Source organism: Castanea sativa, chromosome 4 (genome assembly GCF_040712315.1).
Source record: "Castanea sativa cultivar Marrone di Chiusa Pesio chromosome 4, ASM4071231v1".
NCBI lineage: Eukaryota > Viridiplantae > Streptophyta > Magnoliopsida > Fagales > Fagaceae > Castanea > Castanea sativa.
This window is the reverse complement of record NC_134016.1, coordinates 49,077,165-49,201,727: the sequence shown is the minus strand read 5'-3', so window position 1 is coordinate 49,201,727 and position 124,563 is coordinate 49,077,165. Positions and strand designations below refer to the sequence as shown.

Here is a 124,563-nt window from a genome sequence, read left to right as displayed (position 1 = left end):
TATTTTAATGGTTACATGTTTATGATTAAAATTTTAATATTAAAAAAGTTCTCTAATGCCCTTGTGCAAGACCTTATGCCAACAACAAATTATATTACCTTCCAAGTATAATGGCATCACATGAGACCAAATCCTTTTGGTGTAAAATGGATTATGTTTTTATTCATTCACCTCTATTTTTTTCCCCATTATCACTGTTTTTTTTTTTTGTAGTTCTTATTCTACTCAGAGATCTGAAAAAATTATATGAATTTTTGTTTTTTTTTTTTAAATAATCAGCCCAAATGAATAACCGAACACCATTTTTTTTATTTTTTTGCTGAGAAACCGAACACCAATTTAATTAATTTGTCAAGTTCTGTGTTTAATTTATCACATTTACCTTGATTTGATTAAAATCATTTCTGAAAATTCTAGAATTGACAAATTTTAACTTCATTTTTTTTTTTATGAAAACAAATTTTAACTTCACAAATTCAACAGCCGTCTCAACGAGCATTTTCCGTAACGTAACTCCCAACAGTGTTACAGAAAGTTTTATTAAGTCGAGAATATATATCAGGGATCGTTGTAACAAAATTCATAAAATGCATTACGTACGTGACTGTGTTCTTTCGGCTATTAATTCATTCGTTTAATACTTCACAAAGTCGACGCAACATCTACTTTAATTTTTTTGTTTTTTTGGGGTAAAAATAGTAGGATTGGTCACTAAAATTTGCATTGATTTCTATTTTAGTATCTGAATTTTGAAAATTTTCTTTTTTAGTCGATAAAAAATTATAAGCATACCAAGTTACTCTTTCCATAACATTCAATATAAATGTACTAGGCAAAGAACAGCACATCATCATGTCAATCAAGATCAGCTTGATATACTTTGAGACCTAAGACTGGTTTGATAGTTCAAGGCAGGGACGGAGCCAAAATTTAAAATTAGGGGATAGCTGCTGTTCTGGTCTTCGACTCAGCTGCTTAACTAACTACTAAGAGATTTTCTATTTTTTATTTATTATTTTTTTGTGCTTTTGATGTGTGTGTTATTGCTGGGTAAGGACAAAATTATTATATTTAAATTTTTTTAAATGATGGGTTGTTTGTCTTAGGTAAAATTGGTTGATTGCAACTTAATTGTTTTTAGCTTTATTATTGGTAATTTTTGTTGTTAGGCTAATTTTTTTGGGTTTGTACTTATAAATTTTTTTATGGCATTTAGAAAGAGGAAAATGCTGGAGTTACAATTTTGTTTTTTTTTTTTTACAAATTGTTGATATGGTGAGTGGTTATTGATAAGTGAAAAAATGATGTAAGTGGTACGGGGGCACTGCCCCCCAATGCCCAAGTTTACCTTCATCTATGGTTCGAGGCCTAAGACAATAAATTTAAGTGGAACATTTTATATTTAAATATTAATTAAAAATAACTTAATTTAATACTAATCAAATCAAGGTAAATGTGATAAATTAAATACATAACTTGACAAATTAATAGTAATCAAACCAAGGTTAATTTCATATAGAGAATAAAATACCATGGTTCAAGTACAAAATTTAATAATAGTAAATGAAAATTAAATATATTTTAAAAATGATGTTCGCTTTATCTTGGATAAGATGATGCTTGGTTAAGTAAAGTTGTGATTTAATTTTTAATTTTAATTTTGGTATTGAGAGAGGATATAGATTGTTTGGTGAGTGGTCATGTGGACAATTAGATGGTTAATATTGACAATCTACTATGTAGAATATAGGTTTACAAAAGTTTTTGCTTAATTTTTTTTTTTTTAACGCTGGTTGAATTCTTCTGGCATAAATGTGGGTCTCATGCGCAGATCCTATACATGGAATCTACCTTTAATGTGGTTTTTTATTTTATTTTATTTACTTTACTATGTTCTAAACCTTGTTGTAACAATTTCTCTACCACCTAGACTATGAGAATCTTTGCTTCATCAGTTTTTGACTGTGAGTATGATTGAGTAGTGTGGATGCGTGACAGCAATCAATATTTTACTCAACTTTGAATTATTCACTCATCTAAGCTTAGTTTGAAAGCTCCAAATTTGAATTTCTTTTGAATCTACTTGATGCTTTCATGGGAATTTCATTTGATCATTTAATAGTTTTTTACTTTCTAGGTGGAGGGGTGTAAAAAAGTTATGGAATTGCTGGATCTCGAAAGCAATCCATATAGCTTTCCTATTATTTGAATCATGACCTTATTGGATTCTGATAAATGTCACAAAATCTTCTCTCTTTCTCTCAATGTGTTTAAAGACACATATGCAAAAATATGCTAGGATTTGAATATATCGTTTTGGAAAATTCTAGAGCTACGACCAATTTTAATACAAAAGGCTTATAAAATATTTACGTAGTAATGAATGTAATTTTGGTGACACATTATTTTGTAAGGCTTTATAGTAAAATTTCTTGTATCCCAAGTATCACTAGATGGTTTTTGGTGGGTTGAGTTCTTGTTGACATTGTGTTCAGTGGCTGACGAACGTTGTGGAATGGATTGCAACAAAGATGAACGACTTCATCAATGCCAAAACAATCTCAGAGAAACTTGGGTTTAAGGCTCAGATGATGAATCCCATGCTTGATGGTCTTCCTCAATTGCTGGCTGCTCTTGCTGTGTACATCTCTGACTAAATAAGAATTAATGGGGAATTTGATTTGTATGGAATCCTTGGTGAGGAAATCTCGGCTAATGATGAGACCTTTTGAAAAAACTATAAGAAACTAGCTAGTTCTTGGTTTTTACCCTGACAAAAATGAACCGATAGCCACAGATTGCGGTTTCAAGATTCTATCTCAAGCCTGGTATTTGTTAGATGATAAAAACAATTGAAGTTCTTATGATAGAAACAGAATTTGAGGGGTATATATGAGATACCTTCAAATTGAGCTGGTCAGAAAGGTTTCCATAACCTTTCTAATTGTAATAGTCCCACATTTTGGACTAAGTGCAGTAATTGCAGAATGTGTATTCTGTACTATAGAATTTATCTCTACCACGATCATATTTGCCCCATCTGCCATAGGCCCCTATATTATTAATGAAATAATATGGATTATACTGCTTTACATTTGCTTGCTTTGGACAATTATGTCTATGTAATGTGGTCTATTTCATTCACCTCTACAGTGTTTTTGGTTTATGTGTCACATACAACTTGAAAGATGTCTATGTCATTAATCTATCGGTTTATATGTCCTTGTTCTTATGTTTGATGAAAAGGTCAATCTGATGGTATCGAAGGATCCTCAAAAGGATTCAACATTTATCTCTTTATTACTGTCACTGTCATCCTGGTGTTGATCCTGTTGTGTACCTAATTGGGCATTCTTCTGAAAAAAGAAAAAAATTACTTTAAAGATAATGGAGAGCTCAACTTTCCAATAATTAGGCAAATTTTTTGTGAGAGAATCCAATTACTGTCTGAACAAGAAGCAAGTGGGGAACTTCTTAATTGTCAGAATACAATGAAGAACAAACCAGTATACAGAACCATGAATCAATGATGTATTGCAAAGTAGCATTACTTGAGAATTGAGACCAAAGGGATTTGCCTTGATATTCAATGGCTAAATTTTATTAACTGCTTATGGTCTCCCTTAGCAAAAGGAATACTACTAAATTGATACTTATTGATTACACCTCTTTACTACTTATTTGAAAAGGTTTTTCCCTCCCTAATGTCAAAGGTGTGAGTTTTGGTGTCTCTCACGATCTAGCATGGTTCATTTTATAAACGAGTAACAAACAACAATGCTAAATTGGAGACTGATAATTTACTGTACAGAAATCTCATTTCCTTGAACGTGAAGAACATCTAAAGGAGTGCAATTCACATTTGTGACTCATGCTTGTTGGACTACAAGTTTGTTGGTTCTGCTATTTTTATTCATAAGCATATTGTGTATGCCACCCGATTATTCAGTTGAGGATCAATAACTGACTCCAAAATTTTGGGACTAAAACTTGGTTGTTGACTTGTTGATAAAGCGTATTGTTTAGCCGAATACTTTAGCAGCGCTGCCATAACTGCTCAAGTGGAATAATGCCAAATGAAATAAGAATCTTAAACAGACTAGTGTCTAGGTCTAGCCCAAGTCAGTCAGATATGGCAAACAACACAATCCAGTAGAATCCAGTGGGGCAATTTTTGAATGAGGCTATAATAACTTGGTTTCCATGATAAAATTGTGCATTTCTGCTAGGCTTGCCATATTATTGACATTCTCATTGAAGTCTTTACACAAAAAGGAGGAATTCTTGTGGCATTTGTTAAGAGAGAATGAAACCAAATTCAATTTTTTTTTCTTTTCAAAAGGGAGGTAAAAGATCTGGGTCCCATCATTCTCTATCACATACACAAGGCACCTATCTAACACCAATTTTATAAGTAGGGTATCTATTGTGTGATATATATGGTATTTTGACTGTGCAATGCGCATGCTCCTCTGACCTTCTATTTCAGCATAGTTATAACAGTACAAAAGTTACACCCTTTAACCTATCCTCAGTTAGGCAAGGTAACCATGGTTGGCAAGGTTCTCTTGCAGGGTCCCACTCAAGCAAAAGCAGTAAGTAGAGCTAGATTTTAATTTTATAACAAAATCCCCTTAACATGGAAATAACATAAACACATGCTAATCATCAATAGCATTATGCATGGAAACCAATTCACAGTAAACTTACCTTAGACATTAACATGGCATACATGCATCAAGAATATAGAAAATGAAGAAAAGAAATTTAAAAAAAAAAATGGAGGTAAAACTTTCTTAGTGAAAAAAAAAAGTTTACAAAAGGAGAAAGCATATGCATACTTTAATATCCCTATAATTATCCATACCAGTCAAATATAGCTATATTTAAAGGACTGCTTTAACTCTTTCATCAAAACAAAAATCTAACACTTCTTGAATTTTAATATACCTAATAAAAGGAAACTGCATGCTAATAATAATTTTTTATTAGATGATGAAGTAGCACATAATATTTAAAATGTTTTAAATTTCCTTAATGAACTAAATTCAGAATTAATGGACCTTTTCACAGTTAATTAATGAGCCAATTTCAGAATTCTTATAAGTATAATATTGAAAATTCTTGTAAAATTCACCAAAAAAAGGAGAATTGAACATGAATTTGAAATCTTGGGCTTAAAATTAAAACCATTTACAAAATACAATATTCGACACGTAAATTTGATTATTCGAACACATTATACGTCGAACCGACTCAATTTTTTCACTTATTCACCAAATTATAAAACCATGCATGCAATTACTGGGTTACCATAAAAATCAAATTTTGAGAAATAACATGAAAAAAAAAGAAAAAAAAAAAGAGGTTCCATTAAAATTATTTACTCTTGCTATTTTTACCATATATAGGAAATTGGCAATGGTACTTTCCCATTAACCATAGTTAAAAATTAACCTTAGTTAGGGTTTTACCAAATGCCCCTCCAAAAAATTTAAGGTGGGTTATTGTTAACACTTAACAGACTTATTTAAATAGAGGGAAGCCCAAGTCACTTTTTCATCATTATAATATATAATATTCTTTTGCCAGTTTCTGTTATGTTTTGGAAGATTTTCCCAAAACATACCTGAATTGGCTTTTATATTTTGATCTCTTTGGCACATAAAAGCGTTCAAAACCAAAACTTTGAACGCAATTCATCATTGGCGTCACTGCGATTGCAATTTCTGAAAATGGGTACTTTTCTTTTTTCTCAAAATTTCATCTTTATGGCTCTATATTGTATGTCTCATTGTGCTATCTATGGAATATGAATTTATTTTTATTTTTTCTTTGTTAAATTGTGTAGCTGGTGATAGGACTTTCATGGGGTTTTAACTTTTAACTCTTTTTAAGTTAAAGCTACTGAAGTTTTGGCACTTTGATTGTGTGGTTTTTTTGCAATTCTTAGAAGCTGTTTTGAATTTTCAATAGTTGTTGGGTTTTGGGGTTTGTTTGTTTTGGCTATAATGCATGTCAGTCTGAGAAGTGGGTATTTGTTTTTTTCTCTGGTTTCAAAAGTTTGGCTTAGGTTTTCTATGTTTTGGATTGTGTGTTGATTTGAAGTTTACAAATAGCTATGATGTTTGTTGTAAGAGAATCATGCACTGGTTGGTTCATGTGAAAATCAAGGAAAAAGTGAGGGAAAGTTCGAAACTTTGATTTCTTAGGAGTGGTATTTAAAGTCTAAACTCTAAGTTGCTACCTGTTGAAAGATTTTGATTTTGGTTTCATTACCAATGTAGCTGTTCTATTATCCAAACAGACCATTGGGGTTTCTGTTTCTATGACTTACTCTTAGTTTGGCCACGGGAAATTAAAAGAACAGTGTTGGTTTGTTTGGTGATTTCTGTGATGGATATGAATGAGTAATGCAGATGGAACTACTGTTGTATTTTACTCAAATCCGTATTGTTAAAAAACAGTTTTGCTTATTTTGAAAGTTCGGTACTTGGATTTCTTGAATTGCATAAATTCTTTTCCCGCGCATTTTGTTTGATCATTGAATGGGTTTTAGATTGAAAGGGTGTTAATATATTTGGTATTGATGGATCTGGAGAGGTTTTGCTTATTTTGGAAGTTCGGTATTTGGATATGTTGAATTGCAGAAATTCTTTTCCCGCGTATTTCGTTTGATCATTGAATATGTTTTAGATTGAAGAGGTATTAATATATCTGGTATTAATGGATCTGGAGAGGTTTTTCTTATTTTGGAAGTTCGGTATTTGGTTTTGTTGAATTGTATAAATTCTTTTCCCGCATATTTCGTTTGATCATTGAATATGTTTTAGATTGAAGAGGTGTTAATATATCTGGTATTGATGGATCTGGAGAGGTTTTGCTTATTTTGGAAGTTCGGTATTTGGATTTGTTGAATTGCATAAATATTTTCCCGCGTATTTCATTTGATCATAGGATGGGTTTTAGATTGAAGCGGTATCAATATATTTGGTATTGAAGGATTCTGAGAGGTTTTTCTTATTTTGGAAGTTCAGTATATGGATTTTTTGAATTGCATAAATTCTTTTCCCGCATATTTCATTTGATCATTGAATAGGTTTTAGACTGAAGACGTTTTAATATTTTTGGAATTGAAGGATCCGGAGAAGCATTCATTAGTGTTTATTAGTATGTAATTGTTGTCTTATATTTAATCCTATGCATATATTTCGGCATAAACCTTGATAATTTTTATTTTTCTTCCTTTTTGCAGAAATGGTTTCCTCATTTTGGATTCATTTTTTTAATTATTTATTAGGGCTTATGCTCTGGTTAGTGTATGTGAAATCAATGAAAACATGAGGGAAAGTTTAAATTCTTAGGAGAGCTATTCAAAGTTCAAACTGCTACCTGTTGAAAGATTTTGATTTTGGTTTCATTAAGAATAAACAGATTCTATTATCTATGGGATTTTGCTTTCTATGACCTATTATTAGTTTGATGACAGGAAATATAAAGATCAATTTTGGTTTGTTTTGTGATTTTTGTGTTGGATATAAATGGGTAATACAGATGGAACCTCAATTGTATCTTTTTTGAAGTTCTTATAGTTATAAAACCATTTTGTGTAGTTTGGAAGTTCGGTACTTGGATTTGTTGAATTGCATAATTTCTTTTCCTGCATATTTCGTTTGATCATTGAATGGGCTTAGATTGAAGACGTGTCAATATATTTGGAATTGATGGATCCAGAGAAGCATTTATTAGTGTTAATGAGTGTCTTATATTTAATCATATACGTACATTTCGGCGTAAACCTTGCTTCTTCTGTTTTTTTCTTTTTCTTTTTCTTTTTCTTTTCTTTCTTTTTTGCAGAAATAGTTTCCTTTTTTTCAATTATAGCTATTTATTAGGGCTTATGCACTGATTGGTTTATGTGAAATCAAGGAAAAAGTTATTAAAGTTTAAGCTTTTAGGAGAGCTATTTGAAGTTCATAATGCTGCCTGTTGAAAGATTTTGATTTTGGTTTCATCATTACCAATGAAGCCATTCTATTATCCAAACAGACCGCTGGGATTTTTCTTTCAATGACCTACTCTTAGTTTGACCACAGGATATAAAAGATCAGTGTTGGTTTGTTTTGTGATTTCTGTGTTTGATTTGAATGAGCAATGCAAATGGAACTGCTATTGTGTTTTTCTCAAGTTTATGTTAAAAAACCGTTTTGCTTATTTTGGAAGTTCAGTACTTGTATTTATTGAATTGCATAAATTTTTTTCCCACATGTTTCGTTTGGTCATTAAATGGTTTATAGATTGAAGAGGTGTTAATTTATTTGGAATTGATGGATCCGGAGAAGCATTCTATAGTGTTTATGAGCATGTAATTGTAGTCATATATTTAACCATTTACGTAAATTCAGCATAAACCTTGCTTCCCCCGCCCCCCCCCCCCCCTCTTCTACCATTTTTGCATAAATAGTTTCCTTATTTTGGATCCATTTGTTATTTGTTTATTAGGGCTTGGGCAATTGAGAGCAGCTCTTTAATGATGCATGCGAAAGAATCAGGATCTAGATATACAATTTGGCGGCTAAGTTCTTGGTTCATATAGTGCTGACCTACCCCTAAAAGGAAAGAATTGAAGAAGAAATCGATAATTGGTTAGAGACATAACAATTATAGCGGGGATGGAATGCAACAAGGACGAGGCTCTCAGGGCTAAAGAAATCGCGGAGAAGAAGTTTATGGACAAGGACATTTCTGGGGCAAAAAGATATGCTCAGAAGGCCCAACACTTATTTTCTGGGCTTGACGGTCTTCCTCAGTTTCTGGCTACACTTGATGTATACATCTCTGCTGAGAAAAGAATACATGGGGAAATTGATTGGTATGGAGTCCTTGGGGTGGACCCATTGGCCGATGATGATACAATCCGGAAACATTATAGAAGGTTGGCTCTTATGCTTCATCCTGATAAAAACAAATCAGTTGGTGCAGATGGGGCCTTTAAAATACTATCTGAAGCATGGACTTTTTTGTCAGACAAAGCCAAGAAAATTGACTACGATCAGAAGTGGAAGTTTAGTGGCATATATGGGAAAGTTCCAGATGCAAAATCTTCAGTGCCAGCTGGTCAGAATGGTTTCCATAACTTCTCCAATGGTAATAATTTCAACACAAAATATCAGAAGAGTGCTACTCATCCCCATCCTGCTAGGGCTACTCATCCCCATTCTGCTGGGACTACTCATCCGTTTCCTGCTGGGACTCCTCATCTATTGAACCCCACATTTTGGACTCTCTGCAGTTCTTGCAAGGTTCAGTTTGAGTACCTTAGAAAATATCTCAACTGCAATCTTGTTTGCTCCAACTGCCGTCAGCCATTTATGGCTTTAGAGATTGTACCACCTCCACTTAATGGCAATGTTCCTGCCACTCCATGGAATTCTTTCATGCAGCCACAGAATTTTGGTCCACAAACAGTCAAGAATCAATGTGCTCCAGGAAAGATACCAACTTCTGCTACAAATGATGAGCGAGCAAGATTTTCTGCTTATCTCTCGTCACAGAAAAATTTTCATTCAGGTGCATTCCTTAAAACAGGTGGTGTTGCAAGTGTGCCCGTGCCAGCTTCCTCTGCTACTCAAGTCACTGGTGTTTTTCAGCCAGCATCAGAGCATTTCAAGAGAGGACATGAAGATGCAGCAGCAGCTGTTGTGAGGGAAGAGGCTTATTGGGCAAAAACTTATGCTACTACCAAACCAGGGGTTGGTTTAGCAGCTGGGTTGTCTAATGCTGGTTGCAGTATGGCACAGAAAGGAGACAGGCCTAAGAAAAGAAGTAGGATGGATAATAAGGGGGGGCATATGGCAAATCAAATGACAATGGAAAGAAGAGTTAGCATGGAGAGTGCATCTGGATCTCAGAAAGTTAGTTTTGAGGCAGGAAGGATGAATGCTCCAGGAAACAATAGAACTAATTCTACAAGGGAGCTTTCAAACGTGGAAACGCGAAATATGTTGATGGAGAAGGCTAAGAAAGAGATTAAGAAGAAGCTTAGTGAGTGGAGCATGGCTTCTGTATTAAAGACTTCACACAAGTTAAAGACTTTGGAAAAAAAGGAGGTTGAGGAGAAGAATGCTGCTGTAAATGGGCTAAAAGCAGAGAAATGTAGAGAACTCATGCATACCAAAAACACCATTAACACTGAGAAATCTTCACATGCCAGTTCTAGTGTGAATTTCGATACAGGTGGTGCTGATCCAATGTCAATGAGTGTCCCAGATCCAGATTTTCATGACTTTGACAAGGATCGTACAGAAAAGTCATTTGGTGATAACCAGGTTTGGGCTGCTTATGATGATGATGATGGGATGCCCCGTTTTTATGCTATGATTCATAGTGTGATATCCAGGAGACCATTCAAAATGCGGATTAGTTGGCTTAATTCGAAATGCAATGATGAATTGGCCCCTCTGAACTGGATTGGTTCTGGGTTTTACAAGACTAGTGGGGATTTCCGGATTGGAAAGTATGAAGTCAATGACTCTCTTAACTCTTTCTCACATAAGGTCAAGTGGACAAAGGGCTCAAGGGGTGCCATTCAAATATATCCTATGAAGGGAGATGTTTGGGCTCTCTATAGGAACTGGTCCCCTGATTGGAATGAGCTTACCCCTGATGAAGTGATACACAAATACAACATGGTGGAAGTGCTTGAAGATTACAATGAAGAGCAGGGTGTGACTGTTGCTCCACTTGTTAAAGTTGCTGGATTCAAAACAGTGTTTTGCCATAATTTGGATAAAACCAGTACAATTCCAAGAGCAGAGATGTTTCGGTTCTCACACCAGGTCCCTTCTTACTTGCTTACAGGTCAAGAGGCTCATAATGCCCCCAAAGGTTGCTGGGAGCTTGATCCTGCAGCTACTCCTTTGGAACTTCTTCAGGTAGTGACTCATGCTCAGGTGGAAGAATTGGCAGATACTGTTGAAAATAATAGGCGAGACGATCCCTTAGGGTGCACGAAAAACTGCAAGGAAGAAGAGCTGGTGGAGAATGGCAAAGGAAATGAGGGAAAAGGTCTGGAAGAAGATATTGGAAGAAAGGTTGTGGCAGAGGTGATGATGAAGAAGGGAAAGGAAACCAAGGAAGAAAAGATACTGGTATATAATAGGAGACGGTTGAGGGAAGGGAAAACGCTGGAAAGTGCCAATTAAATGTCAAAATGCTGGAACTGACCTATATAGAAGATTCTTTTGCAGTCATACTCTAATGGTCAAGAAAATGGTGGAATGAGTTTTGAAACCTAGAAAGCTTAGGCTCACCATTCCAACCTAAATTAATGTTTTATTAGAAGTCTTCTTTTCATTTTCCCCATTTTCTTGGCAATTGATCACAACACTAATGGTGAGTCACTATACTGGTAATGATACAGGCTTTGATTTTCTTTGCTGTATATTGGTGGAACTACAGTTTTGTTTGAAGTTTTAGAATGCCCTCTAGATTGCTGTACCTGTGACATGAAGGCAGTTTTGAACTTTGAAGGCTAGATTACATGACTTGCATGTTTGCTGGGAAGTGGCCTATAGGCTAAGCTCTTTATTTGCTGCAAGAGCTGTTTTTTACATTTTCAGTTTAATTCCCTCCAAAAACACAATTTTTTTTTGCAGCTGGTCAAAATTGTGTACCATGAGCTGCATGTATCTTGATACAGTTCATAATGCCTTGCAATGGCCTGTTTTTTGTCATTATATCAAATGTGAATGAAGTTCCATCATCTGTTTATCCTTCTTTTAATTTTTGTTTAGTCAAACTAGTTACTTCCTTTTCTTAAATTTTGTTTCTCAATCTTTGTTTCTTTCTTGAGTTATGCATTTTGATTGATACCGACATGCTAGAAACTGTGCTTTCTATCATGTATTATTATTTTACAATCTGTAAAGATAGACATGGGGAAAGTATTTTGGTTGGATGCTTTAGCTGGACTTATAGTCATAGGCATTACGTTGCTGCTATTTTTATGGTCATCTGTGAATGGCAGGTTAGGCCTCAAAGAGGATTCTCCTTTGTCCTGGTCTTTCAAGCTGCAAAAAAGTTATGTTCATCATGTAATGTTATCAGACAACCAAGTTGTATTTTGGCAGCTATAGTGCAAGACCTTCACCAGATCAACATGGTGCTGCTAATATGGCCTTTAAGTTGCTATTTTGTCAGATAGATTTTCTACATATGGCCCTCTTCTTCCAAAGGATTGGAAAGGACTATAGAAATTGAAGATTAAATGAAAGACTGAAAGATGTTCTCTGGCAATTTGCAAACGAAACACTGGCTACCAAAGCAATACTAAGCAGAAGAATCAGAGCAGCAGATTCTGTATGCCCCAGATGTGGCTTTCTTCCTCAAACTCATAAGAAACTCTCTTTTTTTTTTTTTGGGTGTTTTTTCTTTTCAAATATGGTCTCTCTCTCTCTATATGGAATCTAAACTTTTCTCCTCAAGAATTAATCCCAATCCAGCACTGGATTAGAACGATTCTTTACCCAGCACTTCAGCCAGGTTTGGACAGGAGAAGCACTTTGTGTCATTCTTTTATGCAGCCATACTTTGTGACCAAATATGGTGGTCTAGAAACAATTTGATTCACAAAGGTTTGGATTCTATTACAATCCAACTTGCTGCTCAAATCACCAAGGTGTTCACTTCTCATATAGCTGCCCCACAGAGTCTTAATGCAGTTAGAAGAGATCATTTCTCACCTGCTGCTGTATGAAAAGATTCTATAGGCAAAATTATAAAGGCTATCACAGCTAAAGAAGTTGTTGTATCAAGCTTGAGCTGCAGCAAAAACTTACCTTTTAGCTATTTCCTTGGCCTCCAATCTTAATCATATTTCTAAGGTCTATTGTTCTTTGAAGGGCAACAGTAACGTTGTTATTGAAGCCATTAGCAGTCCTGATAGCACTCCTCAGTGGACCTCTGCTTCCAATAATTTTGGACATTCATATGATTCTTTCTTCATATTCTTTTGGGATTTTTGTTTTCTACTTAAAACAAGCTAATGTACTCTCTGCTACAACAACAACAACAACAAAAAAAAAAAAAGGTAAGGAGGCTTCAAAATTAAGAGAGCTTAGCCTCACCCTGCATAACATTTACAATAGGAGGAGGACCATCCCCTAAATTAAAAGAACCTGTGGTACCATTTGCTGAATACCATCTTGCCAAAGTGTGGGCAACCAAATTTGCAATGAACTTTACTAATGGTACAAGTTTCCAAATTATTGGCATAACAAACCAGAAAAATTATCTAAGAGAACAAAGGGAACTGTAGTTAGAGTCCTGTTAATAAGTACCTTTAGGGTATTTGTTAATAGACCATTCTAAGAAAATTTTAATACCACTATTGTGAGAAAAAAATTATTAAAAGAAAACAATTGCTTATTTTTCACCATAAAAAATTTCTAAATATTTTCTAATCTAATACCCTTAAAGCATCCTTAAACTTTTCCGTGTTAATGCTATTAGACCATTAGCCAGGCAATTTGATGGAGACATAATAGACCATATAACTGTCTTAATGAGAAAATAATGTGTCATCATCACTTGTCACAAAATATTGATCATTACTTTTTTTTTTTTTAGGGAAATATATTGATCACAAAATATTGATCATTACTTTGTGTAAACTAACACCTAGTGGATTTTGTCTCGTTAGAATTTATTCACAAGCATAAAATTTCAGGAATTCAATCTAAGATAAAAGCAAAAACGAAAATAAAAGAAACGGGTCTAGTTAAATAATGAATGCCCTTTTTTTTTTTCGATGAACAATAATGAATGCCCTTAGGCACAAGTAAAAAAAAAATTTAATGCCACCACTTTTTATAGGGATGAGAGTCAACTTTCATGGAAAACAGATAAACAAATTAAGAATACCTTTTATTTATTTATTTTTCTTTCTCTCAAACTAATCCTGAAAATCATATTCTCCTCTCTGAATTGGATCTTGCTCGATTGTCCCACCAAAATCATTACTCTTTAAATATTAAAAAGATAAATAAATAAATAACAATGAAACATTTAATGCTCCCCAAAAGATGTGTAAAAGCGGAGTAATATATGCTTCTTAAAGGATGCCCCTTAGGGGCACCATTAAAAAGAATTTGGGTGAAAGGCACCCGATGCAACGTTCAGGTGTTGCACTGGATCTTAATCCAAAAAAAAACTTTCAATCTTTGATGGTAAAACAACTGGAAATATTAATTATTAATAAAATATTAAGAGTCCTATTGTTCAGTATTATTATTACTATTAATTAATTAATAGTAAAATATTAATTAAATAATAATAATAAAATGTCACATCAAGAAAAATAAATTAAAGAATGAAAATATGAATAAAGGAAAAATTGGGCTCTCAGTTTGATTGATTTTAGGTTTCTGTTTGGATTAACTTCATAGTTTAATCAAATAAAGCATTTGGAGCCATGGCCCTCCAACTTTTCAAAAATTAAACTTTCACCCTTATATTTAACTAAAAATTTCAATAAAAATAAAAGGATGGGCTCTCCTAAATACTAGTGTAAGGACACAATTCGAGCCCGGACCCATAATTAGAAGGGGATGGGTCTGAGAGGCCTTTTTACAATGAAATTTGTAAAGAGAATGGACTTGAAATCTAGGTTCTAATGATGTAGGTAACAAAGAATGATGGGCTTTGATCACAGTGGCACACATGAAGAACTGTTTATATGAATACCAAAGAAATCTTCTCCTCGAACATAAGTTGATGATAACTTATATTACTGCTTCCCAAGATAGATTACAATTATGGATCGTGAGGTCTACCGTGTCCTTTTTTCATCCCTTTTGCTTAAGGCCCCCTCTTTCTTTTATACTCCCTCCTTTCTTTCCTCTTCATCCTCCACGTCACGGTTAAATTACTCGTTTAGATACTTGTCTCATCCACTTCCCCTGAAGTTTGTGAAGATAGGAGCCAAGTTCCACCATGATGCTTAGGTCTCACTTCCCCATTAATGCGGCCAGAATATCAGTTGCAGAGCATTCAATGTGGGGGCGGTGGTAACAGTTTTATCTTAGATATTTCACCGCCCTTCTTCTTATCCTCCACGTGTACCGTGTCTACCCTAACCTATAGGAATTTCTAGAACATAGCCTGTGGATATTAACCAACCCTTCTCCTACCTCGGCTTCACATAGCTGAGGACATAATCTTCCTCAGACATATTTATTCAAATATTATCTTTTCTTTACCTAGTATTTTCTTATGAGTTAACATTCATACACCCTCGGACCATTTAGTGTCCTCGAACTGGGCTTCTAGCCTGAAGAATACTCTTGGGCCACCCTACATATATTCTTGGGCTCAATGACCCTACAACTAGCATTGGGTGGCCAAACTTTCACCCTTAAGGTTTCTGTTTTTTTTTTTTTTTTTTTAAATCATTTCTACAATGCGACCATTGGGTGGCCATCAGTCAAGAATTAGGCATCCTTAGAAACACTAGCATCCACAATTTCAACCTTTGTCCCTTCCTTTCATCCTCTTTCACTAAGTTCGCTTCATTTAAACCACCAACAACACTTATGGCTTCTTCTGGTTCGAGTCCCACAACTGCCTTTATCCCTTCCCAAAACACTGATTATAATTAGGATCTACTGTAGGGTTTACTTTAATCCCCTCCCCCAAACTTTAAAATTGACCAATGTTCCCCTTAAGTATTAGATCTTAGCAAACTATCCTCTGCTGTAAAAAAAAGTAATAATAATAAATAAATAAAATAAGGAATTTAGTAATTATAGGGGTAATTTGCCTATTTCTTAAAGGCCAAGGAAACATTGATCAATTTTAAAGTTTAAGGGGAGATAAAGTGGATCAATATATATATTCTTTTTTTTTTTCCCACAGTGTTTCTTCAAAACTTTCAACTAGAGACTAATACTGTTCGCTATAAGTGGACCCATAACGGGGTAAATCGCTATCCCAGGGAGTTTTTTCAAAGTGCTCATGCTCGAACTTGAACTAAAGAGCTCCCAGTCAAACCCAAAACTGTCACTTTAAGACCAAGTGTCCAACTATTCGGCCAACCCCACTAGTTATATATATATATTGTGAGGATAGGAAGACCAAACAGAAATATTGGGCTGTGGGTCGTACCCAAAGATGGCAAAAGGGATTGTCAAGCATAAGTTAAAAGGCCAAGGATAAAGGTAAAGGAGCTGAGCCATCTCGGGAGAGCTTTGGGGAGGTGACCATTTTGGAGGGATAAGCTTTAGAGGAAGGTAACAAAAGCCGAGTCAACAACAAAAGAAGAAATAATCTAGGAAGACGGTTGCTACCACCACATTAAATGTACTGCACCAAATGAACTGGCCACATTTATAGAGAAATGACATCTGAACAGTGTCATTTCAATACACAGCTACTCACAAAGCTTTCAGGAGGTCCTAAGGGACAAGCATCCAAGGGACTACCTACGAAATCAACAAGTGGAAGGCTATGATATTCAAGTGAAATGACTATATAAAGAAAGGGTCATCGTAAAAAATGGGGCATGTAATCTAAAAAGGAAGAAAAATAGAAGAACACTTTGTACTTAAAGAAAATTGAAGTTAATATAAGAACATCACATCCTTGGACTTGATTGAGGAGAGTTATTTATGTGCTTTCACTCTTTTTAGCTTGTATCTTACCAGTTATGGCCCACTTAATTTATGAAGCTATTTTCTTGTGAAGCCCACTCTCTCACAAATACATTATTTTGGACTTGTTAGGTCATCATCCACTACTCTTAGTGGGTTGTGGCTTGGATTCGTGTCCTTACACACACACACACACACACACATATATTCCACAGCTCCCTAAGGTAATTTTGGATTCAGATGAATGTGTCCACGTTTTGCCAAATCGCGTTTCAGTTTTTTTTTTTTGGATAACGCCTCTTGCATTGTTCATTGTCCATGAACAGTGCAAGAGGCTTATGAACAGTAAAAGCAGGCATTTCACGCCTTCTTTTTTTTTTAGCTGGGGATTGGTGACTTTTCTGCACACCAATGGGTTTCTTGCATTGTTCACGGGATCCACAAACCTCACTTTTTAGTAAATTTTTAATTAAAAATGGGTCTTACGGCACTATTCACATATTTAAAAATTATTTTGCTATAGTATTATCAGTTTTCAATTTTTAGTTTTCAGTTTTCAGCTGTATCCAAACGGACAATGTGCCAACTATCAAACATGAGAGTACAGCGTTTTTTGCTTTTTGCCTTTTCAACCTAAGTGGACCCAAGGGATATTTTCTTTTTCTTTTTTTGTTATACATGTGGGGAAATGGAGAAAGCACCTTTGGGAACCCTTCGGCAACTTTCTCAAGAATCATACTTTTTTTTTCCCTTCTACTGTCACATAATTATCACTTAATTCTATCAACAAAGTTACAAAGAGACATAATATTAAGGAGATTTGGATTTAGAGGCATCATAGAATCCGACTTGTGAAAATTGTGGAACATGCTTTGGGGCACTACAATTATGCTTTAAGGAGAAGAACAAGATGACCCAAAAAAAGGAGGAAAATAGTTTAGAAGGAGAGAGATGCTTTCAAATATCTTTTTTTAGGCAACTATAGAAATGATGTGATAAGCTAGACATGAGGTGGTCCACGATGCTGTTTGCAATCAATTGCTATTGGCATAATATGTAAAAGTGGTTTTGATTGCAACCATTTGTATATGGGATACCTTTACAAGGTAGACCCTTCCCTTAAATCAAACATAACATTTTGGTGTTGGGCTCTGAATGGGTACTTCTACTCTCCTATAGTTCTATACCATGTAGAATTATACCATTTAGAATTATAAAAGAAAGAGTTGAGAAAGTGTGAGAGACCGCACCCCCGGCCCGTTTTTATGGAGTGTCGGGCCAAACCCATGTGAATGGGTGGAGTCGTGTTATTGCCTCTCAAAATAGAGGTTCAACTGATTATATTTTTTCCTTTAGATTAAGGGTTTTACAATGGAGTCGCCACTTATTTAATTATTGGAAAAATAAGAAAACTAAACTAAAAAAATTCCTCATTTTATTAATTTTCAATTGAATTTACATTGATCATAGGAAAATTGCATAGTTTTGGTCCTAGATACAATCTAAGATAAAGTACATGACTTTGTTTCCTAGTTATAATCTAAAAATTGAAAATTACATGGATAAGCATTTGATCTACTAACCCTTGATCTAAGTTCGGAGGCTATGTTACAAGGTGAGAAAGTGTTAGGCACCCACCTTGCCCGATGAAACCGGTATTCTAGACTATGGTGGCCAACATTCATATCATATCATCCAATATGTCAATCAATTTGCATGTTGAATTTAATGTGTGTGCATGTGATGAACCCTAATTCAATTTATTAAGCATTACATTTGGATTGAAAAATAAATTCTAATGAATGTGTGTGTATGGTGATATCCTAGATTCAAGGATTTGAAAGAATTATGAAACAAACATGTTTTTTATATTTTTGATGTGGATTTAAGATCAAAACTAGTGCTTATGCATGAACATGTGATGAACAACAAGAACATATGAAGAACACATAAGAACATTCAAACATATTCAAAGAATTTAAATAGTTACTATCATGCTTTAATCCTAAATTCTTATCATGGAAACACAAAAAAACAAGTTAGGGAAATAAATTATACATTCATGCAAGATCCATATGGTGGATGAGGAGACTCTTGAGGGAGGTCCAAAAGGGTGGAGGAAAAGAAGAGTTAGGAGAGGAAGAGTGAGTCTCACTCAATACCTTGAGTCTCAAGAAGACCAAGATATGACAAGACTACTTAACTTCCTAGAACTCAAGAGAGGAGAAGAGAGGGGGTTTTTTTTTGTGTCCTAGAATGAAGGAGAGGGGGGGTTTATATCGTAGTGGTGGAGGAAATATGAATGGAAGGTCATTAATGAGGGTTGACAAAGGATCATGAACCTTGATCTCATTTTAGTATTGGGGGAAATCTAGAGCATTAAATGTAAAGATTGGTGGGAGTGAGGAGCAAGCCAAAATTCGGTTTTCCCGTAGCTGCTGTAACAGCCTGTAGAGTCAACTTCGAAAAATCATATCTAGCTCCATTCTTATTGGAATTGTCTCGTTCTTGTGCTCAAATTGAAGCCCCAGATGTATAGTTTCTAGAAAAATTAACCTCATTGACAAATTCAAAATATTCTGAGAGATATCGATGAAAAAGTGAGCAGAGGTCATTTGTTAAAAAATGGTTTCAACACAATTAACTTTAATAGGCCCCAAATTAACTCCCAATTAACATTAAATGGCTCCAATCACTCTCATTTTAGACTTAATTGGTTCCAAATTTACTCTAATTAAAAGATAATTGCACAAATTACTCATTGAATAATTAATGTTTAACTATCTAATTAATTAGGTGTGTGCAACCCTACCATAAAATGTAGTCCTAACCAATCAAATTATGACACATCATTGATCTCAAATTGATTATACTTATAACCAATTGAAATCAATTGTTCATAATCACATATAATTGGACTCAATTTGTGATAGTGCATCTCAACCATTAAAACTTAATTTGATGATAACTTTCAATCTGGTGGTCTGATTAGGGCTTATGACCAGTCAATTTAATCGTTACAACATCAAGATCATTTTGGTGAAATGAGATTAAGGATCTAATGACCAGAATCAAGATGCATATTTCCAAGACAAAATTAACATTTTACCCTCCATGTGAGGTTAAATGCGGGTTGCAAGATGGGATGTCAACAGAAAATAGTTTAATGGTTGTTTTTGAGATGTGAAGTTTGGTTCATGTATTTTTTTAGATGATTAATAGATGGTCGATAAACACTTTTAGGGGCATTTGGTTTGATGTACTCATAATGTGATGCACATTATGAAGATGTCACATCAAGATTTTTGGTTTATTTTATTTTTTTAACATTACCATAATCTAAAATTACAAAATATATCACATCACCTTAATCTCATTACTTTCCTAAATAATGTAACGTTGAATACTTGTATTGAGATTACATTAATGTAAGGTTACAATAATTTAATATTACGGTGTAATGTAACATAATGGTAAACTAAATGCCCCCTTAAGTCTTAACCCTTACCCTAGCCAATCGATTTTGCTATGTCATTGTCAAAGACTTACTTTTTTTTCTTTTTTTGGGGGTTGGGGGTATTTTATAATTGATTGCATATATAAAAATTATTATTGTTATTGAAGAAATTAGTTCGTTAATAAAATAGAATTATATCCTAACAAAATGTTCTAGAGTAAACAACACCTTTAGCATTAACTAACAATTGGCTACAATAAAATTAGGGGAAATAGAGTATAACAAAAGCCTATTATCTAAGATATTTCAATTAGCAAATCAAAATAATGATTCCTTTCCTAAAGAGTGTGAATAACGATAAATGCACGAAATTCATTCATTACAGACTTCCGATCAAAAGTCATAATGCTTAGGCCCTTAGGGTATGAGAATTATCTACAGGCTTTAAGTTCTAGATAATCAATATTTTTACAATGTGAACCCATTTGTATTACTATTGACTCTTATGTTTCTCATGAATTGAAACCCTTTATCCATTTACTTTCAAAGTTTCTAATTAATTCTTAGACACTTGACTATCCTAAGTAGCCAATTGCTAATCCATTTGTATTAAATTTGTATGTGCTAATGGAAGGAGGGGGCCAACCAATAGGTTTGCATGCATTCCTTCTTACTCTTGTAAGGTTAGTTCCCATGGTGAGAAATTTCTAAGGGCATTGTCTTATTGGAGGTAAAGATGTTTTCCTCTCTAAAGGGTTTTCCTTCCATAATAAGTTCTTTTCTTCCCACCAAATTTTGTAACAAATTAGGGGGAAAAAGGATTTGAAATTCAATACAACTTTGACTAGTTGATCAAAGAAATTTGCAGAGTTGGATTTGAACCAATCCCTGACATTAAGGCCAATCGTAAATGAGGGCTTGCTTTTTTTGCATGTAAGTGTGCGTTTGGATTGTGATGGAAAATTAAAATTATTTTACTCTTCATGGGCTCCACTGCACTTTTTGGTATTATTCATGAGCCCTAGTGTACTATTTCAACTAACTTTTACCTTTATCTACAAGACTTTCAGTAATAAGTTTTTAGTTTCAGCAAAATAAACGGTATCCAAATACACCCTAAGTCTAGCTCTAATGCAATCTCTTAGGATATGGCAAGTGACTCCTCCGTGACTAAGGTAGAGTGAACAACAATTATCACTTTCTTATCTTATAGGAAAGACCTGTTTGGTAGCAGTGTTTAAGTATATTGTTCAATTTTTAGTGTTGTAAAAATACGCGATTGAGTGGTATAGAAATACATGTTTAAAGTGTTGCTGTTATTTAAATACTAAAAATTGTTGTTTAAAAGCGGGTACCAAACAACCCCAATTTGTGGCAACAAAAAAATGAAATTCTTTGTACTTTTTTTTTTTCAATATAATTTTTTTTAAAAAGGTTTTGTTTTAGTATCTTCTATTTCCCCCATTTTCCTCGTAATATTGTTTTTGAGCAACTCTATAAAGGTACCTTGTCTCAATGTAGGTCTCACATACTATGAAAGGATAGGACTCATGAACGGTTCTGAACTATGATAAATCATCAAATATGGTATAAGAAAATTTTAAGGTATGTTTGTAACAAAACGGACGGAAGGAGGAGAGAATTCTTAATTTCTCTCGTCTTCCTTCACTAAAAGTACTTCCACTCAATATGTGGACTTTGTACATTTACAAGTCTTAGATACTGTGAATGAATATTCTCATGAAACCGTTCTATACAAACTAGGATAACTCTAAACTAGGATAACTCTCATCAAATATAGTATAAGAATATTTTAAGGTATGTTTGCACTGGTATGGAAGGAGAGGATAGAATTGTTTTTGTTTTTTTGAAACCAAGGATAGAATTCTTAACTTCCCTCATCTTTCTCCATCCTATCCATGAATTTTTAACATGAATAAAATAATTTGAAAGGAACAAAAAAAAAAAAAAAACCATTTCACAAAACTTTAATAATAATAGTATATAATATAAAAATATATATTATCATAAGTCATACCCCCATTTGGATTTTCTCTCTCTCTCTCTTTCTCTCTATATCTATATATATATATATATATATATATAGGGTCACAATAAGATAAGTTATAAGTGCATGCATCTTATCCCATCTTTTCTCTCTCTCCCCCACATATCTCTAGCCCTCAAAATCCTCACCCCACATTTCCCCACATTCCTCAAATCCTTCAAATCCCACCCACCCATCATCATCACCATCCCTATCCTCCCAAAAAAAACACCAATTTGTCACTAATTGAGAGAGTAATTTCTCTCTCACACACACACCCATCATCAAACACCTTTTGTGCAAAATGGAGAACAACAACAACAACACCCAGATAGCTCACTCCTCCTCCTACCCTCTCCAACCCACTCCTCCTCCTCCGCCTCCGCCGCCGTCCTCCGCCGCAGCCACCCCATTCCACCACCTCCTCCAACAACAGCAGCAGCAGCTCCAAATGTTCTGGTCCTACCAGCGCCAAGAAATCGAGCAAGTAAACGACTTCAAGAACCACCAGCTCCCTCTCGCCCGCATCAAGAAGATCATGAAAGCCGACGAGGACGTGCGCATGATCTCCGCCGAGGCCCCCATCCTGTTCGCCAAGGCCTGCGAGCTCTTCATCCTCGAGCTCACGATTCGGTCGTGGCTGCACGCCGAGGAGAACAAGCGGCGGACGCTCCAGAAGAACGACATCGCGGCGGCGATCACGAGGACCGACATATTCGACTTCTTGGTGGATATTGTGCCGAGGGACGAGATTAAAGACGAGGCGGCAGGGCTAGTCGGAGGGATTGTTGGGGCCGCCGCGGCCAGTGGCGTCCCGTACTATTACCCGTCGATGGGGCAACCTGCAGGTGGGCCCCACCATGGAGGAATGATGATTGGGAGACCCGCTGCAGTGGACCCCACTGGAGGAGTGTACGTTCAGCCACCTTCGAATGCTTGGCAGTCTGTGTGGCAAGGCCATGCTGCTGATGATGTGTCTTATGGGAGTGGAGCTAGCAGTGGCCATGGCAATCTTGATGGCCAGAGGTATGTTGGGTTTGCTTTTTTTTTTTTTTTTTTTAGTTTTTAGTTTATGTTTTTATTTGTAAATAGTAAGGTTAGAGGTGAATGCAATTGGTGCTGACGGGTGGGGTAAGTTGAAACTGAGTAGAAAAGAGTATTCTTTAGAAAAGATAGCATATATAAAATAAAGTTATTAAAAAAAAAAAAAAAACACCCAAATGAGTAGGAAGTGACATTTGAGCTCAAAGTCAATGTCTTTCTAACTATATATGTTTGTGAGTGATGGTTGTGAGTGTTGTGACTTGTGAAGTGGTTGTTAGCTTTACTTGGTTGTATTTTGTGTACAAAACTCTCACTTTTTGCAGTATTTGAGAGAGTTGATTGGTAGGCAGTCTTGTCCCGTATTCTGTGTACAGAAGACTATTCTTTAGAAAAGATAGCTTATATAAAATAAAGTAAAAAAAAAAAAAAAACACCCAAATGAGTAGGAAGTGACATTTGAGCTCAAAGTCAATGTCTTTCTAACTATATATGTTTGTGAGTGATGGTTGTGAGTGTTGTGACTTGTGAAGTGGTTGTTAGCTTTACTTGGTTGTATTTTGTGTACAAAACTCTCATTTTTGCAGTATTTGAGAGAGTTGATTGGCAGGCAATCTTACCCCATATATGATCCAAACCCAAAGCGACATGTCGCTGTGGGTTGAAGGGTCTTGAGATTGCAGCAATTTGCGATCTTTGTTATCTGGGCAGTGTGATTTGAGTGGAAAAAGTGTTTTTTTTTTTTAATAATTATTTGGTGTTTGGATTTTTTTAATGTTTTGGTTGAATGTTCTAAAGAATGTTGCTTTCAGATGTTGGTGGTGGGTGGTATAGTAGAATTCCAAGTGTTGACTTCTCAAACATGTAGCAAGACTGTAGGACTTTTAGGCTTTTAGCACTAAGTTAGCGGCTGACAGTGATTGAGTTTCTCCGTTTGATTTGTGAACATGGTGATTTTTTGACATTAACTTTGGATTTTATGAAAAGGGGCTGCCTCTGTAGCTTTTTAGGTTACAGTTTTTATTTTCTTTTCTTGTTTCAACAAAGAGGATTTGGTTAGCATGGATTGAAGCTTCTGTTTCTCCTGTCATTGCTTGCTAGTGTTATTTCTTGTTGGTTAGTTTTGCTTGAAATTATGATCTCCCAATACTTGGGGAAAATAGAGCTAATTGTTGGATTGATACAATTTTTTTTGAGAAATAATTACATCATGCTACTAATCTTGTAGCTCGAACCCTTTCTCCCCTAGATCCTCAAGCACTTTGTACATAGGGATGTGCCAATTCAGCTACAAGGCCTTTGGTTGGATTGATACAATTCGATAATACTTTGCTGTTTTGGAAGCATTAAAAAGGCTATTAGGATTTTGATCTGGTTAGCGTATTGACAATTGGTTGCCATTGTGACCTATAAAAAAAAAAATACAATTGGTTGCTGTTGTGCGTGTGAGCCAATTGTTGGATTGATATGATTTGATACTACTTTGTTGTTTTGCAAGCATTTAAAAAGCCTATTAGGATTTTGATCTGGTTGTGTATTTACAATTGGTTGTCATTGTGGGTGTGAGACTTTAATGCATACACATGGAAAGTATTGAGGGATGGGGATAGAATAAGGGGAAATATACTTTGACTGATCTCCTTAATAGGGGCGTTTTTAACTTATTTGATGCGGAGTTTGGCACAATTCTAATTACTTTGTCTTAAAGTTGTCTAAGAGCGGTTCATTGCCAACTTGTATGCATGAAAGAATTGATCTTTCACTACCAACTGTCATTTCTAAAAAAGACTAATGGTCAAAAAAGCAATTATTTGTTTGGAATATACTGACGTGGGCCTCAGTAGCCTTATTATCATAAACCTAGTAGAGACTTTTTACAAGCTTGTATCTGAAAAAATTCTTAATTTGAGAAATGACCTTGGCTTACAACCTTAAACTGTCTTATACAACCTTATTTAATGGGAGGAAAAAGGATTTTGCACAACCTTTTCAAAGGAGTTATATAAGCATGCAAATGAAGATGGTCGATATTGGCTACACCTTGCACTAAAATATGGGATACCAAATAGACTCCTCAATGGTTCCAGAGTTCTTTATCTTCTAAATAATGTCATGTATCTTATAGGTGGAGTAGAATAAAGATGGATTACTGCAAAAGTTCCTCTCTTGGAAATGAGCCTCCAGTAAAGTTCTTTTTAACCTTTCTCATGCAACTTATAGCACAACTGTAATAGTAAATATGTTGCTGGATTGTTAAAAGTTTCTTACTTAAAGACAAGTGCTTTTATAAATGTTTTATTATTTTTTCATTTGATAGCAGTGTGTGATATAATTACGTTTTAGATAAGTAGAGATGAGCTATTAATGGTAAGAAATGGAAATAAACAAAGTCCACATCTATTCTTTATCATTTTACAATGAAATTCTTTGAGGCAAGTATTGTATAATCCCTGTGGAATTGGGTTGCATCCATTTTTGGAAAGTGACAATCTATGTTGGAAAAATGCCTAGATGGTTAAAGTTTGGAAAGTAATCAATTTTGGGGCCTGATGTTTTCAGTATGAAAGAATTTTGCTCATTCAAAAAAAAAAAGAAAAAAAAAAAAGCAGAAATGAACATTTGTTCTGTGCCCCAGAAATTTTGTCTGAAGGGTACTTTGGTGTTTTCCATGTTTATATATAGGTTGTTATTAAATTTAAAATTAAAATTTAAAAGAAGAAGAAGAAGAGAGAGAGAGAGAGAGAGCACTGGCATGTTTGATCTTTAATTGGGTGATTGAACACTTTCACAGCTACCCAATGGAAAAAAAAGAAATCAGAAAAGGATAGAATATCCTCCTTTCCTCATTTCTTATGCAAGATGAACATTAGGTGGAAAGAATGAGTATCTGAAATGGTGTCTCGTGTACCTTAACATTGACACTGTCACTCATGCTGTTTTGAGTATCCTTTTCTCCTAGTATGTTCATCGGTGCCATTATATGCTTGTTTTGATCATCACTCTGACTAGACAGTTTTTTTTGGAAATACAAAATAAGTTGGTGTGCAACTAGATTTTCATTGATAAAACTTTCTTCATTGTACAGGACATTCATGCTTAGTATGAATTAATAAGGTGATGACTTTAATAACGGCATTCAATTTTAGGAAAACTTTATTCATTGTATGTGACATTCATGCTATGTATTATTTTGTAATCCTTGTAGATAGTTTTCCTAGTTTTTTTTATACCTAAACTTGAATTTGAGAAGTCTTAAGTTTGCATTCCATCTAAATTAATGCCAATGAGTTCATACTCAAATAACACTTCCTCCTTCAACAATAATGGGTGGAGGGTAAGCAACTGGCTTCAAAAAGCCAGTGGGTGTGTATGTAACTTACTGATAAAAGAAAAAAGTGTCAACTAAATTGCTGCCATACTGAAAAGAATATGTTAGTCTAAGTTGTAGGATGATTGAATTATTCAAAATTATGGGAAAAGTAGGGTCTGATATAAATTTTTCTTTCTTTTTGTTCTCTACAGTTGAGTAATTCATTTGAAGCTGATTTACTGCATGGCGCAATGGAAAGAGGTTGAGCTAAGCTGATTGGACTTGGAATTTTGATTGCTTATGAATTAAGTTCGCTTGTCAGCTGTTATTTTTTACTTTAGAAACTTATTAAAACTTTAACTTGATCCAGTGCAGATAAAAAATTGCTGCTATGACTTCACTATTAATATTTACTGTGCAGTCTTGAGATTTAGGATCCCTGTGTTGCGGATTGGAATGAATGTGGTTGTCTCATACTATATTCCTACCTTTTACATTGGATAGATCTTTCCTATCATTTTGATTTTTAATTTACTTTCTTCGACTATAATTTTGAACCACCCTCCCAAGTTTTCCACTGATGGCAAGCTATATACTACTATTTCATGTTGGTTGGGTTAAATTTTCATAAAATGTATCTGGGTAATCAAGCACCTGTAGGTGGAGGGAAGTGTTGAACCCAGTTTGGTACACTCTGGGATTTAGTTTTCTCAGGTTACTCAAATAGGGTATTTAAAGCCCATATGCAAAGTACAACTACCACCAAAATTTATCAGCACCACTTGGTGGTGATAAGGCCTGGCTCAGTTATATCTACACAAGTTCAGTTGTTCAGGTATTTCACTTTATGAAGCCTTCAAATCCCAATCAAAGAATTATTCAAAGAATTATCTTCTTTCTCTTTGGATGAGGACTAATTAAGTAGTGTCACTTTAGCATGATTGATTGGCCAGATTGCTTTTCAAATGTATAAAGATGATCAAAATGAAAAGAGAAATAGAAGAAAAGATGTGGTAAGGTATATGTAATTATTTCTGACCATTATATTTGTAAGAGACCATGATCAATATAATGTCTGAGTTTTAGAGTCTATATACATTATACTGCCACTCTGTTTTCTATTTGTTTCTTCGGCATTCTGGTGGGGTTTTAGGGTGCCTTGACCTATCAGAACAATAATCATAAGTCATGTACTTCCTCCTTACATTTTGATACGCTCTTTGCTCTCGAACGTTTAGACTCTGGTATTTCTTACTATTCCACCAGAGCTTTGAAGAATGACAATTCTTATTGCCTCTGGTTTGCAGCGTGCAGCCATGAATCTTGAAATCTTGAAATCTGGCCTTGAAGGGTGCTTGATTCCAATCAGTTTTGATCCCATTAGATGCCCAACTTTCTGGATTCCATAGGCTTCCTATTACTCGCATTGGCTTTGATGGGTAACTCACCCCAAGTTTTGCATTGTTCTTAAACACTCTGATAGGAATGTCATCCACATAAAACCTGAGAAGCCAAATATGTCATAATGACATGATATCAGAATAATTTTGTCAGCTAATGTTAGGACACCATTTTTTCACAACTTTTTTTCATTATTGTTAACATGGTCCGCTGTGATCGACATAACATCACTTTCATCTGGTTTCACCATTAACACCATGTTTATTATGTACCAAACACAACAGATCATGTGTTAATAATTGTGAAAAAAGTTGTGAATAATGTTGTGTTGACTTATTAAATGTTGTTTGGGCATGAAATACTTGCAAGCCACAAAGGGAGAGAGAATTCAAACATACACTACTCGAAATTGATTCCAAAGAATTTTGTAAGAATGAAAGTGTTTTGTGGGATTAAACCAAAGTTTAATCTTTTGCTCTCTACCCCCGTGACCATTTACAAACACATTGGTTTGTAATGTATAAGGTGGTCCATTACTACCCAAGAACTCAAAGTCGAGCTCGTCGTGCTTGTCGTTAACTGCTGAACGTGGTGAAGATAGCTGCAGCAATCACCATGTTATTAGTTTTCAACCTTATTTTCCTTTCAATAGCAAGACAATGCCAACCATTGAGGATCAAGGAAAGTAATGCAAGATGATTAATGAGAGAAGAAGTATATAAAATCTCACATAGAAAGCTGTAACAATTCCAATCGAGTTCTTTTCTGGTAGTTTAATCCTCATATGAAAGAGTCCAGATTTGTAGTGATTGTAGGACTCAAATCCAGACCCTAAGATATTAAATGCACAAGAAAAGCATTAGATGCCATTTTCTAGCTCTTACATGCAAACACAAGTGACACAACAAATACATACGCATGCATACATAATTACATATATGCAATACTTTTTTTTGGTAATAAAGGAGATTTCTTTTTTCTTTTCTTTTTTTTGCAAGATTTGATTTGTTTACAATAACTTATATGCAATATTTTTTTTTCTTTTCATGTTTTTCATGGTAGGATTATAGTTTGCTTTATCAATTTGAAACTGCACTTTTTCTTTTTCTTTTTTAAAGTGTTGCTTTTTCAAAACCTTTTTTCTTTTTCCTTAAAGTAAGGAAGAAATCTATAGAAAATGAGAAACACAACCTGACTTTTGGTCCATAGAAAGTTGTACTTCAGTTTCTTGGTTTAGTAATAAGGCATTGTTAAGTCCCCAAGTGAAATTGTAATTCCGTTTAAAACTGTATTTATTGGGTCCTCTGACTCCTCTTGCATGCACTGATGTAAAAATGAGAAAGGCAAAGAGATTTAAGAGACTCAGAATACAAAGCCCCATTTGAGAATTTTGTTTAGGCAATTTCCAAAATCAAGTGAAAAATACATGAGAAGATATACATATTTATAGGTATCTCTCTATACATTGTATACATCTATAGGAACACACATAAATGTGCCACAACACAATTGTAATCACGACTTGCACGCTTGGGGAGTAATTGAATAATGCAGTTTAAGATGAAATTAAATACTGCGTTAAGAAAACCACAAATGTGTAAATTTCAGCAATAAATATGAAGGATTACAACATTTTATTATTATTTATTGATGCGAAGGAAAGGATCTGATCAATACATATAATAATTACATTTTAATATGTATATGTCTAAAAATATATTAAAGTAGACTTAAGATTACAGATAATTGATAATACAAATAGTCAAATTGTGATAAAAATTCATAAAAACTTGTGAAGAGTTAAAATTTTTTGAACTTATTTGACAAGAAATGAAGCAAATTTGAATAATTAATTTTGTTTAGTGATAAGCTACATATAATAATTATATTTTGGCCAAATTACAAATTGCACCCTTAAAGTTTGAGAGTGCTTAGATTTTAAGATAATTTTAATAGCAATGATACTATCATGGCTGACTGCAAGGCTAGTTTACAAAAGATCCAGAGAACTAGAGTTTTTCATTGCTATAGAGAGGCCAATAAGTGTGTCGACGCCCCTGCTAGAAGAGGAGCCATACTTCCCCATGATTTTGTAATTTTCCATTCCCCCTAATGATGTTTCCCTTTTGCTCAGCCTAGATGCTGATGGAACTATGTATGAGTGTAAATGCTCAGTTGTTGATGTTCTTTAGTTAATGATATTATCTTGATTACCACAAAAGAAAGAGTGTTTAGATTTTATACCTTAAATTTTCAAAATTTGGATTTTACCTCCCTAAAGTTTGGGGATGTTTGATTTTACACTAACATTTCAAAATTTGGATTTTACACACTAAATTTTAGTGGTGTTTGGATTTTATTCTCTAAAATTTGAGGATGTTTGGATTTTACACTCTAAAATTTAGACACTCCTAAACTTTAGGGGATAAAATTCAAATTCTGAAATTTTAAGATATAAAATCCAAACAACCCCAAACTTTAGGGAAAAATCTATATTCTGAAATTTTAAGGTATAAAATCCAAACACCCCCAAATTTTAGAAGCGTAATTTGCAATTTAGCCTTATATACATGTCTAAAAATATATTTACATAGACTTAAGATTATAGTTAACTTATAATATAAATAGCCAATTCGTAATAAAAAATCATAAACTTTTGAAGAGCTAAATTTTTTAAAATTTATTTAATAAGAAAATGAAAAAAATTTGAATTCATAATTTTATTTAGTTACGAGCTCGAGCTTGAGCTTGAGCTTGACTTATGATCGAAAAAAAAGTAAGGTTTATTTGGGTTCCGCTTATTTTGCTGAAATTGAAATTTTTTTGCTAAAAATACTATAAATAAAGGTAAAAGCTGAATAGTTATAATAAGTTAGAGCCAAACATACACTTAGGAGTTTGTTTGGATACCACTTATTTTGCTGAAACTGAAAACTTATTGCTGAAAGAAGTGTAGATAAAAGTAAAAGTTAGCTGAAATAGTACCATGGGGCCTATGAATAGTAGCAAAAAGTGCAGTGGGCCCATAAATAGTAGCAAAAATTAGCTAAATAGTGAAATAATTTTCATTTTTCGTTGGTATCCAAATGGAGTCTACACCTGTTTGAGATTCGCTTATTTTGCTGAAACTGAAAACTTTTTGCTAAAAGAACTTTAGATAAAGGTAAAAATTAGCTGAAATAGTATAGTAGAACTCATAAACAATAACAAAAAGTACAATAAAACTTATAAATAATAACAAAAATAAGTTAAATAGTAAAATAAATTGACAAAAAATAAACTGTTCAAATGCAAAAATGAAATAAAACTGAACTTTTAATATTGGGTTCAGCTTGTTTTTATGGCCCAATAAAAACGAACAAGTCGTCAGAGACAAAGTTTATTCAAGGGTATTTTCGTCCTATCGTTAAAACAATTTCCTTCCAATTTTGACCAATACAAAGTCAGCCCAGCTTCCAGACGTGTCCTAATACCAAATCTTTTCCTTCACAACAAATACTCAATTGTCTCTCTCTCTCTCTCTCTCTCTCTCTCTCAAACCCTCAGCTATCAAATTTCAGATCTAGCTCTCTCTCTCTCTCTCTCTCTCTCTCTCTCTGTGTGACATAGAATCGGAGAAATGGACGCCATTGACTCAGTCGTCGATCCTCTCAGAGAGTTCGCCAAGGATAGCGTCCGCCTTGTCAAGCGCTGCCACAAGCCCGATCGCAAAGGTTTCTCTCTCTCTCTCTCTCTCTCTCTCTCACTCTCTCTCTCACTATATATATACATTTGTGGATTTTGTTTGGATCTGTGTGGATCGGGCACTGAAATTAGGTTTTTTGGTGCAGAATTCACGAAAGTGGCGTTCCGTACAGCGATCGGATTCGTGGTGATGGGATTCGTCGGCTTCTTCGTGAAGCTGATCTTTATTCCGATCAACAACATTATCGTCGGTTCCGCATAGGTATTGCTTCGAATTCGATCTCTATACTCCTATTTTAATCAAGATTTTCTGTTAGGTTTTAGAGTTTAGAGTTTGTTATTCAAATCGACATGCACTTGATGAAATCCTCTTTTCATTGCCATTTTTGTGAGTAGTACTGATTGCATGCAATTCTTTGATTAAAACTAAATACTTATTTGGATGATTCAGGATTGGTTTCTAGAATTATTGTCATCGCATTTCGTTATGAATAAATTTCATGTATTACTCGACATGAATGAAGGCCATTAGAGTCATTGTTTGTAAATTTGACAAAATCCAAACTTCAATTGTAATCCTGTACATTTGTCACAATTTCAATTTCATCGCTCGACTATTAATTAGGACAATATTGTCCTCCAACTTTCAAAAATCCGAGTAAATTTTATTTTATAGGAGAACCGATGTTCGAATCTCACAAAAAAGAGTCAATTTTAATGCATAGAGTTTACTTTTTTGAGGATCAATACACTTGGTTTAAAAGCTATGAAGCACAGACACTTCATTTGGAGTGCCGTACCTGTGTTGGACATTGGACACTTTTGCATGCGTCTCTAGTCATGCCCCTTTTTAAAATAAGGAAAAAAAATGCTGGACAGGGGAGGGACACGGAAACAAGAGGAGTCGAATATCCTTTCACAAAACAAAATAGAGCATTCATGCTCTAATAGTAACCGTGCATTTGAAAATTAATAAATATTCTTATTCTTGGTTTCTATTCTAATTTCTAAACATCCTTTCATATTCACTTTATTATCCATTATTACTCTTAAATTGATTTATATATTTAACATTCTATGAAAAATAAATGCTTAACTATATATAGAAAATATAAATAAAAATATATTTAATAATTATTTCAAAAGAATACCATGTTACCAAGTCGTACCCATTCCCATACCCGTTTTTGTGTCCGTGCTTTCTAGGTTAAAAGTTATGAGTGAAAAAATTGACTGAATTAAATGCATAGGGATAAAATTGATATTACCCCCATTGTTAGAGGATAAAAAATTTTAGTATGACTTTATAAAAATGATACTGAAAGTTTGAGAGTTGAGATGGAAGCATTATGAGAAATCACGATAGTGATTTTATGGTCTTATTGATGGTATTTCTTCCTCTACCATTTATTGGAGATGGTTTGAATATGATCATTGTATTTCTTTGGCATTTTAGTTTGGTGCAATGAATGGTTCTTAGTATTTATTTTAGTCTCAGCCTCAGAATTGTGGATTTTGGTACTTGCAGACATTGGTGATGTACTTTTGTATAGGTTGAAAACTCAAAATATTGTGATCCTACGTAATTCATGACTAATGATCAAAAAATAAATATTTAAAAGAGCTTATCAGGTTATTATAAAATAGTGGTTTCTGCTGGATCACTACCATTGTGGTGTATCACACCATTGTATAAATGCCTATCTGAAATGTGTTTTCTCTTTTCTAAAACGTCCTGTAGTTCATCTCTATTTTGTTTTCATAATGTACAACTCAAGTCTCAATGTGTATTGTTTAATCATGTAATGTACTTGTGATAACCATCAGCACTAGTCATCTATATTGGTGCTATTTAAAGGCATCGCGTATATATTATCAGGACAAATAGTTTGAGAATGTAATGTTTACATTTTTTATAAGCTGTAGTTGATGTCATCTGTTTGCACATCCAAAATTTGGAGAAAGTTTCTGATATTAATGTTCATAAGTAAGCTGTTGAGAGGCTGTTCCTGAGATGCTTTTGATAGTTGTAATATTATGATTTATGAATTTTAGCCTCCTCTAGCTACTTGAATTAGATCGTGGAGAAATTTTTTTTTTTAAACCTTTGGTGTATAATTAATGCGAGGATGGATTTGTGTTTGTATGAAAATGCAGGTTATGTGAAGAAGCACTAATTTGCTAGAGGTGGAAGGCAGATGGGTCAGAGTGAAACTTAATTTTTAAGAGGAATGCTTAGCAAGTAGCTTCTTAGGTCTTATTTTATATGTATGCATTTCTCTTGTAGACAATGAAATTTGGTGGTTATGTACTTCTTGTTTTTATAATGAGACCTGTATTGACTGTTCTTATTATATTTTGGATGGTGAATTGGTTGGCTCCTTTATGAGTTTGAGCTCAATGGGCCTAAAAACAAATAAAACCAGAGCATCCTTCTGGCTTCGTTAATCTTTCAGAATATGTTTACTCAATTGGACTAGGCTTGGTTGGGCTGACAGCCCCATGTCCTTGTGAGGTGGTGTGGTAGTCATCAAAAATGCTTTGAAGGAAGGATAGATCAATTTTGGTAGGCGAATAGGTCTACTCGAGGTTATTTATAGCTAAGAGCATTAGCGTCTGGCTATTCAAATTTTAAAAAATAAATAAAAATCTATTTTAACACAAAAAACTACTTTATTTATTTTAATACATTATTTTACCATTCACACAACATTCTATCCCTTATTATTCACATAAAATCAACACTATTTATGTATTAATTCATTTTTCTCTCTTTCTCTTTGACATGGTATCTCTCTTCCTCTCTCTTGTCTGAAGCAACCCAGAATAAATCAAATCCATGGTGCGTAACAACCCACCGCCACGTTCTCAACCCACAGCCATAATCACATATCAGGATAACCCACCGCCACCAAAATCGAAATCCAAAACAAATCAACTCATCCCGAACCCAAATTGGTCAAACACACACCATCACAGCCTACCATCATTGGCATTGAGACCCATTGCAAACACACCGCCCATAACCATTGCCTAGCCCAGAACAAACCACCGGAACCCATGAGCTCCACTATCCAACCCAAAAATAATCAAACCCATGAGCTCCACCAATCCATGAGACCCACGTTTATCTGCCACATCACTTCATGCATCATTGCAAAGCCATCGATGATGACAGTGGCAAAAGTGGAGATTTGTTAGCTCAGTCATAGAGGTTTGATGAGAGAGAGAGAGAGAGGGAGAAAACAAGGTGAGAGAGACTGAGAGGGAAGAGAGAGTTAGGAGAGAGGCGAGAGGAATTAAAGCTAATAAATAAATAAAAAAGAGAGTAAAATTTGCTATAGTAAGTTGTAGTATAATAAAAGGAGGTTACTATAGCAAGTATTTAAATTTTTTTAAGAATAGACACTCAAATGTTGCTTGCTTTTTGTTGTTGTGGGGGCAAAATAACATTTTGGATGCCAATGCTATAATAGCTGTGTGTGAATGTTGTTTCCCTCTCAATGCACACTTGTCTTGCTTCGGCCTCTTTGTTTAGATCCTTAGTCATCTTTGTCCAAGGTCTGACTTCTAAGCCATGACAATTTTTGTAGATGATGCCTTCAATCTTCTTGTTTGATTGGAACGAGTTGACACATTTATTATTGGTTTTAATTGGGGCTTACCACATAAATCATTAATAACCGTTAGTATCAATTTTCTCCACAATTTAGAAAGTATATAGTGACAATTTTCTCCATAATTTGAGAAAGTTAGATAATGATGAGAAATAAAATTGATATTTATAGTGTGTTTATATAAAAGTCATAAATATATGTTTACAATATTTTCACAATAAATCTTGAATGGTAAGTTGTTATTAATTCTAATTTTAGTTCACCACTGATATCATTATTTTACCATCAATAACAGTTTGTCTTCTAAGGGTCCGTTCGATTGGAGGAGTGGAAAAGTGGGAGGATGGAAAATTGTGGGAGGATGGAAAATATTTAGTTTTCCCTCTTGTGTGTTCGGTTGGACGAGTGAAAAAGTGGGAGGGTGGAAAACTCTTTTGTTCGGTTGGAGAGAAAAATTGAAGGATGGAAAATGTAATTTATATAAATTGACTATTATACCCTTATTACATAATATGTAAGAAATAGATTTATTTGTACTCATTATATAATATAAAATTTATCACATCATATATATAAATTATTATTATTATTTTTATTATTATAATGTAAAAATTAGATTAGGTCACGTTGAAAAAAAAACGTTGAAAATTAGGTCATGTTGGGAAAAAAAAAAGGAAAAGAGAACATTTTAGGTCACAATAAAAAATAAAAAATAAAAACAGAGAGGAGAACGTTGAAAAAAAAAAAATAGGTGAGAAGAGGGTATTTTTGTAAAAGTGCTACCATAACACTTTTCTTTCCAGATTTTCCTTTCGATTTGGAAGGAAAAAAAATGTGGGCTTGGAGAGAAAACTTTCTCCTTGGTTTTCTTTTCTTCCTATTTTCATTTTCCAAATGAACAATAAAAAATAATATTTTCCACTCTATTTTTCTTCCTCTATTTTCCGGCTTCCTTATTTTTCATCCAAATGGACTGACCCTAAGTTTTGTCTTGAAAATGTGACGTAGCATTTCTAAAAGTTATTTGGTCTATATTGACTGTTTGTGAAATAAGTTACATCATTAATAGGGTTGTAAGATATTGACTCTTAATTGATATCTAATTCCTATTGACAATGACAACAAAATCAAGTGATCCCTTTTCCGAGGGAAGTGGGGAGTACTTCTTTTTTATTTTATTGTCATGTCAAACTCAAACACCAGATTACTAAAACATGAAAAAAGTCTAAGAATTAAATACATATAACATTAATTAGATGTATATATGGCAAATTTTTATTTGTGGAGAATAAAATGGAGCCGAGAAAGTCAAGTATAAGATTTAAACTCAACTCACGTGTAGAGAAAACATGTACTTTGTTCAGCTAATCTATTACCCTCCAAAAATAGAGATAAAATTCTTTGACCAAGTCTTTTGACTAGGCTTATTTGAGCTCGTTACTATTTATCACATAAGGTTCAAGTTGTTATTCTAATATTTTTTTCAATTGATTTTGAATATTATAATATTTTCTTATAAAACCTCTTATACATACACCCTCTTATAATCTTATCATACTATATAACAACAATAAAACTTTAGTCCCAAAATTTAGAACTTTGAGATCTAAATCTATCACTTTAGTTCCATGTTATAACCAATAATAACTAATTACTTCTTAATTGTTATGAAATATTATTGATGTAGTACTTTTTTATTTAATCTTAAAAAAAATCATTATTTTTTCTTTGGAAGGAATTGTTATGATTTGTTATTAAGGGTCTGTTTGGATACAGCTGAAAACAGAAAACAGAAAATACCGTAACAAAATAATTTTTAAATATGTGAATAATGTAGTGAAATCCATTTTTAATGAAAAAATTACTGAAAAGTGAAGTTTGTGGGTTTCGTGAACAGTACACAAGACCCAATAGTGTGCACAAAAATGTCAAAAATACAGCTCAACAATGCGTGAATAGTACTCAACAGTGCACTTGTCCTCTAAAGCTGAAACATGTGCAGAAAAAAAAGAAAAAAAAAAGAAGCAAAACTCAAAACGCAAATGCAAATTCATCTCATCCTGATCCAAACGCCCACTAAATATTATCGATGTAACATTTTTCTTTGTTTAATCTTAAAAAAAAAAAATCATTATTTTTTCTTAAAAAAAAAAAAAAAAGGTCTAATCACAAGTATTTCACATACTGCATTAGCCGGCTTGACCTTAAGAGGCCTTCCTCTCCCTCTCTGCACCAGCCTCGGTCCGCGTGGCATGGACAAGATGATCTCCACCTCCTCCGGCGACGTCATCATTACCAACAACGGCGGCGCCACCATCCTCAACAAGATGGAGGTCCTCCAGCCCCCCGCCAAGATGCTCGTCGAGCTCTCCAAGTCCCAAGATGAAGGATTCTTTTCTTATATGTACATATATATGTCTGATTTGGCTCTACACACACCACAGGTATGGCTCTGCTCACTCTAAAATTTCTCTCCAATTTTATTAATTTTTTCCCATTTATTTTACACATTTAATGAAATGCTCGTATCTTCATAAAATCCACTTAAAAAACAATTTTTATTTTTGATGGGATTCATGGGAATCTTCCATGTTGGACCATAAAATTCTCACATTCCAATTATACCCATAAAAATATAAAAATCCCATGGTTATTTTAGGCAAAACACACCACAACCCTTTATTTTTTTAAAACCCTACCACCACAGCATCATTAGATTCATTCACCGCCACTTCTCCTCTCTCTCTCTCTCTCTCTCTTTTATTTTGCCTTCTCAAACGAAAAATCTCCGGAAATGGCGGCTGCCGCCACCACCTCCACCACCGCCACCACCAAATTCCCCAATTGTTCTTCTTTATCATCAAAGTCTCTCATTTCCGGATTCACTCTCCCCTTTTCCCACATTCCCCACAAACCCATTCGGACTCTCCACATCTCTAACTCCCTCCCTCGCCCAAAATCAACCGCCACAACCTCAGCCCCCACAACTCCTCAAATACCCAAACTACCCTCCAAGCAGCGGCAACAAGAGCCCTTCGTTTCCAGATTTGCCCCCGACGAGCCACGCAAGGGCGCCGACGTCCTCGTCGAGGCACTCGAGCGCCAAGGCGTGAGGGACGTGTTCGCCTACCCCGGCGGCGCGTCGTTGGAGATTCACCAGGCCCTCACGCGCTCCAGCTCGATCCGCAACGTCCTCCCTCGCCACGAGCAAGGCGGCGTCTTCGCCGCCGAGGGCTACGCGCGCTCCTCCGGCCTCCCCGGCGTCTGCATAGCCACCTCCGGCCCCGGCGCCACCAACCTCGTCAGCGGTCTCGCCGACGCGCTCCTCGACAGCGTCCCCGTCGTCGCTATCACCGGCCAGGTCCCACGCCGCATGATCGGCACCGACGCGTTTCAAGAAACGCCGATCGTGGAGGTCACGCGCTCCATCACCAAGCACAATTACCTCGTGCTCGACGTGGAGGACATTCCTCGGATCGTCGAAGAAGCCTTCTTCTTGGCCACTTCGGGTCGACCCGGCCCGGTTCTTATTGACGTCCCAAAAGACATTCAGCAACAGCTTGTGGTGCCCAATTGGGACCAACCCATTGGATTAGCAGGCTATAATTCTCGGTTACCAAAGCCTCCGAGCCAAACCCAGTTGGAACAGATCGTTAGGTTGATCTCCGAGTCGAAAAAACCGGTCTTGTATGTCGGTGGTGGGTGTTTGAATTCGAGCCCCGAGTTAACCCGGTTTGTTGAGTTGACTGGGATCCCAGTTGCGAGTACTTTGATGGGTCTCGGCGCGTTTCCTTTATCAGACGACTTGTCGCTTCAAATGCTTGGAATGCACGGTACTGTTTGTGCGAATTATGCAGTTGATAAGTCTGATTTGTTGCTTGCATTTGGGGTCAGGTTTGATGACCGTGTTACTGGAAAGATTGAGGCTTTCGCGAGTCGGGCGAAGATTGTTCATATTGATATTGATTCGGCTGAGATTGGGAAGAATAAGCAGCCTCATGTTTCGGTGTGTGCTGATGTGAAATTGGCATTGGAGGGGATGAATGAGTTGTTAGAAGTGAAATCTAATAAGGTTAAGATTGATTTCTCGGCTTGGAGGGATGAGTTGAAGGCAGTGAAGGAGAAGAACCCTTTGGGTTTCAAGACTTTTGGCGAGTTGATTCCGCCACAGTATGCCATTCAAGTGCTCGACGAATTGACTGATGGAAATGCGATTATAAGTACTGGTGTTGGGCAGCATCAAATGTGGGCTGCTCAGTTTTATAAGTACAAGAGGCCGCGCCAATGGTTGACGTCAGGGGGTTTAGGCGCGATGGGGTTTGGATTGCCTGCTGCTGTTGGAGCTGCCGTGGCGAATCCTGATGCAGTTGTTGTGGACATTGATGGTGATGGGAGTTTTATGATGAATGTGCAGGAGTTGGCGACGATTCGGGTGGAGAATCTTCCTGTGAAGATCATGTTGTTGAATAATCAGCATTTGGGTATGGTGGTGCAGTGGGAGGATAGGTTTTATAAGGCTAATAGGGCTCATACTTATCTTGGTGACCCTTCTAGAGAGAGTGAGATTTACCCTAATATGTTGAAGTTTGCTGAGGCTTGTGATATACCTGCAGCTCGTGTGACAAGGAAGGAAGATGTAAGAGGTGCAATTCAGAAGATGTTGGATACTCCTGGCCCGTACTTGTTAGATGTGATTGTACCACATCAAGAACATGTGCTTCCTATGATTCCAAGTGGTGGGGCATTCAAAGACATGATCACCGAAGGTGATGGAAGAACTGCTTACTGATTTGGTGGGGGCAGAGTCATTTGCATTTTATGCTTTTGTATGTATGTGTTGTTTTAGCTTACCTAGCTCAGGCTTGTGATAAAGTTTGCGGCGAGTTTGTTAGTTGTTTTCTTTAAGTTAGAAACTATGTTGGTGTTTTGCAATGAGAAAGTTTAATATATAGTTCTTGAATTATTTGTTCGTTTACTGCTATCTTAGTGTTGAAGGGGCTCATTGGTATTAGTTCTGAAATAGATAGTTTGAGTGAATGTGGTTGGAAATTTAAGGTTTGATTGATGCAATGGTCATGGTGCCATTGATTTTCAGCTAGGAGACTTTGTTCAAACACAATGCATTGAAAGTTTGAGAGTTAAAACAATTTTTCAAAGTGTGTCAGGTCAGCAGGATTTGGCAGAACTAAGCATTTTAACTAGGAGTGACTTAAAATCTCAGGAACAGCTTCTTTTTTTTTTCTTCTTTTTTTCCTCTTAAAAATATAGAAAAATAATGCCTTTTATTTTATTTGAATGGTTCATGATTTTAATTATCTTAAGTGCAGTTGAATTGGATGATTTTGATAAAAGATGGGTTTGAATAAGCTTGGGCAATTTTGTACTTAATGCTATATGATCACCTGCCTAGACCTTTGCATAGAAGAAGCCATTTCCCAATGCTGATATTCCTCCTGTAGTTTGTGTGAAATGGACCAGTAGTTATTTTATCTTGGTTGTACTTTACAGAAATATAGTTGGCTCTACTCAGATATTTAAATAAGCGTGCAATGATAATCTTATGCATGCATCAGCTTTTTTGCTAGTTGGACATGTTTTTATTACATTTCTGCTGAAGATTTTTACCTTATGCTGCACCCTTTTTTGTATTCAAACTTTGCAGTCACTGAACTAACAATATTTAAAGTATACAATTTTGTTTCCTCTGTTTTGATGTAAATTCTTTTTTCTTATGCTAACCTACTGCCCGATTTTTTTCTGTTATAGGCATATATATGATCTTATCACTCTTGCCTTTAAATATGTATGTCCTTTGCCTTGGAAGGCTGAGGACTTGAAATAAGTAATTTTTTTTAAAAGGTCTAAGGGACATTGTTATTGGCTTGATCCAGTCAAAGAAGATAACCAAAAAAAAAAAGTTGGGTCAAGCATTTGTGCAGTTGGTGATTATTCTTCTATTCATTCAATACTTATGTTTTTACTTCTTACTGATTTGATTGATTGTTGAGAAATTCAAAAGTTTTCAGTTTAGCACATGTATAAAGACGAATCTAAATTACATACTAGAAGATATATGTTATAGTATATTTAAGGACTAGTGTATTATTGTATATGATGAAATTTGTTTGAGGGGCATCAAATTATATAAACGCTTGTTTGTTTATATATATCAGGTCATCTGTCTCATAAACACTTGTTTGTTTATCAACCATCCTAATAAGGACAGATTCTTGATGGAAACATAGTATATTTGTAAGCTCAACTATATAACAAACCGCAAAGATTCAAATGTACTGCTTTATTTTTATTACTTATCGCTTCTAGCATAAAGACAAGCAAAATTCCAACAGATCAAGAAGGAAAGAAAACCATATAATACATTGGCAATGCTTGGGTTAAGCCATGGCAGTGGTTTCCTAATGGAATTGAGGCCTCAGGAATTTCGTTACATCTCTTGGTTTGTCAGCAAGAGATGAGCCTAAATAGATCGTTAAAAGAATCTGTAGTTATTTTTACAGATCATAATGCTAAAAATGTCAATCTATTTTGTCTTATCTATGAATAAGGTCCTTAATTTCCATTAACATAAAGCAGTTGCCTTATATACAAATATATATACCTTTTTTCCCTTTTGGTGCTTAGGTTCCTTGCATTTAGACGCATGAGCTTTGTAGCAGCAAACCAATCAAACTTGTATTTTTAGACGGCCAACAAAGTTCTGTCAGCTCACAGCAAAAAACAAAGTTCTGTCAAGTGCCAACTCACAGCAAAAAACAAACAAAAAAAACCCTTTTTTATTTGCAAATAATTTATTAAGCTATGCCTGTGCTGTGGTGTGGAACAAGTTCGAACACATCTGGTTGATACAACCTTATATCTCTCTCAAAAAAAAAGAAAAGAAAAAAAGAATCAAGGGCTTTTACTCGAGGATTAAATTGGGAGACTCACTGCTGAAGATAGAAATTGTAGCTTTAGAAAATGAAGCTCTGTACAATCTAAGGAAAGCCAACTCTGAAGTGTTACTCAAAATTTTGGATTCACAATGGCTTAGGAACCAAGCAGCGTCATCAGTTATCACCAACTCTAGCTTTACATTATTTTTCCCTCCTTTTTGTTTTGGGCTTAGGCATGCCTTCGATTGTAGCATATTTGTCAATGGCGCAAATTAATGTTGGATTGAATCTAGGTACGTTGATCCAGTTTTCTTAGTGGGTTCTCTTGTATGGTCCATATTTCAGAACTTAGTTAGACCAATATAAGAGCAGTTTTTCCCCTATCTTTAAGTTCTTTCTTTTTGGGCCTTGGAAACGTGTCTTGTAAGTGCAGCGGTTTAATCAGTGGTCAGCTCTGGAGTTTGATTGTTTGTTTGTTTTTTTTTTTTTTGAGTAAACCGTAATACTTATTAAAATTTATACGAAAATAGTAATATTAGTATTTTAATAGGTTTATAATATATTACATAATCAGAGTACAAATACAAAAGAGCCTAATATTTGAAGTTGTAGACTGGGGTTATAAACAGCGGACACTAGACACACACAACCAATGTGTGATATAGGCATATAGCTTTATTGAGTTCATCTCCTTCACCCTCTAAAAAAATAATAAATAAAAAATAAACTAAATGAGTTTGGTTTGATGAATGGATTAGTCATGCAAAACAAAGTCCTCTATGAGCCTGCATATTATTAGCTCAAATAAAAATAAAATGTTTTAGTCTTTAGGTATATTATGTTTATTTTTAGGTGTATTTTTGTGTTTATTTTGAGTTTTCAGAATAAACATCTATGTAAAATCAAAGGAAAAATTTTAAAATAAAAAAATTATATTTTTCCGTCTCACATACCAGGCCACATGCTAATAGATAGGAGTGTCCCTGGCATGCCCATGTCGGACACAGACACGTCGAGGATTTTGGGGAGTTTGTACTTAGATTCCTAGTGATTATATTAGTGAATACCGAATACAACATGGGAAGTTGGTAGGATTGTCTTTAGCAAAAAAGTATAAAATAAAACCACAAGACATTCATTCGTTGGGTTGTTACTGAAAGTATTGATATAAGATGTACTTTCTCCTCCAATAATCCATAGATAAATGCTTAAATGACTTTTTGAGTTTATGTTGGAACTAGTGTATAATATCAATTGCTTTGTTAGTAAGATTTATTGTGTTAGAATCTGCATAAGGAATTATATATTACAATTTACACAATCAACGGAAATTTAGTTTTATTTTGCAACAGTCAGGGTTTTAAAATTTAAATGTACTAAAAAAAAACAGAAAGAAGAAGAAGCTAATAATGCAAAATGGATGAAAGAACTATTAAGGGTTTGAAAGTTGCATGTGGCAGTCATCTTCAGACTTCAGTACAGCATCTTCAGTGCAATCATAAGTTGCATCTTAATTAAAAGAATCGGTGGCTATTTTTACGGATCATAATGAATTTTGATACTGAAAAGTCATTGCTATTTGTCCTAATATATGAATAATGAAGGTCCTTAATTTCCATGGACATAAAGCAGTTGCCATCTTTACATACCTTGTTGCCTTTTGGTGCTTAGGTTCCTTGCATTTGGACGCATGAGCTCTGTAGCAGCAAACAATTCAAACCTGCATTTTTAGATGGCCAAGAAAGTTCTGTCAATTCCACTGACAAAAAAAAAAAATGTTAGAGATATATTAGGCTATATGCTTGCTCGATTCTATTTTGTCTGCAAGTCAAGTCTTCTACTTGTACTAAAAGTCTAGAAGTCTATTAAACATAATTAATATATGGTTAGTTTAGAATTTAGCCTCCTATATATTCCCATTTTGGGATTATTGTAACATAGATGTACTGCACTCTCATAAAATAAAGATGTAGGTCTCAAGGATTTTCTAAGTGAACATAGGCCATAAAAAAAAAAAAAAAACCCAATTTTAAAAAATAATTTATTAAGCGTTACATGTGCTGTGGTGTGGATCTATGCAATATAAACGAAGCCATTAGGGAGTGTAACACATCTGGTTTGATACTTGATTGAACCTTTTCTCTCAATAAACCTTTTAGAATCAAGGTCTTTAATCAAGGATTAAATTGGGAGACTCACTGCAGATTATAGAAATTATAAGCTTTCGGAATGAAGCTCTGTACCATCTAAGGAAAGCCAACTCTGTTAGTGCTACTCAAAATCTAGTATTCAAAATGTATCAGTTTTCCTTTTTTGTTTTGGGCCTAGGCATGCCTTCGATTGTAGCATATATTTCAATGGCCCAAATTAACGTTGGATTCAATCTAAGTATGTTGATCCAGTTTTCTTAGTGGGTTCTATTGTGAGACCATATTTCAGAACTTAATTAGACCATATAAGAGCAGGTTTCCCTCATCTTTAAGTCTTTTCTTTTTGGGCCTTGGAAACTTGTCTCGTAAATGCAGCGGTTTAATCAGGGGTCAGCTTAGGAGTAAAGTTGTGATATAGGGATATAGCTTTGTTGAGTTTTTTTTTTATAGAAGAAGCTTTTGATGAGTTCATCTCCTTCACCTTCTATTAAAAAAAAGAAGAGTTTGGTATGATGAATGGATTAGTCATGTAAAACTATGTCCACTGTGAGCCTGCATATTATTAGCTCAAATAAAAATAAAATGCGTTAGTCTTGGATGCCTGGCATCCCCACTCCCCAACACAAAAATTCTTGAAAAATTAGAATACAACACCTTTTTTTTTTTTTACCTGATAAACATATTAGATTGATGGAGAAAAACAAATAGGGGCTAAGCCTCCGTAGAGTTCATGCAAAGATTGTAGACATGCACAGGGAACCTAGCAGACCTATTAGCAAGTTCTAGTACATGGGAGAATATAACTTTAGGTACATACACCAAATGAACAGACAATCCTTGTTGCATAAGCTGCCTAGTATCAGACAAAAAGGTGTGCTCTTGCCAAGCTGGTACTCTATCATTGTTATATAGTTGTACTGTTCCTTTGCAATTGTTCAGAATGATGATTCTACTCAGGTTGGCTTCCTTTGCTTTGATCATTGCTTCCAATATAAGAGCAGTTTTTCCCGTCTTTAAGTTCTTTCTTTTTGGGCCTTGGAAACGTGTCTTGTAAAAGTGCAGCGGTTTAATCAATGGTCAGCTCAGGAGTTAAGTTGTGATATAGGCATGTAGCTTTATTGAGTTCATCTCCTTCACCTTCTATAAATTAAAAAAAAAAAAAAACTAAATGAGTTTGGTTTGATGAATGGATTAGTCATGTAAAACAAAGTCCTCCTGCATATTATTAGCTCAAATAAAAATAAAATGTGTTAGTCTTTAGGTAGACAAGACTAGACCAAACAACAACAAATGAACAAATTATTTGACAAAAAGCCTATTCAAAAACAAAAAAATAAAATAAAAATCTCTAATCATTCAAATTTGCAACTCGTTCAACTCATTACATAAAAATAATTTCATTTTTCATTTTTCCTTAAAAAACAGTTCAAGAAAAATATTGTGGTCATATATTCTCCTTAGCGATGCTTGTAATTATGCTCTCTTTGGTTTTGCAGTCGCAATAATTTTACTCTTCTTAGTTTGTCTTGCAGTTGTAGCAAATATCATCCGTCTCTCTCTCTCTCTCCATTTTTCTCTTTTCTATTATCATTCAAACTCTCTCTCATTTTATTATTCTTTTCTCAATATTTTCAGTTTTCACTTTATCTTTTATTATTCTATTTTTTCTTTTTCTCTTTATTAGTACAAAAAAATTTATAATAATTCATGTATTTTTGTGAGTACGTGTTTCTTTTTTTTGTTAACGTTGATATATTTCAAGTTATCTCTTTGTTAAATTTTGTATAATTTAAATTTGTTAGTAACTACTCTAATAAAAAAAAAAAATCCTAAAACCACCAAATACATTCCTAAGTAGGTTAACACTAGGGAGAAAATCTATTAGACTACTACCTTATTTGGATTCAATATTCGTAGATGAGGGCTGAATTAACACTCCTCCTAAGTCATTAACACATTAACACTACCGCCTTAGACCCAAATAACAATCTCCTCCGTCATTTACCAAAATTGAAGGGTACTTGAACATAATCCTATGGGTCCTCGAGAGATAACAGAAAATAAGGATACGTTTAGTACACTGAATGAGGATTACGATAGGAATTGTAATCTTTATTACTAGTAATATAGTGTGTTGTAATGTAATAATTAAACCTATTCATTAGTTTGGTTGTGAGTTATAACATTAGAATGAAACTTAACATTTATTTTAAGAAATAATTTACTCATACAATTATATCTCCTTAAAAATTGTTATTTTTAAATTTAAGAGAGATATGTGTTATTTTTTATGATTTTTTATTTTTATAATTGTTAGATGTATATGAAAAATTTGTTTTTTTGAAATATATTAAGTTTTGAAATTATTGTATTTACTAAGGAATAACTAATACACAATTGGATGATGGATGAATGGGTCAGGTAGGGCTTAAACTCAATGATCTCGATTCATTATCCTCAATTGTTTACAAAAACATTTCCCCCCAAATTGGAAAACATTTTGGACCCGTTTAATAGAAGAGTTTGAGAATATTATTTATAATTTTTTGAAACATGTGTGAATGAAAAAGAGTATAAAAAAATTTGTAAAATTGTTTAAAAAATAAAAATGTGTTTTAACTACCTACCAAACAGGCCTTTATTTTCCTTCCCTCTCATTCTTTCTATAGAAGTTCTGTGAGGAAAACGTTTTCACAACATTATTCTTTTTTTTTTTTTCCTCTCAAACCCATTTCTCCCAACACAAATTAGTAGCAGGAAAATGCCAATAGAAATGCCCAAAGGGCTACCATTCTCAGTGGACACATGGACTTCTTCTTCAAGGAGAAAGAGGCACCACCCACAAAGACCACTCCTTTGGCATCTCTTCCCAATTCTCTTTCCCTATCTACTCAACCCTTCTCACCAAGACTCTGGTCCTTCAACACTACCCCCGGGTTTCTCTCTGCTTACAGGGTTTTTTTTTTTAATTTTTTAATTGGGTTGAACTTGATTTTGAGTGGTTTGTGCAGCTTGATGATTCATTGTTTGTGGAAATTGAAATTGGGCAGTCGATGGTTGTGGATGATCCTGATGGGGCTTTCACTGTCACGGCTTTTGATGCCAACCACTGCCCTGGTAATTTATTCTTCTTCTTTTATAGTTTTTGGTTGGCTCTGTATTGTATTTTGTTGTTTAATTGGTTTGCTCATGTGGGTTTTGTGGAAATTGTGAAATTTTGTTCTTATTGTTGGATATCTCATATTAAATGTATATGAGTTTGATTTTATTTTGGTTTTGAATTGTTATTAGGGTTCTTTTTTGACTCCTTCTCAGTGATTGGATTTCTTTAAATATGATCTTATAATGATATTTGGTATTTAACTGGTTACAACTTAATAGAGATTGGAGTGGATGTTACCCTTAGAATTAGAGAGGGATGAATTAACAGGTGAAGTAGATATGTAGTTCCAAGTTATTTTGGAAAGAAATTTAAGTTAATGGCGTGAAGCCAAGGTTAATAAAAAGTCTATAACTTCAACGAAAAATAAGTACTTCAGAAGAAGTCAGAAGAAGCCAATCTCTTTTTTCTGTGTGTGCATGCACATACTTTTGTTTTTTGGGAGTGGGGGAGGATGTTACTCTATTTTATTATGAAAGAGTTCAGGCATTATGAACCAAATTTATGTCCCATGATCTAGCTAAATACAGATTTGAGGTCCCCACTGGAAGCAGAAGAATAAACAGCACGTTGTTCATAAAAAGTTCCTTTGAAGTGTCAAATGTCAATGGCTTTTAACACGGTTACTATCTCAACCAATGCTGGTCTTTTGTTGGGGCTTTAACATGGTTCATAATTTCTGCTAGAGAGCTTGGGCAACAGTTGGGTATCTCTGGCCTAAAAATCTGCATTTTTAATTGTTGAATTTGTCAAGGATGTGCAATAATATGTGTCATGCAGAATAAAAGTATATGCCTAATAAACAACAGATGTAGTCAGAGTGGAGAATATAAGATTAGGATATGGTGACATATCACAGCAATATATCTCCCACAAGCAAATTCCAAAATTACACAATAAACATTTTCTATTATATGGATTATTTTCAAATGCCTGCATCATATTGACATAACTAGGCTAGGAATGTCTTGGATTTAGGAATTATGTGGGAAAATCAACTAAACGAAAACAAAAATACTAATAAAACTTGGTCAGAAAGTTTAAACACATTTTAAACAACATTACACACTTTTTCACCTACATATATATCAAAAACACTGAAACAACATAACTCAAATTACTCTCTCAAACACTCCCTAAACAACTTGCCAAAGATCTATGCGAGGGCTGATGTGTGCTTTTCCTAGAAGGGGGATGCAATCTTGAGTCTATCATACTTCGTGGCAGATTCATTCAATGATTTTCTCGGGGATTAGAGTTTGGCGTCTAAGTATGACAACCCTATTTTGTATGAGACACCATTTGCCAAGGTTAAGCAAGTGATTTGAAACACATACATTCCCTGTGAAAATGTACAAACCTGTGTTATATGTATTAGTAAGTTTAATGTTGTTCACCTGATTCCATGTATATTTGGAAGGTGTCTATGAGTCTATATGCCTAACTCCTATAGAAATGTCTCACTTCAATGCTAACTTGGTATACGAGTATTGGGGGGAAAAATCCCTTATAGTATGGTTAAGAATTTATGAGTTGAAGTATATTGTCCTTTATGTAATACTTTTAAAGTCTATATTTTGTGACATCTATCTCTCTTTTTTCCTTTTTATTACAATTTTGTGACCATCAATCTATATTGCTTGTACTTTGGAGTGTTTATTGGTTGAGCCAAAATGGGCTTCTACCATTTTCTCACAGAATTTTCAGCAAAATGCCCCATGTTTGAAACTAATTAGGAAAATGCCCCTATTTTGAAACTCAATTTTCTAAAAATCGAGTTTCAAATATATAACTCGATTTTTGGAACATCAAGTTATAGCGAATGTGGACTAGCTAGAAGCTAAAATGTATAATTATTGTTATACTCTTGTTGAGCCAACTCATCCGCCACATCATTATTTTTTTTCTTATATATTTTTCACCTTTAATTTTGTTGCTACACTCTTGTTGGCTTTACAAATTTGTCTTAGACGATTTTAACTTTACATATTCATCTACTATAATTTTGATACTATAACTAAATAATAAATCAATGAAAAATGAAAACATAGTAATGAATGACGTTTGTTGTTGACCTAATTTGGGAAAAAATTATATTATAATGTCATATTTTGAACTATTTCTGGTTTGTGTAAAATTTGCAGTAATTGATGGATGATAAACATACGACGAATAGAAAAGTAAAAGGAAAGAAAAGATAACCGTTTTACTTTTGTGTGTTTGAAAAGGGAATAGAAAAATTGGAAGAATATAGAAAATTAATAGGGTAAATTACAAAAACTTTTGGGGAATGTTACTCCACCCCAAAAGTTCAAGAGAATGACACTTTCCCTTGAGATTTGGTGAAAATTAACATATTAATCATTTCGTTAATAACAATAATAGAATATTTCAAAATTTTAAAAAGCTGGAAAAGTATGTGTGATATTATAAGACTTGAGATTTGGTGAAAATTAACATATTAATCATTTTGTTAATAACATTAACAGAATATTTCAAAATTTTGAAAAGTTGGTAAAGTATGTGTGATATTATAAGAATGGTAAAGGGATCGAAAGAAAGAATTACTAGATGTAGCTAGATCTATGTACTTGCTTGGAGTTGCTGTTGGAAGTGCTTTTTCTTTTTTAGAAGTTTGATAAGAAAGAACAATAATATTTTTTTATTTTTATTTATTTTTTTATGGACTGTGTAAAGAAACTACCTCATCATGGTCTTCATAAATGTAGTCCATTTGTAGTGTGGTGAAGGCCCAACAGATAGATACTGAAAATTCGAATCAAACGCTTAAGTATTCCAGCTTATGCCAAAGCTAAGTACAATAAATCAAATTCAAAGGGAGAGCTTTGGGCTCTAACCACTAAAAACAAAAGAAAAAACTAATGTCACGTTACTATTACTGGTTGGAGCCCAAGGCTTCCAACATGTTGGGAGCATCTTTTCCCAAGAAAGGGGGTGCAATCAAAGCTAAGATATAAATATTGTCTAGGTTGCACATTCATATGGCTGAGTTCAATTTTTTTTTTTTTAATTCAACTCTCTTATTTGTAGGAAATGATGAGAGAAATTTCACAAGATTACCAAAAATATTCCGAGTCAAAATGTCAAATGCCTCACATGATGTTACTACTCAACCACTCTCTCTATCAGGGGGCACAAACTTCTTTTATACTTCAAAAGACCTGTTAACAAGTCTTTTGAACCATAAAAGAAGTCTACTAGCATTAAATTGACTCCATGGCAAAGCTGGATTAGCCATATTGGAAAAACCTTTTTTTCTTTTTTTGGTAAGTAGAAAAAACCCACTTATGCTAACACTAATACCATTGAGCCATTTCTTCCTTTTCACTCTCGCAATCTAACCTTTCTTCACTGCCCCAATTTATTTATTTATTAAAAGCAATGAATAAAAAGAACATCCATGTCTTTTTAATTTTTAAAATAAATAAATTTTCTTGAAAATTCGGAACTCGTCAAATAAAATTTGCAATTTCATCATTCAATTGAAATGTATGAGAGCTGCTTAATAAGAAATATCCTTCAAGAAAATTCCAAATCCCGGTTGTCAAGGTGATCAATCCTATGCTAATAAATTGTTTCATCTTGTTTAGGCATTCTGTGAATAACTTCCTACATCAGCATGTTTAGGGTGATAAGTTCTACAATCTTCACTCCTTTTCAATTATCTCTTTCTATCTAAACATAGGGTAAAAATGAAACAAACCATGAAGCTCTAATAGGTCCAAACTTGAATAAAAAAAAAAAATCACATATAATTACATCTTTATTCTCTGTAGAATCTGAATCAAATAGCTGACAGTTAATAATAATAATAATAATAATAATAATAATAATAATAATAATACAGTATTAACAGATAGGTATCTTTGATGGATATGGACGTTGTAGGAGTCTAAACAACAATTTTTCAGATATAATAGAAGGATTAAATCTGTTGCACACAAAATGTTTTACACAACCCAAAAAACAACTCAAATCATGATTTCAAGTAATGATTTCTGCATGAAAATCATGATTTCGATTGCTTTTGGGGTTGTGTAAAATAGTTTTTGTGCAATAAAAAACAAGACATGGTGCAACAGGATATATTGTATAGATGTTCTTTGTTGGAAATAAATCAATCCGGTGTGTAAGTGACCAACATCTTAATAAAAAAATAGTTTCAGTGTAGACATGAATTAAGGATATGGCTGGTACATTCAATGTGGAAATAGGCAAAAAGCAAATTGACAAACAGAGCGGAATAATAAAAGAATCTTTCTGAGTGTCACACACGATGGAAAATTATAATGCCCCAAAGTCCAAAGTCCAAGTTCATCCAATGTGGAAAACCGGGAAAAGGCAAAGTGTGAAACCGGGCTGGAAAAAAAAAAAATTATTTGAAGTGTCAAACACGGTGGAAATAATTATCTGGTCCAACAGCCAATGTGTATCACTCTTTCACTGGCTGTTTGGACCACTTCCACTACCACGTTAGCCATAGAAAATGGAAACTAACTATCCCACTATCCAACTCGTCATGCTGACATATGAATAGGGATATATTGGTGATTGCCATTTGTTGATGTGTGTGTATGAATTTTTATAAAATATTTTATTTCAATTTTTATATTTTTTTTTTATCATTTGATTGTTGTATTGCCCATTGATAATTATTTTCAAATTTATCAAATCATTTAAAAAAAATGTGCATCTCACTTCAATCAAGTGCGTGCTTTGAGCCTAAGCTCTTGGAGGCCCTTGCGCTTAAGTGCATCCGGTGCTCTTACTCTCTCTCTCTCAAAAGAATTTGTTAAGTATGATGGTCATGTATTGGATCTATTAGCCATTTTACAATTCACGAGGAGAACATACTACACTTTAGTGTCCAATATTAAGGGGGTGTTTGGCAAGCAAGTTTAAACATATTTTCACACATTTTAAACAACATTACACACACTTTCACACACTTTTTTACCCACATCTATAGCAAAAACACTCAAACTACTCTCTCAAACACCCCCTAAACAACTTGCCAAAGATCTATGCCAGGGTTGATGTGTGTTTTTCCTAGAATGGGGATGCAATCTCGAGTCTGTCATACTTAGTGGCAGATTCATTCAATGCTTTTCTTGGGGATTAAAGTTTGGCATCTAAGTATGACAACTCTCCCATTTTGTATGAGACACCATTTGCCAAGGTTAAGCAAGTGATTTAGAGGGTGAAACACATACATTCCCTGTGAAAGTGTACAAACCTGTGTTATATGTATTAGTAAGTTTAATGTCTCACTTCAATGCTAACTTGGTATACGAGTATTGGGGGGGAAAATCCCTTATAGTATGGTTAAGAATTTATGAGTTGAAGTATATTGTCTTATATGTAATACTTTCAAAGTTTGCATTTTGTGACATCTATCTCTCTTTTTTCTTTTTTATTACAATTTTGTGACCATTAATCTATATTGCTTGTACTTTGGAGTGTTTATTGGTTGGGCCAAAATGGGCTTCTACCCATTTTCTCACAAACTTTTCAGCAAAATGCCCCATGTTTGAAACTAATTTAAGAAATGCCCCTATTTTGAAACTCAATTTTCTAAAAATCGAGTTTCAAATATATAACTCGATTTTTGGAACATCAAGTTATAGCGAATGTGGACTAGCTAGAAGCTAGAAGCTAAAATGTATTTATTGTTACTATACTCTTGTTGAGCCAACTCATCCGCCACATCATTATTTTTTTTCTTATATATTTTTCACCTTTAATTTTGTTGCTACACTCTTGTTGGCTTTACAAATTTGTCTTAGACGATTTTAACTTTACATATTCATCTACTATAATTTTGATGCTATAACTAAATAATAAATCAATGAAAAATTAAAACATAGTAATGAATGACGTTTGTTGTTGACTTGATTTGGGAAAAAATTATATTATAATATGTCATGTTTTGAACTATTTCTGGTTTGTGAAAATTTTGCAGTAATTGATGGATGATAAACATACGAAGAACAGAAAAGTAAAAGACAAGAAAAGATAATCATTTTACTTTTGTGTGTTTGAAAAGGGAATAGAAAAATTGGAAGAATATAGAAAATTATAGGGTAAATTACAAAAACTTTTGGGGAATGTTACTCCACTCCAAAAGTTCAAGAGAATGACACTTTCCCTTGAGATTTGGTGAAAATTAACATATTAATCATTGGGTTAATAACAATAAGAGAATATTTCAAAATTTTGAAAAGCTGGTAAAGTATGTGTGATATTATAAGACTTGAGATTTGGTGAAAATTAACATATTAATCATTTCGTTTATAACAATAACTGAATATTTCAAAAATTTGAAAAGCTGGTAAAGTATGTGTGATATTGTAAGAATTGTAAAGGGATCAAAAGAGAGAATTACTAGAGGTAGCTAGATCTATGTACTTGCTTGGAGTTGCTGTTGGAAGTGCTTTTTCTTTTTTAGAAGTTTGATGAGAAAGAACAATAATATATATTGTTCCAGAAGGATGAGGAAGGAAACCCCATCATCAATGAAATAGAACAAGGAATTCCTGACGGTGTCAATACCCTGATTTATACAATCATGAAACACTTCATAGGAAAACCCAGCAATCATCCAGCAGCATCCAAGGCCTCCTCCAGCCTATTTAAGGAAGCCATTCCTCCATTCTGAGGCAGGTCCAATTTTAGGAGAAACTTCAGCAACTCCAAAATTCCCTCCTCTTCCAGCCAAGAGTTCAGCTTTGCCTCCTCTTTACAACCCTTAGCATTGTAAACAGATGGCACTATTTCATATTTGTAATATCATGGCCTCAGTCGGCCTGTGGTTGCATTGGGTCCTTCTATGGTCCAGGCTCGGGTAAGGACACAAAACTGCTTGTGCTGGCCAAAATACCTTTCGAAGTATAAGAAAAAGGGGACATTACGGGATATTTCCCTCATGAATGCCGTCCATGCTTCAAATACTTTTTCTTTTTGATCTCTGGTATAATTGGCTTTGTAGGCTTCTCTTTTAGTCCTGTTTTCCTCAGAACTAAACTCCTTTCCTAATTCTTCTAGGTCAGGAACGAATTCTTTGTTTAACACTAAGATATTTAGAGATTCCTCTTGCTGATCTGGAGGCTGTTCCATATCAGTTCCAGATGGGGATGGGGGGGATTGTTCATGATCGTCATCCTCATTGACAATCGAATCCTGTTTGGCTGTGTAGCAAGGTGTGGTGAGTTGGGAATTGGTTCTAACTCCCTGAAGCCGAACACCTAAATCTCTTCTCGGACCTAGGAAAAGGTGATCCTAAAGGTCCGGTTGAGCTACACTCGGGATGCGGATCTATCTCTAAGGTAGATAGGTGATCGCCTATGGGGCTGCTTGTAGATCGATTGGAGATCTAAACCGGGATGTGTCCAAAGGTTGCCTACACTCATAGTCTAGAGGAGTGCTAAGCCTAGATCCGTCGAAACTTAACCTAACCGTGCCATCGGCTAGTTGTTGGACAAATTCTAGATCCGGATTCTGGGTGGGTTTTGGATCCGTAGAGCATGATTTTCATTTTCTAACATCCAATTGGCTGGGAAAGTAATTTCGGACCATTTGAGGGTTACGGGAACCTTAACTTTGGCGCTAGGGTCGGTGGTCCGGATGAGGGTTGTCTCACCCTTTTGCCTCCGATCAAGTGCCCCAACATTCATGTTCGTTCTCATGCACTTGTAGTAAACTCTATATATCAAGGCGATCTGACTAGTTCCCTGTGTCATAAGGGTTCCATGGGTCTTGATATTGAGTGTGAGGGCTTTGATAACTGTCTTGTCATGGAGAAAGATGCCGAAATCGGGAAACAGTTAAAATGAATGGGTCCGTTACTAAGGCTGGTTTCTATGGTTCCTAGGAGGCCGTCATCAAATCCGACGTGACGAGCATCTCTAAGGGCCATGAGGATTGAGCCGTTCAAACCTCTTCTCGGTGAGTGGTTTCACTCCTATTTGGACTAATCCTATGTGAAGGAAGTTATGTCCTTTGTCTTTATGACTCGGATAGCCGAGGGTGATAACAAGTAGCACGTTTCGTACTCCTTGTTGATTCCATAGACTTGTTCTATGGTCTTGACATGGTAGTCCGTTCGAAAGCCGTTTTCAAAGACCATGAAGACTTATAGAATTGGTCATGGAAACTTTAGGGATATTCCAATCTGGTGCGGTGAGCGTGGATAACTATGGCGGCAGTGCCGACCAACTTGATTAAACAATAAACAGTAACTTACAATCCGACCGGGCCAAACTTGGCTCTGATACCAAAGGGGGGTAAATTACAGGCTAAGGCCGGTTGGGGCCATGTGCGGAAAATAAACATAAAGGCCGACTGAGGCCATGATATTACAAGTATAAAATAGTGCCATCTGTTTACAATGCTAAGGGTTGTAAAGAGGAGGCAAAGCTGAACTCTTGGCTGGAAGAGGAGGGAATTTTGGAGTTGCTGAAGTTTCTCCTAAAATTGGACCTGCCTCAGAATGGAGGAATGGCTTCCTTAAATAGGCTGGAGGAGGCCTTGGATGCTGCTGGATGATTGCTGAAAATCCGGAAGGTAAATTGCTTTTACTGAGGTGAAAGTTAATTCCACCGAAAGCAACAGTATCCCTTGATGATTGTGTCTGTGAACAGTAAAACTTTCACTGTTCATGCTACAGTGATTTGTCCCCTTGCTTTTCAGATTCGGTCACTGTTGAAATAGTAACCTGTCGGGGAATCTGCTGGGTGCGGGTACTGTTCATGATGCGGGTACTGTTCATATCAGTGGCTGGTGCTGATTTTGAATAGTAACCGAACTGGGTTTTTATCCTGAGTTGCTTTGTTAGGATATTCTCTAATCGCTGTCCAAGTTATACCCGCTGTAAGGGTCTTGGGAATCTTGGAATGGATCCAGTGGATCGTGGTTGACTGATCCTTCGAAGCGTTGGGAGAGACTCGTTCTTCGATTCTAGCTGTTGTGAGTGAGCTATTAGCTGCTGGGCTAATTCTTTCAACTCTTTGCTAGATTTTCCAGATATCTGGACAGAGTCTAGGCTAGACTGAGATCTTGTCCTGTGGGCAATGGGTTTCTGTCCGGGGGAGGATAATCCTTATAAACTCGATTGATGATTGGATTGATCCCGAGGCCGTCCCACCATTTGACCGAAAATTCCCGGTCCAAGAGGTTCTTGTTAATTGTATATTTCCACATGTTGATCCGGTGGACTTTGTACCTCGGGAGAAAATTAAGATTACCGGAAACCGGATCTGTGCTTAGAGGAGCCGCACCTTGAGTCAAAATACCTCAAAGCATCTTGTAGTGGTTACGGGAAGATCCGGGGGATGGATCCAAACATCTCCCACCATTTAAGGAACCGGAGGGGGTCCGGCTACCAAAATCTTTGTGAACATTAAGAACCATGAATGGTTGAATTTTTGGTTCTGGAAGAAGAGTACTTTTTCAAAAGCATCCATGTAGTCATAATAACCGTAATGGAGTATTGAGCCCGATGGAGATCCGTAGTTTTTGAGGATCCTTAACAAAGAAGGATGCCGTCCCCATTCTTTACTACTGATGAAACCGGTGATGATGAACTTGTGATAGAGGACTATTGGGGGTCCCCTTTCTTGTAGATGTTTTCTATTTGAGCGTACTTTTCCTGGGTGAGGATGCTCTTTATAGAACTGGATATTTTTCTCTGGATGTTTGGGTAAGAAATGCCAGTTTGGTGGCAAAACTTCCATGGCTAGGGCTAAGGGATCTGTTATATGAGCCAGGTGGGGTTCAATATAAGAGATATGCTGGGTAAAGGTCTTTTTGACATAAGAGGACTGTCCTTCTCTTTGGGTTGGATAGGAAGAAGGCCTCTGAGTTTGGATATGGCTGAAATGTTCTTCTATCTGATAAGGGTTGGTTGCTTTGGGTGCTGGGGAGGCTAAGGCTGAGCTGTAGCTGGTCTGGCCATATGGTGGCCTTTCATAATTTGGTTTTGGGATTGATGAAACCAAATAACGATTGGCAATACTTGATGGTGATGCAGGGGTATCTTGTTTGGGGTTTTTTGCTTGTGAAATTGGGACAATTTGGCTGGGGGTGATAGGTACAACTTTTTGTGAGCTCTGTGTTTGGCTAGTACTAACAAGGTTTTGCTGTTTGGACAATTTAGGGGGTTGGGGTGGTTTTTTCCCGGACATCTTGGCTGTGACTCTGCAAAAATTCACGGGTTAGGAAATCAGGGATACTGTTTTGGCTTCCTTCAATGAATTCTATATCAAAGTCAAAGATTGAAAGGATGGCTTGCCATCGTGCAAAAATCTGTTTTGATGCAATGTTTTGAACATCTTTTTCTAAAACGTGTTTTGCAGATTTACAATCAATCCTGATTAAAAACTTTTGATTTAAAAGATCACTTTGAAATTTTGAAATGCATAGTACTATGGATAGTATTTCTTTTTTAATAGTACTATAATTGATCTGAGTGGGAGTCCAAATTCCTGAATGGAAACAAACTATCTGTTCGGGGGTATTGGGATTAATACGCTCGGAGGAGGATACCACCATAACCTATGTTTGAGGCATCAGTCTGGACAATCTTGAATGAGTTGTCAGAAGGAATTCCTAAACAAGGAAGGGTTCTGACATATTGTTTGATATGCTGGACCACTATGGTATGAGCTGGAGTCCAAGGGGAAGGATTGGCTCGGAGTCTATCAAAAAGGAGTTTGCATTGTTGCCTGAGATTTTGATAGAAGTCTGAAATGTAATTGAGAGAGCCTAGAAATCTCTGAAGCTGGGTTTTATCTAGGATTTCATCTGGAAACTTATCAGCAAACTGGATAGCTCTGTCTATAGGCTTGATAACACCATGATGAATATCAAAACCTAAAAACCGGACTTTAGTTTGGAAAAGCTTGATCTTGGGGGCTGAAATGACAAGACCATTGAGCTTGATGGTATGGAGGAATGCTCTTAAGTGCTTCTGGTGTTGTTCTAAAGATTCTGAAAAAATGAGTACATCGTCAATGTACACAATGGCATGGCTGGAGAATGGATTAAAAATCTCATTCATGATATTTTGGAACTCAGAAGGTGCATTTTTTAGACCAAAGGGCATCACATTCCATTCATAATGACCAAAGGGTGTGGTAAAGGCTGTTTTATACCTATCGGGCTCTCTCGATTTGTATTTGCCAAAATCCACTCTTCATATCAAACTTGCTGAAGACAAGCGCTTTGCTAAGCCCGTTAACTAAGTCCTTTTTGTTGGGAATTGGGTACCTTACCCATTCTAAGACTTTGTTGAGGGGCTTGTAGTTGATAACTAACCTAGGGACACCTCTTTCTATCTCGGCATTTTTACGTACGTAAAAGGCCGGACAAGACCATGGTGATCTAGATTTCCCGATGATTCCTTTCTTAAGGAGGTCCTCTATTTCAGCTCTACAAGTATTCATGAGTTCTTGATTCATCTGGATAGGTCGAGCTTTGGTAGGGATATCTTTTTCATTGAAATCTTTGACATATGGGAGAGCTACCTCGTGTCTCTTTCTATGCCAAAAGCCGTGGGTAGATCGGAAGCGGACTTCTGCTTAAGTTTTTCCTCAAACTTTCTGATCTCTTCTTGGAGGGTTTTGCAAGTTAGTTGGTCCTCAACTTTCTTGTATCTTATTTCCTCCCGAAGGTACTTGAGATGTATGGACTTGGCACAAATCGGGTTTAACGTTTTGGAGACCGCATTGGCTTGGATGGTGCTAATATTTCTAGGCACAGTCCACCGATAAACCTAAACTTGATGGTTTGGCCAAAGGGTTGGGTAGTGATTCCTTTACTATCCACCGTGAAAGGGTAAAGGATGCAAAGGAAAGGATTTCCTAAAATGACCTTGTCCGTCATATTTTTGACAAGAACAAACTTGGTTTTGAAACACATGTTATCTTGGCAAACATGGGCTTTAGGAAGTTTGAATTCAATCTGCATTTTTCCGCCACTTGCGGATGTCAATCGTTCCCTAGATTTTTTGAAATACTTGGAGGGAATGATTCCTTCTTGAATGCAATTGAGATCGGCTTTGAATCAATTAAGGCTATGACTTCGAATTCAAAATCTTTGCTAATGACAATCCCGACTTTGGAATGCCATTTATGGAAGTTAATCCTTGTGGTAGTATCTAAGAATGGTTCTTTGCCGGGTTCTAGGATAAGATCACCCGTAGGGTTAACAGTTTGGTCATCTTCAATATCGAGGGATCCTCCTTGTTGCTTTGATAAGAAGTATTTCTCAAAGGTTGGATTCTCTGGAAGGCTCCAAGGTTTTGCTTTAGGGTTCTAATTTCCCTCATGGTTTCCTTGGTTTCATTTTGAAGGTCGTTGATATTAACTTCCTTCTTGGGCTGGGCAAACCTATTGTAGATTTGTTTTAAATCTACCTTGGGTTGTTGGTTACTTATTTTTCTCGTGAGAGGATTTGGTGCCACAATTTTTCATGAGATGGTCACGCTTACCGCAAGCATGACATTTTCCAAGCTTAGGAGGGACATGCTTCTTAGATCTTTTGTAAGCTTTGGAAATAAGTCGATGGGTTTTGCTGGTACGGTTTTCAAGCCTTTTCATTTTTAACCGTTTCCACTTGGCATCTAGAGGTTCATCTTCTCGTTTCGGAGGAACTGCTAGAGGTAGTATGGACTCTTAACACCTTAAGCCGTCTTATGGATCTTGGCGGAGAAACAGCCGGTTTCCTTGTAAGTTCTTCAAGTTTCAGGGCAACTATTTCTAAGGCTGACTTGTCCGTAGGATAACTGTAGTTGGTTGTGGGAGACTTGAGAAGAGCTTGCTTAAGAGTTGGTTTACTATCCGTATCCTTGACTCGAGTTGGGTTCATCTATGGTCCAAACTGCGAGTGAGGACACAAAGCTGCTTGTCTTTGGCCAAAATACCTTTCGAAGTATAAGAAAAATGGGAAATTACTGGATATTTCACTCATGAATGCCGTACATTCTTCAAATACTTATTCTTTTTGATCTATGGTATAATTGGCTTTGTAGTCTTCTCTTTTACTCCTGTTTTCCTCATAACGAAACACATTTCCTAATTGTTCTATTTCAGTAACGTATTCTTTGTTTAACACTAAGATATTTAGAGATTCCTCTTGCCGATCCGGAGGCCGTTCCATATCAGTTCCAGATGTGGATGGTGTTGATTGTTCATGATCGTCATCCTCATTGACAATCGAATCCTGTTTGGCTGTGTAGCAAGGTGTTGTGAGTTGGGAATTGGTTCTAACTCCCTGAAGCCGAACACCTAAATCTCTTCCTGGACCTAGGAAAAGGTGATCCTAAAGGTCCGGTTGAGCTACACTGGGATGCGAGATCTATCTCTAAGGTAGATAGGTGATCGCCTATGGGGCTGCTTGTAGATCGATTGGAGATCTAAACCGGGATGTGTCCAAAGGTTGCCTACACTCATAGTCTAGAGGAGTGCTAAGCCTAGATCTGTCGAAACTTAACCTAACCGTGCCATCGGCTAGTTGTTGGACAAATTCTAGATCTGGATTCTGGGCTGGGTTTTGGATCTGTAGAGCATGATTTTCATTTTCTAACATCCAATTGGCTGGGAAAGTAATTTCAGACCATTTGAGGGTTCTGGGAACCTTAACTTTGGCGCTAGGGTCAGTGGTCTGGATGAGGGTTGTCTCACCCTTCTGCCTCCGATCAAGTGCCCCAACATTCATGTTCGTTCTCATGCACTTGTAGTAAACTCTATATATCAAGGCGATCTGACTAGTTCCCTGTGTCATAAGGGTTCCATGGGTCTTGATATTGAGTGTGAGGGCTTTGATAACTGTACTGTCATGGAGAAAGATGCTGAAATCTGGGAAACAGTTAAAATGAATGGGTCCGTTACTAAGACTGGTTTCTATGGTTCCTAGGAGGCTGTCATCAAATCTGACGTGACGAGCATCTCTAAGGGCCATGAGGATTGAGCTGTTCAAACCTCTTCTGGTGAGTGGTTTCACTCCTATTTGGACTAATCCTATGTGAAGGAAGTTATGTCCTTTGTCTTTATGACTCTGGATAGCTGAGGGTGATAACAAGTAGCACGTTTCGTACTCCTTGTTGATTCCATAGACTTGTTCTATGGTCTTGACATGGTAGTCTGTTCTGAAAGCTGTTTTCAAAGACCATGAAGACTTATAGAATTGGCTGGTGGAAACTTTAGGGATATTCCAATCTGGTGCGGTGAGCGTGGATAACTATGGCGGCAGTGCCGACCAACTTGATTAAACAATAAACAGTAACTTACAATCCGACCGGGCCAAACTTGGCTCTGATACCATAAGGGGGTAAGTTACAGGCTAAGGCCGGTTGGGGCCATGTGCGGAAAATAAACATAAAGGCCGACTGAGGCCATGATATTACAAATATGAAATAGTGCCATCTGTTTACAATGCTAAGGGTTGTAAAGAGGAGGCAAAGCTGAACTCTTGGCTGGAAGAGGAGGGTATCTGGGAGTTGCGGAAGTTTCTGCTAAAATTGGCCCTGCCTCAGAATGGAGGAATGGCTTCCTTAAATAGGCTGGAGGAGGCCTTGGATGCTGCTGGATGATTGCTGAAAATCCGGAAGGTAAATTGCTTTTGCGAGGTGAAAGTTAATTCCACCGAAAGCAACGGTATCCCTTGATGATTGTGTACGTGAACGATAAAACTTTCACTTGTTCATGCTACGGTGATTTGTCCCCTTGCTTTTCGGATTCGGTCATTGTTGAAATAGTAACTGTCGGGGAATCCGCCGGGTGCGGGTACTTGTTCATGATGCGGGTATTGTTCATATCGATTGGTAGTGCTGATTTTGAATAGAAACCGAACTCGGGTTTTTATCCCGAGTTGCTTTGTTAGGATATTCTCTAATCGCCGTCCAAGTTATACCCGCCTTGTAAGGGTCTTGGGAATCTTGGAATGGATCCGGTGGATCGTGGTTGGTGATCCTTCAGAAGCAGTGGGAGAGACCTGTTCTTCTGATTCTAGCTGTTGTGAGTGAGCTATTAGCTGCTGGGCTAATTCTTTCAACTCTTTGCTAGATTTTCCAGATATCTGGACAGAGTCTAGGCTAGACTGAGATCTTGTCCTGTGGGCAATGGGTTTCTGTACTGGGGGAGGATAATCCTTATAAACCTGATTGATGATTGGATTGATCCTGAGGCTGTCCCACCATTTGACTGAAAATTCCCGGTCCAAGAGGTTGCTGTTAATTGTATATTTCCACATGCTGATCCAGTGGACTTTGTACCTCTGGGAGAAAATTAAGATTACTGGAAACTGGGATCTGTGCTTAGAGGAGCTGCACCTTGAGTCAAAATACCTCAAAGCATCTTGTAGTGGTTCTGGGAAGATCTGGGGGATGGATCCAAACATCTCCCACCATTTAAGGAACCAGGAGGGGGTCTGGCTACCAAAATCTTTGCTGAACATTAAGAACCATGAATGGTTGAATTTTTGGTTCTGGAAGAAGAGTACTTTTTCAAAAGCATCCATGTAGTCATAATAACTGTAATGGAGTATTGAGCCTGATGGAGATCTGTAGTTTTTGAGGATCCTTAACAAAGAAGGATGCTGTCCCCATTCTTTACTACTGATGAAACCGGTGATGATGAACTTGTGATAGAGGACTATTGGGGGGTCCCCTTTGCTGTAGATGTTTTCTATTTGAGCAGACTTTTCCTGGGTGAGGATGCTCTTTATAGAACTGGATATTTTTCTCTGGATGTTTGGGTAAGAAATGCCAGTTTGGTGGCAAAACTTCCATGGCTAGGGCTAAGGGATCTGTTATATGAGCCAGGTGGGGTTCAATATAAGAGATATGCTGGGTAAAGGTCTTTTTGACATAAGAGGACTGTCCTTCTCTTTGGGTTGGATAGGAAGAAGGCCTCTGAGTTTGGATATGGCTGAAATGTTCTTCTATCTGATAAGGGTTGGTTGCTTTGGGTCTTTGGGGAGGCTAAGGCCGAGCTGGTAGCTGGTCCGGCCATATGGTGGCCTTTCATAATTTGGTTTTGGGATTGATGAAACCAAATAACGATTGGCAATACTTGATGGTGATGCGGGGGTATCTTGTTTGGGGTTTTTTGCTTGTGAAATTGGGACAATTTGGTGGGGGTGATAGGTACAACTTTTTGTGAGCTCTGTGTTTGGCTAGTACTAACAAGGTTTCTTCATTTGGACAATTTAGGGGGTTGGGGTGGTTTTTCCCGGACATCTTGGTTGTGACTCGCAAAAATTCACGGGTTAGGAAATCGGGGATACCGTTTTGGCTTCCTTCAATGAATTCTATATCAAAGTCAAAGATTGAAAGGATGGCTTGCCATCGTGCAAAAATCTGTTTTGATGCAATGTTTTGAACATCTTTTTCTAAAACGTGTTTTGCAGATTTACAATCAATCCTGATTAAAAACTTTTGATTTAAAAGATCACTTTGAAATTTTGAAATGCATAGTACTATGGATAGTATTTCTTTTTTAATAGTACTATAATTGATCTGAGTGGGAGTCCAAATTCCTGAATGGAAACAAACTATCTGTTCAGGGGTATTGGGATTAATACGCTGGAGGAGGATACCACCATAACCTATGTTTGAGGCATCAGTCTGGACAATCTTGAATGAGTTGTCAGAAGGAATTCCTAAACAAGGAAGGGTTCTGACATATTGTTTGATATGCTGGACCACTATGGTATGAGCTGGAGTCCAAGGGGAAGGATTGGCTCGGAGTCTATCAAAAAGGAGTTTGCATTGTTGCCTGAGATTTTGATAGAAGTCTGAAATGTAATTGAGAGAGCCTAGAAATCTCTGAAGCTGGGTTTTATCTAGGATTTCATCTGGAAACTTATCAGCAAACTGGATAGCTCTGTCTATAGGCTTGATAACACCATGATGAATATCAAAACCTAAAAACCGGACTTTAGTTTGGAAAAGCTTGATCTTGGGGGCTGAAATGACAAGACCATTGAGCTTGATGGTATGGAGGAATGCTCTTAAGTGCTTCTGGTGTTGTTCTAAAGATTCTGAAAAAATGAGTACATCGTCAATGTACACAATGGCATGGCTGGAGAATGGATTAAAAATCTCATTCATGATATTTTGGAACTCAGAAGGTGCATTTTTTAGACCAAAGGGCATCACATTCCATTCATAATGACCAAAGGGTGTGGTAAAGGCTGTTTTATACCTATCAGGCTCTCTGATTTGTATTTGCCAAAATCCACTCTTCATATCAAACTTGCTGAAGACAACTGCTTTGCTAAGCCTGTTAACTAAGTCCTTTTTGTTGGGAATTGGGTACCTTACCCATTCTAAGACTTTGTTGAGGGGCTTGTAGTTGATAGGATCGAAAACAAAGTTATCCTCCAACCAGGAAGCTCTAGTAAGCCGATCCAAACCTTAGAAAAGCCCTTAGTCAAGTTACCCACAACCAGACACACCAGCCTTAGTTATCCTAAGGATAAGACAGCCTTAGAGATAGTGGCCCAAAAGCTAGAAGAACTAGTTAAGAAGGAACCAGCCACCCCTTCATCAATGAATGTTCTAGATATCCAATCAGCCTCTAGCAGTTCTAGCCAAACCTCTGACCAAGAGATGGAACAATTAGAAAACCAGTTTCAGGATTTAGATGTAAAACGGCTTTACCATCCCGATCCAACTAGCTCACCCAAGAATTGGTATCCGAGATCTTCACCCCCTGACCTCCGGTATGAGGAAAGAAATGTTAGCAACCAATTCTCAGTATCTTCTGGTAGACTCTATGAATGGAACATAGATGGTTTATCAGAACAGGAAATCCTAAACAAAATCCAGCATATGACTATGGTAGCCAACAACTACCTGGACGAAGGCCGTCCCCATAAAGAAGTCATTGAAATGATGGCATTAGGATTTACAGGCAAACTCCAGCAATGGTGGAACAATTGCCTTACTGAAGTGTCTAAAGAAGACATCAAGTACGCCATCCAGAAGGATGAGGAAGGAAACCCCATCATCAATGAAATAGAACAAGGAATTCCTGACGGTGTCAATACCCTGATTTATACAATCATGAAACACTTCATAGGAAAACCCAGCAATATCACAGCTAGGATTTATGAGCAGCTGAGCAACCTTAGGTGTAAAACCCTAGGAGATTACAAGTGGTATGAAGACGTTTTTACCACCAGAGTCATGCACAGAAGAGATTGTAATTCTCCATTTTGGAAGGAGAAATTTATTAATGGTTTACCAACCCTCTTCAGTCAAAAGGTTAAAGAAACCCTTTGCAGCCCCTTAGGTGTCATAGATTATGATAACCTAACCTATGGAGACATCTCTAGCACTATTAGAAGTGAAGGAATGAAGATGTGCAGAGACCTCAAAATCCAAAGCCATATCAACAAGAATAAGGCCAAGTACGAAATAGGACATTTCTGTACTCAGTATGGCTTACCTTCTGTCAAACCTTCCAAGAGGAAATCCAAGCACAAAGGAAAGGAATCCTTTGAGAAATCCTATAGGAAGAAAGCAACCAAGTATTATAGAAAACAAAAGCACAAGACTGATGATTTCTATAAGAAAGGAAAATCCAAGGAACCTATTCCACAAGCATCAGGCAGATGCTATAACTGTGGAAAGAAAGGTCATTTCAAGAATGAGTGTAGAGCTAAAGCCAAATCCCTTATCAATGCCCTCATTATTGACCAACCCAGAAAAGATGAGATCTTCAAGTTACTAGAACTTGACCGCTCTGACAGCGAGTCTTTTAGCAGTGCTAGTAACAGTGAGCTCAAGCAATTATACAGGTCATCCTCTGATTCCTCTAGTACCGATACCTCTAGTGGCCCGGATGAACCCACGCCATGCAAAGATGGTTGTTGCAGAAACAAAACCATCAATGTGTTAAACAGACAAGAAGAACTTCTTTTAGACCTCATAGAGGCTATAGAAGACCCTATAATCAAAGCCCGAAGCTTACCCTTTTCCATCGGACCTTAGTTAGGGAAACCTGCAAGCCTGCCCTTAAAATCCAGCAACCTAAGGTAGACTTATTGCAAATTTAAAATAGGTTTTCACTGTCCAATTAGGAAGTTACAGTCATCGACCTTCGTAAAGAAATTAAGGAAACCAAATCGAAGTCAAAATCCTTAAGCAAGAATTAACCATTCTTAGGGTCGATTATGATCTCCTTAATCGAAGGATCCAACTGTTGGAAAGCACTTCTCATCAAAGCAATGAGGAAAATCCCTCGGATGAAGAAGTTGATCAAACGAGTTAACCCTACGCTCGACCTTATCCAGAACCCAAAGCAAAGGTTTGTTCTTAGAAACCATCGGTAGGATTAACTTCCATAAATGGCATTCCAAAGTCGGGATTGTCATTAGCAATGATTTCGAATTTGAGGTCATAGCCTTAATAGATTCGAGTGCCGATCTTAATTGCATTCAAGAAGGAATTATTCCCTCCAGATACTTCAAGAAGTCTAAGGAGAGATTAACATCTGCAAGTGGTGAAAGAATGCAAATTGATTTCAATATCCCACAAGCTGAGGTTTGCCAAGGCGGCATATCCTTTATGACAAAATTTGTCCTTGTCAAAAATATGACAGATAGAGTCATCCTAGGAAATCCTTTCTTGTGTTTGTTATATCCTTTCATCACAAACAATGAAGGAATCACAGCCCATCCCTTTGGTCAGTCTGTCAAATTTGAGTTCATGAGAAGCCCTGAACCTTAGGAAGTCAGCTCCCTCCAAAAAGCTTCTATATCAAAAACTCTCAGTACTATCACCATCCCTTCATCCCATAATCAAGCCCAACACCTTGATTCAGCCAAAACAATTGATCATCCCTTTGACTCCAATCAATTGTCATCATGCATTCATCATGAAAATATTTGCATCTCTGCATTAAAAGCAAAAGGATTTTTAACAATTATTTGAAAATCTCAAATGATCCAAACCTTTCTTGGCAGGAGATAGAGAGAGCAATATTTAATACCACTAGTAAGTGGAACATGACTTCTTCAGCAGAGAAGAAGGGCAAGGGGAAAGCACCCGCAAGGGACTATCCTCAAGACAAAAGACTACCAGCGGGACGGTCTTTTGTAAAGCATGAAGGCGCATCCTCTACAAGCCATAGAGGAGCAACATCCCTTCAGGAATTTGTCCCTCCAACGGTGACATATTCCAATGGTGATATGGCTATTGTTTTACAGGAAGTTTTATCCAGGGCTTTACAGTTCAATAATGGAACATACACAGACCTACCCTACTCCATTAAATGTCTCCTTGATAACCTTCACTTTGCCCACACCAGAAATAATCAAGACCTATTCCTAAAAACCCTCAGAGCACTAGAAATCCATCTAGTAAACCTTGAAGCAAGAAATGAAATCTTAACTAGTCAACTCTCTGGCAAAGAGGATGTCCATTCAATGGACAAAATGACTATCATGAGCACTGATTATGCTAAACTCAGTCTTAAGACTAGAGCAACTCTAAGAAGTGCCGTTGCCAACTTGCCATCAGATTTACAAACTCGTATTCTGAGAAGCAAGGCCATGAACGAAAGCCAGAATCTCTGGTATGAGCATTTCAAAATACTAGTTACAACTACTATTCCTAATCCAGATGATTCGGATGATATGGATAACATTCTAGTACAAGCTGCATGGGAAGAATACTTTGGAAGCAGCTCCAGGGTATATGAAAATAAGCATCCCTTCCCAGGACTTTTGGTCAATTATGAAGACGGGTCAGATGAAGAAGAAAGAGATCCAGAATGGCTCTCCCAGATGTTTGAATCCGGTTTTATTAGACTTATCAAACTCACCAGTCATGACCAAATTAGCCAGCTTCCTGAGATCATCCAAAATGCCGTTAGGCAAGTCAACAGCCCCTTTGTTTCTATCAGATGTTGGAGTACTCTACCAGAATGGGACAAAAACAGTTGGATGGAAGTTCATCCCTCAAAGCACCTTGTCCTCATTAATGGTTTCTCTTATCAGGGCCCATGGTATGAAGGAGACACATATATCTCATACAAATACCCTAATGCTCTAGCAGAGCGCTGGAGGAATTACTTCAACAACCAAATCATCGATGTCAGCCAAGAGCTTTGGAAGGACTATCATTTTATAAGCTCCACAGACAGGATCTATGTTTTTGGGAGACGACCATATGACTCCGCCATTAGAAATTTGAAGAAACTTGGTCCTGATAGTCCCAGAGAATTTCTTACAGGGAAAAAGCCTGTCCATGAACCACTTCTCTACTGTGGACTCTGCAACACCTATGCCAGATATCACGAGCACGATTGTGATAACGATTCCCCATGGGATCCTTATGATGGATATCCATCAGATGCTCCTGATACTGACTGAAACATCCTGTCAAAGCAACTCAGGATGAAAATCCCAGTCCGGTTACTATTCAAAATCAGCACCAGCCACTGATATGAACAGTACCCGCATCATGAACAGTACCCGCACCCAGCAGATTCCCCGACAGGTTACTATTTCAACAGTGACCGAATCTGAAAAGCAAGGGGACAAATCACTGTAGCATGAACAGTGAAAGTTTCTTGTTCACAGACACAATCATCAAGGGATACTGTTGCTTTCGGTGGAATTAACTTTCACCTCAGTAAAAGCAATTTACCTTCCGGATTTTCAGCAATCATCCAGCAGCATCCAAGGCCTCCTCCAGCCTATTTAAGGAAGCCATTCCTCCATTCTGAGGGAGGTCCAATTTTAGGAGAAACTTCAGCAACTCCAAAATTCCCTCCTCTTCCAGCCAAGAGTTCAGCTTTGCCTCCTCTTTACAACCCTTAGCATTGTAAACAGATGGCACTATTTCATATTTGTAATATCATGGCCTCAGTCGGCCTTTATGTTTATTTTCCGCACATGGCCCCAACCGGCCTTAGCCTGTAACTTACCCCCTTATGGTATCAGAGCCAAGTTTGGCCCGGTCGGATTGTAAGTTACTGTTTATTGTTTAATCAAGTTGGTCGGCACTGCCGCCATAGTTATCCAGCTTATTTTTGGCATTATAATTATTTTGAATTATTTTCATGGATATATCTCCCATACCCCATATTTTGTTTTACAACAGGGAAGCAAAGGTTAATCTGAACAAATAATCACAGAATAACAAATAGAATGGTTAGAAGGAGGCTCAGCCTACCATTTGCAGATGTAATAGAAAATGATGAAATAATAGCAGACGAAGAAATAAATAAAAGGGAACGGAAGAGTTATCAAGAAATAGATGTAAAACAAAATATGGGGTATGGGAGATATATCCATGAAAATAATTCAAAATAATTATAATGCCAAAAATAAGCTGGATAACTATGGCGGCAGTGCCGACCAACTTGATTAAACAATAAACAGTAACTTACAATCCGACCGGGCCAAACTTGGCTCTGATACCCTAAGGGGGTAAGTTACAGGCGGGGTAAGTTACAGGCTAAGGCCGGTTGGGGCCATGTGCGGAAAATAAACATAAAGGCCGACTGAGGCCATGATATTACAAATATGAAATAGTGCCATCTGTTTACAATGCTAAGGGTTGTAAAGAGGAGGCAAAGCTGAACTCTTGGCTGGAAGAGGAGGGAATTTTGGAGTTGCTGAAGTTTCTCCTAAAATTGGACCTACCTCAGAATGGAGGAATGGCTTCCTTAAATAGGCTGGAGGAGGCCTTGGATGCTGCTGGATGATTGCTGAAAATCCGGAAGGTAAATTGCTTTTACTGAGGTGAAAGTTAATTCCACCGAAAGCAACAGTATCCCTTGATGATTGTGTCTGTGAACAAGAAACTTTCACTGTTCATGCTACAGTGATTTGTCCCCTTGCTTTTCAGATTCGGTCACTGTTGAAATAGTAACCTGTCGGGGAATCTGCTGGGTGCGGGTACTGTTCATGATGCGGGTACTGTTCATATCAGTGGCTGGTGCTGATTTTGAATAGTAACCGGACTGGGATTTTCATCCTGAGTTGCTTTGACAGGATGTTTCAGTCAGTATCAGGAGCATCTGATGGTAGACTCTATGAATGGAACATAGATGGTTTATCAGAACAGGAAATCCTAAACAAAATCCAGCATATGACTATGGTAGCCAACAACTACCTGGACGAAGGCCGTCCCCATAAAGAAGTCATTGAAATGATGGCATTAGGATTTACAGGCAAACTCCAGCAATGGTGGAACAATTGCCTTACTGAAGTGTCTAAAGAAGACATCAAGTACGCCATCCAGAAGGATGAGGAAGGAAACCCCATCATCAATGAAATAGAACAAGGAATTCCTGACGGTGTCAATACCCTGATTTATACAATCATGAAACACTTCATAGGAAAACCCAGCAATATCACAGCTAGGATTTATGAGCAGCTGAGCAACCTTAGGTGTAAAACCCTAGGAGATTACAAGTGGTATGAAGACGTTTTTACCACCAGAGTCATGCACAGAAGAGATTGTAATTCTCCATTTTGGAAGGAGAAATTTATTAATGGTTTACCAACCCTCTTCAGTCAAAAATAACAGGGAAGCAAATGTTAATCTGAACAAATAATCACAGAATAACAAATAGAATGGTTAGAAGGAGGCTCAGCCTACCATTTGCAGATGTAATAGAAAATGATGAAATAATAGCAGACGAAGAAATAAATAAAAGGGAACGGAAGAGTTATCAAGAAATAGATGTAAAACAAAATATGGGGTATGAGAGATATATCCATGAAAATAATTCAAAATAATTATAATGCCAAAAATAAGCTGGATATATATATATTGATGGAGTGTGTAAAGAAACTACCTCATCATGGTGTTCATAAATGTAGTCCATTTGTAGTATGGTGGTCCATTTGTAGTATGGTGAAGGCCCAACAGATAGATACTGAAAATCTGAATCAAACGTTTAAGTATTCCATCTTATGCCAAAGCTATGTACAATAAGTCAAATTCAAAGGGAGAGTTTTGGGCTCTAACCACTAAAAACAAAAGAAAAAACTGATCTCACGTTACTATTAGTGGTTGGAGCCCAAGGCTCCCAACATGTTGGAAGCATCTTTTCCCAAGAAAGGGGGTGCAATCAAAGCTTTAAGATATAAATATTGTCTAGGTTGCACATTCATATTGCTGAGTTCAATTTTTTTTTTTTTTTTTTTTTTTAATTTAACTCTCTTCTTTGTAGGAAATGATGAGAGAAATTTCACAAGATTACCAAAAATATTCTGAGTCAAAATGTCAAATGCCCCACATGCAAGATGTTACTACTCAGGGGGCACAAACTTCTTTTATACTTCAGAAGACCTGTTAACAAGTCTTCTGAACCATAAAAGAAGTTTGAAGCAAGACCAATCTACTAGCATTAAATTGACTCCATGGCAAAGCTGGATTAGCCATATTGGAAAAACCTTTTTTTCATTTTTTGGTAAGTAGAAAAAACCCACTTATACTAACACTAATACCATTGAGCCATTTCTTCCTTTTCACTCTCACAATCTGACCTTTCTTCACTGCCCCAATTTATTTATTTATTAAAAGCAATGAATAAAAAGAACATCCATGTCTTTTTAATTTTTAAAATAAATAAATAAATTTTCTTGAAAATTCGGAACTCGTCGAATAAAATTTGCAATGTCATCATTTTATTAAAATGTAAGAGAGCTGCTTAAAAAGAATCCTTCAAGAAATTCCAAATCCTGGTTGTCAAGGTGATCAATCCTATGCTAATAAATTGTTTCATCTTGTTTAGGCATTCTGTGAATAACTTCCTACATCAGTATGTTTAGGGTGATAAGTTCTACAATCTTCACTCCTTTTCAATTATCTCTTTCTATCTAAACATAGGGTAAAAATGAAACAAACCATGAAGCTCTAATAGGTCCAAACTTGAATAGAAAAAAAAAAATCACATATAATTACATCTTTATTCTCTGTAGAATCTGAATCAAATAGCTGACAGTTAATAATAATAATAATAATAATAATACAGTATTAACAGATAGGTATCTTTGATGGATATGGACGTTGTAGGAGTCTAAACAACAATTTTTCAAATACAATAGAAGGATTAAATCTGTTGCACACAAAATGTTTTACATTGTTTTACACAACCCAAAAAACAACTCAAATCATGATTTCAAGTAATGATTTCTGCATGAAAATCATGATTTCGATTGCTTTTGGGGTTGTGTAAAATAGTTTTTGTGCAATAAAAAACAAGACATGGTGCAACAGGATATATTGTATAGATGTTCTTTGCTGGAAATAAATCAATCTGGTGTGTAAGTGACCAACATCTTAATGAAAAATTAGTTTTAGGGTAGACATGAATTAAGGATATGGCTTGTACATTCAATGTGGAAATAGGCAAAAAGCAAATTGACAAACAGAGCGGAAGAATAAAAGAATCTTTCTGAGTGTCACACACGATGGAAAATTATAATGCTCCAAAGTCCAGAGTCCAAGTTCATCCAATGTGGAAAACCGGGAAAAGGCAAAGTGTGAAACCGGGCTGGGAAAAAAAACTATTATTCGAAGTGTCAAACACGGTGGAAATAATTATTTGGTCCAACAGCCAATGTGTATCACTCTTTCACTGGCTGTTTGGACCACTTCCACTTCCACCTTAGCCATAGAAAATGGAAACTAACAATCCCACCATCCAACTTGTCATGCTGACATATGAATAGGGATATATTGGTGATTGCCATTTGTTGATGTGTGTGTATGAATATATCCCCTGTTATGTTTGCCATTTGTTATTATTATTATTATTATTATTATTCTGCTCACTTTCATATCGTTATCTACTTTCTAGTCGCCTACACCTCCACTCCAGTACAAGAAGCATCGTGGTTTCTATAAAGATTTGAGGAGGATTAGATTATATTATTATCAACTCTATGTTGAACTCCCTTGAAAATAGAACTAATTCACTATTGTAGAAAGCATTGAAAAGAGTTGCATATTCTCGTGACTTTTTTTTTTGAGAAACAAACTTGCGCATACACAATAAGAGGGAAAAGAATTCTAACAAAAAGGCATAACACAATTTCTATTCAAAAGCCATGCATATTCTCATAACCTAGTGAGTTTAGAAAATGACATTTTATATTGAATAATTACCTATTCAAATGATTAGTTGATATACTATGACTTTGACACTGACCGATTATTTATTTTTCAGATGTAACTCTGAATTTTGAATTTTGTATCATGCAATTGTGTACTTCCAAAATCTAAATGTTCTGAAAGCACAAACAATGAATTAGTTCTATTTACTTGGGAATCCTAGTGCACCCAATTCCTAATGAATTAATTGGTTAATTATCGTCAATAAAACTGGTAACCTACTAAGAATGGAAGAAAATTTTAGTAAAAATGGTGATTGTAGTTCAAGACTTCAAGTTCAACCTCAACAGCTACCTTCAAGGTCGATAATCAACAGTACATAGGTAACAAAGTTAGTCATCAACCAAATACCGCCAAAAGAAGTCTTGGTCTTTGTCTCATTAAGGGAAAAAAAGTATAATTAATTGGTTTTCCACAAAGAATAATTGCAGCTCAGCCTCAAAAGTTGACTTCAAGATCAATATCAATTGGTTTTCCACAAGTAAGGCATCAACCATACCCACAAAAAGAGTCTAGGCCTTTTCCACAAGTAAGGCATCAAAATGCAAGCAATGAGTCTGAGATTATTGTGCTCAATTCAATTCCAAACCATCCTTCTCTTGTTCGTTGTACTGCTGCATGTAGAAACTCTTGCTGTTTTTGGCATTAGTATTGCCACCTCCACTTATTTCGGTGGGAATGAGACTGATCATCTGGCTTTGTTGGGCTTCAAGACACAAATATCACGAGACCCTAAAAACATTTTCAGCTCATGGAATGATTCCCTCCATTTCTGTGAGTGGGAAGGTGTTACGTGCGGCCACAAGCATAGAAGAGTCATAAAGTTAGATCTTCAGGCCAGAGGTTTGGTGGGTTCCTTGTCTCCATACATAGGCAACCTCAGCTTCCTTAGGGAAATTGTGCTGGCAGACAACTCCATTGGAGGCAAAATCCCTGATGAAGTTGGCCGTCTATTCAGGTTGCAAGTATTGCGGTTGTCTAATAACTCCTTCCAAGGGGAAATTCCTGCAAACCTTTCCCGTTGTTCCAATGGAGTATCTTTATGTTTACGAGAACAATCTCAAGGGAGAAATTCCAACTTTCATTGGGAACCTTAGCTCTCTACTAGAATTAGATGCATCCCTCAACTTTCTGGGAGGGCACATTCCGGATGCATTGGGTCAATTAAAAAGCTTAAATTTTCTTCAGCTGGGTGGGAATAAACTCTCTGGGGGGAGACCTCCATCTTTATATAATCTTTCGTCTATAACTGATTTTTCACTAATGGAAAATGAGTTTAGTGGAAGTCTTCCTACAAATTTATTCCTCACCCTTCCGAATCTCCAGTATTTTCTAATCTATGAAAACCAATTTACCGGATCTCTTCCAGTCTCATTATCTAATGCTTCAGAGCTACAACATTTCGAAGTTAACAGCAACAATTTTACAGGAAAACTTTCAGTCAATTTTGGAGGCTTACACCATTTGGAGGCATTAGTAATTGCTGATAATAATTTAGAAAGTGGAAATGATGATGAAATGAATTTCTTTCAATCTCTACTCAATTGTAGCAGTTTACGGAAAATAGATCTTTCGAGGAATCGATTCAAAGGTACGTTGCATAATGTTTTGGGTAATCTTTCAACCCAGCTTACCGTTTTTGCAATTAGTGAAAATCTTATTTTTGGAGAGATCCCTTTCGGGATGGGTAATTTGGTCAACTTGACAATCTTAGTGATGAATGATAACAAATTCTCAGGGACAATCCCAGAGGACATTGGCAAACTTAAAAAGTTACAACGATTACATTTATATAATAATAAACTTTCAGGAAGGTTACCAATTACCCTTGGAAACTTAACATTGTTAAATGAACTAGGCTTATCATTTAACAAATTGGAAGGAACTATCCCACCAAATATAGAAAATTGTCAAAATTTGTTGGTGTTAGATCTTTCTCAAAACAATCTTAGTGGCAACATTCCAAAGCAACTATTTGCAATTCCAATGCTATCAATTGGACTTTTTTTAGGTCAGAACTTTTTTGTAGGATCACTTCCTTCTGAGGTTGGCAATCTTGTCCAATTAGAAGTGTTGAACTTATCTGAAAACAAGTTGTCAGGTAAAATTCCAAGCAGTCTAGGCTCTTGCACAAGCCTTGAGTACCTTTACGTAGAGGGAAATTTATTTCAAGGAGAAATTCCAATATCCTTGAGTACTTCGAGAGGTATTCAAGTCATGGATCTTTCCCGGAACAACTTCTCTGGTGCAATTCCAAATTTATTGGAAAAACTCTCCCTCAAGAATTTGAATTTATCCTTCAATGATTTTCAAGGAGAGGTTCCAACAAAAGGGGTGTTCGCAAATGCTAGCACAATATCACTCAATGGAAATAGAAGATTATGTGGGGGCATATTAGAACTAAAGTTGCCGAGGTGCTTAACAAAAGAAGACAAGAAAATAAAGTGGCATTTTGCACTTAAAGTGGTAATCTCAATGGCATGTGTGATTTTGGTAATAACCATAGTGTCATTTTTCTTATTTTATTGGCACAAAAATAAAGGAAATGATAAATCTTTAGAATCTTCCTTGAAGCAATCATTTTTGAGAGTATCTTACCAAATGCTCCTTAAAGCAACTGATGAATTTTCGTTAGCAAATTTGATTGGTGTTGGTAGTTTTGGCTCAGTGTATAAAGGCATCCTTGGTGAGGACAGAGCAATTGTTGCAATTAAGGTACTAAATACTGAACGTCAAGGAGCTTCTAGGAGCTTCATCTCTGAGTGTGAAGCCTTGAAAAATATTCGTCACCGAAATCTTGTGAAGATCATAACTTCTTGCTCAAGTGTGGATTTTCGTGGCAATGATTTTAGGGCTCTAGTTTACGAGTTCATGCCAAATGGAAGTCTAGAAAATTGGCTGCACATGGATCTCGAAACAAATATCATGCAAGTAGAGATACGAAGTCTGACCATTCTTCAAAGAACAAACATTGCCATTGATGTTGCTTGTGCACTCGATTACCTACACCACCATTGCCCAATGCCAGTTGTTCATTGTGATGTAAAGCCAAGTAACATTCTTTTTGATTGTGATATGATTGCTCATGTTGGAGATTTTGGGCTTGCGAAGTTTCTTTTAAGACCTACCAATTCGAAAGAAAGTAGTTCGATTGGAATAAGAGGAACAATAGGGTACACGCCTCCAGGTAAGCACGATTTATTGTACTTTTTAATTGTTAACATATGCTTTCCCATATTTACAATGATTATTTTGAGGCCCCAAAACATAATGTGAACACATTATCTATATTAAATATTCTTAATGGCAGAGTATGGTCTAGGAAGTGAGGTGTCAACCAAAGGAGATGTGTACAGCTATGGAATTTTATTGTTGGAGATGATAACAAGAAAGAGACCCACAAATAGTGTGTTTGAAGGAGGCCTTAACCTTCACAACTATGCTAGCATGGCCTTACCTGATGGTGTAATGGAAATCGTGGATCCAAAACTTTTAAATAATGTTGATGAAGTTCTTGGAAATCACAATGGTAGGCTTGCAAATAAAATAAAGGAGTGTTTGATATCCATGGTCAAGGTCGGAGTGGCATGCTCTATGGAGTTGCCACAAGAACGATGGGACATTAGTAAGGCCATCTCTGAGTTGCATTTGGTTAGGGACATCATTCTTGGTGCTGGGATTTAGCACAACATGCTTGGCTATATGGAAGGTAAAAATGAAACTTCTCACCATCTTAATGTTGGTATTAAGTTATTTACTTATTTTGATCTTCTCTCTTAATGTTGTTTTCTACTAACTATTCGCAGGTCCAAAAAGTTTGGTGCTCCTTCAAAGTGTTACATTCGATGGAAATACTTTTTCTGGCATTATATATAAGCTTGCTTATGGTTATTCATTGAATAAGAAGTATTCTGCATGTTTCATATACCTTGTCTTCTATATGTTTCTTTTGTACGCGTGAGTAGCTCAAATAATTTCCTACAATCTTGTATTAGTGTATTAAATCTATTGATATATATATATATATATATATATATATATATATATATTATGCTTGGAAAATTAACTACCAACTTTATTTGTAGATGTAAAATAATTCTCTTCAAATAATAAGAACTATGTTTCACTTGCTTCCCTTTCTTCATCAATATATTTTTCTTCAAAGCATGAGCTCATAAAATAGAGAGATGGTCGATTTGGCTATATCAGTGTAAATTACATTTGCCCAAAGGATTTTTTATTCTCAGTGGACTCTATCTTCAAAGAGAAAGAGGCATCATTTCTTAACTCATCATGCCCACACACAAAGACCACTCCACTCCTATGGGATTTCCTCAGGTTTGTCTCTGTTTTCCACTTTTTTCCATTTTTCCAGAGATACCCATTTGTTTTTATTTATTTTTGTGGGTTCTGTGCAGCTTGATGCTTCATTATTTGTGGGAATTGAGATTGTTTAATCCTCAGGTTTGTCTCTGTTTTCCACTTTCACTGTCACGGTTTTTCATGCCAATCCGTGCCCTGGTAATCTAATTAATCACGACTTTGTGTTGTATTTTGCTCATCTGGGTTTTGTAGAAATTGTCTTATTGTTGGGTTTTGTGTTGTATTACAATCAGCTGAAATTTTGTTTTATTTTGCAACAGTCAGCTTTCAGTACTGCATATTGCATATTCAATATTCAATGGATGCTTTTCTGAACTTTATTCAGATATGATATTTGACTCACTAGTCTGTTGAGATCATTATATGTTATGAACTTTTTCAAAATTCAAGTGCAAGTTAAGAGGCACTAGCTTTAGCCCATTTGCATATGGGCTCATATATTGATCTGCGAATAGTAGACTGTTCTGGAGTGGGTTTGGTAGGAGGAAAAGTGAAAGGATTGATGAGGATTAGGAACATGGATACATTTTAGGGTTCAAAAAGTTGTATTTGATGTCATGTCTTTTAAAATTTGAAATGATATGTCTGCATGTACACTGTTAGGTATCTTAGCTGTGAAATAGATTCATTTCAATGAGGGTAGAAGGGAAGTGAACAATAGTGCATATTGTTTGGTGAAGGTGAAAAGAGTAACGAAAAAAGAAGAATGGAAGAGGTGTGTATTCTATATTTGCCACCTTTTTAAATCCTCAGTAGGAAATAAGAACAGAGAAAATGGCATGCATAAAAGTTTTCTACATATCTCTCTTGGAGTTAGTTGACTGGTTTTGATCAATTTCATTTTCATAGTCATCCTCTGTACAGCCTAAGCTCATGTTCAACATATCTATCTGTCAAATAAAACTGCTGAAGTTAAATCAGTTTATCTCCCAACTACATTATCAGAACATAAATCTAACATAGAGACAAACTCTAATTAACTATGTGGTTCAAAAGTAGTATTAGGAACTTTTGAGAGTAAAATGGTTCCTAGTAGTAGGTTCAACTCTATCTGTCAGGTTATATGACAAGAGTAAACTAAATTTCTCCCCCAATTACATAACTAGACCTTAAGTATAGTCTACAGACAAGCTCCAATTAACCATGTTGTTGATAAGTAGTATTAGGGACTTATTATTATAGAGCCCTAACGATTGGAGGAAGTCATGCCTTCACTTGGAAAAATTTTGGAGGGTGAAAGTTCCTTCTAGAGTAGTTATTGCTGCAGAAGCACCACATAGTTCTTTTTGAGTCTCCAAGCTAGGTGAGAGTAACACCCCTTTTAATTGCAACTTAGTCAATTTTAAGCTAATTAAACAATTTGAAGCCCAATTGTTTAAGTGATTAGCCAATTGACAAAAGCATGCATGGATATAAACATAATTGGGGAAGTCCTATTCATGTGGGGTAACGAGCTTTCACCTCTGTTCTCCTTCACAAGCTGAAGCCGTGGCTTTCTAGTGGGCTGTGCACTTAGCTATCCAAGAGAGATGGATTTTGGTCATCTTTGAAGGGGATGCAAAAATGTGCTTTGACCCTCTGGCTCACCCTGATATTATCCCAAGCTGGCCTCTAAGCACAACCATTAGTAACATCCGTAGTTTTACTGCTAGTTTCAAGTTTTTATAATTTTGTTTGGTCCGGAGGACTTGTAATTCTGCAGCACATGAAACTGCAAAATTTGCTTTGAACTCCATTCACCCTTTTTGTTATTCCAAAGGAAATCTCCCTCCCTCTCTTGAGGCTGTTTGTAAGGGAGATTCCCACTTTGTTCTTCCTTTTCGTTTTAATGAAATTGCATATTATCAAAAAATAAATAATAATCCAAATGACAAAGTCAAACCCCCATAATTAATGTTGGATTGAATCTAAGTACGTTGATCCAGTTTTTCTTAGTGGGTTCTCTTGTGAGGTCCATATTTCAGAACTTAGACAATCTTATTCCTTGGGTTTGGGGACAATCAGCTGCTTGCCTCCCTTGTTGGCATCTTTTAAGTTCTTTCTTTTTTGGTCTTGGAAATGTGCCTCGTAAGTAAGGGAGTTAATTTCGTGCTGTACTGGCTGATATTGCTGGTATTTATTGGAACCAAGGCTTTTTTCTCTGCTTTTGAATTGCTTTTTCTTCTTCGTTTTGCCGGTCTTTGTATGTTCAATGTTTCTTTTGAATCTTTGATTGGCCTCTTTGTCCATCTCTTTTGAAATCTAAGGAGATGTTTGGTAATATTGTTTTAGTAACGTTGTTTGTATTTTTTGAAAATATGTGTGCGTGAAAAAAATATGTAGAAATACGTGTAATGTTGTTTAAACAATGAAAAACGTTGTTTAAAATCCTTTATCAAACACTCCCTAAATTTCTTAGTTATTTGTGTTGTGTACCCACGTGAACTTACTGAAAATTAAAGATTCCAAAACTCCATTTAAAATCAAAGGAATAATTTTAAAATAAAAAAAAACTATGTTTTTTGCTTCTCACATACCAAGGCACACATGCAAAAGATAGGAGTGTCAACGGCATGCACATGTTCGACACAGACACGTGGAGGATTTTGGGGCGTTTGTACTTAGATTCCTAGTGATTATATTAGTGAATACCGAATACAACATGGGAAGTTGGTAGGATGGTCTTCAGCAAAAAAGTATAAGATAAAACCACATGACATTCATTCATTGGGTTGTTACTGAAAGTATTGATATAAGATGTACTTTCTCCTCCAATAATCCATAGATAAATGCTTAAATGACTTTTTGAGTTTATCCTAGAACTAGTGTATAATATCAATTACTTTGTTAGTAAGATTTATTGTGTTAGAATCTGCATAAGGAATTATATTTTACACAACAGTCAGGGTTTTAATATTTAAATGTACTAAATAAAGAAGAAGAAGAAGAAGCTTTTAATGCAATATGGATGAAAGAACTATTAAGGGTTTGAAAGTCGCATGTGGCAGTCATCTTCAGACTTCAGTACAGCATCTTCGGTGCAATCATAAGTTGCATCTTAGTTAAAAGAATCGGTGGCTATTTTTACGGATCATAATGAATTTTGATACAGAAAAGTCATTGCTATTTGTCCTAATCTATGAATAATGAAGGTCCTTAATTTCCATGAACATAAAGCAGTTGCCATCAATACATACCTTGTTGTCTTTTGGTGCTTAGGTTCCTTGCATTTGGACGCATGAGCTTTGTAGCAGCAAACAATTCAAACCTGCATTTTTAGATGGCCAACAAAGTTCTGTCAATTCCACTGCAAAAAACACAAAACAAATGTTAGAGATATATTAGGCCATACGCTTAAGCTCAATTTTAGTTTGTGGGCAAGCCAAGTCTTCTACTTGTACTAAAAGTCTAGAAGTTTATTAAACATAATTAGTGTATGGTCAGTTTAGAATTTAGTCTCCTATATATATCCATGTTGGGATCATTGTAATACAGATGTACGACACTCTCATAAAATAAAGATATAGCCCTCAAGGGTTTTCTAAGTGAACATAGGCCATAAAAAAAAACACCCAATTTTAAAAAATAATTTATTAAGCTTTACTTGTGCTGTGGTGTGGATCTATGCAATAGAAACGAAGCCATTAGGGAGTGTAACACATCTGGTTTGATAATTGATTGAACCTTTTCTCTCAATAAACCTTTTAGAATCAAGGTTTTTAATCAAGGATTAAATTGGGGGACTCACTGCAGATCATAGAAATTACAAGCTTTAGGAATGAAGCTCTGTACCATCTAAGGAAAGCCAACTCTTTAAGTGCTACTCAAAATCTAGTATTCAAAATGTATCACTTTCCTTTTTTGTTCTGGGCCTAGGCATGCCTTCGATTGTAGCAGATATTTCAATGGCCCAAATTAATGTTGGATTGAATCTAAGTATGTTGATCCAGTTTTCTTAGTGGGTTCTATTGTGAGACCATATTTCAGAACTTAATTAGATTATATAAGAGCAGGTTTCCCCCATCTTTAAGTCTTTTCTTTTTGGGCCTTGGAAACTTGTGTTGTAAATGCAGCGGTTTAATCAGGGATCAGCTCAGGAGTAAAGTTGTGATATAGGGATATAGCTTTGTTGAGTTTTTTTTTAGAAGAAGCTTTGATGAGTTCATCTCCTTCACCTTCTATAAGAAAGAAAAAAAAGAGTTTGGTATGATGAATGGATTAGTCATGTAAAACTATGTCCACTGTGAGCCTGTGTATTATTAGCTCAAATAAAAATAAAATGTGTTAGTCTTGGATGCCTGGCATCCCCACTCCCCAACACAAAAATTCTTGAAAAATTAGAATACAACACCTTTTTTTTATTTTTTATTTTATTTTTAATACCTGATAAACATATTAGATTGATGGAGAAAAACAAAAAGAGGCTAAGCCTCCATAGAGTTCATACAAAGATTGTAGACATGCAAAGAGAACCTAGTAGACCTATTAGCAAGTTCTAATACATGGGAGATTATAACTTTAGGTACATAAACCAAATGAACAGACAATCCTTGTTGCATAAGCTGCCTAGTATCAGACAAAAAGGTGTGCTCCTGCCAAGCTGGCACTCTATCATTGTTATATAGTTATACTGTTCCTTTGCAATTGTTCAGAATGATGATTCTACTCAGGTTGGCTTCCTTTGCTTTGATCATTTCTTCCAATATAAGAGCAGTTTTTCCCCAATCTTTAAGTTCTTTCTTTTTGGGCCTTGGAAACGTGTCTTGTAAAAGTGCAGCGGTTTAATCAATGGTCAGCTCAGGAGTTAAGTTGTGATATAGGCATGTAGCTTTATTGAGTTCATCTCCTTCACCTTCTATAAATTAAAAAAAAAAAAAAAAACTAAATGAGTTTGGTTTGATGAATGGATTAGTCATGTAAAACAAAGTCCTCTATGAGCCTGCATATTATTAGCTGAAATAAAAATAAAATGTGTTAGTCTTTATGTATACAAGACTAGACCAAACAACAACAAATGAACAAATTATTTAACAAAAAGCATATTCAAAAACAAAAAATAAAAATAAAAATCCCTAATCATTCAAATTTGCAACTCATTTGACCCATTACATAAAAATAATTTCATTTTTAATTTTTTTTAAAAACAGTTCAAGAAAAATACTGTGGTCGTATGTTCTCCTTGGCGATGCTTACAATAATGCTCTCTTTGGCTTTGCAGTCGCAATAATTTTTACTATTCTTAGTTTGGCTCACAGTTGTAGCAAATATCATCTCTCTCTCTCTCTCTCTCCATTTTTCTCTTTTCTATTATTATTCAAACTCTCTCATTTTATTATTCTTCTCTCAACATTTTCAGTTTTCACTTTATCTTTTATTATTCTATTTTTTCTTTTTTTTCTTTATTAGTACAAAAAAATTTATAATAATTCATGTATTTTTGTGCGAGTATGTGTTTTTTTTTTTTTGTTAACGTTGATATATTCAAGTTATCTCTTTGTTAAATTTTGTATAATTTAAATTTGTTAGTAACTATTCTAAACAAAAATTCTTAAAACTACCAAATACATTCCTAAGTAGTGTTAGCACTAGGGAGAAAATCTATTAGACTACTACCTTATTTGGATTCAATATTCATAGATGAGGGCTGAATTAACACTCCTCCTAAGTCATTAACACGTTAACACTACCGCCTTAGACCCAAATAATAGTCTCCTCCATGATTTGCCAAAATCGAAGGGTACTTAAACATAATCCTACGGGTCGCGAGAAATAACAAAAAATAAGGATATGTTTGGTACACTGAATGAGAATTATGATAGGAATAACTAAACCTATTCATTAGTTTCGTTGTAAGTTATAACATTAGAATGAAACTTAACATTTATTTTAGGAAATATTTTACTCATACAATTATATCTTCTTAAAAATTGTTATTTTTAAATTTAAGAGAGATATGTGTTATTTTTTTTTATGATTTTTTATTTTTATAATTGTTAGATGTATATAGAAAATTTGTTTTCTTTGAAAATATATTAATTTTTGAAATTATTGTATTAACTAAGGAATATCTAATATAACCTTTTAACGAGGAATAATTATTCCTCATTTTGAAGAATGGCTATTCATAAGGAATAACTATTTCTTGTAATAAAAACATAACCAAACTAAGAAATAACTAAACTATAGGAATAACTAAAACATAGGAATAATTATTACATTATAGCGTCTATTAAAATCTACCAAACATGCCCTAAAGTAATAAACACGGATGGATGATGGATGAACGAGTCGGGTCGGGCTTAAACTCAATGATCTCTATTCATTATTCTCAATTGTTTACAAAAACATTTCCCCCCAATTTGGAAAATATTTTGGACCCGTTTGGTAGAGGAGTTTGAGTAATGTTGTTTGTAATTTTTTGAAATATATATGAGTAAAAAATGTGTAAAAATGTGTAAAAATTTGTTTAAAAACTAAAAATGTGTGTTTTATCTATTGTACCTTTATTTTCCTTCCCTCTCATCCTTTCTATAGAAGCTCTGTGAGGAAAACGTTTTCACAACATTGTTCATTTTTTTTCCTCTCAGTGGACACATGGACTTCTTCTTCAAAGAAAAAGAGGCACCACTTTTTAACTCATGCCCACAAAGACCACTCCTTTGGCATCTCTTCCCAATTCTCTTTCCCTATCTACTTAACCCTTCTCACCAAGACTCTGGTCCTTCAACATTACCCCCAGGTTTCTCTCTGCTTTCAGGGGTTTTTAAAAAAAAAAAAAAAAAAAAATTGAGTTGAGCTTAATTTTGTGGGGTTTGTGCAGCTTGATGATTCATTGTTTGTGGAAATTGAAATTGGGCAGTTGATGGTTGTGGATGATCCTGATGGGGCTTTCACTGTCACGGCTTTTGATGCCAACAATAATGTGGAAAATCAACTAAACGAAAACAAAAATACTAATAAAACTTGGTCAGAAAGTTCTTAAAAAGTAAAAAAAATTCTTAGATCATTTAATTTACAGAATATATAGGCAATTATTTCTAATTCTCATCACTTAGCAAAAAAAGGGGTGAAACTTTGGTGCAGCATATTAGGTTTCCCAATTAAATTTAAACACTTGGTTGTGTTACCATTAAAACACAATTAAATTCACCGCAACTGTGTTTTAATTCAATTGGGGAACCTATTGTAATGCTCCTAAGGTATTGTATGTAAGTTTTACCAACGCACACCAAAGGAAAAAAGGAAAAGAAAAATTGGTTTCTAAAGCATCACCTAAGTGAAGTTTCTACATGGGAGCTTATGTGTCAGTATAGACAATTCTAAAAAAGCAAAGCAGCACAGTCAATTAGTAGATACATCAGGAGCCATGTAGCCAAGGGAAAATCATTAAAATTTGGAAAAGATAAAATGTCAGTAGACTCATACAGTTCAATACTTTTGAAACCTAAAATATTCATAACAGATATTTTAAGTTGGGAATTTAATAATAAGAAGAATAGTTAAAAATAAGATAAATATGATGTTTTGATTGTTAAATAATGGAGTTTTTAATTCACCTTAAATGTTAAAAAAAATATAGGAAAAATTGGAAAGAAAAAAAAACAATGACATGGCCGTTGATATGGTTCAACTGAAGCACGGCAACAATAAATACTATGTTTTAGCTTTTAGATATATATATATATATATATAGAGATTCATATATACTATATAATACTTAGTCTTACTTGGTTCCAGTCAGAAAAACTGCCTCTCTAAAGAGCTTAGTTTTTCCTTATTTGGTTTATGTTTATAAGCTATGGATCAGGCTTCACAACAGGTATTATATTCATTGATGGTTCTGGAGTCTGGACCAACATATGCTACTTCCACTGTAGTTCAACGAATTAGACAAATCTGGTTTCTTTCTTGAGCTTGCAGATATTTACACATACACTCATTCTGTTTTAGATACTAAAACCCATTTACTTCTGGATTTTTTTACTGGACTGTCATAATGTGATAATCTCACTGCATCTGCAAATCAGATTAATTTATTAATAGCTACATGAGCAAATCAATATAACTATTAGGATAAGGTAAGAAAATGGATATGGTTGCCAATTTTTTTTTCCCTATAATAGTTTTGAATCTCATTGGACTAGAAAACATCAGAGTGGTTGAAATTTACGATCAAGCTCTAGAAAGTGAATACGTTGAATGAAAAATATTAGGTTTATATTGGGAAATGGAATAAAAAACAAATGAACATAGTGATAGAAAGTCAAATAAAATTGTGATACCATGTGGTTTTGACAATCACAATTCTTATGCTAATTCTTTTTTTTTTTTTTTGATAGGTGTATTCTAATTCAAAATCTGTAAAAAAAATTTTGAAAGCCTTTACAATTTTATTACATCCTTCTGCTCTAGCAGTCACAACTTTTGACAGATTGAAATGATAATCTCTTGAAATCAGTTATGTAAAGCTTGATCTAAATCATTAATTTGTTACAGTAAAGAGAGATTTTTGTGTGTTAGAGAGAGAGAAACAGAGAGATCAATGATAGTGGTCCTCTTGTTGGGAAGGTGCATATTCATTGAGTTAGCAGAAAATCCTTGATTATGAGAAAGTGGTGGCAATAATAGTTTTAATTCATGGTTGGTTTAGAAGTCTAAGCCTTCAAAAAATCAATTGCAGACCCTCTCAAATTTTGTGAGATGCAATTTTCAATTTTTAATGCTACAGATGTCATTACTCATTACACTTGTAAATGAACTGATCTAATGCAATCCTCAATGTTTCAGCCTCCTTTGACATTGGAGTGCTTTAAAAAAAAATTCTTCTTATTGGTTTTGATTTTGAGCATAAAACATTGCTCTGAATTTAGGTGAATCAAGAATTACATGGTGCAAGTTTTCAACCTTAGATGTTTAGACCAATTGAATCTCTCTCTCTCTCTCTCTCTCTCTCTCTCTCTCTGTTTTAAATATGAAATTGCATTCTGAAACGGCTATGTAGCTTTTTGGGTGGATTTGAGGACACTTTATAGTAAGCTTAATGCAGTCCCATTAATAGCTTATTCAAATCAAAAGAAAAATACTGCAGTTGGAAACTTTCATGGAAAAATGGGTACTTTGGATTACCTGTGCTGTATATAAAACTTTTGCTTGGAAATATTTTCCTGCAATTATTGTTGGTGGGCTTGAGAATATTATCCTTTTTGTATATCATGATGCTAAAACTTTATTAATTCTGATGGATAAATTATTCAGCAGATGGAAAGAAAGGCACATTGGATATGAAGAAAAATTGTTAAACCTTGATGTATTTGCAAAAAAGGGGTTTGTATATGACCCACAAAACATTATTTTTTTTCTTTCTGGTTCTTACATTCTGATTGAGAGCTTCTTTAACATCAATGTTTCCTCATCTAGTTGAGTCATGTATATTAGTTGAATTGATTGGGAAAGAAATGTTTTCTAGTTGCACTGAATGTATATCTGGGACATTTCGTTCATTGTTTTTTTCCATATTTTATTGAATTTAAATTTTTTGATATGAATGACGTTTGACTTGGATCTTGATTCTTTAATTTGCAAGCTGCATGTTGTACACTCCACTCTTTCTTATCATGGTATATTGATGCAGGCTTGAGTCACTAGTTGTGGCTGGAGCAGGAATCACTAAAGTTATATTTGTTAGTTGATTCAGTCTCTTGAGATAATTCTTATTTGTTATATTTTATGTGCAGTCCTTGAACGATTTCATTTTCTTTTTTCTTTTGACACATCCAAATGTTCATATTTTCACTGAAGTTAGCAGAACTAGATTCTTGTTTTAAGTTATTCTATGTTGAAAGTGAGTTTACTTCTTGTTTGCACTATCTATTTTCTAAAATTTTCTATGTCATCTTTCAGGTTTTAGCATCTAGAAACCACCTGGATCCACCTGTGGGCTTTGCTTTGATAATACATCCAGGACATCCTCCTATTCCAAAGGGGCCTACGGGGTTGTGTTTTAGGAAATGTGGCCATTGTAGCTCGTTATGCCCAACATTCACATGGGCTAAAGGGTGTGTTTATCATTGATTTTGATGCTCACCATGGAAATGGGACAGATGATGCTTTTTATGATGATCCAGATATATTTATCATTTCAACTCACCAAGTAAGAATTAATTTGGTCCAGGCCTGTGTTATATGTTTTCCCCTGCAATTTAATCACAAACTGCCTCTCCTGCTTAATATTCAAGGCCTTAATATTATTGATTTTGATCCACTTAATGGATGTACATCTTAGAAGTTCATTTCTCAGCAACTAATCTAATTCTATTTCATCTTGTTTGTTATAGGATGGAAGCTACCCTGGTACTGGTAAAGTTGATGAGGTAGGTCATGGAGATGGTGAAGGAACAGAAATTAAATTTGCGTATACTTGAGGGTCAGATGATATTGCCATGACAACTGTGCTTGATGAAATTATTGTACCCTGTGCTCAAAGATTTAAGATTAAGGCAGATATAATTCTTGTCTCTGCTGGGTAAGTATTCCATTTCTATAAAAAGCAATTCATACTTCCCGTGAAAAACAATCTATGCTCTAATAAGCAGCTTCACTGTGCAATTTATTTCTGTCTCGGGTGAAGAGTTGTATATAGGTCAACCAAGTCTATGGATATCCTAATTATTTCATAGATTATAAAATAAACTCATTTAGGTATATATAGGACTAGGAGAAATCCTAAAATGAGGCTCCTATGGGTGTTTAAGTGAATAGCCACAGATCATCGCCCAACTTCTAATTTAAACAATGTATAGATCTAGGTTGCACCGACACACCATTTTTGGCGACGTGTCGGTGTCGTACACCTGAACTGATACGACTCGCCGGACTCCAGTGTCCAAAGAGTGTCTTTTTTTTTTTTTTTTTTTTTTTTTTTTTTTTTTTTTTTTTTTTTTTTTCGCTTCTTCGACACGGCACCGACACGTCCGACATGCCAGTAGAACCAAAAAAAAAAAAAAAAAAAAATCACAGACCTCTGCCGGCATCTCAAGTTCTCAACCCACCCACCCTCCCTCTGACCTCTGCCCGCTGCCGCTGCCTTCTGTCCCTCACCGGAACTAGATCGGGCCGATCGACGAGCTCCATAGACGTCGACGCCGTGCCCTGTCCCTTCCGATCTCTCTGTCTCTCTCGGTGTGGACTGTCTGACCGCTTCTCTTCTCCCACTCTGTTCTTTTTTTTTTTCCAGATATTTTGGTGAATGGGTATGGGTGTACTGTGTTACTTTAATATAACTTATAACGTGTTTTTTTTTTTTTTTTTACCCCACTCACACTGTCACAGTGTCACTGACACTGAGTTATACTTTTTAAAGTTTGGTTTCCTTTTATATTTTTAGTTTGACGTTGAATGTAGCATATTTAAACTCTTGGTTTGTACTCTAAATATTTTGTGTATTATTGCATTACTTTGGAGGTTAGTTTACTTATTTGTAGTTCTTATATAATTTAAATTCTAAACAAAAAACATATTTTATGTCTAAATATATTTAAAAATATGCTTAAATATAAAATTTAATTAATTATTTAATTGCCGTGTCCACGCCGTGTCATGTCCTTATTTTTCAAAAATTGCCGTATCGCCGTATCCGTGTCCGTGTTCGTGTCCATGCATCATAGGTATAGATGCAATATTAGGAATACTACCTTGACATAAAATAGTAACAATACTATAGTAACTATGACAAGGTTAGAGGAATTTTTTTTTTTTTGATAAATAAAACTTTTAAATATTAGTTGGCCTTTAATGAAAAAGGATGAAATATAATGTAATTATTGGGAAGTTATTTTACAAGGCTTTTGACAAAGTTGTTTGGGGTCATCCAATTTCAAGTTGTATGGTTGTGCACTTGTGCTGCATCTGCAATTTAATTGCCAGTGTTTCTTTCAATGGCAATAGTGCATCTGTCACTAATTAGCTTATTTTTCAAAATATAACTTTTCTTTTTCCTGTTCTTTTCTTTGTAGGTTTGCTCTATTTGGGTGGCAGAAATGAAGGCATGAATTCAAAATGGATAGACATTTAAGAGTTTCTCCAGTGTTGAAATTTAATTTCAACTAATCAAATTAAACCCACTTATCTATCACAGGATTTGAATCGATTAGTTATTGCACGTAAAATGTAAAGAAACATTTTAATATTCAGCCTCATAGTCTTTCACCTTTTTTTTTTTTAATAGAAATTTTCAACCTATGGCATCCAATAGATATTTGGTAATGCTTCCAAATTTGAACAAGAAGAAGGGGCAACATCCTCTGCTAGCAAATGAAATTATGCCATAAAGACATCCTCTATGGTTCTAAAGGCAATTCTGCTGCCCCCCATCCCCTACCCGCTGGTTTAGATTGTCTTCATCGAAGTAGCTTATAACAAATTATCATAGTCAATCTAGTCATTAGTCTGCTTGCATCTCTCTCTCTCTCTCTCTCTCTCTCTCTCTGTCTGTTGGTAAAAGTGTGCTTAAGTGCGAAGTGCAAAAGCTCCGGCGCTTTAGCTTCTAAAGTGAGGTGCATTCAAAGAAGCGAGCTTTAGGTGTGCTTTCTTGTGATTTTTTAAAAAGCTCGTACACTCTTTTTTGTGATTTTTATATTTTTCCAAAAAAAAAAAACCCAAAACTTAATTGTAGCCACAGAATCTTAACACTATTGATACAAACCATAATTTGGTGCATAACATGCACTTTGGTGTATAAAATGCAATTTATGGTGTAATGCTACACACTTCTATAAGAACTATTTGGGACCGTAATCACTCTACAGTCCACTATTGATCTTATATTGACTAATTCTTATTTTCATATACTTATTAAGTTATTAAATTATTAACTAATATTAGTAATTAGTCATAGCACATAATGGCTACTGAAGATTCAAGAATGGATATTGATGGAAGTACTCAGGAGTACTTCATCTAGTTATCCAAAAAATTGCAAAAGGATAGGCTTATATAAATGTTATATGAATTTTTATAAAATATTTTATTTCAATTTTTATATTTTTTTTTTATCATTTGATTGTTGTATTGCCCATTGATAATTATTTTCAAATTTATCAAATCATTTTAAAAAAAAAATGTGCATCTCACTTCAATCAAGTGCGTGCTTTGAGCCTAAGCTCTTGGAGGCCCTTGCGCTTAAGTGCGCTTGGTGCTCTCTCTCTCTTTCTCTCTCTCAAAAGAATTTGTTAAGTATGATGGTCATGTATTGGATCTATTAGCCATTTTACAATTCACGAGGAGAACATACTACATGCCAGTGTCCAATATTAAACAACTTGCCAAAGATCTATGCGGGGCTGATTTGTGCTTCTCCTAGAAGGGGGATGCAATCTCGAGTCTGTCATACTTAGTGGCAGATTCATTCAATGCTTTTCTTGGGGATTAAAGTTTGGCATCTAAGTATGACAACTCTCCCATTTTGTATGAGACACCATTTGCCAAGGTTAAGCAAGTGATTTAGAGGGTGAAACACATACATTCCCTGTGAAAGTGTACAAACCTGTGTTATATGTATTTGTAAGTTTAATGCAGTTCACTTGATTCCATGTATATTTGGAAGGTGTATATGAGTCTATATGCCGAACTCCTATAGAAATGTCTCACTTCAATGCTAACTTGGTATACGAGTATTGGGGGAAAAAAAATCCCTTATAGTATGGTTAAGAATTTATGAGTTGAAGTATATTGTCTTATATGTAATACTTTCAAAGTCTGCATTTTGTGACCATCAATCTATATTGCTTGTACTTTGGAGTGTTTATTGGTTGGGCCAAAATGGGCTTCTACCCATTTTCTCACAAATTTTCTAGCAAAATGCCCCATGTTTGAAACTAATTAGGAAAATGCCCCTATTTTGAAACTCAATTTTCTAAAAATCGAGTTTCAAATATATAACTCGATTTTTGGAACATTGAGTTATAGTGAACGTGGACTTAATTTTTTTTTTTTGGAACTCGAGTTCCATGTGAAGTACTCGAGTACATAGAACTCGAGTTTCACTTGAATTTTTTCAAGAAACTCAAGTTCCATGTGAACTCGAGTTCCAGAATTTTTTTTTTTAAAAATTTTTAGTTCGCTATAATTCGATTTTTCAAAAATTGAGTTTTAAATTGAAACTCGATTTTTTTAAAATCGAGTTTCAAAATAGGAGCATTTTCCTAAATAGTTTTAGAAATGAGACAAAATGCTAGATATTTTAAGGCAAAAGCCCATTTTCTCCTTATTGGTTCTATATGACCTTTGGAGTTTGGACCCTTCTTGAACTTCTCAGAATTCACAAAATGATTTGTTCCAAAAATATTAAATAGAGGAAAAGGTTATCCTCATCATCCAATTAATTTGTGGACTTGGTTTAGATCCAGTGCATCTAGTACATTAGACCTGGTCCGATGGTAACACGTGTCCAAAAGTGGACACATGTCATCATCTCAATGGGTTCAGTACTACTGGATACTGGACCTAAGCTTGACCCTTAATTTGTTACAGTTTAGATGTTTGAAATCATAAGGGGTGTCCAACTAATTAGGAGTACCCGAAAAATTGTAAAATTAGTCTAGTATGATTATGAACCAACCCTAAAATAAAATTTGCTTTATATTCTGAACTATTTTTGTTTCACGTAAAACTTGCAATAAATTGATGGATGGAAATTTAGGAAGAATGGAAAAGTAAGAGGAAAGAAAAGATTATTGTTTTTCTTTTGCGTGTTCGGAAGGGAATAAAAAAGTGGAATAATAGAAATTTATTAGGGTAGATTACAAAAAGTTCCTTTGAAGTTTGGACTTTGGAGGAAATCAATATATTACCAATTTTGTTAATAACATTTGAAAAATATTCCAAAATTTGAAAATTTTATAAAGTGTGCGTGGTACCTACGTTGTATAAGAATTGTAAAGGAAAAAAGAGAATTACCAGAGGTAGCAAGATTTGTGGAGTTGCTGTGTTGGAAGTGCATTTTTAGAAATTTGATGACAAGGAGCAGTAATATTTAACCTACAAAGTTTTCTCTAATCATGATTAGTTATATTTCCATGGGAATCCCAGTGCACCCCCCAAGAATTCCTCTTATGAATGGTAGAAAATTATCATCAACAAACCTGGTTACCTACTAATTAAGAACAGGGAGAAAATGGGCAAACTTGGTTACCTACTAATTAAGAACGGGGAGAAAATGGACATTTGCCCTTTTTTTTTAAATATCCACCAAAATGCCTCATGTCTGAAACTAATTAGGAAAATGCTCCTGTTTTAAAACTCAATTTTTGGACAATCAAGTTATAGCGTATTGAAAATTATTAAAAAAAAAAAATTCTAGAACTCGAGTTCATTGAAAAAATTCAAGTGAAACTTGAGTGCTTTGCATGGAACTCGAGTTCCAGAAATTTTTTTTTTCTAAGTCCACGTTTGCTATAACTCGATATTCCAAAAATCGAGTTATACATTTGAAACTCGATTTTTAGAAAATTGAGTTTCAAAATAGGGGCATTTTCCAAATTAGTTTCAGATATAAGACATTTTGCTGGATATTTTTTTTAAAAAAAAAGGGCAAAAGTCCATTTTCTCCTTAAGAATGGTAGAAAATTTTAATAAAAATGGTGATCGCTCAACTCATTGCTGTTCAACCTCGACAGTTACCTTCACCTTCAAGGTCAATAATCATTAATCAACGGCACATGGGCAAAGCTAGTATCTTGTCTTGTATCCTATTTACCAATTTGCGTGGCAACTTCAACGCAACCATATATACGTTTAGAAATGGTCATTCTCCTTTACCAAAAAAAGAAAAAAGAAAAAAAAAAGAAAAGAAATGGTCATTCTCATTGATACTTGAAAGAGTAATTCATGTCGGCACTATCGAGAAACTGTGCACATCATGTAGAAAAACAAAGTCATGCATTAATAGAGGTGAAGAACATGTCAACACCTCTATTAAATTGCATGCAAATAAGTCATGATAGGCATGCAAAAAATCAAACCACCAAAGTCAGGCTTGCGAAAAATCAAGACATACATTTAATGTTATCTTGTATGTGGTCACAAAGTTAGTCATCAGCCAAATACCCACGAAAAAAGTCTAGGTCTTTGTCTCATCAAGGAAAAAAATGACTAATTAGTTATCTACAAAGAATGGTTGCAATTCAGCCTCAGAAGTTAACTTCACGATCAATATCAAAGACACAAGAACAAGACTAGCTAGAAGCTTAATGTATTTATTGTTATTATACTCCTGTTGAGCCAACTCATCTATCACATCATTATTTTTTTTTTCTTTTTTTCACCTTTAATTTTGTTGCTACACTCTTGTTGGCTTTACAAATTTATCTTAGACGATTTTAACTTTACATATTCATCTACTATAATTTTGATGCTATAACTAAATAATAAATCAATGAAAAATTAAAACATAGTAATGAATGACATTTGTTGTTGACCTGATTTGGGAAAAAAAATTATATTATAATATGTCATATTTTGAACTATTTCTGGTTTGTGTAAAATTTGCAGCAATTGATGGATGGTAAACATACGAAGAATAGAAAAGTAAAAGGAAAGAAAGGATAATCGTTTTACTTTTGTGTGTTTGAAAAGGGAATAGAAAAATTGGAAGAATATAGAAAATTAATAGGGTAAATTACAAAAACTTTTGGGGAATGTTACTCCACCCTAAAAGTTCAAGAGCATGACACTTTCCCTTGAGGTTTGGTGAAAATTAACATATTAATCATTTTGTTAATAACATTAACAGAATATTTCAAAATTTTGAAAAGTTGGTAAAGTATGTGTGATATTATAAGAATTGTAAAGGGATCGAAAGAAAGAATTACTAGATGTAGCTAGATCTATGTACTTGCTTGGAGTTGCTGTTGGAAGTGCTTTTTTCATTTTAAGAAGTTTGATGAGAATTTTTTTTTTTGATGGAGTGTGTAAAGAAACTACCTCATCATGGTCTTCATAAATGTAGTCCATTTGTAGTGTGGTGAAGGCCCAACAGATAGATACTGAAAATTCGAATCAAACGCTTAAGTATTCCAGCTTATGCCAAAGCTAAGTACAATAAGTCAAATTCAAAGGGAGAGCTTTGGGCTCTAACCACTAAAAACAAAAGAAAAAACTGATCTCACGTAACTATTAGCAGTTGGAGCCCAAGGCTCTCAACATGTTGGGAGCATCTTTTCCCAAGAAAGGGGGTGCAATTAAAGCTTTAAGATATAAATATTGTCTAGGTCGCACATTCATATTGTTGAGTTCAATTTTTTTTTTTTTTTTTTTTTTAAGTTTAACTCTCTTCTTTGTAGGAAATGATGAGAGAAATTTCACAAGATTACCAAAAATATTCCGAGTCAAAATGTCAAATGCCTCACATGCAAGATGTTACTACTCAAGGGGCACAAACTTCTTTTATACTTCAGAAGACCTGTTAACAAGTCTGTTGAACCACAAAAGAAGTTTGAAGCAAGACCAATCTACTAGTATTAAATTGACTCCATGGCAAAGCTGGATTAGCCATATTGGAAAAACTTTTTTTTTTTTTTCATTTTTTGGTAAGTAGAAATAACCCACTTATACTAACACTGATACCATTGAGCCATTTCTTCCTTTTCACTCTCACAATCTGACATTTCTTCACTGCCCCAATTTAATTATTTATTAAAAGCAATGAATAAAAAGAACATCCATGTCTTTTTAATTTTTAAAATAAATAAATTTTCTTGAAAAATCGGAACTCGTTGAATAAAATTTGCAATGTCATCATTCAATTGAAATGTAAGAGAGCTGCTTAATAAGAATCCTTCAAGAAATTCCAAATCCCGGTTGTCAAGGTGATCAATCCTATGCTAATAAATTGTTTCATCTTGTTTAGGCATTCTGTGAATAACTTCCTACATCAGCATGTTTAGGGTGATAAGTTCTACAATCTTCACTCCTTTTCAATTATCTCTTTCCATTTAAACGTAGGGTAGAAATGAAACAAACCATGAAGCTCTAATAGGTCCAAACTTGAATAGAAAAAAAAAATCACATATAATTACATCTTTATTCTCTGTAGAATCTAAATCAAATAGTTGACGGTTAATAATAATAATAATAATAATACAGTATTAACAAATAGGTATCTTTGATGGATATGGACGTTGTAGGAGTCTAAACAACAATTTTTCAGATATAATAGAAGGATTAAATCTGTTGCACACAAAATGTTTTACACAACCCAAAAAACAACTCAAATCATGATTTCAAGTAATGATTTCTGCATGAAAATCATGATTTCGATTGCTTTTGGGGTTGTGTAAAATAGTTTTTGTGCAATAAAAAACAAGACATGGTGCAACAGGATATATTGTATAGATGTTCTTTGCTGGAAATAAATCAATCTGGTGTGTAAGTGACCAACATCTTAATGAAAAATTAGTTTTAGGGTAGACATGAATTAAGGATATGGCTTGTACATTCAATGTGGAAATAGGCAAAAAGCAGATTGACAAACAGAGTGGAAGAATAAAAGAATCTTTCTGAGTGTCACACACGATGGAAAATTATAATGCTCCAAAGTCCAGAGTCCAAGTTCATCCAATGTGGAAAACCGGGAAAAGGCAAAGTGCGAAACCGGGCTGGAAAAAAAAACTATTATTCGAAGTGTCAAACACGGTGGAAATAATTATTTGGTCCAACAGCCAATGTGTATCACTCTTTCACTGGCTGTTTGGACCACTTCCACTTCCACGTTAGCCATAGAAAATGAAAACTAACTATCCCACCATCCAACTTGTCATGCTGACATATGAATAGGGATATATTGGTGATTGCCATTTGATGATGTGTGTGTATGTATATTTCCCCTGTTATGTTTGCCATTTGTTTTTTTTTTTATTATTATTATTATTATTATTCTGCTCACTTTCATACCGTTATCTACTTTCTAGTCGCCTACACCTCCACTCCAGTACAAGAAGCATCATGGTTTCTATACAAGATTTGAGGAGGATTAGATTATATTACTATCAACTCTATGTTGAACTCCCTTGAAAATAGAACTAATTCACTATTGTAGAAAGCATTGAAAAGAGTTGCATATTCTCGTGACTTTTTTTTTTTTTTTTGAGAAACTAACTCACGCATACACAATAAGAGGGAAAGGAATTCTAACAAAAAGGCATAACACAAAATCCATTCAAAAGCCATGCATATTCTTATAACCTAGTGATTTTAGAAAATGAAATTATATATTGAACAATTACCTATTCAAATGATTAGTTGATATACTATGACTTTGACACTGACCAATTATTTATTTTTCAAATGTAACTCTGAATTTTGAATTTTGTATCATGTAATTGTGTACTTCCAAAATCTAAATGTTCTGAAAGCACAAACAATGAATTAGTTCTATTTACTTGGGAATTCTAGTGCACCCAATTCCTAATGAATTAATTGGTTAATTATCATCAATAAAACTGGTAACCTACTAAGAATGGAAGAAAATTTTAGTAAAAATGGTGATTGTAGTTCAAGACTTCAAGTTCAACCTCAACAGCTACCTTCAAGGTCGATAATCAACGACACATAGGTAACAAAGTTAGTCATCAACCAAATACCGCCAAAAGAAGTCTTGGTCTTTGTCTCATTAAGGGAAAAAAAGTATAATTAATTGGTTTTCCACAAAGAATAATTGCAGCTCAGCCTCAAAAGTTGACTTCAAGATCAATATCAATTGGTTTTCCACAAGTAAGGCATCAACCATACCCACAAAAAGAGTCTAGGCCTTTTCCACAAGTAAGGCATCAAAATGCAAGCAATGAGTCTGAGATTATTGTGCTCAATTCAATTCCAAACCATCCTTCTCTTGTTCGTTGTACTGCTGCATGTAGAAACTCTTGCTGTTTTTGGCATTAGTATTGCCACCTCCACTTATTTCGGTGGGAATGAGACTGATCATCTGGCTTTGTTGGGCTTCAAGACACAAATATCACGAGACCCTAAAAACATTTTCAGCTCATGGAATGATTCCCTCCATTTCTGTGAGTGGGAAGGTGTTACATGCGGCCACAAGCATAGAAGAGTCATTGCATTAGATCTTCAGGCCAGAGGTTTGGTGGGTTCCTTGTCTCCATACATAGGCAACCTCAGCTTCATCAGAAAAATCATGTTGGCAAACAACTCCATTGGAGGCAAAATCCCTGATGAAGTTGGCCGTCTATTCAGGTTGCAAGTATTGTGGTTGTATAATAACTCCTTCCAAGGGGAAATTCCTGCAAACCTTTCCCATTGTTCCAACCTCTACGACCTTTATGTAGGTAGAAATAACCTTTCGGGGTCAATTCCAATGGAGCTTGCTTTTTTGTTGAAGTTGAAGTATCTTTTTGTTGAAGAAAACAATCTCAAGGGAGAAATTCCAACTTTCATTGGGAACCTTAGCTCTCTACAACAATTAGATACATCCTACAACGTTCTGGGAGGACACATTCCGGATGCATTGGGTCAATTAAAAAGCTTAAATTTTCTTCAACTGGCTGGGAATAAACTCTCTGGTTTGATACCTCCATCTTTATATAATTTTTCGTCTCTTACTGTTTTTATACTATACAAAAATGAGCTTAGTGGAAGTCTTCCTACAAACTTATTCCTCACCCTTCCGAATCTCCAGTATGTTCTAATCTATGAAAACCAATTTACCGGATCTCTTCCAGTCTCATTATCTAATGCTTCAGAGCTACGACGCTTCGATGTTGGCGAGAACAATTTTACAGGAAAACTTTCAATCAATTTTGGAGGCTTACACCATTTGGAGAAATTATTTATTGCTTATAATAATTTAGAAAGTGGAAATGATGATGAAATTAATTTCTTTCAATCTCTAGTCAATTGTAGCAGTTTACGGAAAATAGATCTTCAGGGGAATCGATTCAAAGGTACGTTGCCTAATGTTTTGGGTAATCTTTCAACCCAGCTTACCGTATTTACAATTAGTGAAAATCTTTTTTTTGGAGAGATCCCTTTAGGGATGGGTAATTTGGTCAACTTGACAGCCTTATGGATGAGTGATAACAAATTCTCAGGGACAATCCCAGATGAGATTGGCAAACTTAAAAAGTTACAAAAATTATATTTATCCAATAATAAACTTTCAGGAAAGTTACCAATTGCCCTCGGAAACTTAACATTGTTAAATGAACTAGACTTATCATTTAACAAATTGGAAGGAACTATCCCACCAAATATAGAAAATTGTCAAAATTTGTTGGTGTTAGATCTTTCTCAAAACAATCTTAGTGGCAACATTCCAAAGCAACTATTTGCAATTCCAATGCTATCAATTGGACTTTTTTTAGGTCAGAACTTTTTTGTAGGATCACTTCCTTCTGAGGTTGGCAATCTTGTCCAATTAGAAGTGTTGAACTTATCTGAAAACAAGTTGTCAGGTAAAATTCCAAGCAGTCTAGGCTCTTGCACAAGCCTTCAGTACCTTCAGGTGGGGGGAAATTTATTTCAAGGAGAAATTCCAATATCCTTGAGTACTTCGAGAAGTATTCAAGTCATGGATCTTTCCCGGAACAACTTCTCTGGTGCAATTCCAAATTTATTGGAAAAACTCTCCCTCAAGAATTTGAATTTATCCTTCAATGATTTTCAAGGAGAGGTTCCAACAAAAGGAGTGTTCGCAAATGCTAGCGCAATATCACTCATTGGAAATAGAAGATTATGTGGGGGTATATTAGAACTAAAGTTGCCGAGGTGCTTAACAAAAGAAGAGAAGAAAATAAAGCGGTCTTTTGCACTTAAAGTGGTAATCTCAATGGCATGTGTGATTTTGGTAATAACCATAGTGTCATTTTTCTTATTTTATTGGCACAAAAATAAAGGAAAAGATAAATCTTCAGAATCTTCCTTGAAGCAATCATTTTTGAGAGTATCTTACCAAATGCTCCTTAAAGCAACTGATGAATTTTCATTAGCAAATTTGATTGGTGTTGGTAGTTTTGGCTCAGTGTATAAAGGCATCCTTGGTGAGGATAGAGCAATTGTTGCAATTAAGGTACTGAATACTGAAAGTCAAGGAGCTTCTAGGAGCTTCATCTCTGAGTGTGAAGCCTTGAAAAATATTCGTCACCGAAATCTTGTGAAGATCATAACTTCTTGCTCAAGTGTGGATTTTCGTGGCAATGATTTTAGGGCTCTAGTTTATGAGTTCATGCCAAATGGAAGTCTAGAAAATTGGTTGCATATGGATCTAGAAACAAATATCATGCAAGTAGAGATACGAAGTCTGACCATTCTTCAAAGAACAAACATTGCCATTGACGTTGCTTGTGCACTTGATTACCTACACCACCATTGCCCAATGCCAGTTGTTCATTGTGATATAAAGCCAAGCAACATTCTTTTTGATTGTGATATGATTGCTCATGTTGGAGATTTTGGGCTTGCGAAGTTTCTTTTAAGACCTACCAATTCGAAAGAAAGTAGTTCGATTGGAATAAGAGGAACAATAGGGTACACGCCTCCAGGTAAGCACGATTTATTGTACTTTTTAATTGTTAACATATGCTTTCCCATATTTACAATGATTATTTTGAGCTCCCAAAATATAATGTGAACACTTTATCTATATTAAATATTCTTAATGGCAGAGTATGGTCTAGGAAGTGAGGTGTCAACCAAAGGAGACGTGTATAGCTATGGAATTTTATTGTTGGAGATGATAACAGGAAAGAGACCCACAAATAGTGTGTTTGAGGGAGGCCTTAACCTTCACAACTATGCTAGCATGGCGTTACCTGATGGTGTAATGGAAATTATGGATCCAAAACTTTTAAATAATGTTGATGAAGTTCTTGGAAATCACAATGGTAGCCTTGCAAATAAGATAAAGGAGTGTTTGATATCCATGGTCAAGGTTGGAGTGGCATGCTCTATGGAGTTGCCACAAGAACGATGGGACATTAGTAAGGCCATCTCTGAGTTGCATTTGGTTAGGGACATCATTCTTGGTGCTGGGATTTAGCACAACATGCTTGGCTATATGGAAGGTAAAAATGAAACTTCTCACCATCTTAATGTTGGTATTAAGTTATTTACTTATTTTGATCTTCTCTCTTAATGTTGTTTTCTACTAACTATTCGCAGGTCCAAAAAGTTTGGTGCTCCTTCAAAGTGTTACATTCGATGGAAATACTTTTTCTGGCATTATATATAAGCTTGCTTATGGTTATTCATTGAATAAGAAGTATTCTGCATGTTTCATATACCTTGTCTTCTATATGTTTCTTTTGTAAGCGTGAGTAGCTCAAATAATTTCCTACAATCTTGTATTAGTGTATTGAATCTATTGATATATATATTATGCTTGGAAAATTAACTACCAACTTTATTTGTAGATGTAAAATAATTTTCTACAAATAATAAGAATTATGTTTCACTTGCTTCCCTTTCTTCATCAATATATTTTTCTTCAAAGCATGAGCTCATAAAATAGAGAGATGGTCGATTTGGCTATATCAGTGTAAATTACATTTGCCCAAAGGATTTTTTATTCTCAGTGGACTCTATCTTCAAAGAGAAAGAGGCATCATTTCTTAACTCATCATGCTCACACACAAAGACCACTCCACTCCTATGGGATTTCCTCAGGTTTGTCTCTGTTTTCCACTTTTTTCCATTTTTCCAAAGATACCCATTTGTTTTTATTTATTTTTGGGGGTTCTGTGCAGCTTGATGCTTCATTATTTGTGGGAATTGAGATTGTTTAATCCTCAGGTTTGTCTCTGTTTTCACTTTCACTGTCACGGTTTTTCATGCCAATCAGTGCCCTGGTAATCTAATTAATCACGACTTTGTGTTGTATTTTGCTCATCTGGGTTTTATAGAAATTGTCTTATTGTTGGGTTTTGTGTTGTATTACAATCAGCTGAAATTTTGTTTTATTTTGCAACAGTCAGCTTTCAGTACTGCATATTGCATATTCAATATTCAATGGATGCTTTTCTGAACTTTATTCAGATATGATATTTGACTCACTAGTCTGTTGAGATCATTATATGTTATGAACTTTTTCAAAATTCAAGTGCAAGTTAAGAGGCACTAGCTTTAGCCCATTTGCATATGGGCTCATATATTGATCTGCGAATAGTAGACTGTAGAACACCCTTTCCAAATAACGTTACTGTGCAAATTATTTCGTTAGTTGGCCGGTTTTGAAAGAATGTGGGAAACTAACATCTCGAGTTTTAGAAACTCGAGATTTAATTAAAACTCGAGTTGTCGTGTTTGTTCTTCGATTACGTGGACAAAGTTTCCACTTGGAGGAATTTAGCCACGTAGAAATCGAGTTTATAAGACTCGAAATATGTATTAAAAATCGAGATTTTAAAACTCGAGTTATTGGGTTTGTCGGAATTTAGCCACGTAGAAATCGAGTTTATAAGACTCGAAATCCACACAATTTTCCCCCACTTTACCTTTCAAACGCCTAACTGAAACACTCTCAATCTCTCAACTCTCAGTACTCTCAATCTCTCAACTCTCAACTCTCAGTCTCTCAACTCTCAGTACTCTCAATCTCTCAATCTCTCAACTCTCAGTCTCTCAACTCTCAGTACTCTCAATCTCTCAACTCTCAGTCTCTCAAACGCTCTCTCTCACTCTGTCACTTTCAAACGCTCTCTCTCCTCTTTCAGAACCCTCTCTCTCTCGCTTCTCAGCTGCTGCTACACCGACTGCCGGTCCGCCGTAACACCGCCGGTAAGCCTCTCTCCCTTCTCTCCATTTCCTTTCATCTTTCTTTTCTTTGCTCCATCTTTATATTTAAATAGCCAAACCGAATATCCATTAACATACATTTTTTTGAAAAACATTCAGTTTTTGTGTTTCTTTCAATAATTGTACTTCAGTAACTTTCTTTTGTGTTTTTTTTTTTTTAGATTATGTATGAAGAAACTAAAGTGTGTGTAATGGGTTTGTGATATTGTACTTTAGATTATGTACTTCAGTAACATTCAGTTTTTTTTTTTCTTTGAAAAAAGTGTGTGTTTTTGATCTTTAGTACCAATTCTGGGTTGTGAAAATTTGTGGGGGGCAATTAATGTGGGTAATGGGTTTGTGATATTGTTTATCAAAGTGGGGTTTTGTGGGCATAGATGGATTGGGATTTATATTTGAAGTAATAGGTGTGAGAAATTAGGTCTAGTTTTAAGAGGCCCCGCAATTTTTTTGAAGTCATTGTTTGTAGTTTTTGGTTGAAGATTCTATATCCTTAAAAGAAATACCTTAGTGAGATAAATTTTGGGTTTTTGAGTATCTTAGTTTTGCAGGGAAGTGTAGTAGCAATATTCATACTTGCTATGTAGGTCATTGTTTTGGGGACAGAACTAGTTCATTAGCTAATGAAAAAGTAAATGTAAAAAATTGGTTAGATTTGTCAGTTCAACTGCCAAATTTGTTCATATTTATGCAGTATGTGTTGGTTTAGACCAGTTTAGAATTAGATCCCTGTAAAGAGTACGCTCTCAATTTTGCCCGCATAGTTTTTAACTCTAGATTGTGATTGTGAGTCTTTTAGTTGTTGGGTTTCATGGTTTTGAATGTTGTTGTTGATGCTGCGAAATTGATGTCCCAAAGTTTTGAAGAAAGATTGTATCAGTGGCTTTGAAGAATTGGTTCTGATGTCATACAAGGCCAAAATACTGAGGCACGTGCTAAGGCACTGGTGTGCATTAAGGTGTGTAGCGTGATGCACAGTTGTGTGCATTGAGGTGTGCACTGGGGTGCATGGGGTGTTGCTGTGTTGTGCATGGGATGCTCCTGTGAGGTGCGTGGGCTGCTGCTGTGTTGTACCAAGGAGTTGAGCAGTTGGTTGGGATGGTCAAGGGTAGTTAGTTAGTTAGGCTGTTGTGTTTTTGTATGGTTGTTTAAACTTTGGAGTTGCAACATATTAGAAAGTTATTAGTAATACCTTGAAAGTTTTGTTATTGTAATATCAAGGTATTACTAATTGGAAGAATGCGTTGGAGTATTAGAGATGTTTGTATCTAATGTGTGAACTGTCAAGATGCTGAATCAGTGAATGCATTGACAAATTGGAAAAAGCTACTTTGTTGAGGTAGGATTAATTTTAGTTGATATTAGGCTACTCATGTTAAACTTTGAATCAATTTCTTTCCATGTAGTGTAAAAAAATTTGTAATTAAGCAGCTAGTGAGTTGTAACTATGCAGCTAGGAATGTTCTTTCTTTTTGTTAGCCATTGTACTGAAATATATTTCTCAATAAATCAAGTCATTTGTTTTACAATGGTTATATTTTAATTGTCCACACCACAAGTTCACAAAAATTTCTTATAATCAGCATTTGAATTGAAAATACTTTTCATTGCTATTGGTTTTATTCAATTGTATAAATAACAAGTTGAACTATACAATTTTTTTAGTAGAGGATGAGAAGGCATAACAAAAGAAAATATACAAAAAGGAATGTAATCTAACATTTCCTATAAATAGGCCTATTTTCATTGCCTTCGAAATACAAAAATATCTACTGCAGCTTTCACTCCTCTAATCATTAGTTACTTGATTAATCTTCCAACTTGAGAACTTGTCAAAAATCTTCCAAGTTGAATACTCATATGATAACTTCTGAGTCAAATCATTTTTGCCTAGGATTTAGTTGTGTAAAACCATTTGAGAAAGAATTCTGCACAAATAGAGATGGACATTTTTCAGTTATTAGTAACAAGGTGATAACTATAAATAAACATAACTAATGAAGAATAAAAAATAGAAACAACAAATATTTTACTTGACTTAAATGATTCAAGAAATCATTACTTTGAAGCATACTCATGAAGCTGAAATTTGGAGAAGCACTGCTCCAATAGGAAAAGGGGTTCTAGATTCAAATTAACTCAAGCTTAAATGTTAGATATTTTTTTAAATGAACATTCAATTACACAAATCAATTATTTATTTATTTTTATTTACTTTTACCTGATTTGGATGTTGAAAATGACTTGGTCTAATGGTTGTTGGCATGGCTAGAGGAAGGAATACCTATCAAATATTTAAGAGATTAATATGGCATCATTAAAAAAATTAATAATAAAGAATTTAATAATAAACTGCAAAAGGATGGAAGAAGCTTTACTTGTCAAAAGGAGATAGAATCACCTTAATAAAGAGTACGCTCTCAATTTTGCCCACATATTTCCTATATATGATAAAAATTTTGACTTGGGATATATGTTCTTCATATCTTGTTTGTTGAGGTTATGTAACTAGGCTTAATATAATTGTTTGTGGGCATTAGAGTTATTTATGAAGACTTAATTTTGTGGAATATTGTTGCACTCTTTGCAGTATGGAGCCTGGGATCGATGAGGAGCCAGAGATTGTGCGCCCTGGTCCAGAAGATCCTTCATTGTTGACGCGACAACGAAATCATCGATCAGAGGACAGTTGGAATGGCGAGGTGAAATATCTAGTTTTAACAACTGCTTTAATTTTTACGTTGTCTTTGACTTTTAGCAAGTTCTTTGAAAGTTGTATATCTAATTCTAACAACCGCTATAATTTTTATCCATTTTACAGGACTCGGGCTCACTTACATGCCGTGGTCGCGCTAAGGAGATGGCAAAGATAACGATGCAAGATAATCGGGTGATTGATATTATCAAGTTGGTGGGGTTAGAAGGATTGTTTAGGGTCCCTTCCAGAGAGATAGATCATTGCCTAATATCGGCCCTAGTTGAGCGATGGCGGCCGGAGACTCATACATTCCATCTTCCACATGGTGAGATGTCAATCACCCTAGAAGATGTGGAGGTCATTTTTGGACTTCCTATAGACGGTGAGGTCTTGGTTGGGCCGACTACTGTGGTGGATGGGAATTGGAGGCAACTGTGTGTGGAGTTGCTTGGTTTTGGCGTTCCGGAGAATGACAACAAAACTTTGGTGGGGCAAAGAATTCTCATTAGCCGCCTTGTTGAGCGCATTGCAGAGCCACTGCCTCATGATGCAACGGAGGAGCAAGTACATCAGTATGCCCGGTGCTATATTTTAGCACTACTAGGGGATAAGATTTTCATGGATAAGTCGGGAGATAGGGTGCATCTGATGTTCTTGGAGTTCCTGCGGAACCTTCATGATCCGCCAAAGTATAGTTGGGGTAGTGGTTGCCTGGCATAGTTGTATAGAGAGTTGTGCCGGGCAAGTGATAAAGAGGCATCGCAGATTGGTGGGGCGTTGCAATTGGTCCAGTATTGGGCATGGGCGAGGTTGCCATTCTTGTGCCCGAGGAAAGAGCCTCCACCTGGATGCGATTATGGCCCATGGCCAAAAGCTCCACTTGCATTTAAGTAAGTATTTTCCTGATACTTAGTGTGTGTTATGCAATGTACTATTCTTAGTAACTAAGTGGTAATATCTTATGTTATTCGATCGTAACTGTAGGTGGGTGCGGGTGTCAAGCCCGAAGAGTAGGCCATCCGGCACGGCGTTGATCCATTATCGTGAGCAATTAGCTAGAATGCAGCCGGACCAAGTAATAATATACAAAATTTCTGTGGAAGTTATGTTAATTTTCCTTAAGAATATGTTGAAATCATTGCTTTAACATATCTTCTATTTTAATTTTTGTTTTTCCCTTTATCTATGTATTCTCCTTTGTTTCACATTTTAAGATGCTATGATAATTATATTTTGTTTCTACTGTAGATTATATGGCAGCCATATGAGGCAGACTTCGGCCACCTTCCTGACTTTTGCGTCGCAGGGAGGGATACGTGGACGGCAAGGGTGCCACTGGTGTGTTTTTGCATAGTAGAGACACACCACCTAGATCGTGTCCTTCGACAGTTTGGGTTGGCGCAAGAGCGGCCCGACCATGTTGTGTACGATGATAGACTGCATAGAATAGACTTACGTGGGAAGGTGGAAAAGAATTGGAGGGAGGAGCATGGACCGTATATCCTTACATGGGATACGAGACAACAACGAGTTTGCCATGCACCTCCTCAGATTGGTGAGATGCCTCGCAATCATGATTATTACCACTGGTACCGTTCGGTCACTCGAAAGTATGTCGACCGCAACAGCGCTAAATTAGATATAATGGTAATGTGTTAAATTAGATTTTATTGCCTACGTTGTTTTTTCTTCGCACATGTAGGAACGTAGAATCAATTGATTTCTTTTTTCAAAGCAAATCTGGTTTGATCCGACCGACCTCCAATTAAAAAGACTTTCTATTACATATAGTATTCTAATAACACTTTTTGTTCTTAGTTGAGTATTTGAGTAGATCAAATCTGATTGTACCGGTTCTTTCTCCGTTTTAGATTGAAAGCCATTTATCACTCGTTGGAGATGCTTCCCGTAGGCAACCGAGCACACAACCATGTCCAACGTGTCCTAAATAATGTGGCCGGGCTTGGTGGTGGTCTTGCAGCAAATGGGCAGGCAAACAATGGGCATGAGACCGAGTCAACAACTATCGCAACCCCAAGCACAAACCCAACACCCCGAAGTACATCGACCCGTGGTCAAGGTGCTACCGCAAGCCCAAGCACAAGTGCGGCTAGGGGCCGTGGTCGGCCTGCTACAGCAAGCCCAAGCACAAGTGCAGTAGGGGCCGTGGTCGGCGTGCAACAACCCCTCGGGTTGTAACTAGTCCCGAGGTACCCGCACCCATCCCACACGCATCTCCTCCACCCGAGGTTCCTCCACCCATCCCGCATGCATCTCCTCAACTCGAGGTCCCTTCACCCACCCCTCCTTCGCAGCCTAGTTTTGATCTTGGTTTTGATTTTCATATGACCCCTCCTACGCACCCTGAGACACCTTCATACCCACCCACCAGCTCCAATGCACCCACTTTGCCCATGACAATGATCCCCACTCCTAGCTATACAGAGCATCATTACCCACATACCTCATCCTCATCCGACCCTTTAGGGCCTCCGGTTGGGATTGACACTGATGTACCGGACGAGCATCCCCCTCAGCAGCCCTCACCCCCACGAGGTAGACCACAACGTACTAGAAGAGTACCCACTTGTGGGACTGGTGGACACAAAATAGGACACAAAGGCGGCTCTATGGTATGATAACATTACCAACAATGTAATGATATATCTTGTGGTTCACTTTATTCTTATCATTACACCGAATATTGATTGTATGCATCTAATGTCTTTGCAGCACGATGATGAGCCTAAGGATGATGCCCCACAGCCTCCTCCCCCCGCGCCCAAACATTACATAAGGGTTAAAAAACGCAAAATTGGTGAATCTTGAAAAAGAAGCAATACCTGAAATGTGGTAAATAAGACTCGACATTAAAAGTATTACTTGCGGCCCAATTCATGTATTTGAAACAACTCAAGTATGGTACTTCAAAGTTAGCTTTCCGTATAAATTTAAAAAATAAAATAAAAATTGTATTTAATTTCCGAATTTTAATGTCTTTATTTACCTTCCTCACCTAAGGTGAAACCTAAATTCTCTGCTATGCAGGATGAGGCGGCGTCTCTTGATTGGAGAAACTGGAAATTTTGTGATGACACCTTTATCGATACCAATCATAGTTTAGAAAACACATCATCATCAATTTTTGAAAGCTCTGCTGGGTCCTTACATATTGATAAGCTTCCCATCTTTTTACATCCTTGTGATGCATCAACTGTACAGAATGAAGCGTCATTGGATCAATGTCCTAACCAACTTGAACACGCACCTGAAGTGGTATGTACTGCATCATTTATCTGAATACATCACCAATTCCTTCTTTCAATTCCACCCCCTTCCTTTTTTGAATTGTTTGTTTAGTTTCTCTACAATGTAATGATTTTTGAGTCATTATATATGAATTACTCGCAGGACTATGAGGTGGAGGAAGTTGGTTTATTTTCTGGGCCTGCTAGCTGTCTTAGGAAGTCAGATATTCTGCAGCAAAGTAGATTTCTTCAGGAAAGGTTAACTTTAATATTCAAAATCTCCATGGTGTTTATATATGGATAATCTTCCTTTACTTTTCGATGTTTTTCCTGTTAGTTCACATTTAATAAATATTAAATGTGCTGAGTATTGCAAGTTCAGTCTGTTAAAACTTAAAAGTCTTTATATCCCCCCCCCCCCTTCCCCCCATTGTTTACAACCATATATAATGCTTTGCAAGTATATTTCCAGCATTTACTCTACCACTTCAAAGAGGCATGATAATTCAATGTTTACTTGTTATTTGGTTGTCTTTGAGGATTTTATTCTTCCTTCTTTCCTTACTGTATATGTAAACTTTAGTGTCAATTCTCACATTCTTGGTTTAACTTACCATGGCATTAAGATTTTATTATTCTGGTGGAGAAAGAAGAAAATAAACCACTGAAACAACTTTTCCTTAGATTGCTGTCTTTGCACTAACTACTCCTTATTGAAATGGTCTTTTATAAATCTTTTCTGCCAAAGCTAAAAGCTGAAGAAACCTTTGAAACTGCCAAAAATATTAGCACCATTGTGCTATCTTTAAAAATGTTTGTAGATAACTGTTATTAGCCTTTGTACATGGTGATATAGTAGCAAATGTCCTGTTAAATTTATATAAGCTCTTGTACTGGTGCAATTTTGAATAACACATCCTTGATGAAGTCATATCACTGTAGAAAATTACAACAGGAATACATGACATGATTGCAATTTTTTTTTGTTCTTTAACCGTCTTTGAACCCATACTGTCTTTGAACCCATACGTGAATTCATTGAATGCCCCCCTCCCCTGTTTATTATTTCAGGATTAAAGCTGATGATAGATTGATTCAAGCGGAGGGTGTGGAATCCCTTTCAGAAGCTGAACTTCGTGAGGATTGTAGGGAACGAGGCATGCTTGGAAATCGTTCAGTGGAAGAAATGCGCCAACAGGTTTTTTTCTTAAGCTGTGTCTATTTATTTCATTCCATTTTCCTACTTAGTCACTGAAGTGTTGTGTAAGGTTTGCAAACTTGAGTCTGAATTATGTTTACACTGTTAGGTGATATTAGTAATACTAAATGCGCCAAGAGCCTTGTAGCTCAGTGGCATTCCCTGATCTACTTTATAAGGAGAGCCAAGGTTTTGAATTCCCCTACCCACACTTGTTGTAGCAATTGAATTATCAAAAAGGTTTACTAAGTTTCCCCACTCCCTCTGCTGTTGTGTATTGAAAGAAAAGAAAAGCAGGGGAGTTTGTGTAGTTGTGTTGAAGTAGCTAAGTTTTTTTTTGAAGCAAATGGCTGTAATAGGTCTGCATGATCCTCAAAAAGCATTGCCAGTCATCCGAAGTAGATAGTAGCTCTTTTCTTCTTATAAACTGATTTCAATTATATCAAACATATTTTTGTTCAGTTTATTAATTATTGTATGAATATTTAACTTCTCCATGCAGCTTCGTGATTGGTTGGATTTGTCTCTCAATCATTCTCTGCCATCTTCTCTTTTGATCCTTTCCAGGTAATTTGAAGCCTCACCAGTTAATCTGCTCACCCTCTTTGCATTCTGTACTCTAGTACATCTATATATTGTTGATACATATGTAGGGCTTTCGTTGTGTCCGGGAAGTTGAAGCTAGAGGAAGCTCTCCAAGCTACAATCTCTTCTCTGCCAGATGAGGTTACAGATACGGTTGGTGTTACAGCTTTGCCATCTGAAGATTCTGTGTCAGGAAGGAGGAGGAAACTGGAATATCTTGAGATGCAGGAAGAGCTAATCAAGGTTGATTTTTGTTAATATTTTTCTCCACATGCTCATATGAGCTAGTTTTGGTGATTGTCTAGGGTTTTGTGAACCATAAAATAAGTAATAGATTAAATCAATGTCTATCTATCTATCCATAAGGAGCAATTATACTTCTAGTTCTGACTATTGACATGCTTCTCTTCCTCAATGTCTTGCTTGTTCAATGTTTGCAATACCTTTGATTGCTTTTCTTTATTCATTCAATCATGTGTGTGTGTGTGTGTATGTATTTATGTATTTTTCTTTTTAAAGTAATCCTGTATTCTGTATAGCTTTGTCTACAAGGAAAAAAAAAAAACTCTAGGCTTGTTTATCCATAAGGAGCAATCATAGAGTTCTATTGACATGCTTCTCTTCCTCAATGTCTTGCTTGTTTAATGTTTGCAATACCTTGATTGCTTTTTGTTATTTGTTTCAATCCTGTATATGTTTTTTTTTTTTTTACAAGTTAACCTGTATTCTGTATAGCATGTCTAAAACGTTTGTAAAATCAATTTATCTCTTGACTTGCGAAAAGGAAAAAAACTAAATTTCTCTGTAATTGAGTAATATGATGTTTTTCTTTATTTTCTTTGTTCATAGGGTGGAATGGTGGATATGAATTTTGTTATGGATAGGGTCATATGATCTTTTATTGTTTGATTCTGATAACCTGAATGATTCACCAACTAATGCTCTTTATTATAGCCAGCTCTGTCATGTATATCTGTCCATATATGAGTGCTTGCAGATGATTATGTATCCTAGGATTGTTATTTGTCTTTTGCTAACACAGTCATATGTGATTGCCTTAATGTTTCAGATAGAACTTTATAATAGCATGGTAGAGAAAGAGGGTACTGATGGTGAAAAAGATGTTATGAAGGCATATAGGGCTGCTGCGGCTGCCCGAGAAGAAAGTGATAATGCCGATGAAGTGGCTGAAGGTGAAGAGGTTTCATCAGCACTCATAGAGAGAGTAAGAATATTTCAATTCCAAGTATTTTTTTCCCTTGTGTTTTTCAGTTCCTGGTATAAGCATTACCGGTGCACACAACATGATACTAACTATCTGTATTGTTTGTATACTTCAGGTTGATGCTATGCTCCAAAATCTTGAACAGGAAATTGATGATGTGGATGCCAAAATCGGTGATCGTTGGCGACTACTGGACAGGTTTGAAATATCAAACATGGATGCATTTGTCAAGCCATCACATAAGTTAATCATACTTAGTTACTTCTAAATAAAAAAAGTTAATCATACTTAGTTCCCAATTCAATTATTTTTGTGTATAATATCAGACATGCATTTCTGCCACTTTTCCCATCTTCCTTTTCTTTCACTGAGTTATAACTATACTGTTTGTGACACTTATCACTAGTTTTTAAATCATTTATGCATGATTCTCAGTTGGAATACTAGATATTGATATCTCTTTCATTTATGCTGATATTGCAGTATGATGTCATACTCTGCAAGTCCTGATAATCAGCTTGAGAATTGCTTATGGACATATAAGTACAAACCAAAGAAGGCTACTGAGGTCAGATACGTTGTATCAGTCTCTCCTTTGCATTGATGTTGTGTGTTTCAATTATTTATTTACCTAAGTAGATTGACACCTTTTCCGCTTTGTCCTGTTCCTCATTGGAGATGATGTACATTTACTTTTCAGAATTCTGTTATTCTGGTGTCCTGCAGGTATGTGGTAATGATGAATCTGTCAAGTTTTTGAGTGATTGGCTACATATGTGGCATGAAAGAGGTTTCCAAATCAGCAAAGTTCGAACTGATGGTGATCAATGTGACATGCAAGATGAAGATTATAGGTGTTCTGATTCAGAAGACATAGATGAAGAACCTGGTCTAAAGAACGTTCTCTTAGTTACAGGACCAGTTGGGGTATATCCAAATATATATTTTTTTAGCTGCACCTTCTGTTTGTTTTAATTTAAGTTTGGATTGTTTCTGGTTTCTGTACTTGAAGTTGTGGTGTTGTTATTACTTGCTTGAAGAACCTTATTTCCTTTATCATATCTCAACATGCATTAAAAATGATGGTGATTTTGGCCATCTTTCGGTAAATTCTCTTAGGAATATTGCTTTGAAGACTAATAACACATTTTCCTTGTTTGAGGTTCATTTATTGGTAATCCTATTTTCTTTCCTAGTTTAGTTTACTTTTTAATTCTAAAAAATGGTGTCTGCCTATACTAAGCCCAGATAAAGGTTGAGGCTGGGTTGACATCCTGTGGAAAATAAAATTGATCATATTCTATGGACATAGTATTGATATACACAGTAGCTATTATAAAAATAACATGTCATTATGCATACAAATAGGCTTAGCCAGTCTTGGAACTTTGCAAGATAATAAAGAATGTTTGCGTATGTAGTTGGTTTTTTCATAAAACATTAACTTTCAATACAAGTTTTTTTTTTTAGAAATAATTTTTTTTTTCAGGTGGTAGGACTTTTAGGAGACAAATTTTGATAGGTAGTGAGTTTCTCTCCTAAACAAAATTCTTAAATGGGGTGGGCAGGATGCTATAAGTCTATAACCGTAGAACCCAATGCTGCTGTTGGGAAAAGGTGTTAGAAAAAAGTTGAAAGAATGAGGGGTTATATCAGTGGTACTAATGTTCTTTTAACTTGCTTTGTCACAATAGTCTACAGTATGATTCTACTGACCTAGCAGGTTTGACAATCATGATGTCCAATTGGGCCTGCATCTTAATCTCTTTACTGTTTTTAGGGATCTCAGAAATTCTTTGTCATAAAAGAGTTTAACTTGGAGATATAATCACTCATTTCTCAATTAATGTTTAATAATTTTGACATCCATTGATTTATAAAATAAAAATAAAAATGACACCTATTAATTAGAGGAGTTTGTCTTTGGTGGAAGCCAATATGTGTGTTGGTCTATTTTCTTCTTTTTAGGAATCATTGGAAGGAAATCTATTCTAGAATTTCTAACCGATTTTCCTTGGAGGTGCATGTAGATGAGTAGAAAATCAAACTTTGGTAATTAAGTTAGTGTGCACTATCCTGCCTATAGGGAAAGGATCTCCTCCAATGCAATCCTCCAATTCCCTCCCAATTTTAGCCTGGTTTGAGACACGCGGCATTTATTTGATTTTTAAATGCTACGTGTCTTACACCTAAATAAAAATAGGAGGAAATTGAAGGATTCAATGGGAGGGGATCTTATTCCACAGATAAGAGGTTTTGTACAATGCTTGTGCCAATATACTTTACTGTTAGATTTGACTCTTTGTTGGCCTTTTCTCACCAGTCTTTGTCTGCTTTATGTTGGGGTAATACGTTTGAGTTCCTTCATTGTTAAGTGAAATCATCTGTTAATGAAACTTGAAACTCATTCGTTTATTTTCCATATGGCATAAATGTTCTGAAACTCAATGTTTTCATAGCAAATGCTTTTTGTTTATACTGGTGGTTAAAAGGTTTGTTTCTTGTGTTGCAGTGTGGGAAATCTGCAGCTATCTATGCTTGTGCGCAAGAGCAAGGGTTTGAGATTTTGGAGGTATCACCTGAAATTGCACAATTTTTTTTTGAACTGTATTGACTATTCCAGATTTGATGGTTTCACTTATTGATTTTATGTATCCTAATATGCATATAATCATGAATAGGAAGCTCAAGATGCTGGGATGCATGGTTAAAAATTAATATAGCCATTGATATGACATAAGCTAACATGCACATAAGCTGGGATGCATTTCCCTTCTTTTTTTTTAATCCTTCTAATGTACTCAAGTTCCCCTGTTTTCATTTAATACTATGCATGTTGTAGTGCGAGGGCAAGTGCCTTCCATTCAAGCGATAGGAGAATGGGAATCGGCCTCTCCCAAAAAACCAAAAGTGGGGGGGGGGGGGGGGGGGGAAGAGGCTGCCTACCACCTTTCCCATATCCACAAAAGTGGGATTTTGTGCACTGGGTATGGCCTAATGCATGTTGTGGCACACTGCAATGTTTTGGATTCTGCACATTTTGTGTTGGTCAGTCTTGGGGTGGATTTTGACACCAACCTGAAGTTGGGTTGAATATATCCTAACCAAATAATTAGACCAAAGCAATTATTAAGTTGATAGGCTGGTTTCACATGAGTTGGTTAGAAACAGTTGGGTTGGTTGGATTCAGAGATTGGCTGCAAGTTATTACTTATTACTTGAATCAATTAATTATAGGATTGGTTGAAACTGCTTTTTAACGGTTAAACCCAACAAATCCTTTTTGGTTTGGGATTTTCAGACATCATCTTTAGATTCTTGAAAAAATATCTATATGGTGTTGGTAGGTTGCAGAAACTGTGGGCAAAGATGCTTGCCATTGAATCCAATTTGCAATAAATTTAAGCTCTAGTTTCCCCTCTAAATAACTGACTACCCCCCTGATTGTTGTGTATGAATGCAAAGCACAAAAAATTTCAGTTAGTCATTTTGGAGTTATTGTGTTTATCAGTAGAAGTGTTTCTATTCACTACATCAGTGCTATGAGAAATGGTTTGTTTTGCCTTATTCCCAAGGACACCAAACGTAGCAGTTTTGCTTTCACTTCTGATGTACTTATTGATTCTTCTTATTACCTGAACTTCAGCAACAAGTATGCTACGGACAGAAAGCATAATTGTCTTCTTTGTTTCTGTTTGATATAGCTTGGGGTATATCCCACTACTGCTATCAACAATTTGAACCATTTTAACATACTGTTAAAAGTCAATTCAATAACTTGTTGTATAGTTTAACTTTATGGAAACAGCCTTTCAAGTGAAAGTTAAATGTGTCTTATCTGTTGCTTTGTTAGCTAAGTGCATCAGACTGTCGCAGTGGAGCTCTAGTGAAGCAGAGGTTTGGGGAGGCTCTAGAATCACGTTGGCTTAAAAGGTTTGTCAATTTATCTTTAGCACTAGTGGCTGTGTTTTTAGTTTCTCAACTTTATTGTGCTGGGTAATTGTATCTGACTAAACTTTCCAACTATGCAATCTTTTTTTTTATATTTCCTATGACACTTTCTTCTATGTTTCATTGTTTCATGTGTTTGTTGTGTATTGCATTTAACATGAGATAAATAATTCATTAATGATGACGATGTAGAGGGTGCAGTAGAAAATAAAAAGTGGGGAGAAAAAGGGAAACGGGGCCTCAAAATAATATAAATGTATGATAAAGCAGGACTAGCACTTGTGAGAATCTGGCTTCAAAAAATTCTTTTCAGCCACTTTTTAGATGCACTTTAGAATGGGATAAATTTGCCAGATCATCAATATATGATTTATTTATGGCTTCCACTTGGTGGGTTTGTAAATATTTACGGGGTAAATTGCATTTTTAGTCCCTTAAATATAGGTTCGATTTTGGTCCTTCAAATTTTAAAATGTAATAATTTAGTCCCTTTGTCTAATTTCTGTCCATTTATTACTTGCATTTTTGGTCCCTTCTTGCTTTATGCTGTTTGATGGAATGGTTTTGCATTGAAATTTTACAGGCCTACCAGTGGAGAAGTTGCAACAGACATCCAAGTAGATGGAGCAGCCTAAGCTCACAGAATGGCCTTCTAAGAAAGACATAGGCCATATGTTTGAGTTTATAGCATGTTATGTTGCATGTGAAAGAGCTAATGTCTCAAAAAGTGTCCTGAGTCAGATTTTAGAATACTTGACATCACAAAATAATTTTCCAACTAGTGTTTCCTCTCATCACATAACTTCAACAAGAAGGGAGAAGCAGGTGCTTGCCCTTCTAGATTTTATATGGTTTGTGGTTTGAAATTTTGTTAAATTGCTGATCTCACTTTTTTTTTAGTTTGCTTAAAACAAGTGAGGGAAAGGGGGATTCAAATCTAGGTTCTCCTCGTAAAAGAGACCGAGCATATTCATTGAGCCACAAAGCTCTTGGTTGATAATCTCACATTTGGTTAAATTTCCATGATGACATCAATGAGTTATCTGCGGGGTGTTTGGGTTATAGAGACTAGTTACAAAGATTTTATTTTTTACTTTTATAATTTGTAAACTCCTTATATAGTATAAATTGCCTTAACTAGCCTGCAATGGTTTTTCTTTTGGAGATGTTTTTTCCACTTTATCATTTGGTGCATTGCCAATTTGTGGTTAATAATCACAATCTTGCGGAAGACAAAATTGAGATAAATTGATAATTAATCAATAATTTCGGTGGATTTTCAACTAAGGTTAAAATTTGTATCTTATTTAAAATTTACAAGAAAAAGAAAAAGAAAAAAAAGAAACAAAAGCAGAGAGTTAAGGCGTGACGTGTAGGAAATTATTTGATTTGAGAAAAAAAGCTCGGTGGTTTAGTTGTTTCAAATGTTAGATCTGTTCAGTGGGGCTCATGGAACCTTTGGAAGTGGAATGCCAAAGGATGATCAGAGTCTTTGATGACAATGGAGATGGACGAATTGATTTCAAAGAATTTGCCAAAGAATTTAAATAATGACATTCAGTATTACGTTAGAAAAGCGAGTTTTACTCACGGAATATTGAGTTTAGACCATAATTTTCACCAAGCACTTATAATTCTTGCAAACACTAATACAAGTACATCTTTTCATAACATACCAACAACGAACAACAGGGAAAAAATGAGCAAGTGATTTCCTATAAACTTAGCCAAAAGTAATGAACAATTCATCTTTAGATTTGCAAAAGGTGCACGTACAATAGGATCATTTGCCCTCACGATCAACAACATTTTGTATTGCACAAAACGTGTAGACATCAACAACAACGTTGAATGTTCGTAGGTAGAAATTTTTGGAAGTCATCATTGCTTGAATCTGAGAAGTCTGAAATGTCACTTTCATCATCTAACGCAGTAATTTCATTAATAGACTTCATGGCTCGCTCTTGCGCCTTCCCCTTTAGATGCTTCCTAGCTTTTTGGACTGCATGAAAACGGTCTAACCGCCTTTGCATTTGATTGTTCTCTTGTTCAAGGCGAGCAAGTATGTTGGCAGGCTCATCTCTAGGTAACTCGGCTGAGCGTGCCTTAGGAACTCGTAACCCGTGCCATCGACAATACACCTCCAACTCACACCTCTTCTCGTATAGGGTTGACCATGGTGGTTCTGCTTCGGTGAACTCCATTGCGGTGGTATCTGTACTTAGTTTTGTAGGTTTGCCGACCATGATGTGGCTAACGCTTCCAAGACTCTCGTACGTGTATATTGGCATATTTACGAAATCTCTCTTCTTTCCAACCCATTTCCCTCCATAGTGGTCTGTGTATGTTTGTAGTTGTTGATCTGCTGGAACTTGTGATAATTCATTTGTTGAAGTAGATTGAAACTTGTTTCTACGTGTACGAGATGATGTTGAGGCGTTGCAACTCATAGCTTACTCAACCTACAAAGTTAGTGGTGTAGGAATAAGAAAAGAATTGTGGTACATTTATAACCTCATTCCACTGTGTATTCAATAATAAAATTTAATATATTCAGGCTTGTCATGTTAATACAGGCTGGAAAACCACTACACGAATTTTTTGTTCAAATGTTCCCAATGTCACAGTGAGATTCTCTTATTCTGGGCAGTAGTTGCAGTGTACTGCCATGACTATTCAGCTGAACATTATTCATGTGAAGAGTATTTAGCATGCTTGTGTTTCATCTGACATGAACTTGACAAGACAATACCGAGTTATGTTAAATGCATCATAAACTTTTCAGGGGTCTTCTGCATCCTTGAAAATAGTGCATTGCAAAATGATGCAGATCTGTGTATTGACGTGAGTGTGAATGATATGACTAGATAGGGTTCAACAGTGCCGAGCTATTGAGCAGCACATGTAGCACTATGAATATCAGTGTAGCAATGGTGGACATCTGACCCCCAAACTCGAGAATTTGTTTTAATAAATTTAGATTTTGAATAAGGGCTCTCAACCTAAACTTGTTGTCTCCAATTATATATGTAAGTACACAAAGATGGATCTTCCTGACCAAAATGGAACAAAGTGGACTGAATGGACCAAATTAGACCAAATCAGACCAAATCAGACCGAATTAGACCAAATCAGACCAAATCAGACCAAATAATTAGACCAAATAAGACCAAATAAGACCAAATCAGACCAAATCAGACCAAATTAGACCAAATCAGACCAAATTAGACCAAATTAGACCAAATGGACCGATTTTATTTTCCACTATAACTCCAGTATTAAAGAATCGAGATACCAAAAGAACTCGAGTTTTAGAGACTCGAGTTCCACTGTGCAAATATTTTTTTCCCAATTGCTCTGTTTCAGGCAGAGAGGCATGCCCTGTTTCAAAAAAATTTGCCCAGTGGAACTCGAGTTTCTAAAACTCGATTTTCACTGGGCAAATTTTTTTCCCCAACAGCATGCTCTGTTTCAGGCAGAGAGGCAAAGAGGCATGCCCTGTTTCAAAAAAATTTGCCCAGTGGAACTCAAGTCTCTAAAACTCGATTTTCACTAGGCAAATTTTTTTTTTCCCAGCAGAAAATGCTCTGTTTCAGGCATTGTTTTACAATGTAAATGCACTCAAATCACAACAAAAGTCATTCTCAATATATCACCATTCTAAACATGTCCAACCACAGTTAATTTGCAATTCTAACCATACTAGTCAAATCACAATCTTCATAGAGGTACATTGGATAGAGAATTACAAGTACATTCAACAACAATCAAAAAGTTCACATAGAGCCAATACAACGTAGTCACTTTTCCTAAGATCAGCGGTCCGCATGACAAAAACGTCGTCCATGGAAGGATGCCTGAAAAACGTAGAGTATTTACGTTAGGAGACAAGATAGTAAACATTAGGTAAACATCGAATGAACAACAATTATTTAACCGATGCATAAATTTTTGCCAACCTACCTAGTGTGGAACATGGCCGCTTGTGGAAGCACCGCGGGACTGCGGACATTTTCTCGCGGTTATGCCCGGAAGCATGACACAGTCCACATGTCTGCTTCGGTTGACTCTCTATCAAATCTGCGTCCTCCCTCCGCCATCCCGGTTCTTGATCCTTATTCCTCACTCCATCCATCTCATTCCTTATTCGTGACTTCACCGGTCGACCTTTGGCCCGCAACAATGCCGGATTAGGCAACCACTTTGGCCCCATGGGATCCCTCCATAATGACTGTGACTTAGGAACCACAAATGCATGCTCATAAGTGTTAAGGGCATGGTTCAAACCATAACATGGGTGAATATACGTGGTCGAATCAATATGTAAATAGTCACATACTCTAATTGCATGTGAACACGGGATCCCTATATTTTGCCATTTCCCACAACTGCATGTTTTTTCCCGTAACCGAACTTCGTAATCGTGGTTTCCCCTCCCGCGCTACACACGTTGAGTTGGGTAACTACTTGAAATATCAGCTCTTCATTGCTAAATGGCTTGAGATAGTGTTTCTCAGATTTACGCTTATTTCCATCCCACGTGGATAAGGCATATTCACTCCATTTCTTACCCTCTGACAACTCAAAATGGTATTCTTTGTGCCGGTCGTGGAAATATTGAACAAGTTTGCTCCAAGTGAACTCAACCAACGCGGCAATAGGAAGGCCCCGTGCACCTTTCAGCACACCATTGAAACACTCTGATATATTGGTTGTCATTGCTCCAAAATGTCTCCCACCATCGTATGACTGGGTCCACATGTCCACATCCTCGCTCATTAGGTATGTGTATGGAAGATAATCTTGATTCTTTTCCTTACCATCCCTCCCCGTCACCTTCTTCTTCTTCCTAATGGCCTCAATTTCCACCTGCTTAATGGAGTCCATTATGGTAGCAAATTTAACTACCTGACTAGCATATCCCGCTTTCAACACCGCTGACTTTAGAGTCGAGTTCTGAAAATGGGTGTTGAAGTTGCTAGCAACATGTCGAAGACAATATCTATGAAATACCCCTGCTTTTCCATCATCCCTTCTAGGCCAGTTTGCAATGGCGTTTTTGATACCGAGATGTCGGTCAGAAATTATGCAAATGCCGTCGTCAGGTATCAGGTGGCCAATCGTTTCTTTGAGGCATCGTAAAAACCACCTCCAACTGGACCCTGACTCACAATCCACAACAACAAAGGCGAGAGGGAATACCTTGTTGTTAGCATCGGTTGCCATTGCGACCAACAACTTTCCCTGATATTTACCATACAGATGGGTCCCATCAATACTGATAACCGGTTTGCAGTATTTGAATCCTGATATGCATGGACCGAAAGACCAAAACACATAATGCAACAATACGGTGTGATCTTCATCGGTGGGTGTGACACGATAGCAAAACTGGGTAGTCGGGTCTTGATCAATATACGCCATTAGCAACTTTTGCAGCCTTTGGTAAGATTCTTCCCAATCTCCAAACATAAGCGCAATCACCTTTTGTTTCGCATCCCATACCTTGTAGTAAGAAGGCTTATGGCCATTATATTTCGCCTCTATCAGAGATCTGAGATGCTTAATTTGAGTGGTGTGATCCTCAAGTAACTTGTTATGGATTTCTGCTGCAATAAAATTACAACTCATCATTCTACCATCATTTCGCACCCCAGTCGGTATACGCGTGTGAGGACCCACATACACGGTGACCATCCATAGATTTTGGAGCTCGGGCTTCATAACTGCGTAGACATACCACTTGCACGACTCATGCACGCATTTCGCACAAAAATTTTTCCTCGTCGACCTAGTGATCTTAAAGTGTTTGTTTTCCTTGAGGGCACAAATTGTTAATACGCGCTTCACCTCCACTTTACTGGCAAAAGTCAACCCTTTGCACAAATTCATCCCCTCTCTCCAAGTAGACACAAATGGCATCTCAATATGCGAAGGATCAACCATATTTTCCCAAGTATTTGCAGAGAATGACAACGCAGGAGGTGCGTAGGCAGGGATTGTGTTTGTAATGTTTTGGACACTAATAACATTGTCTGCATCAGGTTCACCACCGTCCAATGTCTCATCGTCATCAATGTCCCTCTCAAAGTCCCCAAAGTCCCGAAAGTCCACTCTCTCAATCATGTCTTCATAGTCATCTTTATCGGCAAAATCTTCACCGTTAATGGCAAGATTCTCATCAACATAGTCGTCATCATCATCGTCATCATCATCATTGTTAACGACAGTAGTCTCATCAACATAGTCGTCGTCGTCATCATCATCGTCATCATCATTGTTAACGGCAGTAGTCTCATCAACATAGTCGTCGTCGTCATCATCATCATCATCTCCATCGGCATGAACATCATCATCCTCTACATGTGTAGAATACTCATATTGAGCATCCGGAAGCGCAACTTGTAAGCTTGTGGTTGTTTGTTGGATATCCTCTTGCCATCCTGCACGCGGCTCCAACTGTATGTACAACTCAATGTTACTTACTTCAGCTATACTCTCCAACTTGTCAAACATGATCTTCACATGTTTGTCTTTTTCTATCAGCATATACTTGTAATTAATCCGGTGCTTCATGATTTCATTTGGCATACGATAAGTAATTTGCATGTTGTACGCATCAGGATTCTTACCCAACTCTTCCATGACAAATATCTTCAATTCATCAAGGGTTTTCAACCTACGATCAACTTCGGCATAATAGGTTTTCATACCTGGCCCCTCAAATGGCAATCCCTTGTTCGCATTGGGATTCTTAAGCGGACCACCATGGTATATGATTATAACAATATCAGGCATTGTGAACCTGTTCAAGTCAAGTCCTATGTTAGTTAAATCACATAGTCGTAAAGTGAGGGAAAAAAGTAATGCAATCTTACCAATGAACATATTCAAGCCAGGTTATAGAGTGCCCATTAATATCTAAAGGCCAAGACGTAAACCTTCTAATCCTAGTGGATGGAGAGACGGAATTATCTATTACTCCATTGTGTGGTGACCTATAATGCCTAAAAGGGTTCTGAAAGAACTAGGTGGGTAGAGGAGCATGATTACATACCCATTCACTACATTCATTCACTACCCATTTCATACCCAAACCAATGATAAATAAAGTCAAAAAAACTTGAAAGATCATGATAAAAATAAAAGCCTAGAAATGATAAATAAAATTTTGATAATTACATACCCATTCCCATTCATTACATTCATTCACTACCCATTTCATACCCAAACCAATGATAAATAAAGTCAAAGAAATTTGTAAGATCATGATAAAAATAAAATGATGAATAAAATTTTGATAACAAAAACTATACAAATAAATACTCAAAAAATTAACACTAACAAAACAAAGTTCTATAATTCACAATATTGATAAATTAACTAAGTTATGTTAACTATCTACAAAATAAATGGTAAAACTCTTTAACCCACACCCATAGACAACATACTCAACTACAATGACAATCAAATTATGCAAACCCTTACCTTAGATATGAATTTGCTGAGAGGGAAGAGCAGTGAGAGTGAAGAATGTGGTTTTGTGAGAGTGAGTGGTGTGAGAGAGTTATGGTGTGAGAGAGTTATGGGTGAGTGAGAGTTAGTGAGGGTGAGTGAGTGAGAGTTAGTGAGGCTGAGATTTTAGGTTTTCTCTGTGTGTTACTGAGCAGTGAGAGTGGAGAATGTGAGAGAGTTAAATGCCATGGGCTGAGTTTAAATAAACATGCCCAGAGGAAATCGAGTCTAAAAGACTCGAGTTACTAGCATAAAACTCGAGTCTCTAAGACTCGAGTTCTATGCGTATAAACTACATAATTTAAAATAAGATATAGTCAAACTCGAGTTTAGGCAGACTTAAAACGAGTTTTAGAAACTCGAGATCCAGGTGGCATGTTCTCCACCTCAGCAAGCCCAAAGCGAGCATAAAGCGAGTTTTTGAAACTCGATTTATTATGTAAATCTCGAGTTTCAAAAACTCGAGTTGCTATTTTCCTACATAGTTTCAAACCATGCCTAACTTACTATATTCATGCCATCCACACCGCTAATCTGCACATTCCCCCTAGACTGTTCTGGAGTGGGTTTGGTAGGAGGAAAAGTGAAAGGATTGATGAGGATTAGGAACATGGATACATTTCAAGGCTCAAAAAGTTGTATTTGGTGTCACGTTATTTAAAATTTCAAATGATATGTCAGCATGTACATTGTTAGGTATCTTAACCGTGAAATAGATTCATTTCGATGAGGATAGAAGGAAAGTGAAAAATGGTGTCTATTGTTTGGTGAAGGTGAAAAGAGTTATGAAAAAAGAAGAAGAGAAGATATGTGTATTCTATATTTGCCAACTTTTTTAATCCTCGGCAGGAAATAAGAACAGAGAGATTGCATAAGAGTTTTTTACATATCTCTCTTGGAGTTAGTTGATTGGTTTTGATCAATTTCATAGTCACCCTCTGTACAGCCTAAGCTCATGTTCAACATATCTATCTGTCAAATTATACTACTGAAGTTAAATCAGTTTATCTCCCAGCTACATTATCAGACCATAAATCTAACATAGAGACAAATTCTAATTAACTATGTGCTTCATAAGTAGTATTAGGAACTTTCGAGAGTAAAATGGTTCCTAGTAGTAGGTTCAACTCTATCTGTCAGGTTATATGGCAGGAGTAAACTAAATCTCTCCCCCAATTACATAACTAGATCTTAAATATAGTCAACAGACAAGCTCCAATCAACTATGTTGTTGATAAGTAGCATTTGGGACATATTATTATAGAGCCCTAACAACTGGAGGAAGTCATACCTTTACTTGTAAAAATTTTGGAGGGTAAAAGTTCCTTCTAGAGTAGTTATTGCTGCAGAAGCACCACATAGTTCTTTTTGAGTCTCCAAGCTAGGTGAGAGTAACACCCCTTTTAATTGCAACTT

At 35.8% G+C, this 124,563-nt stretch overlaps 7 protein-coding genes, 1 long non-coding RNA gene and 2 pseudogenes across 9 annotated transcripts; 9 read left to right on the top strand and 1 right to left on the bottom strand.

The window, feature by feature from the left end:
* The first annotated feature begins 8,531 nt into the window (after nt 1–8,531).
* On the top strand, nt 8,532–11,778 carry LOC142630353 (uncharacterized). Its single transcript, XM_075804345.1, has one exon. It carries the CDS (start codon nt 8,673–8,675, stop codon nt 11,202–11,204), a length of 2,532 nt encoding a protein of 843 aa, XP_075660460.1. The 5' UTR covers nt 8,532–8,672; the 3' UTR covers nt 11,205–11,778.
* A 10,481-nt stretch (nt 11,779–22,259) lies between these two features.
* On the top strand, nt 22,260–26,937 carry LOC142631549 (nuclear transcription factor Y subunit C-1). 2 transcript variants are annotated; one of them, XM_075805721.1, is made up of 3 exons: nt 22,260–23,179; nt 25,320–25,377; nt 26,717–26,937. In XM_075805721.1, exons 1-3 carry the CDS (start codon nt 22,458–22,460, stop codon nt 26,768–26,770), a joined length of 834 nt encoding a protein of 277 aa, XP_075661836.1. In that variant the 5' UTR covers nt 22,260–22,457; the 3' UTR covers nt 26,771–26,937. The 2 variants fall into 2 exon arrangements, with proteins under 2 accessions (XP_075661836.1, XP_075661837.1); XM_075805722.1 differs by lacking the exon at nt 25,320–25,377 and having other exon boundaries at nt 22,265–23,179.
* Nucleotides 26,938–27,622: 685 nt separating this feature from the next.
* On the bottom strand, nt 27,623–29,286 carry LOC142633068 (xyloglucan endotransglucosylase/hydrolase protein 2-like). The gene is made up of 4 exons (XM_075807343.1): nt 29,097–29,286; nt 28,636–28,736; nt 28,304–28,506; nt 27,623–28,007 (listed from the first exon to the last, which is right to left on the bottom strand). Exons 1-4 carry the CDS (start codon nt 29,284–29,286, stop codon nt 27,623–27,625), a joined length of 879 nt encoding a protein of 292 aa, XP_075663458.1.
* A 2,125-nt stretch (nt 29,287–31,411) lies between these two features.
* On the top strand, nt 31,412–34,037 carry LOC142631547 (protein transport protein Sec61 subunit gamma). Its single transcript, XM_075805719.1, has 3 exons — nt 31,412–31,618; nt 31,736–31,851; nt 33,747–34,037. The coding sequence occupies exons 1-2, from the start codon at nt 31,525–31,527 to the stop codon at nt 31,849–31,851; spliced, it is 210 nt and encodes a 69-aa protein (XP_075661834.1). The 5' UTR covers nt 31,412–31,524; the 3' UTR covers nt 33,747–34,037.
* A 3,876-nt stretch (nt 34,038–37,913) lies between these two features.
* On the top strand, nt 37,914–40,181 carry LOC142630879 (acetolactate synthase 3, chloroplastic). Its single transcript, XM_075804935.1, has one exon. The coding sequence runs from the start codon at nt 38,001–38,003 to the stop codon at nt 39,993–39,995; it is 1,995 nt and encodes a 664-aa protein (XP_075661050.1). The 5' UTR covers nt 37,914–38,000; the 3' UTR covers nt 39,996–40,181.
* Nucleotides 40,182–46,912: 6,731 nt separating this feature from the next.
* Nucleotides 46,913–91,433, top strand: LOC142633067 (histone deacetylase 14, chloroplastic-like; annotated as a pseudogene).
* LOC142632012 (LRR receptor-like serine/threonine-protein kinase EFR) lies at nt 73,885–77,493 on the top strand (annotated as a pseudogene).
* On the top strand, nt 77,726–78,640 carry LOC142630234 (uncharacterized). The gene is made up of 2 exons (XR_012843263.1): nt 77,726–77,908; nt 77,989–78,640. It is a non-coding gene; the product is annotated as an uncharacterized LOC142630234 (long non-coding RNA).
* Nucleotides 91,434–97,486: 6,053 nt separating the features above from the next.
* LOC142632238 (putative receptor-like protein kinase At3g47110) lies at nt 97,487–101,212 on the top strand. The gene is made up of 3 exons (XM_075806662.1): nt 97,487–100,476; nt 100,600–100,998; nt 101,096–101,212. The coding sequence occupies exons 1-2, from the start codon at nt 97,758–97,760 to the stop codon at nt 100,971–100,973; spliced, it is 3,093 nt and encodes a 1,030-aa protein (XP_075662777.1). The 5' UTR covers nt 97,487–97,757; the 3' UTR covers nt 100,974–100,998; nt 101,096–101,212.
* Nucleotides 101,213–108,821: 7,609 nt separating this feature from the next.
* On the top strand, nt 108,822–116,519 carry LOC142633066 (uncharacterized). The gene is made up of 11 exons (XM_075807342.1): nt 108,822–108,931; nt 109,745–109,871; nt 110,374–110,438; nt 110,525–110,699; nt 111,526–111,681; nt 111,797–111,879; nt 112,165–112,249; nt 112,408–112,608; nt 114,194–114,253; nt 115,535–115,614; nt 116,216–116,519. Exons 1-11 carry the CDS (start codon nt 108,822–108,824, stop codon nt 116,265–116,267), a joined length of 1,194 nt encoding a protein of 397 aa, XP_075663457.1. The 3' UTR covers nt 116,268–116,519.
* The last annotated feature ends 8,044 nt before the right edge of the window (nt 116,520–124,563 follow it).

Coding starts and splice junctions, on each gene's coding strand:
- LOC142630353 (XM_075804345.1), top strand. CDS start 8,673: ATGGAATGCAACAAGGACGAGGCTCTCAGGGCTAAAGAAATCGCGGAG.
- LOC142631549 (XM_075805721.1), top strand. CDS start 22,458: ATGGAGAACAACAACAACAACACCCAGATAGCTCACTCCTCCTCCTAC. Junction 23,180..25,319: donor GGCAATCTTGATGGCCAGAG/GTATGTTGGGTT, acceptor TGTATCTTATAG/GTGGAGTAGAATAAAGATGG. Junction 25,378..26,716: donor CTCTTGGAAATGAGCCTCCA/GTAAAGTTCTTT, acceptor TGTTCTCTACAG/TTGAGTAATTCATTTGAAGC.
- LOC142633068 (XM_075807343.1), bottom strand. CDS start 29,286: ATGGGGCTTTGTATTCTGAGTCTCTTAAATCTCTTTGCCTTTCTCATT. Junction 28,737..29,096: donor TTCTATGGACCAAAAGTCAG/GTTGTGTTTCTC, acceptor TTAATATCTTAG/GGTCTGGATTTGAGTCCTAC. Junction 28,008..28,303: donor TGGAATCAATTTCGAGTAGT/GTATGTTTGAAT, acceptor TTGGCTTCTCAG/GTTTTATGTGGATGACATTC.
- LOC142631547 (XM_075805719.1), top strand. CDS start 31,525: ATGGACGCCATTGACTCAGTCGTCGATCCTCTCAGAGAGTTCGCCAAG. Junction 31,619..31,735: donor CCACAAGCCCGATCGCAAAG/GTTTCTCTCTCT, acceptor TTTTTGGTGCAG/AATTCACGAAAGTGGCGTTC.
- LOC142630879 (XM_075804935.1), top strand. CDS start 38,001: ATGGCGGCTGCCGCCACCACCTCCACCACCGCCACCACCAAATTCCCC.
- LOC142632238 (XM_075806662.1), top strand. CDS start 97,758: ATGCAAGCAATGAGTCTGAGATTATTGTGCTCAATTCAATTCCAAACC. Junction 100,477..100,599: donor AATAGGGTACACGCCTCCAG/GTAAGCACGATT, acceptor TCTTAATGGCAG/AGTATGGTCTAGGAAGTGAG.
- LOC142633066 (XM_075807342.1), top strand. CDS start 108,822: ATGAATTACTCGCAGGACTATGAGGTGGAGGAAGTTGGTTTATTTTCT. Junction 109,872..110,373: donor TGGAAGAAATGCGCCAACAG/GTTTTTTTCTTA, acceptor TTCTCCATGCAG/CTTCGTGATTGGTTGGATTT. Junction 112,609..114,193: donor TAGTTACAGGACCAGTTGGG/GTATATCCAAAT, acceptor CTTGTGTTGCAG/TGTGGGAAATCTGCAGCTAT.